Source organism: Amblyraja radiata, chromosome 43 (assembly GCF_010909765.2).
Source record: "Amblyraja radiata isolate CabotCenter1 chromosome 43, sAmbRad1.1.pri, whole genome shotgun sequence".
Taxonomy (NCBI): domain Eukaryota; kingdom Metazoa; phylum Chordata; class Chondrichthyes; order Rajiformes; family Rajidae; genus Amblyraja; species Amblyraja radiata.
Genome location: NC_045998.1, coordinates 4,840,252 through 4,984,430, shown reverse-complemented (window position 1 = coordinate 4,984,430; position 144,179 = coordinate 4,840,252). Strand labels below are relative to the sequence as shown.

The 144,179-nt window shown below is 45.4% G+C and overlaps 1 pseudogene; it reads right to left on the bottom strand.

The window, feature by feature from the left end:
• Positions 1–82,471: 82,471 nt before the first annotated feature.
• On the bottom strand, positions 82,472–137,685 carry LOC116968007 (annotated as a pseudogene).
• Between the last annotated feature and the right edge of the window lie 6,494 nt (positions 137,686–144,179).

Genomic DNA, 144,179 nt, shown 5'->3' with positions numbered 1-144,179 from the left:
CGTCACTGCCTGCTGCACCTGCATGCCTACTTTCAATGATTGGCGTACCATGACATCCAGGTCTCGTTGCATCTCCACTTTTCCTAATCTGCCACCATTCAGATAACAGTCCCCTTTCCTGTTTTTGCCACCACAGTGGATAACCTCACATTTTTCCACATTATACTGCATCTGCCATGCATTTGCCAACTCACCCTACCTATCCAAGTCACCTTGCAGCCTCCTAGCATCTTCCTCACAGCAAACACTGCCCCCCCAGCTTTGATCCGCAAACTTGGAGATGTTGCATTCAATTCCTTCGTCCGGATCATTAATATATATTGTAAATCGCTGTTGCCCCAGCACTGATCCTTGCGGTACCCCACTAGTCACTGCCTGCTATTCTGAAAAGGACCCGTTTACTCCTACTCTTTGGTTCATGTCTGCCAGCCAGTTCTCTAACCATATCAATACTGAACCCCCAATACCGTGTGCTTTAAGTTTGCATACTAATGTCTTATGTGGGACCTTCTCGAAAGCCTTCTGAAAGTTCAGATAAAACACATCCACTGGTTCTCCCTTTTGCACTACTAGTTACATTCCAAATGTGCTGCTATCCCATCTTTAATAACTGACTCTAGCATTTCCCCCACTACCGATGTTTGACTAACTGGTCTGTAATTCCCCATTTTCTCTCTCCCTCCCTTTTTAAAACGTGGGTTTATATTAGCTACCCTCCAATCCTCAGGAACTACTCCAGAATGTAAAGAGATTTGAAAAATTATCACTAATGCATCGACTATTTCTGGGGCAACTTCCGCAAGTACTCTGGGATGCAGCCGGTCTGGCCCTGGGGATTTATCGGTCACTAATCCATTCAATTTGCCTATCACCAGTTCCGGGCTAACCTGGATTTCACTCAGATCCTCCATCTCATTTGACCCCCGGTCCCCTGCTATTTCCGGCAGATTATGCATGTCTTCATTAGTGAAGACAAAACCAAAGTAGTTATTCAATTGGTCTGCCATGTCCTTGTTTCCCATGATAATTGTCTATATTGAAGTATTTTGAGTATTGAGGAGTATTGTGTTCAATTTGGAGACAATGCTAATGGAGGGTTATAGATGAACTGGAAAGAATTACAAAGATGATTTACGGGGATGTTTCCAGAAAAGAGGGCTTGAGTTATAGGATTTACAGACTGGGACTATTTCTGCAAGTGCAAGAGGATGAGATGTGCTCGCATAGACGTAAATGCAGTCATTGAGGAAATATATATAATAAATGCACAGTCCTTTATCCGGAGTAGATAAATCAAGGACCAGGAGACATGCAGTAATTTTCAGGTGAGAATGTAAATTTTCAATATGAGCCTGAGTGGCATCATTTCTACCCAATAGGCGGCGTGTAGTCAGACGAGCTGCCAGTGAAGTTGTTAAGGCAACAACTTAAAAACATTTGGACAGGTATATATTTTAGAACATGTTTGGAGAGCTTTGGGTTAAACACGGGCACGGGCGATTAGTGTAGGAAGGTCAACTTGTTATGCAATTATTACGCTCACCGGACGGTCCTGTTACCTGTATGGGACTCTCTAACTCTAAGACGTATGATTATCTCGGCTGCAAACTCACAAATCATAACATCTACGTTTCTGTATAAATCATCAATACAATGGGCGGCACGGTGCGCAGCGGTCGATTTGCTGCCTTACACTGAATGCAGCGCCAGGAGGTCCGGGTTCGATCCCGACTGCGGGTGCAGTCTGTACGGAGTTTGTCCGTTCTCCCTGTGACCTGCGTGGCTTTTCTAGAGATATGCGTTCCTCCCACACTCCAATGACATAGACGTGCACGTGTATAGGTTAATTGGCTTGTTAAATATAAAAACAAATCCCTAGTGGTGGTAGGATAGCGTAAATATGCAGCGATTGCTGGTCGGCGCGGATCCGGTTTGCAGGAATGAACTCCATATGCTGTTTAAAACCGAAGGTAGTCATAAAAGGCTGGAGTAGCTCAGCTGGACAGGCAGCATCTCTAGAGAAATTGAATGGATGGTTTCGGGTCGAGATTCTTCCCGAAATGTCACCCATTTATTTTCTCGAGAGATGTTGGCTGTCCTGATAAGTTACTTCAGCATTATTTGTCATTCTGTCATGGAGTTATAGGACGGAGCAACAGACCCTTCCGTCCGACTCGTCCATATCGATCGTGTCTAAGCAGGACACGTTTTCCCACCTGTCGAGTATACATCCCTCTAATAATTTCATGTCCATATACCTATTCCAGTGTTTTTACATATTGTTTTTGTCCTTGCCTCAATTCTTATTCTGACATTTTCATTCATCTACGCACCATCTTTTGTGTCAAAATGATGCCCTCGGTTCATTAATGTCTCCCACCTCTCACTTGAATCTTCTGACGTCTAGTTTCCCAGTCCTGTGAAAAAGACTGTGCTTTCACACTAATTATTCGCCTCATACTTCAGGCGTTCATGCCATCTGCAAGTCCACCAATCATACAAAGTAGAAATAAAAAATGTATCTGGATGTGAACCACAACGGCCTGTGCGTATGGGAGGTAGACCTACCCTGCCTAACGTGCCCCGCCTGAGTTAGGGGTAACCCAATATAGCTAGCATTACTCCCAATAGGACGTCACTGACACATTGGGCAATTGTAACATGACCTCCCAACTTTAGGAAACATTATTCCCTGATTGTCGCACAGCTTTCAATAAGGCGTCTCCGCCACCATATCTACATGCGATGACATATTCAAACTGAAGTTCATTATAAGACTACTATTTTATTGGTGAATTTGCTGATGGCTTGAAAGCAACAATTAGTTCTCGTTGTAATAAAGAAGGCAAAAGCGAATTTAAAAGCTATCAAAATATTATGTGGGCATACGCGATTATTCTGCAACGCGAGTTTACAGAGTTAGGAAGAAGAGTGAAAAGCACGACCTCTAGGGTGGTTATCTCGGGATTGCTTCCAGTATTTCGTGCGAGTGAGGGCATGGAGAAGGAAATAGGGGATCAGAATGTGTGGCTGGGGCCTGGTGCAGGGAGAAATGATATATAGACCACTGGGATCTCTTCTTGGGTAGGGTGACTTGTACAAGGAGACGGGTTGCACCTTAACTTGAGGGGAGACATATTTCTGGCAGGCATGATTTCTAGTGTTACATGTGTGGGTTTAAACTAAATAGTGTGCGGAAGAGATTGAAACAATGGAAGTATAATGTTGTAGTTAAAGGGGAAGTGATTGCAGGAAAATTTACAAAATATACCGATTTAATGGGAAGGAGAGTACGAGTAAGGACAAGCGAGTAAGGTCAGCGACTTTTCAGAAACGACTAGAGGTGGAAGAGGCTGCGTTTATATTTGATCGAAGCGCAGAGAACCAGGACCGTTAAAATAAATCGTAACTATGCGAAACATAGATAGGGTGATATATATGAAGCAATTTGCATCACAGTACTTAAAACGTGAGGCCATGGATTAACGCGTTATTAAGCATAGAGCGGGATGCGAGGAGGCGTTTATTGATATCTGTGAGTTCGAAGGTTGTGGTGGAGGCAGAAATCCCCACGGTATTTGGAAAATACTCACCCTATACTCATGACTACGTAGCCGGTCACAGTGCGATCTCCATCATCAGGTTCGCTGACGACACCAATTTTGTGGGACGTATCACTGATGGGGATGAGTCAGATTATAGAAGATAGATCGAGCAACTGTCCATATGATGCCAGCACAATAACCTGGCCCTCAACACCAGCAAAACCAAGGAACGGATTCTGGACTTTGGAAGGAGTAGGATGGGGACCCACAGCCCCGTTTATATCGGATGGTTGAAAGGGTCAAGAGCTTCAAATTCCTGGGCGTGCACATCTTTGAGGATCTGTCAAGGTCCGAGAACACTAATGCAATTATCAAGATAGCTCATCAGCGCCTCTACTTGGTGAGAAGACTACGCAGAGTCGGTTTGTCAAGGAAGACTTTCTCTAACTTCTACAGGTGCACAGTAGAGAGCATGCTGACCGATTGCATCGTGTGTTGGTTCGGCAACTTGAGCGCTCTGGAGAAGAAAAGTCTACAAAAAGTAGTAAACACTGCCCAGTCCATAATTGGCCCCGACCTTCCTTCCATCGAGGGAATGTATCGCAGTCGATGTCTCAAAAAGGCTGGCACTTTCATCAAAGACCCACACCATCCTGGCCACACACTCATCTCCCTGCTACCTTCAGGTAGAAGTTACAGGAGCCTCAAGACTGCAACAACCAGGTTCAGGAATAGCTACTCCCCACAGCCATCAGGCTATTTAACCTGGCTCGGAAAAACACTGCTTTCTTTGCTACAAATACATCGGTAGATAACCATATAACCATATAACAATTACAGCACTGAAACAGGCCATATCGACCCTTCTAGTCCGTGCCGAACACGTATTCTCCCCTAGTCCCATATACCTGCGCTCAGACCATAACCCTCCATTCTTTTCCTGTCCATATAACTATCCAATTTATTTTTAAATGATAAAAACGAACCTGCCTCCACCACCTTCACTGGAAGCTCATTCCACACAGCCACCACTCTCTGAGTAAAGAAGTTCCCCCTCATATTACCCCTAAACTTCTGTCTCTTAATTCTCAAGTCATGTCCCCTTGTTTGAATCTTCCCTACTCTCAGTGGGAAAAGCTTATCCACGTCAACTCTCTCTATCCCTCTCATCATTTTAAAGACATCTCTCAAGTCCCGCCTTAATTTTCTGCGCTCCAAAGAATAAAGCCCTAACTTGTTCAACCTTTCTCTGTAACTTAGTTGCTGAAACACAGGCAACATTCTAGTAAATCTACTCTGTACTCTCTCTATTTTGTTAACATCATTCCTATAATTAGGCGCCCAAAATTGTACCCCATACTCCAGAATTGGCCTCACAAATGCCTTGTACAATTTTAACATTACATCCCAACTTCTATACTCAATGCTCTGATTTATAAAGGCCAGCACACCAAAAGCTTTCTTTACCACCCTATCTACATGAGATTCCACTTTCAGGGAACTGTGCACAGTTATTCCCAGATCCCTCTGTTCACCTGCATTCTTCAATTCCCTACCATTTACCATGTACGTCCTATTTTGATTTGTCCTGCCAAGGTGTAGCACCTCACACTTATCAGCATTAAACTCCATCTGCCATCTTTCAGTCCACTCTTCCAACTGGCACAAATCTCTCTGTCGCCTTTGAAAATCTACTTCATTATCCACAACCGCACCTATCTTAGTATCATCTGCATACTTACTAATCCAATTTACCACACCATCATCCAGATCATTGATGTACATGACAAACAACAGTGGACCCAACACAGATCCCTGTGGCACCCCACTTATCACTGGCCTCCAACCTGACAAACAACCATCCACCATTACGCTCTGGCATCTCCCATTCAGCCACTGTTGAATCCATCTTGCTACTCCACCATTAATACCCAACCATTGAACGTTCTTAACCAACCTTCCAGGAGGAACCTTGTCAAAGGACTTACTGAAGTCCATATATACAACATCCACTGCTTTACCCTCATCAATTTCCCGAGGAACATCTTCAAAAAATTCAAGAAGATTAGTCAAACATGACCTTCCAGGCACAAATCCATGTTGACTGTTCCTAATCAGTCCCTGTTTATCCAGATGCTTATATATATTATCTCTAAGTATCCTTTCCATTAATTTGCCCAACACTGACGTCAAACTAACAGGTCTATAATTGCTAGGTTTACTCTTAGACCCCTTTTTAAACAATGGAACAACATGCGCAGTACGCCAATCCTCCGGCACTTTTCCCGTTTCTAATGACATTTGAAATATTTCTGTCATAGCCCCTGCTATTTCCACACTAACTTCCCTCAGTGTCCTAGGGAATATCCTGTCCGGACCTGGAGACTTTTCCACATTTATATTTCTCAAAAGTGTCAGTTCTTCCTCTTCTTTGAATCTCATAGTTTCCATAGCTACACTACTTGTTTCCCTTACCTCACATAATTCAATATCCTTCTCCTTGGTGAATGCCGAAGAAAAGAAATTGTTCAATATCAAAAATCTCAACCCTAGGTCCAGTTCTGACCCTCTCCATAATTATATTGAAACTAATGCTATTGTGATCACTGGTCCCGAACTGTTCCCCAACGCATACCTCTGCCACCTGACCCGTCTCATTTCCTAACAGGAGGTCCAGCACCGCCCCTTCTCCAGTAGCTACTCCTATGTATTGCTGCAAAAAACTATCCTGCACACATTTTAGAAACTCCAACCCATCCAGCCCATTTACAGAAAGTGTTTTCCAGTCTATGTGTTGAAAATTGAAATCTCCCACAATTACTACCTTGTGCTTACTACTACTATCTGCAATCTCCTTACATATTTGCTCATCCAATTCTCGCTCCCCATTTGGCGGTCTATAATACACCCCTATAAGTGTTGCTACCCCTTTCCCATTTCTCAGTTCCACCCAAATAGCCTCCCTAGACGAGCCCTCTAATCTATACTGCCAAAGCACTGCTGTAATATCTTCCCTGATAAGCAACTCCTCCACCTCTTGCCCCTCCAATTCTATCACACCTGAAGCAACGAAATCCTGGAATATTTAGTTTCCAATCCCAGCCCTCCTGCAACCATGTTTCACTGATCGCCACAACATCATACTTCCAGGTGTCAATCCAGGCTCTAAGTTCATCCACCTTTCTTAAAATGCTCCTAACATTAAAATATACACATTTAAGAAACCCACCCTCTCTTATTCTCTGTTTATTGTCTTTTTCTTCTCTCTCCACTACATTTTGGGTCAGAGTGCTACCATTATCTGCCTTCTGCCTCACACACTGACTGCTAGCTTTCCCAATTTGAGTCCCTCCCCCCAACCATACTAGTTTAAAGTCTCCCCAGTAGCCTTTGCAAATCTCCCCGCCAGGATATTGGTCCCCCTCGAGTTCAAGTGCAACCCGTCCTTTCTGTACAGGTCGCACCTTCCCCAAAATACGTCCCAATGATCCATAAACTTGAATCCATACCCACTGCACCAGTCCCTCATCCACTCATTTATCCTCCATCTCGCTCGATTCCTACTCTCACTGTCGCGTGGCACAGGCAGTAATCCTGAGATTGTTACCTTTGCAGTCCTTCTCCTTAACTCTCTACCTAACTCCCTAAATTCTTCTTTCAGGACCTCTTCTCTTTTTTTTACCTATGTCTTTGGTACCTATATGTACCACAACTTCAGGCTCCTCTCCCTCCCATTTCAGGATTTATTGGACCCGTTCAGACACATCCCTGACCCTGGCACCAGGGAGGCAAACTACCATCCGGGTCTCTTGTCTGCGTCCACCGAATCGCCTATCCGACCCCCTGACTATAGAGTCCCCTATTACAATTGCCCTCCTCTTCTTTTCCTTAACATTCTGAGCAACAGGACCGGTCTTTATGCCAGAGGCCCGGCCGCTGTCGCTGCCCCCAGGTAGGCTGTCTCCCCCATCCCTGCTCAAACATGAGTACTTATTTTCAAGGTGTACAGCCACCGGGGTACTCACCAGTCCCTGCCTCTGCCCGTTGCCCTTCCTAAGTGTGACCCAGTTTTCTGTCTCCCGTGGTCTTGGAGTGACCACCTCCATGTAACTCCTATCTATGACCTCCTCGCTCTCCCTGAGCAGACAGAGGTCATCGAGTTGCTGTTCCAGGTTCCTAACACGGTCCCTTAGGAGCCCCATCTCGACGCACATGGCGCAGATGTGGACGGATGGAGGGCACTCAGACTCCATGACCTCCGACATCTGACATCCAGAACAGTAAACTGCCCTGGCCCTCATTCTCCCCCTTAACCGAATATAATAAAGCTTACCCGGGATACAAGCCAATCAGCTGCTTCCTCTAATCCTGTAACGGCTGATTCCTCTAGTCCGTTCGACCAATCAGAGGCTTCCACCAGCCCCCTTAATTTGAAGTGTGATCTGCGAATGGAACGTTGCAGATTTTGATAGTCCTCCCTCTGCAACGGCTCCCGGGCCTCTGTTGAAACAAAGCCCGCGATGGGTTTTTTTTCTAACTCAGCACACGAAGGTCGCTCCTCCCTTTGTAACGGCTCCCGGGCCTCTGTTGAAACAAGCCCCGCGATGGGTTTTTTAACTCACCAGACGAAGGTAGCTCCTCCCTCTGTAACGGCTCCCGGGCCTCTGTTGAAACAAGCCCCGCGATGGGGTTTTTAACTCACCACACGCGGGTCGCTCCTCCCTCTGTAACGGCTCCCGGGCCTCTGTTGAAACAAGCCCTGCGATGGGGGTTTTAAGTCACCACACGAAGGTCGCTCCTCCCTCTGTAACGGCTCCATGGCCTCTGTTGAAACAAGCCCCGCGATGGGGTTGCTAACTCACCACACGAAGATCGCTCCTCCCTCTGTAACGGCTCCCGATGCTCCTGAACATATCATCAGTGATGTAACCTGGGGTCATTGGGTGTTTCGGGTCTTTCAACATCAGACACCCTCACCAAGGCGACCCATCCGTGGTTCATCAGACCACGACTTGTGTTCAGGTGGCATTCGATCCTTCCCATGGACCTCCTCTCCTGATCCAGAGCCATCTCGAAGTCTTCTCCGCTGCCTCTGTGGTGTTCTTGATGGCCTTTCTCCTCACCACTCAGTTTATGCCCAGAGCACTCAAGGCTTTGTAGAGCGACTGCCCTGTAAAACCTCTGCAGCCAACCTCGATGGGCATACACCTTGCCTTCCAGTCCTGCTTGTGGCAGTCTATGACCAGCTCATCATACTTGGTCATATTCCTCGCGTGGACCTCCTCCAGACGGTCCTCCCACGGCACAGTCAGTACCAACAAGACGATGTTTTTGGTCGCCTCTGAGACCAGGAGGATATCTGGCCTCAGGGTGGTCGTGGCAATGTGCCGTGGGAACTTCAGCTGTTTCACCAGGTCTACGGAAAGCTGCCAGTCCTGCGCAGTTGCCAGGATTCCTGACTGATTCCTAGCTGCTGTGGTTTTTAGCAGCTGCACTCCGGCCTTCACGAAGGTGATCATCTGGGTGGTGGGGCGTTCTCTCTACAGCTGCTGATTCCCATGCTGATGGCTTCTGCAATGGGTTTAAGAACCTGTTCGTGACGCCATGTGTACCGGCCCTGCCCGGGAGCCTTTGGGCAACAGCTCAGGATGTGCTCCAACGTCCCCTTGCCTGAGCATTGCGAGCAATCTGGAGTTTCCGCTTTGCCCCAGATGAAGAGGTTCGATGGGCTGGGCAGGACACCATACACTGCCTGGACCAGGAACTTGATGCGCTGTGGTTCAGCCAGCCAGAGCTCAGTCCATGTGACTTTTCGGTCCATGGCCTGCTCCCACCTTGTCCAGGCTCCCTGCTGCCTCAATCCAACTGCTCTGGTAGACCTCTCCTCTTCCACCACTGCCCTCACTTCCTCATGGACCAGCCTGCGCCTCTCCTTCCCCTTGGCCTTTTCAAACTGGGGAGATGGGGAGATTCCCAGGCCAGCTCTTCCCCGAGTCACTGCTCCCACCAGAACTCTGTGGCGTATCCGAGACTCTGCCTGCAGCACGTCTTCGCCGGTTCTCCATTTTCTCCCAGTTTTCACCTCCACCCCTGCTTGAGCCATATTGGGGTCGCTGGGGTCCCTGTACAGCGTCACCTGTACAGGGACTCCAGTAAAGCGCTTCGAAAGGCTGGTCCTCTCCCACATCAAATCCAGCATCCTTGCCTCACTGGACTCTCATCAATTTGCATACAGGGCAAATAGAGCAACAGAGGATGCCATCTCTCTGGCTCTTCACACTGTCCTGACTCACCTGTACAGACAGGGCACGTACGTGAGGATGCTGTTCATTGACTATATCTCTGCATTCAATACGGTCATCCCTACCAAGCTCACCACTAAACTCCACCAGCTGGGCCTCAGCTCGCCGATATGCAATTGGATCCTGAATTTTCTGACAGAGCGACCGCAGGCAGTGAGACTGGGCCCGCACCTTTCCTCCACTATCACCCTGAGCACCGGCACACCACAGGTCTATGTACTAAGCCCCATGCTCTACTCCCTCTTCACTCACGACTGTGTTCCTGCATTCGACACCAACACCATCGTGAAGTTTGCAGCCGACACAACAGTGATTGGGCGGATCACCAACGGTGATGAAACACAATACAGAGCGGAGGTGCAGAACCTGGCGGACTGGTGCGCACGTAACAACCTGTCACTAAACACGTCCAAGACCAAGGAGCTGATTATTGACTTCTGGAGGTCCCATAATGGAGAATAGTAAGATTAAACGAGAACATACCAGTTTGAAGTTTGATCTTTATTTTGTGAGGACGTTGAGGGACTACGTGAAGAACCCCGCTAGGACGCATGCGTGGCATTCTTCAAAGCAGCGGTGTGGAATCACAGATAAATATAATGACTAAACATAGTAAGATTAGACAACAGATACCAGTTCAGACTATGATCAAGGGTGGGACCGGAGGGCACGTAGTCCCTCAACGCTCCTCCACATAAAATAAAGATCAAACTTCAAACTGGTAAGTTATCGTGTAATCTTACTATTTTACTTCGGAGTCACGTGAGTGACTACGTGAAGATTTTAAAGCTCTGTGATTTCATGCCGTGGAACGAGTCCATGCATCACATCTGCCTTGATTTTTTGGGGGAATAGAGTTAACATCATTTGACATCAATACGGTATCGAAATCCAACAGTAAAAATATTAACGCCAATTATTGCCCCTATTTATGGGGATATTATATTACAGAACATAAATTTGTTTCTGTAAATGTTTCAGGTTCAATGACTGGTTTGTTATAAAGCCGTTGGAAAGTTCCTCCGTTGTCCATCCTGCTGTCTTGAGGATTTGGTCAATTGGTACGTCCAACTTCATAGCTGCCAATGTAGCTGCAGCCCTGGTGGAGTGAGATTTGAAATGCTAGTTTCAACTCCAGCCTATTTAGGACTTGTTTTAGCCATCTAGAGATGGTCTGGACTGTCACTGTTATGAATGGCTGTTAGTAGCTGATTAAAGTGACATTTCTTCCCTCTGATGATCTTAGTATACTTCATGAATGATAGTAAGTGAGTTATTATACAGAGACGACCATCTGTAGGCTCTGAATTCTGTTTTTAGGCGTGTTGACCCCTGTCTGTTCTGTATGACTATTCCCTGATGTAAACCTTAAATTCCAGATGAATTAATCATGTTGTCCAACCTTATTTTCTGTGGCGACTGGACCCTTTGTGGCGTGACCAGGACCATCAGCATGACTGTTTTCATAGTCAGTTTCCGTAGGAACAGAGCTGTAGCTGGAGACCAGTTTCTTAACATGGTCAGTACAATGCTCACATCCCATATTTGGGAGTACCTGGTTCTTGGGGACTAATTCTAAAAATGCCCCTCGTGAGTTTGTTTACCAGGGTTTGTCCCAGGTATATTGACAGAGCACTTCTGGCGCAGTTGATGGCACTATGACTGAGCATCTCATAGTAATGGAGGCTTGCCAGGAATTCCAGAACAGACGGGATATTCATAGATCTGTGGGTGATGATTATAGTTGTGACAGTACTTCCCATACTAGATGATACCAAGTACTGATTTTTGGGTGGACTCTCTGTGACCCGCTGAAATAATTCCGCATACGGTCCGTCAGGCCTAGGTGTAGAAGAGGTGCTTACAAATCTAAATAAATAGGTTAATATATAATAGTGACATGGGTAACTCCCCTTGTAGCGGGAAAACCCAGTAAGTTAGGTATATGATGGATGGTGACGTATGATTCTGACCCATGTTGATATCACCAGTACCCATGGTTGCGTAGGACAATCAGGTATTATCAAGAGTCGAGACGTGGAGTCTATTGTTTCTTCCTAAATACCCGACTGATGAGGCAAAGGGAGGGATGCATAAATGATCCCCCAATCAGCGAAGATACATCTGAACCACTGCCCCAGGTTCTGGTTCCCAAGAACATAATTTGATAACTGGTAAGAGCATGGATGTGAATAGGTCGTTATCTGGTGTTCCATACCGGCTGTTCCAGCAATACATATTTATCCAAGATCCATACAGAGTTTTTTGACTTAGCGTGACCTGTTGTCTGCCACTAAATTCAGTTTCCCTGGTAGTTGGAAGCTGATATCCAATCTCTATCTGGATACGCTATTAATCCAGATTAATAGAGACAATAACTCTAAGACTATTGCCTCCATCACAGTGAGGAGGTGCCCGGTGAACTCACCACGGCGGATGCCAGCCTGTGTCCATTGTGTGTTGCTATTATTACATGTATGGCTCCAGGCAACAACATCTCGTTCAGACCGAAAGGTCTGATTGACAAGAAAGGATTTAATTCAATTCAATTCACAAATAGTGTTGGCCAGATAGTCACATGGTGTCGATATGTTTCTACCCATATGGTTGACATATGCTACCCCGGTGGTGTTGTCAATTTGTAGATTAACATACTGGTGATATAACCCAAAACAATATGACTTAAAGCCATGAATAGCTCTCACTTCCCCAGGTATATATGCCCAACGTTAGTAGTGATGCCTCCTGAGCATTTCAATCCAAGGCCCATCAGTATGTGGTTCCATAGACGGGTAACTGTGTTTGGTTAGGAACAATGCCTAATGTATGTTCCCCCATTTTTGTACCATAGCGGCCTCTGTTGGTTGCTTCATTAGTCTGTCAGAATGACCCCCACATTATTTCTTGAGTGACGAGTGTTACGTTCTGTACTATGATTATGTAAAGGTCCGATATCATGTGGCTGTCACACAGCCCCTAATGCCAATTATTCTACTACCAGTCTGATGGATGGTTTAGTTTCCTGGAATCCTCCATAAAGGCTGTACCCTTTCTTACGGCAAAGTTACTGCCATGTGAAGTGTGTTAACGGTGGACCGCAGACGATCTGTTGCGTTAAATACATCTGTGGGCGCCTCCAATGAGTACTATATAGCAAGCATATTTTAATACCATGCTTGCCATGTTGTACCCTAGGGTCAATACCTTAGTTGCACCAGAGGTTCCCATCTGCAATGAATATAAAGTACGAAGTATACACATTAGTCAATCTAAGATGAAGTGGCAACCACCTCTAAATAATGACAAGGATATTAGGACACGAATTCCTGTGATACGTGTTGGATGTTCTGCATAACTATATGGGGGCTGTGTGGAATGAGCTTCCAGTGAAGGTGGTGGAGGCAGGTTCGTTTTTATCATTTAAAAATAAATTGGATAGTTATATGGACGGGAAAGGAATGGAGGGTTATGGTCTGAACGCAGGTGTATGGCACTAGGGGAGAATACGTGTTCGGCACGGACTAGAAGGGTCAAGATGGCCTGTTTCCGTGCTGTAATTGTTATATGGTTATATGGTTATATGGTTATAACTCCCATAATATATGGGCTCTGTAGTTCAGTATGCGCTTTAGTTGATTCTTACCCGTAAAGCATGAACATTCAGTTCGGTACATGCTGAACTGGAGGATAATGGAATGAAGAACTCTAAGGTATACACCTGTACTTCTGAATTTTAAGTGTCGGTAGAATAATTCTATGCATACAGATAGATCTGTTATCCCCCACCAACCTCCCTGGTTCCTATTGATAGGTTAGTTACTATTTCGGCATCCTCCGTGGTCGTTGAGGTGCCGGTGTCTGATAAGGGTAGCACATTTCTCAGGAAGTAGTTTTTAAAACGTTCCTTAATGTGCCCCAGAGTTTCCTCTATGTGAAGTTATTTCCATGTTAAGATAAGATGCCTCCAATTTTTAATATTAGAGGTTGGGAGGTTCCAGGATATCATATAAGGCCAGTGCATCCTGGTGATCTAGTGTCATGTCTCTGGTTATAATGCGGCCTAAAACTGACCCCCTATATTCGCCTCTGATGAGGGAGAACACTGTGCAGGCCTACAAGAGGTACTGCTGTAGGACTTACTAGCTGCCCCTCTGTGACTAGTCTCCATTTCATGGAGCTGCCACTTACCTGCTCCAACAGCCGCTCCAGCTGGTCCAGATGCTCTCGGGCACCCAATCGGCTCCAATGCACATGATCACTGGCCATCGCGGATGCTCCTGAAGCCGTAATCCTGAGGCTGCTCCTGCTCCAGTTCCTGCAGCCACTCCATCCGGCTCCAACGCTCACGGGCACTGGCCGTCACGGCTGCTCCTGAAGCTACTCCTGTTCCAGCTCCTGCAGCCAGCCCAGGATTGACTCTCGGTGTTCCCCTCTGATGAGTGAGAAACTCTGTGCCGCCCCACAAGGAGTACTGCTGTGGGGCTTATTAGTTGCCCACTGTGAGTTTGCCACTTTGGAGTATTTCGACTGCAGCCCCACAAGGGTTACTGCTCCTGCAGCCGGTCCAACCGGTTCCAATGCTCTCGGGCACTGGCCGCTCCCGGCTGCTCTTTATCCTGCATGCTGCAGCCGCTACTACCGACCCCGGTGCTCACGGGCACTGGCCGCTCACGGCTGCTCGTCATGCTGCAGCCGCTCCAACCGACCCCGGTGCTCACGGGCGCTGGTCGCTCGCGGCTGCTTAGTATCTCGTCCAGCCGCTCAAACCGACCCCCATGCACACGGGCACTGGTCGCTCGCGGCTACTCCTCGCCCGACCGGCCGGGGCCGGCGCGGGAGCGAAGTCGGAGATAAATCGGGCACAGCTTTTCCCATTACGGGAGATCAGCGTGCCGTTTGCTGCTGTTGCCGGCTGCCCGCAATTCTGCGGTTCTCCCCTGCCAGCGTTCCCGCAGCCTTCGTGGATCCGGTCCATGTCTCCACCTAAAAGGTAAGTGGAAGGAACGCAGAGTCTCTTACCTGCTGTTCCTGACTTTCAAATTCTGGAACGCACAGTCTTCTTACCTGCTGCTCCCGGCTTTCAAATGTTGCCGCTAGGGGAACGTCCCCCCCCCCCCCCCCCCTCCGCTGTGACTCGTTGCAATGCGTGTAGCGAATACACGCATGCGTCCTAGCGGGGTTCTTCACGTAGTCACTCACGTGACTCCGAAGTAAAATACGCCCCAATCTCCATCTACGGGTAAAGTGTGGAGAGAGTGTCCAGCTTTAAGTTTCTGGGCACTCACATTTCAGAGGACCTCACATGGTCCACTAACACCGCTACGCTGGTCAAGAAGGCACTGCAACGACTGTGCTTCCTGAGGACATTAAAAAAAGACTGGTCTGCCCCAACAGCTGCTGACAACGTTCTACCGCTGTACCACAGAGAGCATATCATCTGCACCACAGAGAGTATTACATCTCTGTGTGGTATCTCAGCTGTACGGAGGCGGAGAGGAGAGCTCTTCAACGCGTCGTCCACAGAGCGCAGAGGATTATTGGGACACAGCTACCAGCCTTGGAGGGCATCTACCACACACGGTGCCTCAGGAAGGCCGTCAGCATCCATAAAGACTCCTCACACCATTGTAACGGACTGTTCGAACTACTTCCATCCGGCAGACGTTACGAGGCCTTCTACGCCCGAACCTCCAGACTCAGAAACAGCTTTATTCCCAGCTATAGCGGCTCTGAATCGGCCATGCTGAGTGCTCCCCATCCCCCCCGGGCTGTCTCCCTCGGATGGTCATGTCACACCGCGTATTTATTTATTTTACTTTTATTTACATCGGTTGGAAGCTGCATACTAAATCTCGTTGCACTAATGTGCAATGAGAATTAAATATATTATTATTGTTATTATTATTATTATTATTATTATTATTATTATTATTATTATTATTATTATGATTATGATTATGATTATGATTATGATTATTATTATGATTATTATTATTATTATTATTATTATTATTATTATTATTATTATTATTATTATTATTATTATTATTATTATTATTATTATTATTATTATTATTATTATTATTATTATTACCTCTCTGGCCCGAGTCACCTTAAACTCCTCCTTCAGGGACTTCAGGGGCAGCTGGAGCTTAATGTTATTTCCGTAAAGGGCGATGATGCTAAGGCTCCTGGGCAGTCCCAGCCACCTTCTGAGAAAGCTGCTGACTTTCCTCTCCAATCTATCTACGATGGATATTGGGACTTCGTAGACAAGCAGTGGCCTGAGTATCCTTGGCAGGATACCATGCTGGTAAATCCATGCTTTGAACTTGCCGGGAAGCCCCGACCTGTCCATTGCTCTCAACCAACTCTCCAGCTCCTGACAGGTTGCCTGGGCAGATGCTGTATCCTTCAGGCTGCTGTTAAACACCTTGCCAAGACTCTTCACTGGCCTTTTGGAGACAGTTGGGATTGGTGTCCCTTCGATGTTGAAGGGGAACCTGTCCATGACTTTGCCCTTCTTCAGCACCAGTGACCTTGATTTTCCTGGCTTAAACCTCATCCTTGCCCATCCAATCAGCGTCTCCAACCCCTACAGGATCCACCTGCCTCCTGGCACTGACTCAGTGGTGACAGTCAGGTCGTCCATGAAGGCTCTGATTGGTGGTTGGCGCATTCCTGCGATACATTCCATCGAGGGAATGTATCGCAGTCGATGCCTCAAAAAGGCTGGCACTGTCATCACGGACCCACGCCATCCTGGCCACGCACTCATCTCCCTGCTACCTTCAGGTAGAAGGTGCAGGAGCCTGAAGACTGCAACAACCAGGTTCAGGAATAGCTACTTCCCCACAGCCATCGGGCTATTAAACCTGGCTCGGTCAAAACTGATTATTAATAACTCATTATCTGTTATTTGCTCTTTATCAGTTTATTTATTCATGTGTGTATACAGTTATATTATGCTATATGGCACACTGATTTGTTTTGTAATAAATGCCTACCATGTTCTGTGTGCTGAAGCAAGCAAGGACACTTTAATAGGGGGGTAAGGTCCAGTGCATAATCTCATCGACGGAGGTCAATTTAAAAACAATCCTAGCTACCATTGGTGGCTTTTTTTTGTAAGATATCGCTTTTTTGATAACTTACACTCACTTTTTTAGTTTGTTCACAATTATGTGTTGTATGACTTAACCATTTTTATGTACACTTTATGTTATGTTTTTCTATTTCCCTTAATTATGTTTAATAGTGTCAGGAGATGTAAAACTACTGCAGAAATTATGAAGGACAACTCTGGAATCGGGATTTCGAGGTACTTGGCTGCATCACATGAATCATACAGTCTGGTAATAATAGCCAATGCAAGATAATAGTCGAATAAATATCGGAGGTCTCACTTTCTGTAGTTGGAACATCAGAGGTGCGAACGCGCCAATTAAGAGGGGTAAAATTCTGGCACAATTAAAATCATTAAATATGGATATTGCTTTCCTACAAGAGACACATTTGAAACAACAAACTCAGATCAGATTAAGGGCAAACTGGATAGGTCAAACCTATTACTCCTCATTCACCTCTAAAGCAAGAGGCACGGCCATTATAATTCGGAAGAGTATACCTGTTAAATTAAAGAAATCCATATCTGTTAAAGAAGGAAGAAACGTTATAGTCACGGGAGAAATTTACAATACACCATTAACTATGATAAAAATTTACGCGCCTAATTTTGATAACCTACAATTTTTAAAGAAAATAATAGATTTAATCGCAGAGCATAATTATCAAAATATAATAATGGGGGGAGATGTTAACAGTTTTATAGACCCATACTAAGATAAATTAATAAAGGTACGGAAGCGTCTTGTTAAAACTAAGACCTGTGAATTTTTAAATACTTATATAAAAAATAACAACATAGCTGATGTTTGGAGAATAGCAAATCCAAGTGGTAGGGAATATATTAATTTTACTCATCAGTTCATAAAACCTATTCACGAATTGACTATTTCTTATTGGACACAAAATTAATCCCGTGTACGAATAAACCATCATATCATAATAGTATTATTTCTGATCATTCACCATTGTATACTTAAAATTGAGGGAATGCCGGGTATAAAACCTTTTTGGATGGAGATTCAACGCACACATATTAAATAACCCGCAGGGCTATGAGTATATAAAAGAACAAACAACATGTTTTTTCGAAATAAATGACACGCCGGGTATTTCTGCAACGCTATTATGGGAAACCTTCAAGGCATATTATCGCGGCGTCATAATCTCTTACCAAAGTTTTCAAAATATGGAAAATAAAAGAGAACTTCGGCGGATAGAACAGGAAACAAAATTACTAGAACTGGACAATGCAACTGATCCAACCATAGATAAACATAATAAGATAACTTTATTGAAATGTAAAATCAATAGAATACTATCGGCAAGAGTAATACGATTATTCCAAATTACAAAACAAGCACACTTCGAATTTGGGGATAAGCCACTTAAATTACTTGCGAGGCAACTGAAGCAACAAGAAAAGGAAAACACTATCACTAAAATTAAATCGGATAAGGGTGAGTTTCTAACACTGCCAAAGGATATTAATAAGAGGTTTGCCCAATTTTATCATAATTTATATATAACTAAAATAAATACAGATGTTAGTAAAATTACAATTTTTTTAGATAATTGCAATCTCCCCAAATTGGATTGTTTTGAACAAGAGCAATTAGGAGCACGGATTACTAGTGAAGAAATAAAACAAATAATAAACTAATTGAAAAATGGGAAGACCCCAGGACCAGATGGTTTTAGTAATGAATTTTATAAAAGATTTCAGGAGTCAATTGTACCAAGATTATTCAATTTATACATGCAGGTTTATGCCGAAAATAAACTACCAGAAACCCTAGCAGAAGCAACAATAACGCTTATACCAAAAAAAATAAAGATTTAGATGAACCGGGTTCTTATAGAGCTATTTCACATCTAAATACGGATCAGAAAATTTTAGCAAAGATTATAGCTAGAAGACTAAATAATTATATTAACAATATAATAAATACGGGTCAAACGGGATTTATACCCAAAAGACAATAATTTAATAATTTGAGAAGGCTTTTCAATATAATCTACTCTCACAATGAGGCCAATGAAGATATTTCAGTTGTTCCGCTGGACGCAGAGAAGGCATTTGATCAGGTGGAATGGCAGTATTTATACAAGGTACTCCAAACATTTAATAAGGGAGATAATTTTATTAGATGGGTTAAACTACTTTACGGTAGACCTACGGCAAGAATATTAACTAACAATATGCTATCTCCAACATTTTACTTATCAAGGGGTAATAGGCAAGGTTGTGCCTTATCACCATTGCTATTTGCCCTTATGATAGAACCGCTGGTCGAAAGGATTAGAAATCACCCGAATATTCACGGATATAACACTAAGGACTCAAAGAATAAAATGTCATTATACGCTGTTGATATCCTTTTATATATTACTAATACACAAACGAGTATACCCACATTATTAACACTAATTGAGGAATTCGGCTCTTTTTCAGGATATTGAATAAATTGGAATACAAGCGAAATTATGACTTTACAACCACAGGATTCGAGACACTTACTAAAATTCCCCTTCAAAATTGCAACAGAAAAATTCAAGTATCTGGGTATTCAAAGTGCGAGAAGACACAAATCATTATTTAGTGCCAATTTTATGCCACTATTAAATAAACTGAATGATATGATTAAATTTTGGAAAACGCTCCCGCTCTCATTGATAGGTAGAATTAACGCTATAAAAATGACTTTCTTACCACAATTAATATATTTGTTTCAAAGCGATCCCAATATATATTCCAAAATACTTTTTCAAAAAACTAGATTCTACTATCACTAATTTTATATGGGATTACAGAGCACATATAATTCAACGAAAGCATTTGTGTAAACCTAAAGAAATTGGAGGTTTATCATTACCTAACTTTATGTATTACTACTGGGCAGTGCATATTAAGAACATAATGTACTGGTTGGATAGTTCCACTCAGCAGTTGGAGTGGATAAGAATGGAGAAAGATGACTGCACGATATAGGAACGATCTTGCTCTCACCGATAAAATTGAATAATATAATATATAAGAAGAACCCAATTATTCACAATACAATAAGAATTTGGAAACAAATAAAAGTATCCTTGAAATTAAATAATCTATCAGTACGAACCCCACTAGTGAACAACCCCGCATTCAAACCATCTCTCATCGACAAAACATATCAACAATGGGATAGACTGGGGATTAGGAAAGTAGGGGATATGTATGAATTGGGCAAACTGTTATGATTTCAACATTTAAAATTAAAATTTAGACTGAAGGATAATCAATATTTTAAATATATACAGATATGTGACTTTATGAAGAAATATATAGAATAGAATAGATATAATGCTATTTATTGTCATTCAAACCTAGGTTTGAACGAAATTCCATTTCGACAGTTGTTTACATTACAAATCAATCCAAGACCCACACTTAACACAGTTTACGTAAACATCCATCACTATGAGTCTCCAAAATCTCCTCACTGTGATGGAAGGCAAAGTCTTTATCTCTTCCCTTTGTTCCTTCTCCCGCGGTCCAGCAGTCCAACTGCAGTGTCGAGGCGAACTGGGGCTCCGATGTTAAAGCCCCCGGCGGGCGATGGTAAGCCCTGAGGCCGTTTAAGCCACGCCGGGCGATGTTAGGCCCCGGCTCCATGTCCTTAAACCCGCGATTCCAGCGGGAGAAGTCGCCGTTGCGGAGCTCGGAAAAGCGGTCTCCCACCAGGGACCTGCGAGCTCCCGATGTTCCCGTCCACCGGGTCTGCGGCCGGTGCCTCCGAACTCCAAAAGTCGGGTCGCAGCCGCACGCCACCACAGCTCTTCCCGCTCCGAAGTTGGCCAGCTCCGCGATGTCAGTTCCGCAGGCTCTGCAACTGGAGCCCTCAGGTTAGTCCCGGCCGGAGGTCGCCGCCGGCTCCACGATGTTAGGCCCAACGACATCCGAGACCCGACAGGGAATAGTCGGGTCCCCGCACAGGGAAGAGATTAACGGTTTCCCCCACAGCCCCCCCCCCCCCACCACCACCACCCCCCACATATACACAGCTAAAAAAATAATAAAAACAGACTCAAAGTCATACATTTAACAAGACAAAAAAATTATAAAAAATCTATATACATGGATTTCAAACTATATTTTTAGACCCTTTAGAAGAAGCAATGAATTATAAGGCTGATTCACATAAACTAATATCATACTTTTATAATAATATATTAAATAGAGAATTACCCTCAACAGAAGCACTAAGAGAAGATTTGGAACATGAGCTAATGATAAAGATCTCGAAGGATAGATGGGAAAAGTATCTGATGAACACACATAATTGTTCTATTAATACAAGACATAATTTAATTCAATTCAAATTATTACATAGAATATATTATGCAAAAACGAGGTTGAATAAATTTTATCCAAACGTCTCTCCCAGATGCGATAAATGTTTGTTTCAAAACGCTAATATAACACATTCATTTGTAGGATGTACAAAGTTGAATACATTTTGGAGCGATATATTTGATATATTTACAAAGCTTTTCAAGTCCACAATAGAACCTAAAATGGAATGGATTATATTTGGAATAATAGTAGAAGATATCAATTTAAATAAAGAACAAAACGTTTTTTTTTATGGGTTAATAATTGGAAAGAAATTGATACTTACATTTTGGAAAAATACAACCATACCAACTGTTAAAATATGGATTAGGAATATGATGGACATAGCACGCCTTGAAGAAATGATACTCCGACTAATAAATAAATATGATCAATTCTTAAGGAGTTGGTCTCCTTTCATCGACTTTTTGTAATCATGTGATGCAGCGGTAGCGTAAAGATTGCTGATTTCAGTTCATGCCATGGATAGATCTACATCTCCGAATAAAGATTTGAAAATGTCTCTCCTATTTCTACTTCCCACTTTTTCTTTTTTTATATATACACACTTCACGTTTTTCTATTCTCTACCATCTATTTTACCTCTTTTTCCCCTTTCTATTGTTTTCTTTTTCTTGTCTTGCTTACTTCCTTCTCAAAACATAAAACTAGAGGTTGTATATAGAATGGATTACGGTATGACATAGTTGGCACCTAAAACTAGGTTCCACTGTACTGTTTTGTACTGTATTAACTTCTAATAAAATAAACAAAAAAAAAAGAGAATTCCATTGGCCTATCAGGGACACATGACAATAAACTCACTTGAACTTGAAGTATCGGCACGAGCACAGCAATCGCCAACATATAGAAGGTTATTGACAACGTGCAGCCAATTAGAATGAGAACAGATGAATACTTCTGGGCCAAATAGCATGAGTCGGCTTAACTGTTTTATTCTTTGGCTACTATCGTTTAAACCATCGTTTTATTTTAATCACGCTCGCAATCCAAATAAAGTAGCGAAACACACGGGTAACGGAAAAACATTAAGAAAAGGGACGAACAATGCTGGGCAAGTGCATCGTAAATGCAATGGAATGTGAATCGTCGCACCTAGAACCGAAACGTTACCTATTCCCTTTCTCTACTACACTTTTTTGTGTCTATCTTTATGGATTCCGACGTGCGAATTGTAAAGATCTCTGATGCTCGTGTTAAAGATATGACGCAAGAGTCCTGACCAGAAGCACCGAACACAGTGCAAGAATCACACGCACATGGATGCCGTGGTAAATACAACGTGTTTGGGAGTTTGACACGCGACACTCTAAAAGCTTTGGGGATTGAGCGCAGATGCAGACAATTATTGTTAAATCAATTGGCTCTGACTTGTCATTCTTGGCGAGAAATGAGCAGCGCTTCGGAGCCAAGGTGGAATGTGCAGACTGAAGGCCGCCTCCAGGATCAAATCGATCTTAAGGTCCCCGCCCCATCGGCCCATCACCAAACGTTGCCCGCCAATCCACGGCCCCATCACGGACAGAATAATGCAGTTAATTATTAATTATTAAGATCCGTCTTACAATCTTCTCGGGCAGTGACTTAATCCTGAACACGGGGAATGCAGAAGATGAGAAGCGCCCTTTTATTTATTTTTGGAATGCTGCTGCTGATTCAACTGGTCGCAGGGGGATTATATGTAATTAAACCGGGTACGTAAACGTAAATAAGCGTGTATTAATTTTTAAATCCACCGATAGCAGCGTTCTAAGAGGTCGCATTTAAACGTTCTCCTCTCCGTTGGTCCCATGATTTTCAATGATTGAGAGGTGCTAGCTAGGATTATCAGGAAGTCTACAGATATTCTTAGATAAAGGTCGAATCGGTATCCTATGGAGTGCTTCTAGATTATGAGTTTCTACAGAGCCTCAAAGGTAATCCACGGAAGCTCCAGAACCGTCGTGCGTCAAATTGACCCGTCTCACATGTTAAGCACCACTTTGGGCAGACATCTGGGGTGGAATATAGCTGCCTTCACGTGGTCCGCCCTGTTTCTACAAGTTTTCCTACAACTTTAGGTTGTGCACGCCATACCCAAGAAGAAGAAGAAGACAGACATCAGTGATCAAACGTTCATATTCCCATTCTAGGCTACCGCCCACGAAATGCATACTACGTGGGTGAGCACAGGTCATCCTGTGTAAACATTTAGCGAAACATCTTCTCCACTTAAATCGGGCGCGGGGCTTTCTTTCACAGAGGCCCGGGACCGATGGAGCGAGTGGAGGAGGGTCAGGGCGGTGAGTACTTAAATCGGGCGCGGGGCTTTCTTTCACAGAGGCCCGGGACCGTTGGAGCGAGTGGAGGAGGGTCAGGGCGGTGAGTACTTAAATCGGGCGCGGGGCTTTCTTTCACAGAGGCCCGGGAACGTTGGAGCGAGTGGAGGTGGGTCAGGGCGGTGAATACTTAAATCGGGCGCGGGGCTTTCTTTCACAGAGGCCCGGGACCGTTGGAGCGAGTGGAGGAGGGTCAGGGCGGTGAATACTTAAATCGGGCGCGGGGCTTTCTTTCACAGAGGCCCGGGACCGTTGGAGCGAGTGGAGGAGGGTCAGGGCGGTGAGTACTTAAATCGGGCGCGGGGCTTTCTTTCACAGAGGCCCGGGACCGTTGGAGCGAGTGGAGGAGGGTCAGGGCGGTGAATACTTAAATCGGGCGCGGGGCTTTCTTTCACAGAGGCCCGGGACCGTTGGAGCGAGTGGAGGAGGGTCAGGGCGGTGAGTACTTAAATCGGGCGCGGGGCTTTCTTTCACAGAGGCCCGGGACCGTTGGAGCGAGTGGAGGAGGGTCAGGGCTTACAGAAATCCGTAACGTTCCACACTCCATAGGGAGGGTTCTGGTGGAAGCCGCTGATTGGTGGGAGAAGACTAGAGGAAGCAGCTGATTGGGTGCAACCGCAGGTTAGCATTTCTGCTTTCTGGTTAAAGGTACAGTGCTTTAGTAAAGGTACAGTGAGCCAAGGGTACAGTGGGCTAAAGGTACTGTGCTTTTTGTTTATATAATAAAGGTGCAGTTTCAAGGGCAAGCTGTTTGTGAGACAGATACCTGCTGATTTCTCCCAGCAGTTTATATTGTATTATACTGGTATCGGATCCAGTGTAAGGCGAGAGAATGACAGTCAGAGCAGTGTACTGTTCTGGATGTCAGATGTGGGAGGTCATGGTGTCGGATGGCCCTCCAGACGTCCACATCTGCACCAGGTGCAGAGAGATGGGGCTCCTAAGGGACCGTATTAGGATCCTGGAGCAGCAGCTCGATGACCTCTGTCTGGTCAGGGAGAGTGAGGAGGTCATAGAGGGGAGTTATAGGGAGGTGGTCATTCCAAAACCACTGGAGAGATACATGTGTGTCACGCTAAGGAAGCGCAAGGGGCAGAGGCAGGAACGAGTGAGTACTCCAATGTCGGTACATCTTGCAAATAAGTACTCCTGTTTGAGTACGGATGGGGGTGACAGCCTACCCGGGGGTAGCGACAGCGGACGGGCCTCCAGCACAGAAACCGGCCCTGTTGCTCCGAAAGGTAGGGAAAAAAAGAAGAGGGCAATAGTAATTGGGGACTCTATTGTTAGGGGGTCGGATAGGCGATTCTGTGGACGCAGTCGGGAGACCAGGATGGTGGTCTGCCTCCCTGGTGCCAAGGTCTCGGACGTGTCTCAGCGCATCCAAGATATCCTGAAATCAGAGGGAGAGGAGCCTGAGGTCGTGGTACACATGGGTACCAATGACATAGGTTAAAAAAAGGGAGAGGTCCTGAAGGGAGGATTTAGGGAGTTGGGAGGAGAGTTAAGGAAAAGGACCAAAAAGGTAACAATCTCAGGATTACTGCCTGTGCCACGCGACAGTGAGAGTAGGAATGGAGCGAGGTGGAGGATAAATGCGTGGCTGAAAGACTGGTGCAGAGGGCAGGGATTCAAGTTTCTGGATCATTGGGACTTCTTTTGGGGAAGGTGGGACCTTTACAGAAAGGATGGGTTGCACTTGAACCCGAGGGGGACCAATATCCTGGCGGGGATAATTGCAAAGGCCACTGTGGAGACTTTAAACTATAATGGTTGGGGCGAGGGACTCAAATAGAGAAAGCTAGTAGACAGAATGGGAGGCAGGAAGCAGAAAAGGGAAGCACTCGGACACAGGAGGTGAAAGAAAAAAAGGAAATAAACAGAGAATAAGAGACGGGGGGTTTCTTAAATGTGCATATTTTAATGCTAGGAGCATTGTAAGAAAGGTGGATGAGCTTAGAGTCTGGATAGACACCTGGAAGTATGATGTTGTGGCGATGAGTGAAACATGGTTGCAGGAGGGCTGTGATTGGAAGCTAAATATTCCAGGATTGCTTTGCTTCAGTTGTGATAGAATTGGAGGGGCAAGAGGTGGAGGTGTTGCATTGCTTGTCAGGGAAGATATTACAGCAATGCTTTGGCAGGATAGATTGGAGGGCTCATCTAGGGAGGCTATTTGGGTGGAACTGAGAAATGGGAAAGGTGTAGCAACATTTATAGGGGTGTATTATAGACCGCCAAATGGGGAACGAGAATTGGAAGAGCAAATATGTAAGGAGATAGCAGATATTAGTAGTAAGCACAAGGTAGTGATTGTGGGAGATTTCAACCTTCCACATATAGACTGGGAAACACATTCTGTTAATGGGCTGGATGGTTTGGAGTTTGTAAAATGTGTGCAGGATAGTTTTTTGCAACAATACATAGAAGTACCTACTAGAGAAGGGGCGGTACTGGACCTCCTGTTAGGAAATGAGACGGGACAGGTGGCGGGGGTATGCGTTGGGGAGCACTTCGGGTCCAGTGATCACAATACCATTAGTTTCAATATAATTATGGAGAAGGGCAGAACCGGACCTAGGGTTGAGATTTTTGATTGGAGAAAGGCTAACTTTGATGAGATGCGAGATGATTTAAAATGAGTGAACTGGGACATTTTGTTTTATGGGAAAGGTGTAGAAGAGAATGGAGGACATTTAAAGGGGAAATTGTAAGAGTACAGAATATTTATGTTAATGTTCGGTTGAAAGGAAACAGTAACAATTGGAAAGAGCCTTGGTTTTCAGGAGAAATTGGACATCTTGTTCGGAAAAAGAGGGAGATCTACAATAATTATAGGCAGCATGAAATAAATGAGGTGCGTGAGGAGTATAAGGAATGTAAAAAGAATCTTAAGAAAGAAATTAGAAAAGCTAAAAGAAGATATGAGGTTGCTTTGGCAGGTAAGGTGAAAGTAAATCCAAACGGTTTCTACAGCTATATTAATAGCAAAAGGATAACGAGGGATAACATTGGTCCATTGGAGAGACAGAGTGGACAGCTCTCTGCAGAGCCAAAAGAGATGGGGGAGATATTGAACAATTTATTTTCATCGGTATTCACCAAGGAGAAGGATATTGAATTATGTGAGGTAAGGGAAACTGGTAGAGTAGATATGGATACTATGAGTTTCAAAGTAAAAGAAGTACTGACACTTTTGAAACATATAAAAGTGGATAAGTCTCCAGGTCATGACAGGATATTCCCTAGGACATTGAAGGAAGTTAGTGTAGAAATAGCCGGGGCTATGACAGAAATATTTCAAATGTCATTAGAAACAGGAGTAGTCCCCGAGGAGTGGCGTACTGCGCATGTAGTTCCATTGTTTAAAAAGGGTTCTAAGAGTAAACCTAGCAATTATAGACCTGTTAGTTTGACTTCAGTGGTGGGCAAATTAATGGAAAAGATATTTAGAGATAATATATATAAGCATCTGGATAAACAGGGTCTGATTAGGAACAGTCAACATGGATTTGTGCATGGAAGGTCATGTTTGACTAAAATTCTTGAATTTTTTGAAGAGGTAACTCGGGAAATTGATGAGGGTAAAGCAGTGGATGTTGTATATATGGACTTCAGTAAGGCCTTTGACAAGGTTCCTCATGGAAGGTTGGTTAAGAAGGTTCAACTGTTGGGTATAAATGCAGGAATAGCAAGATGGATTCAACAGTGGCTGAATGGGAAAAGCCAGAGGGTAATGGTGGATGGCTGTGTGTCGGGTCGGAGGCAGGTGACTAGTGGGGTGCCTCAGGGATCTGTGTTGGGTCCTTTGTTGTTTGTCATGTACATCAATGATCTGGATGAAGGGGTGGTAAATTGGATTAGTAAGTATGCAGATGATACCAAGATAGGGGGTGTTGTGGATAATGAAGAGGATTTCCAAAGTCTACAGAGTGATTTAGGCCAATTGGAAAAATGGGCTGCATGATTGCAGATGGATTTTAATGCTGATAAATGTGAGGTGCTACACATTGGCAGGACAAATCAAAATAGGACGTACATGGTAAATGGTAGGGAATTGAAGAATACAGTTGAACAGAGGGATCTGGGAATAACCGTGCATAATTCCTTGAAGGTGGAATCTCATATAGATAGGGTGGTAAAGAAAGCTTTTGGTATGCTAGCCTTTATATATCAGAGCATTTAGTATAGAAGCTGGGATGTAATGTTAAAATTGTACAAGGCATTGGTGAGACCAAATCTGGAGTATGGTGTACAATTTTGGTCGCCCAATTATAGGAAGGATGTCAACAAACTGGAGAAAGTACAGAGGAGATTTACTAGAATGTTGCCTGGGTTTCAACAACTAAGTTACAGAGCTAGGTTGAATAAGTTAGGTCTTTATTCTCTGGAGCGCAGAAGGTTAAGGGGGGTCTTGATAGAGGTCTTTAAAATGATGAGAGGGATAGACAGAGTTGATGTGGACAAGCTTTTCCCTTTGAGAATAGGGAAGATTCAAACAAGAGGACATTACTTCAGAATTAAGGGACATAAGTTTAAGGGTAACATGAGGGGGAACTTCTTTACTCAGAGAGTGGTAGCGGTGTGGGATGAGCTTCCAGTGAAAGTGGTGGCGGCAAGTTCGTTGGTATCATTTAAAAATAAATTGGATAGGCATATGGATGAGAAGAGAATGGAGGGTTATGGTATGAGTGCAGGCAGGTGGGACTAAGGGAAAAAAGTTGTTCGGCACGGACTTGTAGGTCCGAGATGGCCTGTTTCCGTGCGGTAATTGTTATATGGTTATTGTTATATGGATACTGTCCGAATGGTAAATGGTGAAGGTGGAACCATGTTGGTATCGAGAATAAAGTACATTTTAACAGAATCAAAAACATTAATGGGGAAGGGAGGGGGGGGGGGGGGGGGGTTTGGGGGCCTCTAAATGCTTTATTTGATTCGCAATATTTAACAGCGATGATGGAAACTGGTGGTGTTAATATTTATTTTCCATCCTTCATTGCCTGATGACTGGACGACAAACCTTTTGGATGTAAAGTCTGGGCAGTTGAGTAAATATATATAGCATGGACACGCTTCTCCTTGGCATCAGCTCCACCTACATCAACCGACTCCACTGGTCCAGAACGCAGCCGCCCGACTCATCACCCACACCAAATCCTGGCATCACATCAGTCCAGTTCTCAATCAACTTCACTGGCTTCCCATCTCCCACCGGATCACCTACAAAATCCTGGTCCTCACCTACAAAGCCCTCCACCATCGGCCCCCCCCCCCCCCCCCGCCCATATCTGACTGGCCTCCTCTCCCCCTTCCAACCCTCACGCTCCCTCAGATCCACATCAGCCGGTCTCCTCCCCATCCACAAGTCCAACCTCCGCAGTTTTGGGGACAAAGCCTTCTCCAGGGCAGCTCCCAGGCTCTGGAACTCCCTTCCCCAACTGATCCGCAATTCCGTGTCCCTCACCATCTTCCATTCCCGCCTCAAGACCCATCTCTTCACCTCTGCCTATCCTTAGCCCCACGTCCCCCTCCCTTTTCATCTGTGCTTGAATTGCCTCATATTGTGTTTTGAACTGAATTTCTGTCTTTAATTTGTGTACTGGTCATGTCTCAACTATTTATTTAATTCCGCTTACATGTTTTTCCTCTACTTGCTAAATTTTTGTAAGGTGTCCTTGAAACTCTTGAAAGGCGCCCATAAATAAAATTTATTATTAATATTATTATCCCTCGTTTCCACGAGGGGCAACTAACACTAGGGGCAATTAACAGCGGCCGATTACTGTACAGATTGTACGTCTTTGGGATATGGGAGAAATCCGGGGCATCGGCGAAAATCCACGCTATCATGGGAAGAACTTGCAAACCGCACCGCCAACACACACTGTCACGACCGACCCCGAGTCTCTGGCACAGTGTGGTGGCAGTTCCAACAGCTGCGTCGCGTTATCTACCTATGTGTACGTCGTTGGCAAGAGGTTATTTTTGCATTTTAACTGTCTGCTGGACGTTAACACGTTGCAACATAGACGGACCTTCAGCATTTATCCCGTGTGCATTTCAAATTCTGCTTTTATATCATGGAATAACACATTTGTCCCTCCTGATTCGCCAAATTATTTCAATTTAATTTACAGATGCAGCGCTGAAACAGCCCCTTCGGCCGACCGAGCCCGCGACGACCAACGATCCCCGAACATTAACACTATCTTACGCACACTTTGGACAATGTACTCTTTAACCAATCCAATTAATCTACATGCTTGTACGTTCTTGGAGTGTGCGAGGAACCCGGAGCTCCCTGAGAGAACCCACGCAGGTCTCAGGGAGAACGTCCAAACTCCGTACCCGTACTAAGGATCGAATTCGGGTCTCTGGCGCTACATGATGTAAGGTAGCAACTCTATAGTTGCGCCACCTTGCCCCGATTTTCTGTTCATGCCCATTTGTTAATCCGAGACAAGACAATGATGAGATGATTGCCTGGCAACGTCATGAACGGCACTCGGGTCACAATTTCTGTCGTTGCTTTACGGAGGCCCGCACCATAATCCCTATCAGTACAGAACGTTATCTGGAATAAGTATAGTAATTCGGCACAGAGCATGCCTCGTAGTATCGTCGTGTTTTTTGTATCTGTTAAAACGTGTTTTTTTTTTAATGTCTAGAATCCCCATGCAAGCACAAAGGAGGAGTGTGCAAACACATGTGTATTCACCCGGAAACACGGGTTGAAAACGTTTGGTGCCCTCTCCATTATAAGTGCTGCAAGAGAAATTAGGAATCATGATGGCTTCGACACGCTTTTCAGATTGCGTATGACTGTCGCTGGATAGCAATTGTTCGGACAACTCTACCAATTAATAAACGTGGTTGCATTGATCACAGCCTATTTTCAATGTCCATTTATTTTCTTTTTTTCTAATTATCCCGCACAAAACTAATGTTCACGGGCAAATCACAATTGGGAATTTTGAGAAACCCAGGAAATATTTCTATGTTTCTATGTGTCTCTGAAATATTAATATGTGGCCATGTTCAGGGTGAAAATTCAAGAGGTGGCAGTGTGGAGTTCTACATGTGATCTTGCAACGGTGTATTAAATCCTAAGGTGAACAGATGGGGTAAATGCGCTGGGTAATAAATCAAGTACAAGAAAAGCAGACTCACGTTCATGGGGAACGATATATTGTGGAGAGGATGGAAACAGTTTCCGTCAGAGTGAGCTGGGTGTAAGGAAATAGCTTCGAGAGGAAGTAGCCGAGGAACAACAATTATATTTACAGTATATTTGGACAAATAAGCGGGCAGGAAAGGTTTCGAATGATATTGGCCTTTAGCAGAAGAATGGGATTTACGTATTGGACGTCTGGATCGGCATGGGACTGCTAGGTTTAGGGGACTTATTTTATGCTGTCTAACTCTATGTTTCTGGGTGCAGATGTGGAAATACGAAATCCTAAGTTAAAACATTTGGATGAGATTCCTCCTAGCAGGCAAAGCAGACCACTTCCAAAAGACGTGGTCTGCATTTATGGAACTATTACAAGCATAAGGTGCAATAGTAATTTACAATATACAAGTTAGGGCTTTATTCTTTGGAGCGCAGAAGGTTAAGGGGGGACTTGATAGAGGTTTTTAAAATGATGAGAGGGATAGACAGAGTTGACGTGGAAAAGCTTTTCCCACTGAGAGTAGGGAAGATTCAAACAAGGGGACATGACTTGAGAATTAAGGGACTGAAGTTTAGGGGTAACATGAGGGGGAACTTCTTTACTCAGAGAGTGGTAGCTGTGTGGCATGAGCTTCCAGTGAAGGTGGTGGAGGCAGGTTCGTTTTTATCATTTAAAAATAAATTGGATAGTTATATGGATGGGAAAGGAATGGAGGGTTATGGTCTGAGCGCAGGTATATGGGACTAGGGGAGATTATGTGTTCGGCACGGACTAGAGGGGTCGATATGGCCTGTTTCCGTGCTGTAATTGTTATATGGTTATATGGTTATAATTTAAAATATAAATGGTACCAGGATCTGGTAACGGGGGGTATAATTTTTTTTTTTTTAAACACGGTTGGTATATCCTTTTTTGCGAGTTTTGTATTACAATAGAGCAATCTCATCGACGGAGGTCAATTTAAAAACAAATCTAACTACCTTAGGTGGCTTTTTTTGTAATTTATCGCTTTTTTGATAAATTACATTCACTTTTTTTTGTTTATTCACAATAATGTGTTGTATGGCTTAACAATTTTTATGTACACTTTATTTTATGTTTTTCTCTTTCCCTTAATTATGTTTAATAGTGTCAGGAGACGTAGAACCACTGTAGAAATTATGAAGGACAACTCTGGATTCGGGATTCCGAGGTACTTGGCTGCATCACATGAATCATACAGTCTGGTAATAATCGCCAATGCAAGATAATAGTCGAATAAATATCGGAGGTCTCACCTTCTGTAGTTGGAACATCAGAGGTGCGGATGAGCTAATTAAGAGAGGTAAAATTCTGGCACAATTAAAATCATTAAATATGGATATTGCTTTCCTACAAGAGACACATCTGAAACAACAAACTCAGATCAGATTAAGGGCAAATTGGATAGGTCTAACCTATTACTCCTCATTCACCTCTAAAGCAAGAGGCACGGCTATTATAATTCGGAAGGGTATACCTTTTAAATTAAAGAAATCTATATCTGATAAAGAGGGAAGATATGTTATAGTCACGGGAGAAATCTACAATACACCATTAACTTGGATAAATATTTACGCGCCTATTTTTGATAACCCACAATTTATTAGGAAACTAATAGATTTAATCGCGGATTATAATTATCAAAATATAATAATGGGGGGAGATTTTAACTGTGTTATAGATCCATACTTAGATAAATCAATAAAGCTAGGGAAGCGTCTTGTTAAAACTATGACCTGTGAATTTTGAAATACTTATATAAAAAATAATAACATAGCTGATATTTGGAGAATAGCAAATCCAAGGGGTAGGGAATACTCATTTTATTCATCAGTTCACAACACTTATTCGCGAATTGACTATTTTTTATTGGACACAAAATTAATCCCGTATACGAATAAACCATCATATCATAATAGTGTTATTTCTGATCATTCACCATTGACTTTTATACTTAAAATTGAGGGAATGCCGAGTATAAAACCTTTTTGGAGATTCAATGTACATATATTAAATAACCCGCAGGGTTATGAGTACATAAAAGAACAAATAAAACTTTTTTTCGAAATAAATGACACGCCGGGTATTTCTGCATCGCCATTATGGGAAACCTTCAAGGCATATATTCGCGGCGTCATAATTTCTTACCAAAGTTTTCAAAATAAGGAAAATAAAAGAGAACTTCAGCGGATAGAACAGAAAATAAAACTACTAGAACTGGACAATGCAACTGACCCAACCATAAATAAACATAATAAGATAACTTTATTGAAATATAAAGTTAATAGAATACTATCGGCTAGAGTAATAAGATTATTCCAAATTACAAAACAAGCACACTTCGAATTTGGAGATAAGCCACATAAACTACTTGCGAGGCACCTGAAGCAACGAGAAAAGGAAAAAACGATTACTAAAATTAAATCGGATAAAGGTGAGTTTTTAACAGTGCCTAAGGATATTAATAAGAGGTTTGCCCATTTTATCACAATTTATATACATCTAAAATAAATGCAGATTTAAGTAAAATTACAATGTTTTTAGATAATTACAAGCTCCCAAAATTGGATAGTTTAGAACAAGAGCAATTAGGAGCACGGATTACTAGTAAAGAAATAAAACAAATAATAAACTCACTGAAAAATGGGAAGATCCCAGGACCAGACGGTTTTAGTAATGAATTTTATAAAAGATTTCAGGAGTCAATTATACCAAGATTATTCAATTTATACACGCAAGCTTATACCGAAAATAAACTACCAGAAACCCTAGCAGAAGCAACAATAACACTTATACCAAAAAAAGATAAAGATTTAGATGAACCGGGTTCTTATAGAGCTATTTCACTACTGAATACGGATCAGAAAATTTTAGCAAAGATTCTAGCTAGAAGGATAAATAATTATATTAACAATTTAATAAATATGGATCAAACGGGATTTATACCCAAAAGACAATCGTTTAATAATTTGAGGAGGCTTTTCAATATAATGTACTCTCATAATGAGGCCAATGAAGATATTTCAGTTGTCACGCTGGATGCAGAGAAGGCATTTGATCAAGTAGAATGGCAGTATTTATACAAGGTACTCCAAAAATTCAATATGGGAGATAATTTTATTAGATGGGTTAAACTACTTTACGATAGACCTACGGCAAGAATATTAACTAACAATACGCTATCTCTAACATTTTACTTATCAAGGGGTAATAGGCAAGGGTGTGCCTTATCACCATTGCTATTTGCCCTTATGATAGAACCGTTGGCCGAAATGATTAGAAATCACCCGAATATTCACGGATATAACACTAAGGATTCAAAGAATAAAATTTCACTATATGCTGATGATATTCTTTTATATATTACTAATACACAAACGAATATACCCACCTTATTAACACTAATTGAGGAATTTGGCTCTTTTTCAGGATTTAGAATAAATTGGAATAAATGCGAAATTATGTCTTTAAAACCACAGGATTCGAGACACTTACTAAAATTCCCCTTCAAAATTGCAACAGAAAAATTCAAGTATCTGGGTATTCAAATTACGAGAAGACACAAATCATTATTTAGTGCCAATTTTATACCACTATTAAATAAACTGAATGATATGATTAAATTTTGGAAAACACTTCCGCTCTCATTGATAGGTAGAATTAACGCTATAAAAATGACTTTCTTACCACAATTAATATATTTGTTTCAAGCGATCCCAATATATATTCCAAAATATTTTTTCAAAAAACTAGATTCCACTATCACTAATTTTATATGGGATTACAGAACACATAGCATTCAACGAAAGCATTTGTGCAAATCTAAAGAAGTTGGGGGTTTATCATTACCTAACTTTATGTATTACTACTGGGCAGTGCATATTAAGAACATAATGTACTGGCTGGATAGTTCCACTCAGTAGTTGGAGTGGATAAGAATGGAGAAAGAGGAGTGCTATCCGCACGATATAGGAACAATCCTGCTCTCACCGATAAAATTGAATAGTATAATATATAAGAAGAACCCAATTATTCACAATATAATAAGAATTTGGAAACAAATAAAAGTATCCTTGAAATTAAATAATTTATCAGTACTAACCCCACTATTGAACAACCCCGCATTCAAACCTTCTCTCATCGACAACACATATCAACAATGGGATAGACTGGGGATTAGGAAAGTAGGGGATATGTATGAATTGGGTAAACTGTTATCATTTCAACAATTAAAATTTAAATTTAAATTGAAGAATAATCAATATTTTAAATATATACAGGTATGTGACTTTATGAAGAAATATACACATAGATTTCAAACTATATTTTTAGACCCTTTAGAAGAAGCAATGAATATTAAGGCTGATTCACAAAAATTAATATCATACTTTTATAATAATATATTATATAGAGAATCACCCTCAACAGAAGCACTAAGGGAAGATTGGGAACATGTGCTAATGATAAAGATCTCGAAGGATAGATGGGAAAAGTATTTGATGAATACACATAGCTGTTCTATTAATACAAGACATAATTTAATTCAATTCAAATTATTACATAGACTATATTATTCAAAAACGAGGTTGAATATATTTTATCCAAACGTCTCTCCCAGATGCGATAAATGTTTGTTTCAAAACGCTAATATAACACATTCATTTGTAGGATGTACAAAGTTGAATACATTTTGGAGTGATATATCTGATATATTTACAAAGCTCTTCAAGTCAAGAATAGAACCCAAAATGGAATGGATTATATTTGGAATAATAGGCAAGATACCAATTTAAATAAAGACCAAAATGTTTTTTTTAATTATGGGTTAATAATTGGAAAGAAATTGATACTTAAATTTTGGAAAAATACAGCCATACCAACTGTTAAAATGTGGATTAGGAATATGATGGACATAGCACGCCTTGAAGAAATGAGACTCCGACTAATAGATAAATATGACCAATTCTTAAGGAGTTGGTCTACTTTCATCGACTTTTTGGAATCATGTGATGCTGCGGTACCATAAGGATTGCTGATTTCAGTTCATGACGTGGATAGATCTACATCTCCGAATATAGATTTGAAAAATTCTCTTTTAAGGGGCCTTCTATTTCTACTTTCCACCTTTTCTTTTTTATTTTATTTTTTATTTTTTTATTTTTATATACACACTTCACATTTTTCTACTCTCTACCATCTATTTTTCCACTCTTTCCCCTTTCTATTGTTCTCTTTTTCTTGTCTTTCTTACTTCCTTCTCATAACATAAAACTAGAGGTTGTACATAATATGGATTACGGTATGACATAGTTGGCATAGTAGTATTAACTTCTAATAAAATAAACAAAACAAAAAAAAAAACAATAGAGCGATTGTTTTTCCTTTTTTTTCCTTTTCTTTCTTGGGTATTATTTCCTTGCTTCCTTCTCTAGCTTGTTCCCTAAGGGGCTTTCTTTTGCCAACACTTCCCTGCACCTTCACGATTCTTGCTCACTTTCCTTACTTCTTTTATTTCTATCTTTTTTAAAGCTCGAAAAACGAAGTGGTACAACAAATGTAATAAGATATATCTGATGTGTATTATTGTAATTTACTGTACTTCTAATAAAAATAAAATAAAAAATAAAAAAACATTTGTAAATACAGGGCATTTGGGCAATACAAGAGAAATAATTTTCAACATAAGGATTTTGGCTTTACGGTACAAGAACATAAATAATTTGACGAACTCAGCTCATTGGGTTGCATATGTGGAGGGAATGGAAAGACGATGTTTCACATCCGGAATAATCTTCATTCTGAAATATTGTTCATCCATTTCCTTCCACAGATGCTGTCTTGATCCGTTAAATTCCTCCAACACTTAGCTTATTGATGAAGATCAAGCGTCTGCAATATTTTGTACCTCAGTAAAAGAAACGAAGTATTTCCTTTATTTTCTGTTTACTTTCAGTTTATGTTGTGAGATCGCCAGAAATATCATTACATGCACACAGAACAAATGGGTAATTTCGACCATGCACAGCGTCTAACATTTCATCGAGTTATCGAACCGTACAGCAGACACACGGGCTTTCTAGCCACTACGCACATGGCAGCCACTGGAGGTATTAATTAACGTGATCACCTTCACGAAGGGAAGCGGTACACATACCCCAGTTTGCATTGATGGGTGCCAAAATAGAGATTGTTGAAAACGGTAAATTCCAAGGAGTCAATATCACCAACAACTTCTCATGGACCACTCACATTGAAGCAATGTTCCCGATTTCCAGATTCCAAATTTCCAAAATCCAAGTAAATGTCCCAATTATATCAAAGTGGGTGGTATTACAGATAGTGAAGATGGTTGTACAAAAATGCAACATGATCTTGATCGATTGGTCATGTGGGTTGAGGAGTGGTTGATGAAATTTAATGCAGAAAAACATGAGCTGCTGCATATTAGGAAAGCTGACATAGGCACGATCAACGCAGTGCAAGGTGGGGCTCCGAGCGTGTTGCAGAGCAGACTGATGTAACCGTGCAGTGCATCGTTCATTGAAGGTCGTGTCGCAGGGAGACGAGATGGTCAAAAAGGCTTTTGGTACTTTGGTTTTCTTCAGGCAGAGTAATATGTATAGAAGTCGGAGGTTGTGTTGCTGTTGAATAAGACGTTGGAGACACCGCAGTAAAGATATTGTGTTCATTTCCGGGCAACGATGGTATCAAGCTGGAAATGGAACAGACACACATTGCAAGGATGTTGCCAGGACGAGAAGATCTGAACTATAATGAGAGGGTGAGTAGGATGTGACTATTCTCAAGAGCGCAGGAGGATGAGGGCTGATCATATAGAGATGTATAAAATCATGATGTTAATAGATTAATAGGACTTAAGTACATAGGTTTAAGGTGAAGGGGAAAAGATGTAATAGGAATCTGAGGGGTGGCCTTTTCATACGAAAGGTGGCGAGTGTATAAGCTGCCACATAAGGTAGTTGAGGCTGGGACAATCCCAACTTTAAAAACAAACAGTTAGACATGGGATTGAGCCAAAACCAACACACCAGAGATGAAGCTCCATCAGTGTCATCTGCTTCGTGTCGAGCACCGGAGGTGCTGCAGGACAAAGCACTGAATGGACGTGTGTTTGGCCTGTCCCTGATACCAACAAGATCGGCCATACTCAGCTCCGTTGACCATCATGCCGCAAGATTCGTTCCTGCTGAGATTGTTATAGAATTTCCACCCATTCTTAGGGACTTAACGGACAAAGACACATTCACTTAACATATGCAGATCTTCCAAATAGATGTGAAGTTGTTGATTATTATTTTACACAGGAGGGAGCAAAGAATGTGGAGGCACGCGCTCGTCAGCAAGCAAATTCAAATCCCTTCTTTCGGCATCGGGCAGGACGCATAACAACATCTGAGAAGTGTTTGCAGGCCAAATGCACGTTCCCCTGCAATTAGTGTGATCAAATTGGTGTGCTACCTCGATCTGTGCAGATTTAGCACTGAGACAACAAGATGGCGCTGTGATCATGAACGGCAACCAAGACAAGCTTATGAGGCTAATATGCGTACTGAACACTCCGATTTCATAATGAAAGACTCGGGAATGAGCATAAACACCAAGTAACCATATAACCATATAACAATTACAGCACGGAAACAGGCCATCTCGACCCCTCTAGTCCGTGCCGAACACATAATCTCCCCTAGTCCCATATACCTGCGCTCAGACCATAACCCTCCATTCCTTTCCCATCCATATAACTATCCAATTTATTTTTAAATGATAAAAACGAACCTGCCTCCACCACCTTCACTGGAAGCTCATTCCACACAGCTACCACTCTCTGAGTAAAGAAGTTCCCCCTCATGTTACCCCTAAACTTCAGTCCCTTAATTCTCAAGTCATGTCCCCTTGTTTGAATCTTCCCTACTCTCAGTGGGAAAAGCTTTTCCACGTCAACTCTGTCTATCCCTCTCATCATTTTAAAAACCTCTATCAAGTCCCCCCTTAACCTTCTGCGCTCCAAAGAATAAAGCCCTAACTTGTTCAACCTTTCTCTGTAACTTAGTTGCTGAAACCCAGGCAACATTCTAGTAAATCTCATTTGGGTGCAACACTGGATGGACTGCTTCAGTGTTCTGAGCATTATTGCGGGGATGAGCGTTTTGGTATATGTTAAATTAAATTCCGTTCGTTTGAAGGACATGTATTTAATGTCCGCTGCGGAGGACAAACAGTTTTGTCTTGAGAATGTGAATGGTGAGCTTCATCTGTCCAATGAGCATGCTTACTACTACCAGGACCAGGCCCAAATATTTGTCTCGGAGACATCGTTTTGTGATGTTGTGGTTTTGGCCAGTAATGACGTCCGTCCCCATTGAGAGCGTATATCATAATTTACGGACAGCAGGGCGCCAACTGCGTCACTTCCTGTCTTTGGGCAGATTCATCCCCATCCTGTATCAGTCCAATCAGTGGTGTGTCGTCCGAAAACTTGAGAAGCTTGACAGAGGAAACTGAGGAGGTGCAGTCGTTGGTGTAGGGAGAGTAGAGGAGAGCGGAGAGTACGCAACCTAGCGGTGCTCCTATGCTGAGGGCCTTCGGGTCCGAGATGTGCTTTCACAGCCTCACATGCTGCTTCCTGTCTGTCAGGAAACTGGTGATCCACTGACAGAGGGGTTCGGGCACAGACAACTCGGAAAGTTGAAGTGTAGTGGCTCTGGCACAATAATGTTGAATACTGAGCTAAAACCAACAAATAGGAACATCGAACAGGTCCCCTGGCGGTCTAGGTGCTGGAGGATGAAGTGCAGGCTCGGGTTGATTGAATTATCCACAGACCTATTGGCCCGATACGCAACCTGTATAGGGTCCAGCAGGTGGATCGTGATATTTTTCAGCTTGGCCAGCATATGAACTCCTCTCATCCTCTTACGCTCCATGGAATACAGGCCCATCTTACCCAGCCCCTCCCTAGAGCTCACTACCTCTAGTCCTGGCAACATCGTCGGAAATCCTTTCTGGACCCTTTCAAGCTTAACAATATATTTCTTATAGCATGGTGCCAAGAACTGAGCAGAATATTCTAAATGCGATCTCAACAACGTCTGATACAACTGCAACATGACCTCCCAACTTAAATACTCAATACCCTGACTGAAGAAGGCCAAAGTGCAAAAAGCCTTTTTGACCACCTTGTCTACCTGCGACTCGACCTTCAATTGAACCATGCACCTGTACATCTGCTCGACACACTACCCAGAGGCTGACCATTTATTGATCAGGTCCTGCCCTTGTTCGACGTATTAAAATGCATCAACTCACACTTCTCTGCATTAAACTCCATCAACCATTCCTCTGCCCACCTAGCAAATCGATGCAGAGCCTGCTGCAATCGTTCGAAACCATCTTCACTATCTGTAAAACCACTAACTTTTGTATCATCAGCAAAATTGCTAATTTTGCCATGCATGTTCTCATCCAAATCATTGATGTGGACGGCAAAAAGGAACGGGCCCTGCACCGAACCCGGTGGCACACCACTTGCCACAGGCCTTCATTCTGAGAAGCTACCTTCCACCATCACCCGCGGCTTCCTTCCATGGAGCCAATTTGCTATCCATTCTGATATCTCTCCTTGAATCCCACAAGACTTAATCGTCCAGAGCAGCCTACTATGCGGCACATTGACGAACGCTTTACCAAAGTCCATGTACACAACATCCACAGCTCTGCCTTCATCAACCTGTTTGCTCACGTCTTCAAAAACAATCATTCAGATTTGTGAGACACGTCTTCCCACGTACAAAACCATGCTGACTGTCCCTAATTAGCCCTTGCCTATCCAAATGTCTGTAAATTCACCTTGTTTGTGATTACTTGGCCAATGAACTTATTCATTGAGTCATTCAATCATTCATTCATTCATTCATTCATTCATTCATTCATTCATTCATTCATTCATTCATTCATTCATTCATTCATTCATTCAATCATTCATATCGTATCCCTCTGAATACTCTCCAGCAACTTACCAACTACAGATGTCAAGCTTACCGGCCTATAGTTCTCCGCAATTTCCCTGCAGCCCTTCTTGAAGAGAGGCACAGCATTTTCGGCCAAGTCCATACGTGCTTCTTCTGACTGTTCAGGAAGACCCATTGTTTCAGCGTGTTCATGCCCCCACGGAATTAATTTATACATACTTGAACTCCATCTTACCCCCCTGGTCCAATCCAAGACACCTCAGACGGTCTACGGGGAAAGTGGCTGCGATTGCTGATTTTAGAAGAGGAAGCCCGAGGATCGATTAACCTGTCTTCATCGACGGTTCGATGGTGGAGAGAGTCAACAACTTTATCTTCCTGGCCGTGCATATTTCTGAAGATCTGTCGTGGATCCAGCAAATTCATGGAATCATAAAGAAAGTCCTTCGACATGACTTTGTTAGACCAGAAAGGACATCGGTGTGGTGACGAATGTTCTCTCGATCTTCTACAGGTGGAGACAATATTGACCGGTTGCCACATTGTGCGGACGCGGCGCCGACGGACGAGAAGCCGAAGCAAAGAAGTCGAAGCCAAAGAATCGAATGAAAACGAGGCCGAAACGCCAAAAACCCGAAAGAGTACGAAGGCTACACGTTAGCTAACGGAAAGAATGGGACGCCTAAAAGCCACCCAACCGAACGAATGGGACGCCTAAAAGCCAACTAATCGAAAAACTGCGTCGCCTAAAAGCAAACTCACTGAATTGCCGCTCTGTCGAAACGCCACATACTCGAAAGGCGGTGTCGTCTTCAAACCAAGGCACAGACTACCGTTCAACAGAAAAGTCCAATAACGGACATGGCGATGCCGGGGACGGTACTTTCGGTTAGTTTGCATTTTGGCGTCCCAATCTTTCGGTAGTTGCCGTTTCGTCTTCGCACTGTTTCAGCTTTTTTTGCGTTTCGGCCTCGTTTCCATTCGGTTCTTTGGCTTCGACTTCTTTGCTCCGGCTTCTCGTCCGTCGGCGCCACGTCCGGGTACCCAAGTACACAGCACTTGCTAAGTGACGCAGTTATTCATCCACAATCAGAGTGCGCAGTGGAAACGTTTTAACCCCACGATTAATACAATTTGCAGTGTTGTCAAGAACAATCCATTTGATATCATGCAAAACACATTTCACAAGTACATCGCAATTGAAATTGTGTCTCCACTGTGATCTGAGGATGACCATTTCTCATCAACATGGTAAATGGAATTTGGAGCGCACAGTGGATGGTTGAGTTCGCAACTTTCATAACATTCAGAAATATCTTGGCGAAAACATGAATCTCCATGGCGCTGAGAGCAACGGGCCAAGTACGATCAATGCATTTAAACTACTGGACGTAGCTTGTTGATGGTCTGCACGGACATGGTGTGGCAAATGGTCCATTACTATGTTGTGTAAACGTTTATGTGGGCTGAAATCTCAATGAAAACGAAACCAAATATTCGGAAACAGACATTGAAAGACAGCACTCGAATCAGATTCGGGTAGTACTTTAAAAACATCGGTTATTTTTTTGTTGTAGCTTTCCAAACCATCCAAACAACAGTAAACATTTTTGTTTAACGTTCGCAAATCTTTAAGTTTCGGTTTTATATCCTGCTTATAAAATTATGTTCTCATCTCCAGAGTAGAATTTAGTCTTAAGAAGGAACTGCAGATGCTGGAATTAATCGAAGGTACACAAAATTGCTGGAAAAACTCAGCGGCTGCAGCAGCATCTATGGAGCGAAGGAAATAGGCAACGTTTCGGGCCGAAACCCTTCTTCAGACTGATAGCGGGTGGCGGGGAGAAGGAAGGAAAAAGGAGGAGGAGGAGCCCGAGGGCTAAGGGATGGTAGGAGACAGCCCGACGGCTGAGGAAGGGGAGGAGACAGCAAGGGCTAACAAAATTGGGAGAATTCATTGTTCATGCCCGCAGGATGCAGACTCCCCAAGCGGAATATGAGGAGCTGTTCCTCCAATTTCCGGTGTTGCTCACTCTGGCCATGGAGGAGACCCAGGACGTGTTCGGACGGGGAATGGGAGGGGAAGTTGAAGTGCTGAGCCACCGGGAGGTCGGGTAGGTTCTTGAGGACCGAGCGGAAGTGTTCGGCGAAACGATCGCCCAACCTCGGCTTAGTCTCACCGATGTAGATCCGCTGACATCTAGAGCAGCGAATGCAGTAGTTGAGGTTGGAGGAGATACAGGTGAACCTCTGTCGCACATGGAACGACTGATTGGGTCCTTGAATGGAGTCGAGGGGGGAGTTAAAGGGACAGGTGTTGCATTTCTTGCGGTTGCAACGGAAAGTGCCCGGGGATGGCGTTGTACGTGAGGGAAGGGAAGAATTGACAAGGGCGTTGAGGAGGGAGCGGTCTTTGCGGAAGGCAGACATGGGGGGAGATGGGAAGATATGGCGAGTGGTGGGGTCACGTTGGATGTGGCGAAACTGACGAAGGATTACTTGTTGTATGTGACGGCTGATGGGGTGAAAGGTGAGGACTAGGGGGACTCTGCCCTTGTTGCGAGTGCGGGGATGGGGAGAGAGAACAGTGTTGCGGGTATGGAAGAGACCCCGGTGCGAGCCTCATCTATGGTGGAGATGCGGAATCCCCGTTCCCTGAAGAATGAAGACATTTCAGATGCCCTGGTGTGGAACGCCTCATCCTGGGAGCAGGTGCGGCGTAGACGGAGGCATTGGGAGTGTGGGATGTAGTCCTTACAGGAAGCAGGGTGGGAAGAAGTGTAGTCCAGATAGCCATGGGCGTAAGTGGATTTATATTGGATGTCGATCAGAAGTCTATCACCTGCGATAGGGATAGTGAGATCAAGGAATGGTAGGGAAGTGTCGGAATTAGTCCAGGTGTATTTGAGTGCCGGATGGAAGTTACAATACAATACAATACAATACAATACGGGTGTATTCGTCACATTGCAAATCAAGTGCATGTGAAATGAATATGTCAGCAGCGATACAATGAGAAAGAACACACAATACACAATAAAAATTTAACACAAACATCCACCACAGCATTCATCACTGTGGTGGAAGGCACAACAATTGTCCAGTCCTCCTCCATTTCCCCCCGTGGTCGCGACCAGAGTCCAGAGCCAGTCGGCTCTTCCCCACCGGAGACCGCGGCTTCAGGATGGTGTAGGCCGCAGGCCGGCGGTCGAAGATTTAAAGTACCCGCCGCAGCCAGAAGCACCGCAGAACGCCGGGCCGGCGGTCGAAGCTCCCCTCCAGGGGCGATGGTAAGCCCACGCTGGGTCCGCGGTAGAAGTTGGCTGCGGTCCAGCGGTGGAAGCTTCTTCTTCTCCCGGGTCTCCCACGAGGGATCCCGGGGGTGTAGACGCCGCGACAGCTGGAGCTCAGGCTGTCGGCTGCTGCGGGCCAGCGAAACGAAGCGTTTCCCTCCGGCGAACCCCAGCGAGGGCTCACCCGCTCCACGCCGAGAGTCCCCGCTGCGCCCGCCGCTGAATCCCCGGGCGCGTCTCCGGGAAAGGCCGCCCGACTCTTGTTGGTGGGCCACGGGGGAGGCGACCTGGAAAAAGTCGCCACTCCATGGAGGATGCGACCGAAACGGTTCCCCCCCCCCCACACCACCCCCACACAAAACACACATAGAAACACAAAAAACATACTAAAAAAACAAAAAAAAATTGAAAAAAACGGACACGCTGCTGACAGAGCGCCGGCTTGCAGCGCCCCCACCGACGTTGGTTGTGAAGTGGATGAAGTCAGTCAGTTGTGTGTGGATGCAGGAGGTGGCACCAAAGCAGTCGTCGATGTAACGGAGGTAGATCTCGGGGATGGGGCCCTGGTACGTATTGAACAACGATTGTTCGACATACCCGACAAAGAGGCAGGCGTAGCTAGGGCCCATGCTTGTGCCCATAGCTACGCCTTGTATTTGGAAGAAATGGGAGGTCAAACGTGAACTTATTGAGGGTAAGGACCAGCTCCGCTAGGCGAAGGAGAGTGCCAGTGGCTGGGTACAGGTTGCTTCTCTGGTCGAGGAAGAACCGGAGGCAATCTGGTGGGGGATGGAGGTGTAGAGTCGCTGGACGTCCAGGGTGAAGATGAGAGGGTGAGGACCTTGAGAATGGAGTGGGCGGAGGCTGCGGAGAGTGTCTGAGGTGTCTTGAACGTAGGTGGGAAGGAATTTAACCAAGGGGGATTGGATGGGGTCAAGGAATGTGGAGATGAGTTCGGTGGGCCACGAGCACTTACCCCTGGAGCATGAACCCACTGACGAGCACCAGGCCACTATCTCCAGCACCGTCACCGACTTCATCAACTCCCACGCCCTGCCCGACCGAGCCTCCAACCTCATCGTTCCCCAGCCCCGCACGGCCCGATTTTACCTTCTGCTCAAAATCCACAAACCTGACTGCCCCGGTAGACCCATTGTCTCTGCCTGCTCATGCCCCACCGAACTCATCTCCACTTCTGACCTACATCCACTTAAACCCATTGACACCCATGGCTATCTGGACTACACTTCTTCCCACCCTGCTTCCTGTAAGGACTCCATCCCCTACTCCCAATCCCTCCGTCTACGCCGCATCTGCTCCCATGATGAGGCTTTCCACATCTCCCTCCATGTCTGCCTTCCGCAAATACCGCTCCCTCCGCAACGCCCTTGTCAATTCTTCCCTTCCCTCCCGTACCACCCGCTCCCCGGGCACTTTCTGTTGCAACCACAAGAAATGCAACACCTGTCCCTTTACCTCCCTCCTCCACTACATTCAAGGACCCAAGCAGTCGTTGTAGTGGCCATTTGGCCTATTTTGCATGTCATTGTGGATGGCATGTTCCTTTAAATTTTAGCCAGCCCGTTATAATGTGGGTGGGATTTTATGACGTGTCTTGGGGCGTGTTTATGCAGCTTAACTGCTTGCGTGTTAGTTTAGTTGAAAATTCGTTTTGGACAGGAGAGGGAGAAGGTTTAGCCTTCGACCATGTCAAGCATGTCAAGCATGTCAAGCATGTCAAGCATGTCAAGCATGTCAAGCCTCACGTGAAGAAGAAGACACGAAGAGTTTTCTAGTATCTGAAGCAATGCGCTGGAGTTCGAAGAAGATTGCTGGAACAAGTCGGAAAACCTTGGATGTATCTTACTGTTTTATATCTACAATAAAGAAAATATTCATTAAAAGACTGTGTGCTGAAGCTTTATGAAAGTAGAAGCTCTGTAAGTCTCTGAGGCAGCTTGCATGCGTACCGAAGATATTCCCCTTATCCCCTCTCAACCAATTAGTGGCTAGGGAGTTAATTTCCTGAAAGATCTGAAAAATCTGCCGCTACATTAAGTCGAAGGATACCTCCGGCAGGGGGTAATTGCCAGTCCCAGAGATTGGGACAGAAGAAGAAGAAGAAGAAGATAAGTAAAAGCGAACCTCCGGCGGGGGTAAATACCAGTCCCTGAGATAGGGACAGAAGATCGAAGTGCGAAGGCTAAGACCTAGGAGAGGTGCGGCCAGAGCAGGACGAAGGCTAAGACCTCGAAAAGGCGCAGCCAAAGAAGATTGGTTCCAATCGTGGAACTGAAGAAGATCTCGGCCAGGAGGAGCCTTGAGGTCTATCAACAGCATCGGAACGCATCGGAAGACGTATCACTGGATTGTGAGTACGAATTGATTATTACCTTTTGAATTAAAATCACGGTTTTAATTGAAAGAATTCTGTAATAGAGCACAACAAGCTGTTTTCTCCAGCGTGTCTGGGAAAGGCAGACCGACCTTGGATTGTTTTGAATCAAAGTGATAAAGGAGCATTCCATTGGAATTAGCATCATTTATTTTGCACCTGGAATGAGAGAGAGGTTCTCTACATTATCAGTATGTTTTAGTTTTGGAAGAAATTGTTGATAATAACAAAGTCACTCAGAAGCAGAGACTTTTTTTCGACTAATTTAAAGACTTGGCAATCTGCCAAGACCTCTTTTAAATCATGAAGGAAGATGAGGGCAGAGCCATGCCAGAAGAGCCACATGGTGGTGAAGAAAGACCAGCCAGACAACTTAAACTCACTGAGAAAGGTCGAAGTTATGTTCTCAAGGAGGCTGAATTGGATAGGAACAAGTTGGGGAAGAAGATTAGAAAGCTGTTTGAAAGTGTGAAGACACTCATGGAATCAGAAGAGAACCAGGACAAGGTGGAAGAGAAATTACGCCTGATAAGTAGCCTTAACCATGAGCTGAAAGAGAAGCAGGACACACTGCTGGAGGCAGAGCGTTCTCCAGAGGAGCGTGAAAGACATTTTAAGTGGGATTGTGAAAATACGGAGTATTATGATGAATCCAAAGAAGTTGTAGAAGGATGGTTAGAGCAAGTTAGCAAAAGTAAAGGTAGCAGAAAAGAAGATACTAAGCCAGAAGAAGAGATGATGCAACAGATGGCCCGACAGCAAGATGAGACAAAGCTACAGCAAGAAGAAATGGCGCGATGTCAGGAACAACTGGAATTAGATACAAAGTTGAAGGTGGCTAAAGCCAGAAGGGACATACTGGAAAGTGAAGGGTCTAGATGCAGCTCTAGATCATCAAAGGCGATAAGCTCTAGACAGAGAGCCAGACCTGCTCAGAGTGAATTGGCAGTTGAATCGATTCCACGGTCAAAGTCCACAGGATACCTTGGATTGGAAAACCTAAATAGGTTGAGTGAACCTTCAGCTCAGCAAATGGATGCTAAACCGAAACTAGCTACTATAAGAACATCCGTACAAACTCGAGAAGGACCAGTGGACCAAGGAGAAGGGAATCAGGTTGGTCTATTGGCACTGCTACATAAGCAATCTGAATTCAACGAGATTATAGCTCGACGAAATAAATCTCTCATTTTGCCACCAGTTGAAATTCCTACGTATGCTGGAGATCCTTTAGAATATGAAACTTTCGTGAGGGCACTGGAAGAGGTATTAGAGAAGAAAGTTATGGATGAAAAAGAGCGCTTACGGTTTCTGGTGAAGTACACACAAGGAAAGGTGAAGGGGCTTGTGGAAAGTTGTCAGATGGAGCCAGACAACCAGGGCTATAAAAAGGCGAGAAGATTATTGAAGGAACGTTTTGGTGATGAACAGAGGATTGCGAATGCATACATTGAAAAGGCCCATGATTGGAAAGAAATCAAGCCAGAAGATGTGGATAAATTGAGTGAATATGCAATATTTCTGAGAAGATGTTGCAGCTCGATGAAAAATCTTGGCTATATGGAGGAAATTAATCTTTCAAGTAATATGAGAATCATCATTAGCAAGTTGCCCAGAAGAATGAGAGAAAAGTGGAGAGATAGGGCAGGTGAAATACGTGATAAGAGCAAACAAGTAGCCAGGCTACCAGACCTGGTGGAATATTTAGAAAGAGAAGTACGGTACATGTCAGATTCATGCAGCGGGATTATTGAAGAAGCCAAGCCACTTGCAATTTATAAGGGTTCTACCTATGTCAAAACTTAACAAAAGACAGGGCCTAAGAAAAGCAATTTTGCTACCAATATAATACCTGAGAAGGTGTTAGGTGGTGCAAAAGAGGATGCACCGCCCAGAAAGAATGAATTCTGTCCAGTTTGTGATGAAGTAGGTCACACCATAAGATGGTGTCGTAAATTTAAGGAAAAGAAATATGAAAAAAAGATGGACTTTTTAAAAAGGAATGGAATCTGCTATGGATGTTTAAAGAAAGGGCACATGCTAAAAGACTGTAGGTGTCCAATAATTTGTGACAAATGTAAGCAGAATCATCCTGATGTGCTTCATACTGTAAAGAAAGAGCCAGATCATACTGAGCAGAAAAAGGAGTCAGCGGATGTAAATGCTATCACCTCGCCTCAAGTAACTGCACATATTGGGGCCGGAGAGAAAGCATGCATTTTCTCTATTTTACCAGTACAAGTGAGAAATAGGGAAACTAATGTAGTGTTGCAAACATATGCATTTCTGGATCATGGGAGTTCAGCTACTTTTTGCACAGAGAATTGGATGAGAAGGTTGGACATTACTGGAGAGAAAGTTAAAATTCAAATGCGTACCATGAATAAAGAAAAGGATTACCAGAGTTATTATATAACAAATATGGAGATATCCAGTTTGGATGAAGATAATTTTATTCCAATTTCAGAGGTTTTCACACATGAAACAATGCCTGTTGGTCGTCAAAATGTACCCAGATGTGAAGACTTACAGCAATGGCCTTACCTGAAAGAAGTCAAAATAACAAAGATAAATTCTGATATTGACTTACTTATTGGAACGAATGCCCTGAGAGCATTAGAACCTGTACAGATAATTAGGAGCCAAGGGGATGGACCGTATGCTATGAAGACCCTACTAGGATGGGTTATTTATGGCTCCTTGGGTAAGAATAAGGAAAGCACCAGCAAAATGAATTGCCGTGCTGTTGCTGTTAACCAAATATCTACAGGTAAATTGGAAAAGCTGTTAATGAAGCAATATAATCATGACTTCAATGAAAGTACCAGCCAAGAACATGAAGAAATGTCTAGAGAAGAATTGACATTCTTAGATATTATGAACCATTCAGTTAAGATGAAAAATGGACATTATTGTTTGGATTTACCTTTCAAGAAGGAAAGTGTCAATTTACCAAATAATCGCTATATGGCTGAACAGCGTATTCATGGTTTGAAACGTAAATTTGTTAAGAACACGAAATTTCAAGAGGAATATACATCCTTCTTACAGAATATGATTAATAACGATTATGCTGAAAGGATACCAATGAATCAACTATATCGAGATGATGGAGAGATCTGGTATATTCCGCACCATGGGGTGTACCACTCGAAGAAAGGGACATTGAGGGTGGTCTTTGACTGCGCGGCAGTCTTTAAAGGGACATCACTTAACAGTGAATTACTGCAAGGTCCAGACCTTACTAACTCGCTCCTTGGAGTTCTCAGCAAATTTAGGCAAGAACCGATAGCTTTGATGGCTGATATCAGAGCAATGTTTTATCAAGTGAAAGTAACTGGTAAACATATTGATTATCTGCGATTCTTATGGTGGCCTGAAGGGGATGTGCAGCAAGACCTTGTTGATTACCGAATGAAAGTACATATTTTCGGAGCAGTGTCATCTCCAAGTTGTGCGAATTTCGCTTTGAGGAAAACCGCAGAGGATAATAAAGATTATTTCCCAGAGGATGTAATTTCCACTTTGAAAAATAATTTTTATGTGGACGATTGCCTAAAATCCGTATCTACCGAGTTAGAGGCAATTCAAATAGTGAAGCACCTAACCTTTCTCTGCAATAAGGGAGGATTTGTACTTACCAAGTGGGTCAGCAACAGTCGTGCTGTTTTAGAAAGCATTCCACCAGATGACAGAGCCGAAGAAACCAAGGTGATGGATTTAGACAAAGACAACTTGCCAATGGAAAGGGCACTGGGACTGCACTGGTGTGTGGAAACGGATGTGTTTAAGTTTAAATTGTCAATTCAGGAACGACCATGCACAAGAAGGGGTATCTTATCTGTGATTGGTTCAGTATATGATCCTTTGGGATTTCTGGCACCATTTACACTGCTAGCCAAGTTAATTTTACAGAATCTGTGTCGAGAAAAACTTGGTTGGGATGAGAGTATAACTCAAACATCCTCGCACAGTTGGACAGAATGGTTAAAAGACCTCCAAAAAATGTCAACGTTTAAAGTAGATCGGTGTATAAAGCCTAAAACCATTGGTAATATCGGAAATACGCAACTGCATCACTTTTCAGATGCCAGCGAAAGTGGTTATGGGACTGTTTCATACTTAAGACTACAAGATGTAAACAAAAGAGTGCATGTTGCATTCGTAATGGGAAAAGCCAGAGTAGCACCATTGAAGCAAAAGACGATTCCCAGAATGGAACTTACAGCAGCAGTCTTAGCTGTGAAAATTGACATAATGCTGAAAAAGGAACTGCAATTTCAACTGGAAGAATCTACCTTCTGGACCGATAGTACTACGGTTTTGAAATACATTAACAATGAAAGCAAACGTTTTATGACATTGGTTGCAAATAGAGTTTCCTTTGTACTAGGAGCTACTAATGTTTCTCAATGGAGATATGTTAATACAAAGGAAAATCCTGCGGATGAAGCCTCTAGGGGACAAACAGCAAATTGCTTTCTTAATAACAAGAGATGGATCAATGGGCCAAAGTTTCTTAGTAAGCCAAGTAGAGAATGGCCAAAGCTTGAACTCGGATTTGAAATCTCTACAACAGATCCGGAAATTAAACAAAACATTTCGGTGAATGTGATTGAAAAAAACTCATATGACACCGTGAATAGTTTAATTACCCACTTTTCATCATGGAATAAATTGAGAACATCGGTAGCCTGGTTTCTTAAAATAAAAACAAGATTGTTGATCAAAATTCGGGAAAAGAAACAAATAACAGAAAGTATCTTGGAGAAGAATCCTGCGGAAAGGGAAAAGGAAATCAAATTCCAGACGCAAGTTTTTGAAGCTTCACCTAGCAGAAAATGCGATCATTTCTTTCTGTCAAAGGCAGAAATACAAAGAAGAGATATTAACATTACAAGCTGGTGGAGAAGGGGTAAAAAGAAGTAGTCAATTGTATAAGCTCGACCCAATTTGGGAAGGAGATCTTCTGCGGATGGGTGGACGTCTAAACAGATTGGCAATGCCTGAAGAAAGGAAACGTCCTATCATTCTCGCTAAGGACTTTTACATAACACCATTATTATTACGGCATATTCATGAACAAATTGGGCATGGAGGAAGAAATTACATGCTATCCCAACTTCGTAAAAAATATTGGGTTACCAAGGCAAATTCAGCAGCAAGAAAGATAATAAAAAACTGCATCATATGCACGCGAGAGCGTGGGAAACTTGGTATACAGAAGATGGCAGACTTGCCTTTGGAGAGGATCACTCCAGACAAACCTCCATTCACAGATGTGGGGGTGGATTATTTTGGTCCTATGGAAGTTAAGAGAGGACGTAGCCTTGTGAAAAGATATGGTGTGATCTTCACTTGTATGGCGAGTAGAGCGGTACATCTTGAAGTTGCATCTACACTCGACACGGACTCATGTATTCAGGCATTAAGGAGATTTATTTGTCGACGGGGTCAAGTTACTTCGTTAAGATCGGATAATGGTTCGAATTTCGTTGGAGCGGATAGGGAACTAAAAAAAGCACTCAAATACTTAAATCAGGATAAAATCCAATATACTATGCTTCAACAAGGCATAAATGGAACTTTAATCCTCCTATGGGTTCCCATCATGGCGGTATTTGGGAACGATTAATTCGTATGGTACGAAATGTGCTGCGCTCCGTTCTGAGACAACAAGTTTTGGATGATGAAGGGTTACAGACACTGTTTTGTGAAATTGAGGCGATTTTAAACGATCGACCTATTACGAAAGGTTCTGACGATCCTAATGACCTGGAAGTACTCACACCAAATCATATTCTTCTGCTGAAAACCATTCCAACACTTCCACCTGGGCTTTTTGTAAAGGAAGATTTGTATATGAGACGTAGATGGAAGCAAGTACAATATATGGCAAATCTTTTTTGGAGGAGATGGATACAAGAGTATTTGCCTTTAATCCAAGAACGACAACGATGGCTAAGGATTAAAAGGAACTTTGTTCCAGGCGATATTGTGTTGGTGGCTGACTCTACAGCATCTAGAGGTTCTTGGTTAATGGGTAGAATACTGGAAATTATGCCTGATGTTCAGGGTTTGGTACGTATAGTGCGACTGAAAACAAAAAACAATGTTATAATAAGACCAATAACTAAGTTGTGCTTGCTTCTAGAAGGCGAAAGCGAAGATGGAAGAGTCGAGAAAGAATTGTGATTGCAGATATATAGTGCATGCTATTTTTTCCTCATTAGTATGGTGGTTAGTATCCACGCCTGGCATGCGGGCGATCGCGGTTTGATTTCCTGACGAGGGAGCCACAGGGTTTTATTCCCTGATATTTTGATTTTGATTTTGATGTATGTTAAGCCTTAATGGCCACTTTTTTGATGTTATTTGGTAATTGCCTCATTATGTATTCGGAACAATTAGGGGCCGGTATGAAGTGGCCATTTGGCCTATTTTGCATGTCATTGTGGATGGCATGTTCCTTTAAATTTTAGCCAGCCCGTTATAATGTGGGTGGGATTTTATGACGTGTCTTGGGGCGTGTTTATGCAGCTTATCTGCTTGCGTGTTAGTTTAGTTGAACATTCGTTTTGGACAGGAGAGGGAGAAGGTTTATCCTTCGACCATGTCAAGCATGTCAAGCATGTCAAGCATGTCAAGCATGTCAAGCATGTCAAGCCTCATGTGAAGATGAAGACACGAAGAGTTTTCTAGTATCTGAAGCAATGCGCTGGAGTTCGAAGAAGATTGCTGGAACAAGTCGGAAAACCTTGGATGTATCTTACTGTTTTATATCTACAATAAAGAAAATATTCATTAAAAGACTGTGTGCTGAAGCTTTATGAAAGTAGAAGCTCTGTAAGTCTCTGAGGCAGCTTGCATGCGTACCGAAGATATTCCCCTTATCCCCTCTCAACCAATTAGTGGCTAGGGAGTTAATTTCCTGAAAGATCTGAAAAATCTGCCGCTACAGTCGTTCCAGGTGCGACAGAGGTTCACTTGTATCTCCTCAATCTGGATGTCAGCTGATCTACATCGGTGAGACTAAGCGGAGGTTGGGCGATCGTTTCGCCGAACACCACCGCTCGTTCCGCAAGAACCTACCTGACCTCCCGGTGGCTCAGCACTTCAACTCCCCTTCCCATTCCCCGTCCGACCTCTCTGTCCTGTGTCTCCTCCATGGCCACAGTGAGCAACAACGGAAATTGGAGGAACAGAACCTCATATTCCGCTTGGGGAGTCTGCATCCTGCGGGCATGAACATTGAATTCTCCCAATTTTGTTAGCCCTTGCTGTCTCCTCCCCTTCCTCAGCCCTCGGACTGTATCCTCCCATCCCTCAGCCCTCGGGCACCTCCTCCTTCTTTTTCCATCCTTCTCCCCGCCACCCCCGATCAGTCTTAATAAGGGTTTCGGCCAGAAACGTTGCCTATTTCCTTCGCTCCATAGATGCTGCTGCACCCGCTGAGTTTCTCCGGCATTTTTGTGTACCTAGAATTTAGTCTTGTCATGTTTGGATTAATAACCTTGCAAATTAAATAATTATGTCTCTGCAAAATCTGGTTCCGCTATTAAAATAAACGAATTCGCCCCAGAAAGCTAGAAGCAATATCGATGCGCCGTAATGAAATAAATGTTCGTATTAGTGTTTGAAAGTTTAACGAAAAGTTAATCGGGTTTGCATTTTTCCACAGAGCTGCCCATTAAATTATAAACATAGGTTTTACTTCGGAGTCATGTGAGTGACCACTTGAAGAAGTCTCCTTCAGCCGCACGTGCGTCATTACGTCAGACGCATTGGTGCAGGCGGCCGGTTGGAGCAGCAGGAGCTTCTCGAGTCCGGTAGGTTTAAACTCAAGGTAAGCTTGTTTTCTTACCTGTTTTATTCCTTGCAGGAACCTCTTGTTCCAGAGGCTTCCTGCTGCAGGATTCGCGAGGCCCGACGAGGGAACCAGCAATGGGCTGTGGGGAAACCCCGGTTCTTGCCGCGGGAGCGGACAGTTGGAGAATGTCGGGTGTCGCGAAGTCCGTCGCTGACGGGTGGTCAGTGGCTTCCAGGCGCTCAGGGTGCCGGGAGGGTGTCCCTCCGATAAGCACATAGACGCTGAGTTTCCCGGGGAGAGGACCACCAGTAGGCCGGGAGCCGGGAGGGCATTCCCTCCGATAATAAAGATTAGTGCTGGGGTTCCCGGGGAAGGGGGCCTCCAGTAGACCGGGTCCCTCCAACATAAATATTAATGCTGGGGTTGTCGGGGAGGGGACCTCCAGTAGACCGGGTGTCATGAGGATTTCCCTCCAATATAAATATCATGCTGGTGTTCCCGTGAAGGGGACCTCCAGGAGAACGGGTGGCTGGAGGGGTTTTAACCGATATAATATTGATGCCGGGTACCGGGAGGTTTTTCGCCTATATATACACAGATACTGGCGTTCCCGGGTATGGGTAATCCAGTAGTATGCGGCTTTCAGACCGCAGGGATCCCCAGGAAAGGGGTTAAACGGACCGGAACTATCAGCCCTGGTGCCGGTAGGGGTTTTCCCTCCGGTGATATATATGGATGCTGGGATTCTCGGGGGAGGGGAAATCCACCAGCAATGCGGTGCCCAGACCGCAGAGGTCCCCAAGAAATGGGGTAAATCGACCCAAGTGGTCAGTCCTGGTGCCGGGAGGCTTCCTTTCCGGTAAAATGAATAAGGTGGAGGTTGATCAGGACGGAGTCTTATTGAGAGGAGGCTTAAAATTGATGTAACCTAACATTAGGAGTTGTGTCAGTGCGGAACTATGGGAAAATCCGGGCCAGCAGCAGGGCAGCTTAAAGGGGATGCTGTGTCTATGGCAGTGTTGGGCAGATGGGATAGCCCGTGCCAGCAGCGCCTTGGAACAGGGCTGCATATTGGGGATGCCGAGTCTATGGCAGTACCGGCCAATTGCTCTAGGACGCGCCAGCAGCGCCTTGTAATAAGGCTGCTTAAATGTATGGCAGCAGCACCAGTAGAGGTGCTGCATGATGTCTCCCTCATGGAGGAGGTGAGCTTACCGGGGCATTTTGTGACCCTGAAGGGTGGGCCTGTTGGAGAGGCCGCGCCAGCAGCGCCTTGTAGTAGGGCTGCTTAATGTTCCCTTTATGGAAGAGGAAAACATGCCAGGTCAGTGTAAATCTGATACCGAGGCTGAGGGTATAGCGTGGAGCATACCTCAAGGGATGAAGTGCACATGTCAGAGGTACGATTCCTGGTAGCAAGGTTGCCATCCCAACAGAATGCAGTGAACACCGCTATCAGGGGACGTTAGAACCACCCGCCGAAACTTCTATTCAGGTAAGACCTATTCAACAGGCAAAACCTGAATGATGAAGCATAAAACTGTTGGACCAATTAGGCCAACGACGAGTAAAGATTCATAGTTTCGTGGAAAACGCATCCCACGGCTTCATTGTCAGGAAGCGGTTTACTGAAGCTGGTAGCATCAATAAAGCTGACCAGAGTTACTCTGCAACTAAGTGACCAGGAACAAGTTGGTAAGATATAAAATTGGTTGCGCAATACACAAATGGTTGAGACATTGTCATCTACTCAGAGGCATTTTAACCAGGTAAACTGGACATTACTAGTATTCCTAGAAGGTTGGAATTTGGCCAGAAGAGTGTTAAGCCAGGTCCAGTATTTTAGCCAGGTTTGCCTTCGAGATAGGCTCGGAGATATGGGGAAATGTCTTTCAAGGCATGGTCAGAATTATGGCTAGAGCTGTCTTGGGAAATGAGAATTATCGGAACCGGGCAAGAGTTGCCGTTCAGGGCAGACACGAAATTATGGCAGGAGTGGCCTGTTCATTATGAAAGAAGGGTGATCAAACTGATTTCATAGGGTTTTCCATGTACAATGATCATCAGAGATATTTGAAGGCATTGCTATGATTTAACAGTATGATAACAATAAATCATTCAAAGGACTACTCAGAGTTCAAAAACACTTGTGATGGATTGTCTGGATTATATTTTGACGCTGTATTTGGAGAAAATCCACTGTTTCAGTCTTAATCTACTTGAGAAATTGTTCTCTCCTATCCATTTAGATTAGGTTGTTAACGAATGTAAAGTTGGCCTGTGACTCCGCCCTGGGCAACAGATTGGAGTCAATAGAAACCTGGAAGAGCCATGTTATAAAGCAAGTTGTATTCATTAGACTAACTGGCCATGTAATAGATGTGATGCAGCTGGGCAAGTGGGAGAATTGACAGCATGCTTAATGGCAAACCATAAGGGCCATGAAGGTCGTTGATAACACAACTTTGCTATTACCAGCTGAAGCAACTAAAGTCACTATGATGGACAAACATTATTCAGCATTGCTCCAATAGATGATCAATAAATATGTAATTGTATTGCAAAATGATTCTTTGGCCTAAGGTTGGAAAATGTGAATACCATCTCTAGTTGGCATGCAGGAGATTTGCATGAGTTATTAACTCTTCAGTTATTGGTAGTGAATTGAATTGATTGAATTGAATCCATTATTTGTCATTCAGACATTTCGGCCTGAACGAAATGTCGTTGCATGCAGCCATACATGTAATAATAAATAACACACAATAAACACAAATTAACATCCACCACAGTGAGTTCACCAAGCACCTCCTCACTGTGAAGGAGGTAAAAGTCTTATGGTTACTGTCTCTTCCCTCTTCTTCTCCCTCTGCGCTGAGGCGATACCCCACCGGACGATGGTAAGTGAGTCCCGCGGTTCAAACTCCGCGGCCCGGGGTGGTCGAAGCTGCCGCCCTCCAGTCCAGCGGAAGCAGCTGTTGCCACGGGAGCTCCGGAGAACAGGCACCAGCCTGGGACCTGCGAGCTCCGACGATGTCGTCCACTGGCCCGCGGCCGAGCCCCGGATTCAGGTCGCCGCCGCCAGAACGCCGCCTCAGCCGCCGGAGCACCGTCTCCGCTCCGCACCGTGCCGCCCACACGGGTGCGACTCAGCCCCGCACCGGGCCGCCCACACGGGAGCGCCTTCCAGCCGGGAGCCGGGCCGCCCTCACGGTAGCGTCTCAGCCCCGCACCGGGCCGCCCACACGGGAGCGCCTTCCAGCCGGGAGCCGAGCCGCCCTCACGGAAGCATCTCAGCCCCGCACCGGGTGTTCCAGCCGGGAGCCGGGCCGCCCTCACGGGAGCGTCTCAGCCCCTCGCCGTCCGCCCTCATCGGAGCGCCGAGTCGTGCCGCTGCCAGAACGCCACCGCTGCTCGAAGACGGCCAGCCTCGCGTTGGTAAGTCCTGGCTGGCTCTACCTCCGGAGCCTCGAGGTCGGTCGCAGGTTGGAGACCGCCAGCTCCACCATTAGGCCTCAGCTCTGACGGGGGAAGAGAAGGGGGATACGACAAGAAAGTCGCATTCCCCCGAAGGGAGAGACAGAAAGCCCTGTTTCAGCCCCCCCCCCCCCCCACATAACACAACCTAATAATCAAAAGTTTAACTGAACAAGACAAAAAAAAACAACACAAAAAAAGTAAAAACAGACAGACTGCAGGCGAGCCGCAGCCGTTTCACAGCGCCGCCACTTCCGGATAACATAGAAACATAGAAACATAGAAAGTAGGTGCGAGAGTAGACCACCAGGTCCGTCGAGCCCGCACCGCCATTCGCTCATGGCTGAACACTAAACAGACACACTTACCCACAAACAGTAGACACAAGACACAGAACACAAGACACTACCCTCCCCTTTATACCGCTATCACCCCTCTCCACCCCAAAAACCTCGTGATCTCCTGGGAGAGGCAAAAAACCGGATAAAAACCCAGGTCCAATTCGGGAAAAAAATCCGGGAAATTCCTCTCCGACCCCAATCCAGGCGATCGACACTTGTCCAGGAGATCACTCAGGTCTTACTATACTAACCATACCTAGGTCCATATCCCTGCCCTCTCCCCGTAGCCCCTTATCCCCTTGGCAGCTAAAAAACCATTTATTTTAGTCTTAAATATATTTAAAGTTTCTGCTTCCACTGCTCCCTGGGGCAGTGAATTCCATAAATTAACCACCCTCTGGGTGAAGACGTTCTTCCTCATCTCCGTTTTAAAAGAGCCCCCCCTTATTCTGCAACTATGTCCCCTAGTTCTAGTTTCCCCGATCATTGGGAACATCCTCGGTGCATCCACCCGATCAAGGCCCCTCACGATCTTATATGTTTCAATGAGATCGCCTCTCATTCTTCTAAACTCCAAAGAGTAGAGTTCTAGCCTACTTAACCTTTCCTCATATGTCAATCCCCTCATGGCAGGAATTAATCTTGTAAACCTTCGCTGCACTGCCTCCAGGGCTAGTACATCCTTTCTTAAGTATGGACCCCAGAACTGTACACAGTATTCCAAATGTGGTCTCACTAATACTGTGTACAGCTGCAGCAAGACCTCCGTGTTTTTATACTCAATCCCCCTAGCAATAAAGGCCAAAACTCCATTGGCCTTCCTGATTGCTTGCTGCACCTGCATACTAACTTTTAGTGATTCATGTACTAATACCCCTAGATCCCTTTGCGTTGCATTACAACGCAGCTCCTCCTCATTTAGAAAATAACTTGCCCTATCATTTTTTTTCCCAAAGTGAATGACTTCACATTTATTAGTATTAAACTTCATCTGCCAAGTTGTTGCCCACTCACCTAGCTTATCTATATCCTTTTGCAGACTCTTCCTATCCTCCTCATCCCCTACTTTTCCTCCCATTTTTGTATCGTCCGCAAATTTTGATATATTACACTTGGTTCCCTCCTCCAAATCATTTATATAAATTGTGAACAACTGGGGTCCCAGCACCGACCCTTGCGGAACCCCGCTAGTTACCGGTTGCCATCCCGAGTATGAACCATTTATCCCCACTCTCTGCTTCCTATTTGTTAGCCAATCCTCTACCCATGCTAATATATTACCCCCAATCCCATAATTTTTTATTTTTAGCAATAGTCTCTTATGTGGCACCTTGTCAAAAGCCTTTTGGAAGTCCAAGTATACCACATCCACCGGTTCCCCTTTATCCACCCGGGTTGTTACTTCCTCAAAGAATTCGAGCAGATTCGTTAAACAGGACTTCCCCTTCACAAAACCATGCTGGTTCTGTCCGATGAAGTCATGTTTATCCAAGTGCCCCGTTAGTGTTTCTTTAATAATTGTCTCTAACATTTTACCCACCACCGATGTTAGACTAACCGGTCTATAGTTACCCGCCTTCTGTTTACTTCCTTTTTTAAATATTGGTGTTACATTGGCCATTTTCCACTTGCACTTAAATGCATTTTATGGGTTAAAGAGTGATTGAGTGAATATGCATAGGTGCATGCTCAACTTCATGTTGATACACTTTGATGTGGCATATGATAAGCACGAGGGTGTCAAGTAAAAATATACTGTAATAGGTACATAATCTCATTTGCCTCTGGAGTATCATTAAGTACAGATCAATGACAACACAGAATGGGTGTTGGACCACACAGTATGTATGCAATCCTGAGTCAATGCAACACCGAATATAGATATGTTGTTTTCGTGCTAATTCAAAGGTTGCAAACATGTGGAGCATAACAGTGGTTAAAGCACATTCTCGCTACAAGCATGAGGAATGGTCTTTATGTCTTCCTCCATTTTGCTTTATGTGTCGGGTCTTGAAAAAGTCACCGCTTTAGGTTCCAGCTATAGAATTGGCTTATGCAGTTTGATTCCCGATTTGTCGGGAATAATAATAATGCAACCTTATATGGTTATTTTAAAAGTAACTTGCTGGTTCAGCCTGTAGCTCGGGAAATCAGCCGTTGCATGATAAAATCAATTTATGTTCTACAAATTCTCAATAGACTGCTTACGTCTGGGGTTGTCACACCTAATTTTGTATGCATTCACAGTGCTGGAATGGTACCAAAAATCAGTAATTTGCTGATTCAGGAGATGAGAAGCGTTTGTTTAATACTCATGTTACATTTAAAATGGTACAGATTCTTAGCTATTGCAGTTCATTTAAATGGTCTTTGACGGTATTGAATTATAGGATCATTAACTGTGCCAAGGGGCTTTCCATCAGACTTAAACGATTAAACGAGAACTTACCAGTTTAAAGTTTGATCTTTATTTTATGAGGATTTACGATGAGGGATTACGTGCCCTCCGCTCCCAGCCCTCATTAAGATCATCTGGTAGTTCTAGTCTTCTTTCACATTACTATTATACTTCGGTCACTATTATCTGTGATTTCACACCACTGCTTTGAAGATTGACGCACGTCCGGCTGAACGGGGCTTCTTCACGTAATCCCTCATCGTAACTCCTCATAAACTAAAAATCAAACTTCAAACTGGCAAGTTTTCGTTTAATCCTACTATTTCAATCCATTCTTCAGCTCCTCTCTGAATTTCCTCTGGGTCAGTCCATAAATGCAAGTGTTGAGCAGGTACTGAGAAACTGCAACAATAAGCCAAATTTCTGCACTATATATATCGGCGTGCTGACGTATCTGTCTGTGTAGGTATAATTGTCCGCCTGACATTTCATAGAATGTAAAACATAGGGTATCTACAGTAAAATAAAATTAACTTAAAGATCGAACAACCAAATGCACCTTCCCCGGTTCTCCACCTCTGGAACTTTCTGATTCTCACTGCTGTTCCGGATTCCCTGGCGGACTCTGTTTGCCGCTATGACGTGTCTCACGGTTAAATCATTGAAAAGCAGAATGAAACAGATTGGTAATAACAGGGTCGTGATACAGTCCAATAACTCATAGGCTCTCCACCATGACGACGTAAGGTATAGGGAGGTTGCACGGCAGTCGAATTCACGACCCGTGGCCCGTACTGTTGCCACGCAAGGCCGTCTGGAGTACACGCGGTGAATAACGGGGGGAGGGGGGGGGGGGTCGTTTGCATTTCAACGTTTTCCCGATTTTTGACAAATTTCATTAATAACTCGTGAAATAATGGATGGAATTATCGGATAAGGCGCTTTTTCGGACTTCATTGGAAAAATCTCTACCGGAATATGTTAACATTTTACCGTTAGAGCGTCGTTTTTTCGGGAAACTGTGATTATACACAAACAAACAGAACACACACGGACAATCACACCCACATCCACCAGCAAATCTGGTCCTGGATTGAAGCCGTCGAACAAGCGACCCTTTGGCTAACGCACGCTCCGCGCTCCTCTCCGCTATTCTCCGCTCCTCCCCGCTCCCCCTTTCCGCGCCGCATCCTGCCGCACCCCGCCCATCGCCGCTCCTCCCCGCTGAATCGCGCTCCTCCCCGCTCTTTCCCGCTTCTCCTCGCTCCCTTTACACCCCGCTTCCTTCTGCTCCACGCCGCCGCTCCCCGGTCACACCCCCCCCCCCCCCCCGCTCCCTGTCACGCTGTAGACGCGCCTGCGAGTTGGGAGCAATGCGTGAGTGGATAGGGCGGGGGTGGGGTAAAAGGTGCGAATTAATAATATTAATATAATATTTAGAGGCTGGATAGTGTGTGTGTGTGTTGGAGGGGGGGGGGTGCTCAGTGTGTGTGTCTGGGGGGGGGGGGTGGTTATTGTGTGTGTGCCGCTGCAGTCCTCACCCCCAGTCCCGCAACCGCGCGTTGAGTGGACTGGACCTAACGGGTCCCATTTGGTCTAGTACCTATTAAAAGTCTGATCTTGAATGTGTATTTATTTGTGTGTCTGTGTTTAATCACATCTTCGCAAAATGAAAAACGATGTGGTAACGGTAACATCGTTGCATATTCCGGTAACAAAAAAACTACTTATCTGAACATTTCAGGTTTTATTTCTAGACATTACTGAAAATGTTTAAAAATACGTTGACTTTAAAATGTTTTTTACTTTAAAATCATTCCTCCCGGTTCCAACAGATTTGATACAAAGTTGCAAGACAGGAACATTGCCAGCAACACTGAACTTTTCAGCTCGTCAAGTCAAGTCAAGTTTATTCGTCACATTCACATACGAGATGTGCAGTGAAATGAAAAGTGGCAATGCTCGCGAACTTTGGTGCAAAAAGACAAACAAACAAACATCCAAACAAATTACAAAACACAAACACATATTCTTTTACATTTTAAATATTGTGGGCGGAAGGAAAAACGTTCAGTAAAGTTAGTCCCTTGTGAGATACGAGTTTACAGTCCGAATTGCCTCTCGGCCGAACGCACTACTCTCTGCAGAGCCTTCTTATCCTGGGCAGAGCAATTCCCAAACCAGATGGTAATATTTCCGGACAAGATGCTTTCCACAGCCGCTGAGTAGAAGCACTGGAGGATCCTCGGAGATACTCTGAATTTCCTCAATTGCCTGAAGTGGTAAAGGCGCTGCATTGCCTTAATCACGAGTGCTGCGGCGTGTGATGCCCATGTCATATCTTCAGAGATGTGGACACCCAGATATTTGAAACAGCTCACCCTATCCACAGTATCGCCATTTATCCTCAATGGTGTTTACGTCCTCGGATGATGTGCCCTCTTAAAATCCAGCTTAGTTTTTTTGAAGTTCAAGGGAAGGCTGTTGTCCTGGCACCATAGTGCTAGATCAGCCACCTCCTCCAGGTAGGCCTCCCAATGACGTCTCACAGCAAGTGCACCCTACATTTACAACAACGTTGCCATCATAGCTTCTGGCAGGACTTGAGGGGGAGGGTCAATTGGTTTTGCAATTGGGGATTAGGATTATTTTTTCAAGTGCAGTGCTGGGGAGGCTGACGAGATATGATCTTGGTGAGGAGAGCTTGAATCTTACCTTCGTCAACTGGTTGAGTTGGAGGACTGCGCCTCCCGCGTGGGCTACGGGTAGGGGAGCTTTGGGGCAGCAGGCCCAACGGGTCTGCACTTGGTCTAGTAACGATAAAAAGTCTGATCTTGTGTGTGTGTGTGTGTGTGTGTGTGTGTGTGTGTGTGTGTGTGTGTGTGTGTGTGTGTGTGTGTGTGTGTGTGTGTGTGTGTGTGTGTGTGTGTGTGTGTGTGTGTGTGTGTGTGATCATATCTTCCCGAAAAAACGACGCGAAAACGGTAATTGTTTTACATATTCCGGTAGTCATTTTTCCCGTGGATTCGAAAACGCCCTATCTGAAAATGTCATGCTATTTTTCACGAGTTATTACTGAAAATGTTCAAAAATCTGACAAAACTTTGAATTTAAAAACGACCAACTTTCGCTGATGACGTCACAGAAGGTCTGCATGCCGTTCGTCACCCCCCACTTGATATAGTATCCCCTAAAACTAAATTAAACTCTAAACACAAACTGAAAACTAGAACTTTAAACTCTAAACTCAGAAACTGAACTGAACTCAAAACTAGAAACAAAAGCAGTAACGGGGTACTGATTTTGGATGATTAGCCATTGTAGATGGTTTATGCATGCAACCTATAATGTAGCTACCTCAATACCACTAACCACGCCTACCCATATCAGTATAACTGTGAGATCCTACCTTTGTTCCTCCCTGTTGGTTCCAGCACGCCTGGAGACTAGATGCAATCTGTGCTGGGACGTGAGTACCAAGTGCTATAATAAAGGACTCAGTAAAGGTTACAGTGTGTTAGACTTCAATTCTTTACATGGTGTCAGCAAGTAAGCCTAGCGCCTCCTGTTTACCGGTTTTTATTTCTCCCTTGTGTATCAGTGTTTAATTTCATTTTGTCATGGCATCTTCATGCCGAAAGCCATCTCCCATTGTCTTTGACGCTGACATTGCGGACGATGGGGGACTTTTGTGTTGGGCTGTGAGATATATTGTTTGTGCTCACAATCACTACTCAGAGACTAAATCGTGGAAACAAGAAATGCTTTATTTGCGAGTCTGCAGAATCGGGTGCCTCTCCAAGTTGAGACACACCGAGCAAAGGAAAAACGTCTTGTTTTATACAATTCAGTATACAGTCTTTATTGATCGGACGCCTCCCCTTCTGACCCCTTCCAATCAGGGTACCGAGGTTCACAATCTTCCAACCCTCTCCTCCGTGCGTCATCAATCATTCCCTCTCCTCCCACATCATACATCGCATGTACATTTAAATTAGGTTCTTTGTCATGAGGGGCGTAAAGTTAATATTCAGTTAACTCATTAAGCATGCGCAGTATCTGTGCCCTAACCTAATTAATTGCCTTTGACCTAAAGAATAGCTTCTGCGTTGTCAGCTACATTCCTTACCTCATCTTGTTATGGGACAATGTTATCAACAGCTCTGAAGGTCTGACTGTTTGTTCGAATCACAAGGTTGGTGTTTCCAGTTACTCAGCCCATCACAAGGTCGGTGACTACAACCGTTCGGCCCCTCACAATGGTGGTTTAATCATCTTATCCCTCACAATCCTCCCTTTTTCTTTTGCTACGCATCCTGTATTAAACCCCATTCCTAGACTTCCTGCTGTTCCAAAGCTAATAACAATCTTTTTATCTCTCTTTCCTCTGGGTCCTCTCTCGGCGTCATTATCATTATCTTCTGGACGCCCCCTTTCTCCCCCATGGGGACTACAACTGCCTGCATTTGGCTTATACTTCTAGTTATAAGAACCCTGAGACATGGTATACAACAGGGGATAATGATTAATGCAGCTAAGGCCCATAAAATCACTAGTCCCACCGCTTTCCACCAGGCTCCTCCTAAGATGTAATCCCACCATCCTGCTCCCATGATTGTGTTCCATCTCTGTACCGGGACATGTGCTATTTTTCTGATTCCTTCTGATATATCCATTACTGCTTGCCCGTTGTCATCAATGTTTAGGCAGCAATTAGAGAGGTTGAATTTTCCGCATACTCCTCCCTCTTCGGCTAGTAAGTAGTCTAAGGCCAAACGGTTTTGGTATATCGCTGTTCTCATCTGTGTCTGCTGCTTCGCCAACATCTCTAGTGCAGATGCAGTCTGGTTGGTAATTACTTCCAGCACTGCCTGTAGTCTTATGATCCGATTTAACATATACACTGGGGTCCGGTAGCCCCAGGATCCGTCCTGTGCCCAAGTGGCCGGTCCATAATATGAGATTATTCTTGCAGGTGGCCACTCATCATTTTCCCATTTTCCGATGTTCATTCCTCTCTTCGTTCGGTGTAGATCGTCAAAGATGGGTGTGCCTAGCGACCGCCCCTCCTCAGTGGTCAACAGAAAAAACCCTGGTTGTACCAGTTCAATTAAACAAGTCCCACTCCATTTTTCTGGCAATACCGAGTATGCCTTGTGTCCGCATATCCATAGCAGTCCTTCAGGGGCAGGTCCACTAGAGGTAACATTGTTCCATATGTCCTGCAACACTGGAATTCCCTGGTAAGGGTTGTTCCCGGTGCAATTCCATAATCCAGTCGATTCGCTTCCATCAGTCTTCATCCAGATAGTACAGTTTCCTTCATCCTTTACAGTGGGATATCATTGAAGTTCCTCTGGCCACCACACTCGGGATTGATTTGGCCACTGGGTGATGATGCGCTGGCAGGGGCTGCTGCCTACTAGGATGGCATCCTTTGCCCAGGGCCTGGCGATACACTCAGTTCCAACCGGGGTGTGTGTCAGGACCCATTCCTGGGGACTTCGATCTCTTCCCACCGTCAAATTCCACTTTATCAGGTCCCATACCTCAATGATAGATCCTCTCCATGGCCAGCGTGAGCTCATCAGCGGTCCTCCACAAACCCAACAGTTAGTCACATTCAGGGTTCTGGCTATCCGGAGGGCCAAGTCCACAAACAGGTTTCTCCCCACTTCGGGGATCTCAATCTGCTGCTTTATTTAATCATACATAGTCTGGTGCAGTTGAGTAGAAGGCTGGGAAGGTGGGGGAGGTTTGTTGACTACTGCTTCTGCTAACTTCCCTATCACTACCTCCTTAATTCTGTCTAATGTTTCATCCCTGGCTCGGGAAGGGATGTCTAACTGTCCTCCCTTGGTCATGCAGACCCATTTCTCCCCTTTTGGGCAGGTAATGTGCCCAACACTTCCTACATGTCCCTTATTTTCTACTACATAATACCCCCTCCCTCCGTCCTGACAAACAGCTCTAGTCCTTAGGTCGTAGCAAACATCACTTACATGGGAATGATATGTAAATGCTCTGGTTGTTCGCCCTCCATATCTGATAGGATGGTAGCACTTATCACAGTTATTAACACTTCTTATAATGGTTACATATATAGTTAGTAATACTACAACTGCTCCTTTCATGCTGTTAGTTTCATACACTTATTTCTTACTGAAAGTTAATGCCAGGGGCTTATTCCCTGGTTTTACCGTCCACTGATCGTCTTTCTCAGGAACTGACGTCTGGTCAACGGGTCCTTTAACCCGGGTCGCATGTGTCCACCCTGTTTCTTTTGTTCGTACTGCTGTCTCCGTTGTCAGCAATGCCAGGTATCGGCCAGTCCACCGGGGCTGCAGTTTCTCCTCCTTCCAACTTTTAATCAGTACCCAGTCACCGGCCTTTATAGCGTGTATTGGAAAGTCGAGTGGTGGACTTTGTGAAACAGTCCTTTTATTTTTAATTCTGCAAGGGAACGAGACACTGCCAGTAAATAGTTCCTCATGAACACATCGCTGCCTTCGAAGGTCGGCGTGCCCTCTACCTTTCCAAGATAGGGCAGCCCAAACAACATTTCGTAGGGAGACACCGCAATATCTTTACGGGGTGCCGTTCGTATTCTTAATAATGCAATTGGTAAACACTTAGTCCAGTGTAGTCTGGTTTCCTCCATTAACTTAGTTATCTGTTTTTTAAGGGTTGCATTCATCCTTTCCACTCGCCCAGAACTTTGGGGGTGCCAGGGTGTATGCAATTTCCAATTTATTCCCAAGGTACTGCAAACCAACAGGTGAACCTTAGAGGCAAAATGTGTTCCTCGGTCGGAATCTATGGATTCGATGACCCCGTATCGGGGAATGATTTGTTCTAATAATATCCGGGTTACTGCCTGAGCGGTGGCATTTATCGTGGGAAATGCTTCCACCCACCTGGTGAAATGGTCTACAACTACTAGGAGGTACTTCCACATTTGTATTCTTGGAAGTTCTGTAAAATCTACCTGTATTCTCTGGAAGGGTCTTATAGCCAATTGTTGTCCTCCACCAGGGACAGCTCTCATTACCTTCTTGTTAACCCTCTGACATAACACACAACCGGAGACTGTCTGCTTAGCCAAAGTATAGATACCTCGGCAAGCGTAGGTCCGTAGTAGTGTGTCACACAGGGCCTGCGCTCCCCAATGTGACTGGGAGTGCAGTTGTGTCATCAAATCCCGAGTTAATCCTTTGGTTAACATTTGTTTCCCATCCGGCGTCCACCACCTCCCGTCAGTGGAACGCCGAGCCCCTAACTCATTCATTTTATCCTCCTCCTCCTGTGAGAATACAGGTATCTTTCCTACTCCTTCCCTTAATGGTATTAAACACAACATCCTCACTGTTCCTTCTGTCGCTGCCTTTTTTGGCGGCTCCGTCTGCCGCTTCATTTCCCCTTGCTTCTAATGAGTTCCCCTTTTGGTGTCCCGCCACATGGACCACCGCTATCCTTTCTGGCAAATGTAATGCTTCCAGCACCTTCTCAATAAATTGCTCATGTGCCAACTCCTTTCCTCTTGCTGTAATCATCCCCCTTTCTTTCCATATTCTCCCAAACGGTGTACACCGTTCCTTCCTTCCCCTCCAACAATTCTAACGCCCGTATTAAGGCATACAATTCACACGACTGAGCCGACCAACTACCTGGCAACCTGCCCGCCTCCACTCCTTCAAATCCTTCTCCTCCTATTATGGCATACCCACTATATCTTTTTCCATTTATACAGCGGGAAGAACCGTCTATAAACCACCTTTCTCCCTCTACCAGAGGCTGTTCCTCCAAATCCTGCTCTTGGTCTGTAGATCTATAATTTCGCTACAGTAGTGCTCTGGTCTCTGCCCTTCCTGCTCGTCGTCCGCCGAGTATAAAAGCTGGGAAAGGTTTAAATTCTTATCGGTCAGAATGGTCAAATCGTCTTTTTCCATAAGTATCACTTCGTACTTTAGGATCCTGGAGTCAGTCAACCACCGGTTGGACTTCTGAGTTAGTATTGTCCGGACCGTGTGGGGAGTAGATACTACCAGGTCACCTCCAAATGTCAATTTTCTACTTTCTTCCACTAATATTGCTGTTGCTGCGACCGCTTGAATACATACAGGCCACCCTCGTGATACCGGATCCAAGAGTTTAGAAAGGAATGCGACTGGCTGTCGCTTCCCTCCTCTCTTTTGTGTCAGTACCCCCAACGCAATTCCATTCTCCGCATTAACAAAGAGATGGAATGGTTGATCAATGGACGGGAGGGTCAGTACCGGTGCGGTGATCAGGCTATTCTTTATTTCTCCAAAACTCTGTTCGTCCTCAGAATCCCATTGTACTTTATCAGTCTCCTCACACAATTTATCATACAAGAACTTGACTTGTCGGGTGTAATTGTCTATCCATATACTACAGTATCCAATTAACCCCAGAAACTTCCTGATTTCTTTTTTGTTCCTTGGCATCGGCAGCCCGGTGATCCCAGCTATTCTTTCGGGGTTTATTCTCCTTTTCCTGTCACTAATCAGGTGTCCTAGATATTTAACCTCCTGTTCTACAAATTGTAGTTTATTTTTGGACACTCTCAATCCCTTTTCCCCTAAAAAGTTTAAGAGGGTTATGGTTGCATCCCTTACTGGCTCTTCTTCTCCGCCTGAGAGTAACAAATCATCTACGTACTGCAATAATTGTGTCCCATAGGTCCTGGGAACATCCTCTAATACTTGTTCTATATTTGCCCGAACAGGTTCGGGGATTCAGTAAATCCCTGAGGGAGCACAGTCCATCGATACTGTTGCTTCCTCAGTGTGTCTGGGTTTTCCCACTCGAATGCAAAAAGGTCTCTATTTTCCTCAGCCAGGGGGCAGCTCCAAAAGGCGTCTTTCAGATCTACCACACTGAACCACCTGTGGTTAGGGGGTATACGTCCCATTATGGTAGAAGGATTTGGGACTACCGGGTGTCGAGCCCTAACTACCCTATTCAATTCTCTTAGGTCCTGGACCAGTCGGAACATTCCGTCAGTCTTTCTTACAGGGAGTATTGTAATACTCCATCCTTCAGTAAGTTTTCTATAATTGGCTGCAGCCCTTTTCTTCCTTCCATTGAAATCGGATACTGTCTTACCTGTACTACTTCACTTCCTTCTCGCAAGGCTATCCTCAGAGGTGGTATTCTTAGCCCTCCCCTATTTCCCTCTCTTGCCCACACCTGTGAGACTATTCTTTCTTCATCTTCGGTCGTCAATTTATATAGTTGTACTATAATCTGTCCACCTACGGGAGCTGTGCCCATTCCTAATTGAACTTGTAAGTCCCTTCCCATCAGATTTATTCCTGCCTGGGGCACCAGGATTAAGTCTTCCATGGCCTCTCGATTTTCATATTTTACCATTACTCCTTCTATCTCGGGAGCTGTCATTACCTTTCCCCCTACTCCAGAGATTTTGGCTTGCTTTTCCCCTAATCCCATTCCCTCCGGTATCCTGGTTACACTTGATCTTTCCGCCCCTGAGTCCACCATAAATACCGTGTCTTCTCCTTGGGGACCTAATTTTAAGTTTACCAAGGGTTCCCGTGTACGTCCTACACACCCCAAGGAGGGGAACCCCTGACCCCTCTATTCCTCCATCAGTGTGTATGATTGTACTTCATGCCTTATCTTTGGACATTCACTTTTAAAGTGTCCTTCTTTGTGACAATGATAACACCGGGATGGCCCGGTGCGCCATCCCCCTGATCCTTGTTCATTATTTCCCGGGGGACCCCAACCTTGGTCCCTCCATTCACCCCTTCCTCTTTCTCTTCTTTGAAAGTTTGGGGTCCACGGTTCTCGCCCCCCCGCCCCCCCCCCCCCTCATGGGAGGAGCAGATGCCCTGACCACGGGGGTTCTTTGGGTTGGGTTCCAACGCCACTTATTTCTCAATCCGACAACTCTTCGGATGTCTCAATAAGCCAGACGCACACCTCACCCCCCCCCCCCCCCTTCACCCCATCCGTGCAACATCCGCCCCAATGGACTATCAGGCGGAATGTGCGGCTCTTCACCAGTTTGAGCCTTTTTCCCCCGGGCCCTTAATTTGCCCGTTCCGGTTACCCATCCCTGTCAGACCTTTTCCCGTCCAACAGAACCCAATCGCCCGAGTAATACTTAATAGTCAATATTCTTACCCGAGTCCTGTGCACAGAAATTACTCGATTGCTTGATCCCTTTCACCGGATTCCCTCTTGTTTCCAGAGTCTCTTGTCCGAATATCACTCGCTCAAACCACTGACGGCAAGCAAGGAGATCAGAGACTGCTGAATCAGCAGGGTGCACCTTCCCTTCCTTTCGTGCCTCCGTCAAGTGGCCGGAGTGGCGATCGCGGACGAGCCCCCAACTTGTGAGATATATTGTTTGTGCTCACAATCACTACTCAGAGACTAAATCGTGGAAACAAGAAATGCTTTATTTGCGAGTCTGCAGAATCGGGTGCCTCTCCAAGTTGAGACACACCGAGCAAAGGAAAAACGTCTTGTTTTATACAATTCAGTATACAGTCTTTATTGATCGGACGCCTCCCCTTCTGACCCCTTCCAATCAGGGTACCGAGGTTCACAATCTTCCAACCCTCTCCTCCGTGCGTCATCAATCATTCCCTCTCCTCCCACATCATACATCGCATGTACATTTAAATTAGGTTCTTTGTCATGAGGGGCGTTAAGTTAATATTCAGTGAACTCATTAAGCATGCGCAGTATCTGTGCCCTAACCTAATTAATTGCCTTTGACCTAAATAATAGCTTCTGCGTTGTCAGCTACATTCCTTACCTCATCTTGTTATGGGACAATGTTATCAACAGCTCTGAAGGTCTGACTGTTTGTTCGAATCACAAGGTTGGTGTTTCCAGTTACTCAGCCCATCACAAGGTCGGTGACTACAACCGTTCGGCCCCTCACAATGGTGGTTTAATCATCTTATCCCTCACAGGGCTTCAATCACTTTGTTAACATTGTGCACCGAAATGACCCAGATGCGGTCAAAGCCTCCCTTCTGTTGAACCTTGCCTGTCCAGACGCCATGAAACGTGCTCAAGCTTTCGTCTACACTCCAGAGGTCCTGGATGACAACGACAAGGTCGTCGCGCCGGCGGAATCTGCTAATGACCCGGTATGTCTCTTGCGCAAGTTTGCGGACATTTGTGACTTGCCCTCCAACCGCATATTGGAGCGGGCTAGATTCTTTACTCGTAAGCAGCAGCCTGATGAGCCTGTTGAATGTTTTATCGCCGACCTGCGCTACATTGCTCAGCGGTGCCGTTTCGATACCATGCGTGATCAACTCACCAGGGATATCCTGGTCACCGGCATGCTAGATCAGAAACTACGTGCAGATCTGCTTCAGAAGCCGGACCTCACTCTAACTCAGGCAATGCATGCCTGCCGTATCGCTGAAGTGGTTGACCCGTCTCATGGCCTGAGGGGGTCTGAAAACCGTGCTATAAATCTAACGGGCTTCGCCGTGCCTCGTCGCAGGCAAGACAATCTTCGCCCTCCGCCGCGTCCCGCCCGCACATCCAGGGTCCCGAATACCAAGAAGTGCCCCAACTGCAGCTATGTCCACTCCATGCAGTCCCAGTGCCTGGCATTTGGAAAAGCCTGTAATTTCTGTGGTAAACTGAACCATTTTGCAGCTGTGTGCCGCTCCCGTGGGAACGCTCCCCAACCTTCCAGACAATTATTAAACAACCTTCAGCAGGTTGATAATGACCTCGATTCTCAGTCTTCTGCCGACACTGCCCCCGACTCTGAGCTCAGCATTTCCATGGGAGACAACAGTATTTACACTCTCCTCCATAGCCGATCTCGCCTCCCCGATCCTTCGGTGCTCGTTACTGTGAACAACAAGTCTTTCTCTGCGAAGTTAGATACGGGTGCAAAAGTGAATGTTATGTCAACATCACTGTTCTACAACATAAGGAATAATGAGCTGTTGACTGCTGATCGCTCTATACTACGTGCTTATGGGGGAGAAGAGCTAACACCCGTGGGGAGGGCCTCCTTCCACTCTGTGCTGCAGAAAGTATCCCGTGACCTGTCGTTCTTCATTCTGGACTGTGACTGCGTGACTCTGTTGAGTAATCATGCCTGCCAGGACCTTGGCCTGGTGTCTTTCGACCGCACGGTCCACGAAGTACGGGTGATGCTGAACCCACTCTCCGAGTACCCCGACCTCTTCGATGACAAATTGGGGAAGCTGCCTCTTGTGTACAAGATTACTACTGACCCCTCTGTCACGCCTGTGATCCGTGCCCCACACAGGGTGTCATTCGCTATGAAGGACAAGGTGGAAGCCATGCTGAACAACATGGTTTAAATTGGGGTGTTGGAAGCCGTCAGCGATCCCACCGATTGGGTCTCCACCATGGTCGCCACCATGAAGAAGGGTAAGAACGAAATACGGGTGTGCATCAACCCCAAGGATTTAAATATGGCTATAAAACGTCCCCACTACCCTATGCGGACTGTAGACGTTGTTGCTGCCCAGGTCGGTCAGGCCACAGTGTTTTCGGTCCTCGATGCCAGAAGCTCGTTCTGGCAAATACCTCTGGACAAACGCTCCTCAGACTTAACTACTTTTAGTACACCCTTCGGAAGGTTCAAGTTTTTACGAATGCCGTTCGGCATCAATTCTGCTAGCGAGGTGTTTCAGCGCTCCATGGAGCAACTGTTTGCCGGTCTGCCGTGTGCCATTATTGTGGATGACATTCTTGTTTATGGGAGAGATGCTGCTGAGCATGATCGCAACCTCCGACGGATTCTTGACCGCGCTCGCCAGATCAACCTAAAGCTGAACCCGTCTAAATGCAGGTTTCGTGTAGCTGAGGTGCCATATGTTGGCCACATTTTCACGTCCCGCGGCTGAAACCTGATCCGCAGAAGACAAACGCTATCTCCGAGCTGCCTGCCCCGACTGATGTTACCAGCGTGCAGCGGATCCTGGGTATGGTTAATTACCTGGGCAAGTTTATCCCGAACCTCAGCGATCTGAGCGCGCCTCTGAGGCAACTGACAAAGAAGGACATCGCCTGGTCCTGGTTCCCCCAACACCAGCAGGCTTTCGATCTCCTCAAAACGAAGCTGATCAGCACACCGACTCTTCGGTTCTTCAATCTGAAGCGTCCAATCGTGGTGACGTGCGATGCTTCCCGTTTTGGACTCGGTGCTGCCTGCCTGCAGCTCTATGGTGATGGCTCGCTGCAGCCCATATCCTATGCCTCGCGGACAATGATGGACACCGAGCAGCGCTATGCTCAAATAGAGAAGGAGCTTCTGGCGGTTGTGTTTGCCTGCTCCAAATTTAAGGACTTCCTTTTCGGTGCCAGGTTCACTGTCGAGACGGATCATCAACCTTTAGTGACTATCCTCAACAAGCCAATCCACATCGCCCCGGCCAGACTGCAGCGGATGATGCTGCAACTACAGCGGTTCGACTTCAAGATCGTGTACAAGAAGGGCACTGAGATGCTCGTGGCTGACGCCCTGTCCAGAGCCCCACGTCCCTCCTGCGACAGACATCCCTACGAACAGGAGGACTTGCACGTTCTCAACATCAATTTATTTCCCTCTAAACAGCTGCAGGGCCTGGTTGAGCACCCTGCTAACGACCCCGATCTGCAACAGCTAGCTGCTGTCATCAGGCGCGTGTGGCCCGACAATCGCACCTCGTTGCCTGCGGGTGCGCCCGTGAACCTTTCTTTCTGGTTCGCGATGAACTGGTGCTCCGGGACGGGATCATCATCAAGGGTCACAAGGTGGTCGTCCCTGCCTCCCTGTATGCCTCGTACTACACCGCTGCCCACATGGGGCACCCAGGAGCCGATGCCACAGTCTCACGTGCCCAAGAACAGTACTATTGGCCTGGCATGGCAAAGTACATTAAGGCCCGTGTAGCCTCCTGCCCTGATTGCAACTCTCTTGCCCCTCACCAGCAGCGCCAGCCGCTTCTACAACAGCCGGCCCCTGACATGCCCTGGTCATCGCTGGCCGCAGATGTTTTCGAATGGCGTGGTAAGCAATACCTCGTGTTGGTTGATTCCTACTCGAACTGGTCCGAAGTGGACCTTCTCCCTGCCATCACCTCTGAGATGGTCTTCAGTAAGCTGCGCCGACACGTCGCCACCTTTGGGTCCCCGGTCCGTTTACAGACCGACAACGGCCGTCAGTTCACCAGCGCTGAGATCAACGCTTTTGCCGTGAAGTGGAACTTCACTCATTTCACCAGCAGCCCAGAATACCCGCAGAGCAATGGCCTGGCCGAACGTGCTGTCCGCAGCGCCAAGACCTTGCCCGAACAGTCTCGTCTCTCCAACAGTGATTTCTACCAGGGCTTGTTAAACCTCCGTAACATTTCCAGGGACAATACCATGCGATCCCCTGCTCAACGTCTGATGTCACGCGTTCTTCGCCCTCCGATGCCGATCGCACAACAATCCTTGGTGCCAAAGGTCCTTCAGCCTGCTGCTGTCCAGCAACGGATTGCTCAACGGCATGAAGTTCAGCGAAGCTCCCACGACATGTCCTGCCGCCCCCTCTCACCTCTGCTGCCTGGCCAGGTCGTTCGCTTGCAGACTTCCACCGGTTTCTCCCGACTCGCAACCGTGGTCGGGGTGGACAATTCGCCACGGTCCTACTTGGTGGACTTTGAAGGGACTATCTATCGCCGCAGCCGCCAGCACCTGCTGGCTGTCAACGAGCCTAAACCATCCACTGCGGCCCCGCATGCTCCTCGGTTGCGATTCGAGCCTGCTCCCACTAACTACCCCTCGACTCGCATGCCCCCATCTGCCCGTTCGCCGCGGTCCCCTCACCATGCTCCTTCGGGTTTATCAACCCCTGTCCGCTCCTCCCCTTCCCGCGCTCCTCTCTCACCGCCTGCTCCAATCTCTCATGCACAGTCCCCTTCCCCAGGCTCTCCTGTGCCGGAAGGCTCCCCTTCCGCATTCCAGGCTGTGTCTCCGCCTGCGTTCTCCATTCCAGCTGTTCCTGCTCCTCCTCCTCTTCTTTAGGGGGGGGGGGGGGGACGGCGAGGGTGCCATGCGCACCCGCTCGGGTCAGGTTGTCAGACCTCCTGACCGTTACGGTGATTTCGTTTAGATTTGCAGGTTTTGTGAATCTCCCTGCCACTGTTGTATCTTTGATTTCTTAATTTCCTAAGGGGAAGGATGTAGATGGTTTATGCATGCAACCTATAACGTAGCTACCTCAATACCACTAACCACGCCTACCCATATCAGTATAACTGTGAGATCCTCCCTTTGTTCCTCCCTGTTGGTTCCAGCACGACTGAAGACTAGATGCAGTCAGTGCTGGGACGTGTGTACCATGTACTATAATAAAGGACTCAGTAAAGGTTACAGTGTGTTAGACTTCAACTCTTTACAGCCATGACCACATTAAATGGCGGTATTGGTTCGAAGGGCCGAATGGCGTACTCCTGCACCTATTTGTTTATGTTTTTAAGTTTCTATGTTTCCACTATAAACTCAAACTCTAAACTCTCAACTCTAAACTCTAACCATTAAACACAAACTATAAACTCAAATTACAAACTCTAAACACAAATCATGAACTACATGTAAAACTAAGCGCGCAGTGATCTCCGGCAGGTTGGACCCCGGGGGGAGAGGATCCGGAGCGGACAGAAACAGAAACCATTCTTCACTGCAACCATGTTATTGATAGATTCCACGTTGTACTGAGAGTGAGAAGCGGCGACCTGGCGCGGCCGCCGGGGTCACGGGCTTAATTTGCCGCGATGGTGTTGTGGATCCAGGAGACGTGGTGACAGACGAGGGTGTACACGCCGGGATAGCCTATTACAATACACGCGTATCCCCGCGATTCCACTCCCTGGAGCACTCCGTTACACACTGCTGACCCGGCAGAATCACCGTCATGGGCAGACGTGAGAGGAGGTTAAATGGCTTCGGATAAAGATTGTAAATTGTACCTAGTGTGTGTGTGTGTGTGTGTGTGTGTGTGTGTGTGTGTGTGTGTGTGTGTGTGTGTGTGTGTGTGTGTGTGTGTGTGTGTGTGTGTGTGTGTGTGTGCGTGTCCGTGCGTGTGTGTGTGTGTGTGTGTGTGTGTGTGTGTGTGTGTGTGTGTGTGTGTGTGTGTGTGTGTGTGTGTGTGTGTGTGTGTGTGTGAGGGGATCAATAAAGTATGTATTATTATTATTTGTATTATTATTATTTTTTTGTAAAAAATTATTATTATTATTATTATTATTAGTAGTATTATTATTATTATTATTATTATTATTATTATTATTATTATTATTATTATTATTAGTAGTAGTAGTAGTAGTAGTATTATTAGTATTATTATTAGTATTATTATTATTATTATTATATCATGCTTGCCCATACGAACCTGTATGTGCCTACGAACAGACGGTAAAACCAGACAGCGCCTTAAAACCAACCGCGACCGGAGAGGAGGGGGTTGCAGAGACGGGGAGAGGGGATGTAGACCCCTGTATTTATTATCAGTAACAGTGAGCTGCGAACACCACCCAGCGCGGTTGAATCAGGGCGTCGCCGCACATGTGGAAGCCGACGTTGAAGGACACGTTCCAGGGTGCGGCTTGTTTACTGCACACGTACCCGCCCACGAATCTGTCATCGTCTGCGGACGCCGCGACTGTGGGGGTGGGAGAGAGAGAACACGGTCACTGGAGGGGGGAGAGGATGGGGAGAGAGAGGTGGGGGATAGAATAACGGAAGAGGGAGAAAGAGGGGCAGATAGTTGGGGGAGGGGGAGAGGGGTGGAGATAGTGGGGTAAGAAAGACGGGGAGAAAACATATGGGGGAGAGGAGGGAGAGAATGGGGATGCGAATAGAGAGAGAGGATGGGGAGGAAGAGAAGGAGGGGAGATGAGGTTCGGGAGACAGGAGGGGGAGACAGAGGAGGGGGTAAGGGAGGAAAGGGAGGAAGAAAAACGGAAGAGTGACCGAGGCGGGGGGGAGGTGGGGGGGTGGCATGCACACTTACCGGCGAGTCCGAGGAAGACGAGGAGCAGAAGGGTCTTCATGTTGTGTGGGGTCGGGGAGCGGATGCTTTTGGCGAGCGACCGCACCTTTGCTCTTCCAAGCCCGTGTATGGCGCTGTGCGGGATCGGGGAGGGAAGGAGGGACGGGGAAAGGGCGGAGGGAAAGAGGGAGGGAGGAGCGAGAGGGGACGGGGAGACGGAGGGAGGGTGTAGAGGAAAGGGAGGGGAAGAGTGGAGAGGGGGTGGGCTTACAGAGAATAAACAAAACTGAAACACAAACTAAAGTAAAATTAATTTAAAGTAAACTGAAACTCGAAACTCAACCCTTGACCTAAAACCTTCGCTCAGTCCGCCATGACCCATCTGATCAACCGGTTGTCAAACACTTGCGTGGATGGGGTCACAGAGACGGGGAGCGTGGGTGTAGGGGCCGGAGTGAAGGGGGTGGCTCTAACTATATGAAATTATACTCTGTTTAAGAAAGAACTGCAGATGTTGGAAAAATCGAAGAGACAAAAATTGTGGAGAAACCATGCAGCCGAGAGAGAGAGATTGGTAGAGAGGGAGAAAGAGAGTGAGTTGTTGAGAGGGAGAGAGTGATAGAGTGATAGAGAGAGAGACGGTTGAGGGGTGGGAGATGGAGGGAGGGAATGAGGAGGCGGGGAAGGAGGGGTGGGGGTGAAAGAGACGGGGAGAGGGGGTGTAGTGGTCGGAGCGGAGTGGGTTTAATCCCTCTCCTTTACCCCACTAGCGTTTTGCGGCAACCAGCTCAAGTGCTTGGACGCCCCAGTTCTGAGTGACACGGACTGTCGCGGTTCCTACCCGGGAATGATCATTGACAACATGATGTGCCTCGCCTGCTTGGAGAGAGGCCGCCACTGCTTCAAGGTACAGACTTCTCTCTCTCCCTCCTCTGTCGCTCACTCCTGCCCCCCCCCACCCTCCGTCTCCCCTCCTCTCTCACCACTCATCTCTCTCCTCCTGCTCCCCCTCCGTCTCCCCTCCGCCTCCCTTCCCGCCCATGCAACCCGCCCTCTCTTCATTTCTGTAACCCACACCCTTTCCCTTCTGCCCCTCACTCCCAACTACAGCGCGGAAACAGGCCTTTCCCTCCTCCCTTTCCCCGTCCCTCCTTGCGAAACAGACGAGCGATCAGCCCGTTCACACACACACACACACACACACACACACACACACACACACACACACACACACACACACACACACACACACACACACACACACACACACACACACACACACGCACACACACACACGCGCGCGCGCGCGCGCAACGCCCCCTAAACATATACACTCTGACCATCCCCACATTCACATACTAAGCATCCCCTAAATATTACATTAATATTATTGCTTCGTTCATTTTACATCATCCCCGCCCTATTGACACACGCATAGCCCCCAACTCGCAGTCACGTCTAGAGAGGGAGAGGGAGGGGGAGAGGTGTGTTGAGAGAGAGAGGGCTGAAAACGAGGTGGCAGAGACAAAGAGAGAGGGGGAGAGAGAGAAAGACAGAGACAGAGCGAGTGGCGCAGAGACAAAGAGAGAGAATGATAGACAGAGAGACAGCGGGGATAGGGGTGAGAGTGGGTTAGAGGGGGGGTAGAGGGGTGAGAGGGTGTGGGGGGAGAGGGGAGCAGAGGGGGAGAGGGGAGAGAGGGGATGAGAGGGTGAGCGAGTGGGGAGAGCGCAGGTTAGAAGGGGAAGAGCGGGAGGGGTGGGGGGAGAGAGTGGGTAGAAATAGGGGGGAGATGGTGGAGAGACGGGCGGAGAGAGAGAGGGGAGAGGTGGGGCAAGGGTGGAGAAGGGGTTAGACAGATTGGGGGTGTGAGAGAAGAGGAGAGGGGAGAGAGAGCTGGGGTGTTAATGGGGTAAGAAAGAGGAGGAGATAAAGAAGGGGATGAGAAGGGCAGATATAGTCTGGGGGAGAGAATGGATGAGAGAAGAGCGGAAGATGAGGGCGCAAGCGGGGGGTAGAGGAAGGCCAGTGAGGAGGGGGGAGAGGAAGGGCGGAAGACAGGAAGGGACACAGAGAAGGGGAGAGAGATTAGGGGGAGTATGAGAAGGGGTGAGGAGGAGGGAGACAGGAACGGGGAGAGGAGGGCGGAAGAGGAAGGGCGGACACATGTGTGGGAGACAGAGGTAGTGGGAAGTGAGGAGAGGGAGGGATAAATGGGGAAGAGTGCCCGGGGAGTGTATACTTACCGGCGAGTGCGAGGAAGAGCAGAAGGGTCTTAATGTTGTGTGGGGTCGGGGCGCGGATGCCTTTGGCGAGCGACTGCACGTGTACTCTTCCAAGCCCGTGTATGGCGCAGGGCGAGTTCGGGGAGGGTGGGAGGGATGGAGGGTGGAAGAGAGGGATGGGGGAGGGAGGGAGGGAGGGAGGTAGGGAGGGAGCGAGGTAGGGAGGGAGGGAGAGGAGGGAGGGAGGGAGGAATGGACGGAGATAGCTGGGAAAGAGGGAGAGAGGAGAGATAGGGATTGGGTAGTGGGAGGGAGGAGTGGAAAGGGAAGGGGAGTTGAGCAGTTTACAGACAAACACTTAACTGTTACTCAAACTAAAGTATAACTTATTTAAATTAAACTCGAATTCTAAACTTAACACTTGGGCTAAAACTATCAGAACGCCTTTTCTCAGTCCACCTGGACCCATCTGATCTACCGGATGCCAAACAAATGTCACCTCGACCACAGCTAACCTGTTTCCCATATCATCGACACTTTTTGCATATCTTTTATTTATGTATATAACGAACTGTCTCATCTTGACCACTTCCTGTCTGCGCTGGGTTTGGAATTTAGAAAACACGCTACCATATATTGCTATGATGTTTGCCATCTTGCACACAGTACTCCTCCGCTGAGGCAGCCCCGAGGATTTTTCCGATCGATGAAAAATAAAAAAGTTATGAATGTTTAATAAATCTTGAGATCAGCTGATAGGACCTCTCGCCTGTCAATCGCCTTCGGGTGAAGGGCAGGACTATAATCCCTGGATGCCTCGACATGACTGCTGTGATTCTACTGAACTGTGAGTCTACTGAACAGTGAGTCTGTACTTTATGTGCTTTTTGTGGGTTATGTGGTTATATGCTTTGCGTGTTTATGCGCATTATGTGGTTAACCCTTTATGGGCTTGCAATAAATGATTTGTTAGCCAGCAATGTGCTTGCAATGAATGATGATTTGTTAATCCTTAATGTGCTTGCAATAAATGCTTTGTTAGCCAGCAATGTGCTTGCAATGAATTATGATTTGGTAACCCTTAATATGCTTGCAATACATGATGTTAGCCAGCAATGTGCATGCAATGAATGATCATTATTTAACCCTTAATGTGCTTGCAATAAATGATGTGTTAGCCAGCAATGTGCTTGCAATGAATGATGATTTGTTAACCCTTAATGTGCTTGCAATAAATGATTTGTTAGTCTGCAATTTGCTTACAATGAATCATGATTTGTTAATCCTTAATGTGCTTGCAATAAATGATTTGTTAGCCAGCAATGTGCTTGCAACGAATGATCATTTTTTAACCCTTAATGTGCTTGCAATAAATGATTTGTTAGCCAGCAATGTGCTTGCAATGAATGATGTGTTAACCCTTAATGTGCTTGCAATAAATGATGTGTTAGCCCTTAATTAATCGAAATGAGTTGTTTGGCCTGCCCTGTGCTTGAAATCGAAATTGAAATGGAAATGGAAATGGAAATGAAATGAGATGAAATGAGTTGATTGGCCTGCCCTGTGCTTTTGCTTTTGCTTTGCCTCTCCTTTGATTGACTTCACCTGAAATGAAAGCAAATGGATTGCATTTTTGACTGGTCCCGCCTGCCCTGTGCTATTGCTTTTGCTTTGCCTTTGCTTTGCATGACCACACATGAAATGAAAGCAAATGGATTGCAATGCCGGCTGGCCCCGCCAGCCCTGTGCTTTTGCTTTTGCTTTGGATTTGCTTCGCTTGACCTCGCGTGCAATTAAAGCAAACGAATTGTATTGTATTGTTGGCTGGTCCCGCCGGTCCCGTGCTAGACTTGACTTGACATGGAAATGGATCGACTTGACATGAAATGGATTGAAATGGAGTGTTAGCCCTGCACGTACTGTGCTTGACTTGACTTGACCCACACGACCCATGCAAGCGCCCCAGAAATCCACCCCCGCCCCCCCAACTCCACTGACCATCAATATTGGAATTGGTGGAGAGGTGCAATATTGCGTTGGGGGACCAGCCCTCCAGTGTGAACCTGGGACCCGATGGGTCCCACTTAGTCTAGTTTCTATATCTCTCCACATCACCGTTTATATCTCTCGTTTCATTTTTCCCAGACACTCCGTCTGAAGGGGGGTCACAAACCGAAACTGGAGAGATGCTGCCTGACCCGTTGAGTTACTCCAACACTTTGTGCCTGTCCATGTTCTCCACAGATGCTGCCTGACCCGGTGAGTTACCCCAGCACTTCGTGCCGGTCAGGCACCATCGCTGGAGAAGGGTAGGGGGTCACAGAGATGGGGAGAGGGGATGTAGGGAGGTGGGGGGGTCACTCTAATTAACACTAAATAAACTCTAATCTCTAACCCTAACTCTAAACTCAAACTCTGAACTCAACTGAAATTATACTAATCCTAAATCTAACTCTAAACTCAAAGCCTGAACTAAATGTAAAACTAAGCGCGCAGCGATCACCGGCAGGTTGGACCCGGGGGGAGAGGAACCGGAGCGGACACAAACTGAAACCATTCTTCATTGCAACCATTTTATTGATAGTTTCCTAGTTTCCTAGTACAGAGAGTGAGACCTGGCGCGGCCACCGGGGGCATGGCCTCAGTTTGCCGCGAAGGTGTTGTGGATGCAGGAGACGTAGTAGCAGACTCGAGTGTAGAGGCCGGGATAGCCCCTCACCTTCCACGCGTATCCCCACGATCACACAACTTGGAGCACTCCGTTACATGCCACTGGCCCGCCAGGATCACCCTATCACAAGAGCAGACTTGAGAGGAGTTTAAATGGCTTCGGTAAAGATTGTAAATTGTCCCTCGTGTTTGTGAGTGTGTGCAGTACAGTGTTAGTGTGAACGGGTGCGCGTTGGTCAGTGGGGAGCGGAGGAGAGGGTAGGGGGAAGGGGATGGGTAGGGGGAGTTTGTACCTGGCAGCGATCGAGAGTTCCCACCAAGTGTCCGAGACACATAATTCCCGGGTATGAACCATGACAGGCCGCGCCACTCAGAACCGGAGAGTCCCCGCACTGAAGTGGTAGCCGCGAAACACTAGTGGGGGAAAGGAGAGAGATTAAAACCATTCCCCGTCTCTGTAACCCCCTCCTCTCCTTTCTCATGCCTTACCCTCTGTTCCAATATCTATCACACAACTATATGGCCTCTCCACATCGATAGTCATCAACGATCACACAAAACCAAAACAAGAAGACAATGGAGAGAAAAGCAGTAGTAGAAAGAAGAGAGAGAGAGAGAGAGCAGAGACGAGACGAGAGAGCGCGAGTGAGAGCGAGAGCTCTCGAAGATCGAGAGCTAGCGGAGAGAGATATCTCTCTCTCTCTCTCTCTCTCTCTCTCTATCCCCTCTCTCTCTATCCTCTCTCTCTCTCTCTCTCTCCCCCCCCCCCTCTCTCTCTGTCTCTATCTATCTCTAGCTCTCTCTCCCCCACCAGTCCCGAAGTCTCACCCGGGCCCCTGGTGCGGCTCCAGCCGGCGATGAGACACATGTCGCCGGTCTGGGCGCACTGCCTGGGCACGGGACCGACGACCACATTGCGGTTCATGTCTGATCACCATCTCCGATTCGATGAAATTTTCCAACCCCTCCGTAGCCGTGATCTCATGCTCGCCCAGCCGAACCTGTATTCTCGAACGAACAGACCGTAAAACCAGATCGCCCCTCATCCTCCTGCGCTGCATGGAATAGAGTCCCAGCCTGCTCAACCACTCCCTACAGCGCACACCCTCTAGGACTGAAAACATCTTCGGGGTTGAAGGGGGGGGAGATAGCCGGGGACAGGGGGTGTAGGGGCCGGAGGGGAGCGGTTCACAGAGACGGGGAGAGGGAATGTAGGGGGGAGAGGATGGGGTTACATCGCGGGTGAATTGTATTGTATTATTGTATTGCTGTTTCTGTCTGGGTATAATAGTAGACAATATAATGAGTTGAAGGCTAATTCGCCGAGCGGGTACGGGGAGAGACAGAGCAGCGGCATCAACCACCTTCGCTGCTGCGCTTATCCACTTCAGTTTCATCCCCTCTGAATGTACCCAGCACCAGTCAACATTGATAACAAACACAATATTGACTCAGCAACAAACCCAACATTGTTATTTAACCCGTCGACATGGGAGGCGCAGTTTTTGTATGGTAGGCTGACCTCTAACCTCTTGGCGGTCACGGTGGTGCAGCGGTAGAATTGCTGCCTTCGCGCGAATGCTGCGCCGGAGACCCGGGTAAGATCCCGACTACGTGTGCCGCTACATCTCTTTGTTGACTTTGTGAGCGCATCCTCCTCTTTAACGTTCAGTGAGCCCGATGCAGTTGGACGTAGCTTTGTATTTTATCTGTTTTATCTGTTCGATTCTTGTGAGATGATGTATTCATTCGGGGTGAACCGTCGATAGGAAATACTCTGTGAACGTTTATGAAGACAGTATATGCCGTATCGCGTTTGGGCTTCATAATTATTGATATAATTTGCAATTGAGCCTGAATGTCTGGTTCGAAATGGTGCCTAGTTCTGAGAAACTCTGTGTTTAGGCTCATTCTTGTCGCAGTGAGAGGGATAACTATATTTTTCCGCCGCTCCGTTGTGAGTCAAAGATTTTCCTGCCAGAAGACGATTGAATCCGTCGGGTCATTATTTGTTTTAGTGGAACAACGTGGCGGTGATGTTGGTGATAGTGTGATAATGGGAGCGGTGCTGGTTCTCGTGGGAGGGCTGTCGTGGGTCGAAAATCTGCCGGGGATTCAGTAGGGCAGACGAAGAGAGTCTCGTGGCGGAATCGGAAGACATACCAGTGTCACAAGTGTCATCTGTGGATCAGGTCCGGGCCTGCCCCACTTTCACGACCTTTTTTACTCGTGGACATTTTTCATCAGGCTAGAAAAACGCCCCAGTCTACGATGCCACGAGTGCCTACGGATAGCATCCCGACCTACCTACGTCCTCTTACGACATCCTACGACCTCATGACGACCATGCTACCAGCATTAATCATGGGCAAACTCGGCAGAGGTCGTGAATTAGGTCGTGAAAGTGGGACAGGGGAGAATCCTCAGCGTGTCGGGGAGAGAGGAGGAAGGTGCGCAAATAAGATGGAGAGAGCACGGATTCCTAAACCCCGCGGGGCAGAGTGCATTTTCCAATCAGAGAAACGGGCGATTTCACCACTTCTTTGAACTGATGCCTGAACTTGGTCTGGGTGACGGCGTAAAGAGCCGTGTTTGCGCAGCAACTCATGATCTGCAACATGTAGCCTAGTTCGCCAATGGCGAATTCTGGATAGTTCCAGTTAGGAATTAATCCAGGCAGTCTAAACCACACAACAAATATCGCAATGGATGGCCCACAACACGATGAAATTCCCCGAGATGACCAGCAGTAAAATGAGGGATGTCCTGCGTCTCTCCATCTCCGGGGCTCTGCCGTTCTCTCCACTGTTGGGACCCCGGAGTCTACTTCGGGCTCTGCTCGCCACTAACAACGTATCTGAGGGTCGAAGCGTTGGACAGCACAATGAGGACAAATGGGATCACGGGTGTGATGATATATTGGAGAAACTCCCCGATTCCTCAGACCAGTGAGAATCGAACACCGGGACTTCCCCAACAAAACCAGGAGGAATTAGATAGCAAGTATTTACCGTTCAACATAACATACCAGACGGTGTTCTTTAAACTACTCAGCACGGTCACTGTCCCCAGAACCACAGCCGCCGTTCTCTCGGTGCAATAGTTTGTTTTCAGCTTCTGGCAACAAATTACCTCAAATCGATCAAAGGTGAAGGTGACGGTGAACCAGACAGAACAGTCTGTGGCCGCGTAAAGCTAGAAGGCGTCGATATTACATACTGGGACATGAACCAGGAACCTAAATGCTTTCCAGTAAGCAATTGGAATCTGTCTCAGTATCAGGTAGATAATAATGACCAGTAGATCGGTCGTTGCCATGGCGATCAGGTAGCGAGTGACACCTGTGCAGAGACCGCACTTTCCCCGGAACAGGACCACAATCGTCAGCGTGTTCACTGTGACAAGGGAAGTAAACAGAGACATGACAGCGGACAAAGCAAACTCGGCAGATTCATCGAGGGGCAATTCAAATGCACAATCCTGTTCTGGAATTGTAGAAGATTGTCTAACGAGTCTGTCAACTAATAACTACTCAAGGAAATACATCAGTAATGGCAAAATAACTGCATCTGCTCGATTACTTACCAGATGAGAAGCAGCAGTTACGACGGTTCGGATAAAGAATCAGATCGGTTTCTGACCATTGCTCACTTCACCATGGGAGTTTAGCTCTTTGGTTCACTGTGCATCTGGTTCAGTGTGGGCTGGAGAACAGACATCGCCCTGCTCTTCAGTGTGGATCAATCAGCCCAGGGTTCTCCCTCTATTCATTGCCCAATGCGCTCGTGTCAGTCTGTTGGGGACAGTACCGGTTCTGATACGGAGCATAACGTGGACACAGTGATATTGGGCAAAACTGGGCCAGATCCCAGCAGGAAGCGTTCTCTTCAATCGCACATGGGAGGAGGTGGGAGGAAAAGGAAAACGTGTCAGTATATCAAGATTGCATTGAACCTGTAACAACCCGTAACATCCAATAGAATCAATGTTGCACTTAGCCGTAGACAGCTTCGACAGCTACATATTGATCGCCAAACACGGCAGCAGTGGATTACAGCAGGAGAGTAAATTGCAAGAACTGGAATGGAACGTTAACGATTTTTTACCGCGTTAATAACACGAGCTGTGGACATGGTAGCAAGGTAAAAATAACAGGCAAAACGTGTAAGCAACACGGTGATAAACAGCGTGAAATCTTTTATCCACACAATCGGGCAGCATCATCACATTACCCTTTAATCTGTCATTAATTGTTCGAGCTGCAGACATTTATACCGGATCCCGTAACTACCGCTTCTCACCTGTTGATGCGCGGAAATTTGGACGAGGATTTACCTGGAGAAGCAACCAGGGCGAGGATGGGATAAAAGACAGTCTGAATAGTTATAATCCGCACCGTCTCTCCGCAATCCTAATAATCGCGAGCAGCCGTCTGAAAACGGAATGTTCAGATTACTCGTTTCCATGGACGAGTGCATTTCGGGAATCTTGACTCATTTAATCTGACATCTTGACATGGAGGACATGAATTAGAAAATTAAACGAACGGACAGGCACCATTAATTATATTTAAATAATGGATCTGGGGCCCAGCCAACCATTCAGTACTAAAAAATATCCATCAGATCGCTTTTAGAATATTTTTCTCTTACCCTAAACCGATGTCCTGTTCAAGATGATACTCCGACCATGGATACAAAAGTCGATCTCTGCTCTCCGTCCCTCGTATCCTGATACATTTCTTTCAGGTGACTTTTCAACGTTCATGGCAGTCGGGGAGTTGCCACGTACTCCAATCTCAAGTGCCTAGCGTGTTAAATGGTATAATGTACAGATTACTCAACAAAATGTGTTTCTTGTAGCAGCATGACACATCTGTAAAGACAGCGCACACAGATAACACAAAGAAGAAAAAAAGTTCAATACGCTAAAATAATCAATATTAGGCCAAATCTAAAGCTGGAAATCTCAATCACAAACAACACTTTTCGTAGTTCATCGATTAGTCGGCGTTTGTGGTAGTCGGTGTTTGTGGTTGTCAAGAGCCCGGTTGTTATGGACAGAAGCTGTTCCTGAAACTGGGGTGAACACAGTTTGCAGAATCCGATATTCTTTCTTAGTGTTTGGAGACAAACAAGACCATGGATAGGGTGGTGAGGGTTCTAGATGATGGCTGGTTGCCATTTCATGACACTGCCTCTTGCGGATTTATTAGATGGTGGATAGTTCAGATAATGGATAGGACCGGTCGATGGTCACCAAGTGTTTTAATCTCCTACATTCCTGGGATTTCGAAGCGCCGAACAAGGCCCTGTGGCAACCAGTCAATATGGTCTCTACCTTAGATCTGTAGACGATAGAGAGAACATTCGTCACCACACCGACATATTTTCTGATCGAATAAAGTCATATCGATGGAATTTCTTTATGATTCCATGAATTTGCTGGGCCCACGACAGATCTTCAGAAATATGCACGGCAAGGAACATAACGTTGTTGACTCTCTTCACCATCGAACCATCGATGGAGACAGGTTAATGAATCCTCGCCCTTCCTCTTCTAAAGTCAGCAATATACCACATCGCAGCCACTTGCCGGTGGGAAACAAATTGACAAAGAGCGTGTGAGGTGTCTTGGATTGGACCATATATCTACCAACTCCTACGACCTCCTACGGACTCGTGACGGACATGCTGCGAGTTTGAATGAAGAGGAAATCTCGTGAGAATTCGTGAATGAACTCGTGGAAGTGGGACAGGGTGGAGAGCCTACGAGTTATTGGACTGTATCACGACTCCGTTATTACACCGCAAAAGCTGAGTCTCACGTTGCGAGTTGACACAAGAGGTACTCCGTGTGAAAGACTCGTGGTTGTGTCCGAGATTGCAAGTGTATGATCAAGAGTGTAACCGAGTTCCCACGGGTATGACAAGTTTGCCGTTTATTTGTCATTTCTGCGATGTTCCAAGTTCGTCCCTTGAGTTACTCTTGAGTCAATCCTGATTGAAGGGTTGTTTTAATAAGCAACAGTGTTATGTTTTAATAAGCAACGGTGTTAAAGAAGACCTCTCCATCCTGTGGCTTTGTTTTAAGGATAGAATTCAGCGCGGCCGCATCTATTGATGTGACCTACAAAGGGAAAATGCGCACCATCCAGTGCCAGAGCAGTTATACTTATGATTTGTTTGAAACACACAGGTTTAATATGTTTTAATTGCATTTACTGCCATGTCTACACACTGCGGGGAGACGGGAGATTAAATCTTTGAATGTGGACGGATGTGCACATCAGATTGTTGTGAGACGGAGCTCAGGGTTCGCCTCCTGAGCTGCTTTGGTGCCCAGGCGTTAGATGAGGTGGAGAGAGGTTGGGGGGGGGAGGTGCGTCATTAATCTGTCTGGGGTGACCTGGCTCTTGGGTTAGGCTAGGATCATTCTCTGCGGGATGATCTTAGTGCGGGAGACAAGTGTAGGAGAAGCCGCTGTGTCTCCCTGTCCCTGGGATAGCAGGGGGCGACCAAACAGTACAATACCCCCCTCCCCCTCCACGCCAACACGAAGGACAACGATCCCAAGGCTTTAGCGTCAGGAACAGCGGGAAGGCGACAATCACCTGGCATAACGCGAGAGAGATCATGCACTGTTTTAGGCCTGGGAACTGTACCGCCTTGCCCCCTCCCTCTGCAACTGCAAACAACCCCACACTCCTGCTCACCTAACCCACCCATCCCTCCCCCCCACCTTTCTCTCCCAACTCCAGACCCGTTCCGACCCCCTGGGAAACTGAAGGGAACGACCGCCCCGGGGCGAGTGGTACTGCTCTGCTGGCATCGCCAACGTGAAGACAGTGCAAAGCCCCCGCGCCCGGTGCGATGGGCGGGGGGCTGGAGAGGGGAGGGAAGGGGTCACACACATGACCGGGAAGCAGAGTGGTGTACGTGGGGGTGGTGACAGATAGAGCCAACAATGAGTGGAGAAAGACAGAAACACCGACGTGCAAAGGAGACCTACAGTGCATGATCTCTCTCGCGTTATGGCAGGTGATTGTCGCTGGGAAACTGAAGGGAGCGACAATCTGCTGCTGCCTGCCCGCTGAGTTAAAGAGTTCCCACGGTAGACTCACGATACACTAAGGTAAACGCACGGGCCACTTCGTTCTAGAATCAGAAAGATCCAGAGGTGGAGAACCGGAGAAGGCACATGACAAGACTCAATTCTACTCTGTGAGATGAGAACGTCATTTTATAAGCAGGAAATGAACCCGAAACTTAAAGATTTGCGAGCGTTAAACAAACTGTTGACTGATGTTTGGACGGCTTGGAACCGCTACAACAAAAAGATAACATATTTTTTAAAGTATCACCCGAAAGTGATCCGAGTGGTGCCTTTCCATGTTTGTTTCCGAATATGTGCTTTCGTTTTCATTGAGATTTCATCCCACAGAAACCTTTACACCACATTGAAATGGACCATTTGCCCCACCATGTCCGTGCAGATCATCGACAAGCTACGAATAGTAGTTTAAATGCATTGATCGTACTTGGACCGTCGCTCTCAGTGCCATGGAGATTCATGTTTTCGCCAATATATTTCTGAATGTTGTCCAAGTTGCGAACATAGCCATCCACTACCATTCCATTAACCATTTTGATGAGAAATGTTCATCCTCAGATCACCGTGGAAACAAAATTTCAATTGCGATGTACTTGTGAAATGTATTTTGCTTGATATCAAATGTGTTGTTCTTGACAACACTGCAATTTGTATTAATCGTGGGGTTAAAACTTTTCCACTGCGCAATCTGATTTTAGAAGAATAACTGCGTCATTAATCAAGAGTCCTGTGTAGTTCGGTACCCGGACGTGGCGACGACGGACGAGAAGCTGAATTAAAGAAGTCGAAGCCAAAGAACCGAATGGAAACGAGGCCGAAACGCAAAACAACCAAAAGAGTACGAAGACGAAATGGAAATTAACCGAAAGAATGGGGCGCCAAAATACAAACTGAGCGAAAGTCGCGCCCCGGTAACGTCATGTCCGTTATTGGACTTTTCTGTTGAGCGGCAGTCAGTTCCTTGGCTAGTAGGCGACGCCGCCTTTCGGGTAGGTAGCGTTTCGACAGAGCGACCATTCGGTTAGTTGGCTTTTAGGCGTCCCGCCCTTTCGGTTAGTTTGTCTCTCCTAATGTTTCGTACTTCTATCAGCAAGCTCTTTACCTATGGCCTTCTAAAGAAAAAAATAGAAACTTGTATATCAATGCTGTTGACGATGCCGCCATTTTAAGGTGGTAGGTGTGGGAGGGGCAATGTTTGTTTTACAAAAAGATGGTAGGTATATGGAACGAGCTGCCGGAGGGAATGGTTGCGGCAGGGCGCATCGCAACGTAAAAAACATTTGCTTAGGGACATTGATAGGATAGATTTAGAAGTCAAGGGGGCAAAGTCAGGCAGAAATAATTGGTGCAGGCGGGGTTTATTGTTCATCACGGGAACGCTGGGCTGAAGGGCCTGTGGCCACGCAATGTGACTCTATGACGTTGTGACTCAAACCTTTGATGTTATCCTCTGTCAGGAAGTGATTATTCGCCTCCAAAGAGCAATAATAAAGTAACGATAATGGTGGAACCTTGGTATCTTTTTCGGCCATCATGTTGATTACTAACCCGTGACCACCCGCCATCTTAATATTCACTTTGCAGGTGGTCGGGTTGTTTGCCGTGGTCAGCAGTGAGTTGGGCAATATTTGAACCAAGTTATACAAACTATACAACAGCCCCCCCGTGAGAAATTTTATTTCTCTGAAATTGAATATAGACATAAAGCTGGAGTAACTAAGCAGGACAGGCAGCGCCGCGCCTCTGGAGAGAAGACCCTTCTTCAGACTGAACTGAACTCTCATCGGTGAGAGTACTTGTGATTGTATGAAGGATCTCGACCAGAAACGCAACCCTCGCCCCCGAGCCCATGCCCGTCCCGCTGAGCCACCTTGAATTTCAGAGCCAAACAAAAAGCCCAGTGTGCTGGAGGAACTCAACGGGCTAGAGAAGGAGCGGTGCTGGACCTCCTGTTTGGAAATGAGACGGTCAGGTGGCAGAGGTATGCGTTGGGGAACAGTTCGGGACCAGTGATCACAATACCATTAGTTTCAATATAATTATGGAGAGGGTCAGAACCGGACCTAGGGTTGAGATTTTTGATTGGAGAAAGGCTAACTTTGAGGAGATGCGAAAGAATTTAAAAGGAGTAAATTGGGACATTTTGTTTTATGGGAAAGATGTGGAGGAGAAATGGAGTACATTTAAAGGTGACATTTTAAGAGTACAGAATCTTTATGTCCCTGTTCGGTTGAAAGAAAATAGTAAAAATCGGAAAGAGCCATGGTTTTCAAGGGAAATTGGACACTTGGTTCGGAAAAGAGGGAGATCTACAATAATTATAGGCAGCATGGAGTAAATGAGGTGCTTGAGGAGTATAAATAATGTAAAAAGAATCTTAAGAAATAAATTAGAAAAGCTAAAAGAAGATATGAGGTTGCTTTGGCAAGTAAGGTGAAAGTAAACCCAAAGGGTTTCTACAGCTATATTAATAGCAAAAGGATAACGAGGGATAAAATTGGTCCATTAGAGAGTCAGAATGGACAGCTATCTGCAGAGCCAAAAGAGATGGGGGAGATTTTGAACAATTTATTTTCTTCGGTATTCACCAAGGAGAAGGATATTCAATTATGTGAGGTAAGGGAAACAAGTAGAGTAGCTATGGAAACTATGAGATTCAAAGAAGAGGAAGTACTGATACTTTTGAGAAATATAAATGTGGATAAGTCTCCAGGTCCGGACAGGATATTTCCTAGGACATTGAGGGAAGTTAGTGTAGAAATAGCAGGGGCTATGACAGAAATATTTCAAATGTCATTAGAAACGGGAATAGTGCCGGAGGATTGGCGTACTGCGCATGTTGTTCCATTGTTTAAAAAGTGGTCTAAGAGTAAACCTAGCAATTATAGACCTGTTAGTTTGACGTCAGTGGTGGGAAAATTAATGGAAAGGATACTTAGAGATAATATATATACGCATCTTGATAAACAGGGACTGATTAGGAACAGTCAACATGGATTTGTGCCTGGAAGGTCATGTTTGACTAATCTTCTTGAATTTTTTGAAGAGGTTACTCGGGAAATTGATGAGGGTAAAGCAGTGGATGTTGTATATATGGACATCAGTAAGGCCTTTGACAAGGTTCCTCATGGAAGGTTGGTTAAGAAGGTTCAATGGTTGGGTATTAATAGTGGAGTAGCAAGATGGATTCAACAATGGCTGAATGATGCCAGAGAGTAATGGTGGATGGTTGTTTGTCAGGTTGGAGGCCAGTGACTAGTGGGGTGCCACAGGGATCTGTGTTGGGTCCACTGTTGTTTGTCATGTACATCAATGATCTGGATGATGGTGTGGTAAATTGGATTAGTAAGTATGCAGATGATACTAAGATAGGTGGGGTTGTGGATAATGAAGTAGATTTTCAAAGTCTACAGAGAGATTTATTCCAGTTGGAAGAGTGGGCTGAAATATGGCAGATGGAGTTAATTGCTGATAAGTGTGAGGTGCTACATCTTGGCAGGACAAATCAAAATAGGACGTACATGGTAAATGGTAGGGAATTGAAGAATGCAGGTGAACAGAGGGATCTGGGAATAACTGTGCACAGTTCCCTGAAAGTGGAATCTCATGTAGATAGGGTGGTAAAGAAAGCTTTTGGTGTGCTGGCCTTTATAAATCAGAGCATTGAGTATAGAAGTTGGGATGTAATGTTAAAATTTGCACAAGGCATTGGTGAGGCCAATTCTGGAGTGTGGGGTACAATTTTGGTCGCCTAATTATAGGAAGGATGTCAACAAAATAGAGAGAGTACAGAGGAGATTTACTAGAATGTTGCCTGGGTTTCAGCAACTAAGTTACAGAGAAAGGTTGAACAAGTTAGGGCTTGATTCTTTGGAGCGCAGAAGGTTAAGGGGGGACTTGATAGAGGTCTTTAAAATGATGAGAGGGATAGACAGAGTTGACGTGGATAAGCTTTTCCCACTGAGAGTAGGGAAGATTCAAACAAGGGGACATGACTTGAGAATTAAGGGACAGAAGTTTAGGGGTAACATGAGGGGGAACTTCTTTACTCAGAGAGTGGTGGCTGTGTGGAATGAGGTTCCAGGGAAGGTGGTGGAGGCAGGTTCGTTTTTATCATTTAAAAATAAATTCGAAAGTTATATGGACGGGTAAGGAATGGAGGGTTATGGTCTGAGCGCAGGTATATGGGACTAGGGGAGAATACGTGTTCGGCACGGACTAGAAGGGTCGAGATGGCCTGTTTCCGTGCTTTAATTGTTATATGGTTATATGGCAAGGCGGCTGCCTCAACGATTCCGGGAATGATTCAGGCAGAAATAATTGGTGACAGGGTGAGAGAGAGGGAGTGGGAGAGCTAGAGAGAGACGAAATGGGTAGCGGGAGAGAGAGCTCGAGAGAGAGAGAGAGAGAGAGAGAGAGGGAGGGAGAGAGCGAAACACACAGAGACACAACGTGGGTCGGTAGGTGAATGACTAACCTGCACACCAAGAAGAAGCCGCTTCTCGCGGTCCGGGGCCTTCATTCATGATGGTGAGTTGAAAGATATTCTCAATGTGTCATCAACGCATCGATCTACATTCCTCAGTAAATGTAATTGTGTTTTGAACAAGCATTAATGACGCCGCGTGAATTTTATTCAAAGTCGTTAATACTTGTTCAAAACACAATTACATTTACTGAGGAATGTGGTTCGATGCATTGATGAATTGTATAACTACTTGTTAACTACTTGCTAACTGTATTAGTTAACAAATCGTTTGTGTCTGATGGCCGTGCAGCGGTTGTTATCCATGTTCGTTTAAAAAATAAATCCGGATGGCGAATAAAAAAATATCTTTGTTTCACAAAGGTAATTCGTATTTCCGTACGAAATACGGAACATTAGTGTGGAGCCCCGCTTAGGCGCGGGGCCCAATTGGGAGCAATCGGTCCAATCGGCTTAAGGCCGGCCCTGGTCCCAGCACTGATCTAGCTGTAACTCCACTGGTCACATACCTCCCGCCTGAACATCGTTCTCCAACCGCAACCCTCTGCCTTCTTATCAATAAACCAGTTTTAAATCCACACGGCCAAACCACTGTAGATACGGTGCATGTTAATCTCGGATTCCCTCTCACGGAGGAATTGATCAAATGCCTCACAAAAATCTACGCAGACATTCAACATCCTAACCCAATCGATTACATGTGTTACCTCCTCAAAAATAACTCGATCAAATTAGTAAAACACGACGTTCGGCGTTCAAAGCATTGCCGACCGTCACTAATTAACCAATGTTCATCCAAATGTGGGTAAATCCTTTCCTAAATTATCCTCTACAATAGCTTCCCTGCTGGTGACATGATGCTCATCAGCCTATCATTCGCTAAATTATTTCTGCACCCTTACTAAAACAGAGGCACAACATTAGCTAGTTCCCATTCATCTAGGACCCCGCCAGTGGCTCGAGGATGATCTCCCTCAATGTTCGTGCAATCTCATTTCCTTCATCACTCAATAAGCCGAAATAGATGCCAGCGGATTTTTTTCCACTTCACCAGTCCCCGAACCTCCACCTTCTTAAAATCAAACTGCTTTCGCAGATTAGAAAGAAAGAACTGCAGATGCTGGTTAAAATCGAAGTTAGAGAGTCTGAACAAGGGTCTCGATCCAAAACGTCGCCCATTCCTTATCTCCATAGTTGCTGGTTCACCTGCTGGGTTACTCCAGCATTTTGCGTCTGCCTTTGGCAGAATAGTATTCTCCACATACATCTCGCAGTCCACCGTGTCCTTCTCATTCGTCAACACAAATGCAAAGTAGTTGTTTCGTACCTCGTCAACATCTCCGAACTCCAAGTACAAATTCCCTCCTTTATTCTGGTGTATACCTACTTGTCCCTGCGTTTCTTTCTTCTTTTTAAAGTTGGTATATAAATCCTTGCACCGTTATTCAATCTGACTCGCCAAAACACGGGTCTCTTTGGTCCTAATTTAACCCTTTGACTTTTTTTTCTCGTTGCATTATATTCCTTAAAGGCCTTGACTGCTTTCATCCTTACTTTAGTTTATAGATACAGCGTGGAAACAGGCCACCGAGACAATACCGACAAACGATACCCGCAGATTAACACTGTCCTACACTCACTAGGGACAATATTTGCATTTATACTAAGCCAATTAGCCAAAAAACATGTTCGTCCTCAGAGTGTTGGAAAAAAAAACGAAGATCTCGGAGAAAACCACATGGTCACGGGGGGGGGGGGGGGGGGCGTGCAAACTCCGTACAGACAACATTCGTACACGGGATCGAATCCGAGTCTGTGGCGCTGTAAGGCTAAAACTCTGCCGCTGCGCCACCGTGTCGCCCGCCTCCTTAAACTTTACAAGGGCTTTAATTTATGCATTGACCCTACAGACAATCTTTTGGTCCTCAATGGCCATTTATCATCCTTATCCTTCCTCTTTACTGGGCCATGTCGATCCTGAACTTTGATCAAGTGGCCATTAACCAACTCCTGCCACACATGTCAGACGTGGAAATGCACGAAGAAAAAGCTTCTCCCAATGAACCAAACTTCTGCCGATTCAAGTAGGAATTTACCTTCCTTGGATTCGGTACCTTCCCACAGTGTCTGGACTTCTCCCCGTTCAATTCACGGAAAATGTGTGCATTTTATATTGCCCTGTCCCGGAAAGTAACGGCAATGGTGGAACCTTGTTATCTTTTTCGGCTATTCAGGTTAATTACTAACCCGTGATCACCCGCCACCTTAATATTCACTTGGCAGGTGGTCGGGTTGTCTGACGTGGTCGGCAGTGAGTTGGGCAATACAACCAAACTATACAACCTTCCTCTTCACGTATTATTATTTTGGCTGTCCCAGAGGACACACGAAACGTAATACATTGAATTTGCGTCCCCCTTGTGAGAGCCAACTACAAACATTGCAAATCCAAATGGTTCAAGTAACATTTTCCATTTCACACTGCATTGTATTGTATTGTATTGTATTGTATATCTTTATTGTTATTTTCCTGAGTACTCGCATACCCAGAGGAAACAAAAAAACGTTACTCAAACCAGTGTCCATTCAGTGTGCAGTAAAAAATAAATAAATAGAAATAAAAATACATATATCATGAACAAGTTTAACACTACTCTCAACTAAACATCAACAGGCGTTCCGATCGGCAGCGGCACGACAGTGGCTCTGTCCAGGTTGGTGGTTGGTGTGCGATACTTTGGCAGGGGGCAAAGTCCGTTTAACAGTCTTATAGCCTGCGGGAAGAAGCTGAGGAGCATCCTGCTGGTTTTGCAGCGAATGCTCCTGTACCTCTTCCCAGATGGCAGGATGGAGAATATGTGATGCGATGGGTGGTAGGGGTCTTTGATGATGGAGATGGCTCTGTTGATACATCTCTTCCTGTATATGTCCAGCAAGAAAGGGAGTGGAGCACCAATAATCCTGCTGGCGGTCTTCACAATCCTGTCAAGTTGGTGCCGTTCGTACGCTTTGCAGCACCCGAACCAGGAAGTGATGCCGTTGGTTAATGTGCTCTCAAATTGCTTGTCATTTCGTTAGTGTAGCTCCAATTAGAGTCATAGGTTCATAGATTAATACAGTGTGGAAACAGGCCTTTCGGCCCAACACGCCCAGTCCGGCCAACAATGTCCCAGCTACCCTAGTCCCACTTCCCTGCGCTAGGTCCATAACCCTCCAAACCTGTCCTATCCATGTATCTGTCCACCTGTTTCTTAAAAATGCTGGTATAGTCCCAGCTTCAACCACATCCTATCGCTGCTTGTTCCATAAACCCACCACCATCTGTGTGATAAAGTTCCCCCTCTGATTCCTATTAAATATTTTCGCCTTCACCTTGAACCTATGTACCCCGGCCCTCGATTCCCCTACGCTGGGTAAAAGTATGTGCACCAACCCGATCTATTCCTCTCATGATTTAATATATTTATATAAGCTCCCCTCATCCTCTTACTTTCCATGGAATAGGGGCCTACCCAACCTCTTCCTAGAGCTCACTCTCTCTAAACCTGGCAACATCCTCGGAAATATTTTATGAACCCTTTCAAGCATGTCAATATATTACTTATAACAATGTATTTATTTTAACATGCCGCCCAGAACTGAGCACAGTATACAAAATGCGGTCTCAACAACGTCCTATACAACGTATTTACTCAATACTCTGACTGAAGAAGGCCAAAGTGTCAAACGCCTTTTGACCAACTTATCTCCCTGCGACTCGAACTTCATGGAACCATGCTCTTGTACTCCTAGATCACTCTGCTCTACAACACTACCAACAGGCCTTCCATTTATTGGTTAGGTTCTGCCCTTGTTTGACGTCCCAAATTGCATCACCTCACACTTCTCTGTTTTAAATTCCATCAACCATTCCTCTGCCCACCTAGCCAATCGAAGCAGATCCGGCTACAATCGTTCACAACCATCTTCACTATCTGCAAAATCATTAAAATTTTTATCATCAGCAAACTTGCTAATTTTGCCATGTATGTTCTCATCCAAATCATTGATGTAGATGGTAAACAGTAACGGGCCGAGCACCGATTCATGAGACACGCCACTGGTCACAGGCCTTCATTCTGAGAAGCAACCTTCCACCCTCACCCGCTGCTTCCTTCCTTTGAGCCAATTTGCTATCCATTCTGACATCTCTTCTTGGATTCCATAATTTCTGACCTTACAGAGCAGTCTACTATGCGGCACCTTGTCGAACGCTTTACCAATGTCCATGTACACAACATCCATAGCGCTGCCTTCATCGATCTTTTTACTCACTTCTTCAACAAAAAAAACAATCAGATTTGTGAGACACGACCTCCCACTTAAAAAACCATGTTGACTTTCCCTTGCCCATCAAAATGCCTGTAAATTGACCAAGGCAATTTCCATGTTTGTGATTACATGGCCAATAAATATATTCATTTATACACTCATTCATATTGTATACCCCCAGAATACTCTCCAGCAATTTAGCAACCACAGATGTTAAGCTTTCCGGCCTATAGTTCACCGCATATTCCCTGCAGCACTTCTTGAAAAGAGGCACGGCATTTGTCGCCCAGTCCTTACGTGTGTCTTCTGACTGTCGTGGTAGACCCATTGTTTCAGTTTGTTCTTGCCCCACTGAATTAATTTCCACATACCTGGAATCCATCTTATCCCCATGGTCCAATCCAAGGCTCCTCACACGCTCTTCGTCAATTTGTTTCCCACGGGCAAGTGGCTGCGATGTGGTATATTGTTGATTTTAGAAGAGGAAGGCTGAGGATCGATTAACATGTCTTCATCCACGTTTCGATGGAGGAGACAGAGAACAACTTTATGTTCCTGGCCGTGCATTTTTCTGAAGATCTGTCGTGGACCCAGGAATTTCATGGAATAATAAAGAAAGTCAATCGACATGACTTTGTTAGACCAGAAAGGACATCGGTGTGGTGACGAATGCTCTATTGGTTGCCACAGGGCCTGGTTCGGCACTTCGAAAGCCCAGGAATGTACGCGATTAAACAAAACGGGATGACCATCTATCCATCATCTGAACGATCCACCATCTAATGAATCTACAAGAGGCAGTGTCCTGAAATGGCAACCAGCACTCATCAGGAACCCTCATCACCCAGTCCATGGTCTTGTTTCTCTCCAAACTCCGAGAATGAATAGCGGAGTCTGCAAACCGTGCTCATCCCAGTTTCAGGAATTATTTATTTCCATTACAACCGGGGTCGTTGCCACCACAAAAAAACCGACTAAACTATGAACTACGAAATATTCCTCTTGATGGGATATGAGAGTGTTAGTGAGAGCATCCCGTCCGTCACCGACACAGAGCAGCAGCTGCACAGAGAGAGAAAACCATTGGGAATCTGTGTACACAATTGGGATGTTAGATGGATGTGTAGGAATCCGGGAAAATTAGAGAGTGAAGTGATTGTCACCGAGTGTAATCGGGGAACAGTGATAGCCGTGTTACTGAAATGGGTCGGTCTCTGAAAGCGGTAGACTGGGATGTTACCGCGATGGAGAAGAGTATCTTCTATTTGGCCGACGATATTTTTGGGTCTGCGGTCAGCTTACGTTTTCGGATCTACAATCTACTCATATCTTTTCAGCCTGTCTTTTATCCCATCCTCGCCCTTGTTGCTCTTCCAGTTAAGTCCCCTTCCAAATTCCCGCGCAACAACAGGTGAGAAGCGGCAGTTACGGGATCCGGTATAACTGTTTGTAGCTCGAACAATTCATGGCGTGTCCCTTTAAGACGTCTTCGACAGAGTAATGGTAAATGGGTCGATGCAGCCGGATTGTGGAGATCAGAGGTTTAACGCTGTTTATCACCGTGTTGCTTACCCTTTGTTCCTGTTATTTTTACATGCTGACAAATGGGTAGGAGCGTATGGCCAAGTGTAATAGGGATCGATGTGAAAGGTGAGATGCGTAAAGCATTAAACATATTGTATATGAATGCGCGAAGTATAAGAAGTAAAGTAGATGAGCTTGAGGCTCAGTTAGAGGTTGGTAGATATGACATTGTGGGGACTACTGAGACGTGACTGCAGGAGGATCGGGCCTGGGAACTTAATATTCTGGGTTAAACATCATATAGAAAGGACAGGCAGGTGGGCAGAGGAGGGGGTTAGCTCTGCTGGTGAGGTATGGAATTCAGTCACTTGCGAGGGAAGACATAGGACCTGACGAGGTAAATTCACTGTGGATTGAGTTGAGGAATTGTAAAGGCAAGAAGACACTAATTGGTGTTATCTACAGACCCCCAAACAGTAGCCCAGATGTAGGGCGTACGTTGCAGCAGGATGTAAAACTGGCATGTTACAAAGTTAATGCCACTGTGGTGATGGTGGATTTAAATATGCAGGTAGATTGGGAAAATCAGGTTGGCTCAGGACCCCAAGAAAGAGAGTTTGTAGAATGCCTCCGAGATGGATTCTTAGAGCAGCTTGTAATGGACCCGACCAGAGAAAAGGCAATTCTGGATTTAGTGTTGTCCAATGAACCAGATATGACAGAAACATAGACACATAGAAAATATGTGCAGGAGTAGGCCATTCGACGTTTCGAGCCTGCACCGCCATTCAATATGATCATGGCTGATCATCCAACTCAGTATCCTTTACCTGCTTTCTCTCCATAACGCCTAATCCATTCAGCCACAAGGACCACGTCTAACTCCCTCTTAAATATAGCCAATGAACCGGCCTCAACTACATTATGTGGCAGAGAATTCGAGAGATTCACCACTCTCTGTGTAACATTTTTTTTTTGTCATCTCAGTCCTAAAAGATTTCCTCTTTATCCTTAGACTGTGAACCCTTGTTCTGGACTTCCCCAACATCGGGAAAAATCTTCCTGCATCTAGCCTGTCCAACCGCTTAAGAATTTTGTGAGTTGCTATAAGATCCCCTCTCAATCTTCTCAATTCTAGCGAGTCCAAGCCGAGTTTATCCAGTCTTTCTTCATATGAAAGTCCTGACATCCCAGGAATCAGTCTGGTGAACCTTCTCTGTACTCCCTCTATGGCAAGAAAGTCCTTACACAGAACAGGAGACCAAAACTGTACGCAATACGCCAGGTGTGGTCTCAGCAAGACCCTGTGCAACTGCAGTAGAACCTCCACGTTCCTATACTCAAATCCTTTAATTCAAATCCTTTTGCTGTTTATCATCGCGTTGCTTACACTTTGTTCCTGTTATTTTTACATGCTTACAAAGGGTTAGGAGCGTATGGCCAAGTGTAATAGGGGTCGATGTGAAAGGTGAGATGCGTAAAGCATTAAAACAGATAAGAGAAATCGAGGTATAGGAACCGCTCGGAGGTAGTGATCATAATATGATTAGTTTTAATCTGCAATTTGAGAAGGAGAAAGTTAAATCGGATGTGTCAGTGATGCAGTTGAACAACGGGGACTATGAGGGCTTGAGAGGGGAGCTGGCAAAGGTAGACTGGAAAGGCCCCCTAGCAGGAATGACGGTGGAACAGCAATGGCAGGAATTTCTGGGCATAATCCGGAAGACATAGTATCTTTTCATTCCAAAAAGGAAGAAAGATTCTAAGGGGAGGAGGAGGCAACCATGGCTGACAAGATAAGTAAAGGATAGAATAAAACGTAAAGAAAAGATGTATAACACAGCAAAGAATAGCCGGAAGCCAGAGGATTGGGAATTTTTTAGGACAACAGAAGGAAAGATTCGGGCAATACGGGCTGAAAAGATGCAGTACGAAGGGAAGATAGCCAGGAATATAAAGAAGTACAGTAAAAGCTTATTTAGATATGTTAAGGCAAAAATAGTAGCAACGTCAAATGTGGGTCCCTTGAAGGCAGACACGGGTGAAATTATTATGGGCAACAAGGAAATGGCAGAAGAGTTGAATAGGTACATAGGTACATATAAATAGTATTGGTTAGGCGAATGGGACTGAAGGATGATGAAACCCCGGGACATGATGGTCTGCATCCCAGGGTCCTCAGCGATGTGGCTCTAGAAATAGTGGACGCATTGGTGATCATTTTCCGATGTTCAATAGATTCACGATCAGTTCCTGTGGATTGAAGGATAGCTAATGTTTTCCCACTTTTCAAGGAAGGAGCGAAAGAGAAAACGGGGAATTACAGATCAGTTAGCCTGACTTAGAGGTGGGAAAGATGATTGAGTTAATAATGTGACAATAATGTGACAAAAAACTCATATGTCAGGCTGTTATTCATTGATTACAGCTCGACATTTAAAACAATCATTCCCTCCAAACTGGTTACCAAACTAGCAGAACTGGGTCTTTGCGTCCCCCTCTGCAACTGGATCCTCGACTTCCTCACCCACAGACCACAGTCTGTTCGTATTGGTGGAAATGTGTCAGCCTCGATAACAATCAGCACGGGAGCACCTCAAGGCTGCGTGCTCAGCCCCCTGCTGTACTCACTCTATACCCATGACTGCGTAGCGAACCACAGTGCGAACTCCATCATCAAGTTCGCTGACGACACCACTATTGTGGGGCGTATCACTGATGGGGATGTGTAGAATATAGAAGAGAGATCGAGCAACTATCCATATGGTGCCAGCGCAATAACCTGGCCCTCAACACCAGCAAAACCAAGGAACTGATTGTGGACTTTGGAAGGAGTAGGAGGGGGACCCACATCCCCATTAATTTTGCTAGTCCTTGCTGTCTCCTCCCCTTCCTCAACCCTCTAGCTGTCTACTCCCACCCTCCCATCCGCCCGCCCTCGGGCCCCTCCTCCTCCTTTTTCCTTCCTTCTCCCACCCACCACCCATCAGTCTGAAGAAGGGTTTCGGTCCGAAACGTCGCCTAATTCCTTCGCTCCATAGATGCTGCTGCACCCGATGAGTTTCTCCAGCAATTTTGTGTACCTCCCCATTTATATAAACGGGTCGATGGTTGAAAGGGTCAAGAACTTCAAATTCCTGGGCGTGCACATCTCTGAAGATCTTTCCTGGTCCGAGAACACTAACGCAATTATCAAAACAGCTCATCAGCGCCTCTACTTCCTGAGAAAATTACGGGGAGTCGGATTGTCAAGGAAGACTCTCTCTAACTTCTACAGGTGCATAGTCGAGAGCATACTGACCGGTTGCATCGTGGCTTGGTTCGGCAATTTGAGCGCCCAGGAGAGGAAAATACTTCAAAATGTAGTAAACACTGCCCAGTCCATCATCGGCTCTGAACTTCCTTCCATCGAGGGGATTTATCGAAGTCGCTGCCTCAAAAAGGCTGGCAGTATCATCAAAGACCCACACCATCCTGGCCACACACTCATCTCCCTGCTACCTTCAGGTAGAAGGTACAGGAGCCTGAAGACTGCAACAACCAGGTTCAGGAATAGCTACTTCCCCACAGCCATCAGGCTATTAAACCTGGCTCGGACAAAACTCTGATTATTAATAACCACTTTCTGTTATTTGCACTTTAACAGCTTATTTATTTATGTGTGTATATATTTATATCATGGTATATGGACACATTTATCTGTTTTGTAGTAAATGCCTACTATTTTCTGTGTGCTTAAGCAAAGCAAGAATTTCATTGTCCTATACAGGGACACATGACAATAAACTCGCTTGAACTTGAACTTGAACTTGAATAATTTCTAAGGGGTAATAATGTAGCATTTGGATAGCAGTAAAATGATTAGTCCAAGTCAACATGGATTTATGAAAGGGAAATCATGCTGGACTAATCTTCTGGAATTTATTGAGGATGTGACAATTAAAATGGATGAAGGGGTGCCAGTGGATGTAGCGTATCTAGACTTTCAGAAAGCCTTTGATAAGGTCCCGCACGGGAGACTGGTGGCTAAAATTAGAGCACATGGTATTGGGGGTAGGGTGTTGACATGGATAGAAAATTGGTTAGCAGACCGGAAGCAAATAGTGGGAGTGAACGGGCTCTTTGCAGGGTGACAGGCAGTGGCGAGTGGAGTGCCGCAAGGCTCGGTATTGGGGCCGCAACTGTTTACCATATATATTAATGATTTGAAGAGGGAATGACGAGCAACACTCGCAAGTTTGCGGATGACACAAAGTTGGGTGGCAGTGTGAGCTGTGAGGAGGATGTTAGGATGTTGCATGGTGACCTGGACAGGTTGAGTGAGTGACCAGATGCGTGGCAGATGCAGTATAATAAAGATAAATGTGAGGTTATCCACTTTGGCGGCAAAAACAATGGGGCAGATTATTATCTAAATATGGTTAGTTTAGGTACGGGGGAGGTGCAGCGAGACCTGGGCGTCCTTGTACACCGGTCACTGAAAGTTGGCTGACAGGTACAGCAGGCAGTGAAGAAAGCTAATTGGAATTTTGGCCTTCATAACAAGATGATTTCAGTATAGGAGTAAAGAGGTTCTTCTGCAGTTGTATAGGGCTCTGGTGTGACCACATCTGGAGTATTGTGTACAGTTTTGGTCTCCTAATTGAGGAAGGACATCCTTCTGATTGAATCAGTGTAGCGTAGTTTCACAAGATTGATCCTTGGGATGGCGGGACTGTCATATGAGGAAAGATTGAAAATACTAGGCTTGTATTCACTGGAGTTTAGAAGGATGAGGGGGCTCTTGTTGAAACATATAAAATTAAAAAAGGACTGGACAAGCTAGATGCAGGAAAAGTTCACGATGTTAGGCGAGTCCATAACTAGGAGCAACAGTCTTAGAATAAATGGGAGGTCATTTAAGACTGAGGTGAGAAAAAAACTTTTTCACGCAGAGAGTTGTGAGTTTACGGAATTCCCTGCCACAGAGGGCAGTGGAGGCCAAGTCACTGGATGGATTTAACAGAGAGTTAGATAGAGCTCTATGGGCTAGTGGAATCAAGGGATATGGGGAGAAGGCAGGCACGGGTTATTGCTGAGGGACGATCAGCCATGATCACAATGAATGGCGGTGCTGGCTCGAAGGGCCGAATGGCCTCCCACTACACCTGTTTTCTATGTATCTATGTCCACAGCTCATGTCATTTAAAAGGGAAACAATCGTTAACTGCATTCCAGTTTTTGTAATTCACAATCCTGCCGTAATCTACTGCTGCTGTGCTTGGCGACCAACATGTAGCTGTCGATGATGTCCACGGCTAAGATACTGACATGCTTTCTTTTGCCTAACACCCCACTGAGTAGTTACTAGTAGACAGTCTCGTTAGACAATCTTCTACAATTCCAGAACAGGATTGTGCATTTGACTTGCCCCCCGATGAATCTGCCGAGTTTGCTTTGTCCGCTGTCATGTCTCTGTTTACTCCCCTCGTCACAATGAACGCGCTGACGATTGTGGTCCTGTCCCGGGGAAAATGCGGTCTCCCACAGGTGTCACTCGCTACCTGATCGCCATGGCAACGACCGATCTATTGGTCATTGTTGTCGACCTGATATTGAGGCAGATTCCACTTGCTCTCCGGCAAGCATTTATGTTCCTGAACGATGTCGGAGTGTGTAATATCCACGCCGTCTTGCTTTACGCCGTCGCGGACTGTTCTGTCTGGTTCATCGTCACTTCACCTTTGATCGATTTGTGGCCATTTGTTGCCAGAAGCTGAAAACAAACTATTGCACCGACGGTACACAAAAATTCTGGAGAAACTCAGCGGGTGCAGCAGCATCTATGGAGCGAAGGAAATAGGCGACGTTTCGGGCCGAAACCCTTCTTCAGACTGATAGGGGGTGCGGGGGTGGGGGGAGGGGGGGGGAGAAGGAAGGAAAAAGGGAGGAGGAGGAGCCCGAGGGCAGGGGGATGGGAGGAGACAGCTCGAGAGTTAAGGATGGGTTGGTGACACAAAGGCTAGCAAAACTGGGAGAATTCAACGTTCATGTCATCCGGACGCAAGCAACCCAGACGGAATATGAGGTGCTATTCCTCCAATTTCCGGTGTTGCTCACTCTGGCAATGGAGGAGACCCAGGACAGAGAGGTCGGATTGGGAATGGGAGGGGAAGTTGAAGTGCTGAGCCACCGGTAGTTCAGGTAGGTTATTGCGGACTGAGCGGAGGTGTTCGGCGAAACGATCGCCCAACCCCTGGAACGACTGCTTGGGTCGTTGAATGGAGTCGAGGGGGGAGGTGAAGGGACAGGTGTTGCATTTCTTGCGGTTGCAACGGAAAGTGCCAGGGGAGGGAGTGGTACGGGAGGGAAGGGAAGAATTGACAAGGGAGTTGCGGAGGGAGCGGTCTTTGCGGAAGGCAGACATAGGGGAAGTTGGGAAGATGTGGCGAATGGTGGGGTTACGTTGGAGGTGGCGGAAATGGCGGAGGATTGTGTGTTGTTTTGCCGGCTGGTGGGGTGAAAGGTGAGGACTAGGGGGCCTCTGCCCGTGTTGCGAATGCGGGGATGGGGAGAGAGAGCAGCGTTGCGGGGTATGGATGAGACCCTGGTGCGAGCCTCATCTATGGTGGCGGAGGGGAATCCCCGTTCCCTGAAGAACGAGGACATTTCCGATGCCCTGGTGTGGAACGTCTCATCCTGGGAGCATATGCGGCGTAGGCGGAGGAATTGGGAGTAGGGGATGGAGTCTTTACAGGGGGCAGGGTGGGAAGACGTGTAGTCCAGATAGCCATGTGAGTCAGTTGGTTTGTAGTGTATGTCGGTCAGAAGTCTGTCCCCTACGATGGAGATGGTGAGGTCAAGGGATGGTAGGGAAGTGTCGGAAATGTTCCAGGTGTATTGGAGTGCCGGATGGAATTTGGTGGTGAAGTGGATGAAGTCAGTCAGTTGTGTGTGGGTGCAGGAGGTGGCCCCAAAGCAGTCGTCAATGTAACGGAGGTAGAGGTCGGGGGTTGGGCCTCGGTACGTATTCAACAAGGATAGTTCAACGTACCCGACAAGGAGGCAGGCGTAGCTGGGACCTATGCGTGTGCCCATAGCTACGCTTTGTGTTTGGAGGAAATGGGAGGAGTCAAACGTAAAGTTGTTGAGGGTGAGGACCAACTCCGCTAGGCGGAGGAGGGTGTCGGTGGCTGGGTGTAGGTTGCTCCTCTGGTCGTGGAAGAACCGGAGGGCTTTGAGGCCATCCTGGTGGGGGATGGAGGTGTAGAGTGACTGGACATCCATGGGGAAGATGAGGGGGTGAGGGCCTAGAGAGTGTAATGCGCGGAGGCGGCGCAGAGTGTCTGAGGTGTCTAGAACATAGGTGGGAAGGGATTTGTCCAGGGGGGGTAGTATGGAGACAAGGTATGTGGAGATGAGTTCGGTGGTTCCCGAACAAGCAGGGACAATGGGTCTGCCGGGAGAGCCGGGGTTGTGGATTTAGGGGAGAAGGTAAAAACGGGCCGTGCGGGGCTGGGGAACGATGAGGTTGGAAGCTTGGTCAGGCAGGGCGTGGGAATTGAGGAAGTCGGTGATGGTGCTTGATATGGTGGCCTGGTGCTCGTCAGTTGTGTAATGGTCCAAGGGTAAGTAGGGGGGTGTCTGAGAGTTGGCGCGTGGCCTCAGCTTTGTAGAGACCGACGCGCCAGACTACCACGGCACCTCCCTTGTCGGCTGGTTTGATAAACCAATCTGGGTTTTTGCGGAGTGATTCAATGGCAGTGCGTTCAGTGGGGGCGAGATTGTAGTGAGGGGAGTGGAGAAGTTGAGGCGGTTGACGTCGCGGCGGCAGTTCTGGATAAAGAGTCCCAGAGCCGGGACTTTACGGGAGGGGTTCCACGTTGGAGACGGGGAAAAGGGGTAAAGGGTCATCATTGGGGGGCGAGGACTCCTTCCCATGGAAGTGCGCCCCCCTTGCACCGGGGGAACGGCGGCTGTGGTTCTGGGGACAGTGATCGTGCTGAGCTGTTTAAAGAACACGTTCTGGTATTTTATGTTGAACGGTAAATATTTGCTATCTAATTCTCTCTGGTTTTGTTCGGGACGATCCGGTGTTCGATTCTCATTGTTTTGGGGAATCGGGGATTGTCTCCAATATATCATCACCTGCGTGATCCAATTTGTCCTCATTATTATGTTCAACACTTCGACCATCAGATACGTGTTAGTAGCGCGCAGAGCCCACAGTAAACTCCGTGGTCTCAGTAGTGAGGAGAGCGGCAGATACCCGTAAATGGAGAGCCGCAGCAAATCCCTCATTTTACTGCTGGTCATCTCGGTGAATTTCATCCTGTTGTGGGCGCTGCAAGCGATATATGTTGTTGAAACCTGTAAACATCCAATTTTGTTCATCCTGGCCATTGCTCTCCATGACATTCTCTGACATACTTTTGAGAGGACTGGTAAAATGTTTGCCAACAAGCTCCGGTAACACACCTAAATTGAAGTAGCTGAGTAGCAGCAGCTACAGCATCTGTCCATAACGTATGATTACCCACTAAACGCTCTATATGAGGACGGACGTCATCACTGGTCCAAACCACAACATCGAAAAACGGTCTCTCCGAGACAAAACTGTTTGTCCTCCGCAGCGTACATTAAATATATATCCTTCTTACAGAACGGACATTTAATTTCAGAAATACCAAAATGCCATTCATCTGAACAATCCTCAGAACACTGAACCTTCAGTGTTGAACATTCAGGGATGCACGCAGATGAGGTTACTTGTGGTTTATGATTAGTCCTGAGTCTTTCATTATGAATCCAGAGTGTTCATTACGCACATAAGCCTCATAAGCTTGTCTCGCTTGCCATTCATGATCACAACCCCATCTTGTTGCCTCAGTGCTAAATCTGCACAGATCGGGGTAGCAAACCGATTTGATCACATTAATTGCAGGATAACCTGCATTTGTCCTGCAAACACCTCTCAGTATTGATGCTATTATGCGTCCTGCCCGATATCAAAACCAGAGATTTGATTTTGCGTGCTCACGAATGTGTGCATCCAAATCCTTTGCTCCCTCCTCTGTAACAGAATAATTAACATATTCACATCTCTTTAGATGATCAGGATATGTTAATGTGAATGTGACTTCTGCTTCGCATCTTCACATCTTCGTGAAAAATATCAGCAGATATTCGCGAAACAACGACGCGGTAACGGTAAAGTTATCACATATTCCGGTAAACATTCCCCCTGCTATATTCCAAAACGCCTTATCTGAATATGTCATGCTTTTTTACTCGAGGTTAATGAAAATGTTCAATAATCTGATAAAACTTTGAATTTGAAAACGACCATCCTTCGCTGATGACGTCACAATAGGTGTGCGTGCCGTTCTTCCTTGCTATGCGAGTGACGTCACCCCCCCCCCCCCCCCCCCTTCCTCCTCCGACCACTCCCCCTCCACTCGTTATTCAAAAGACGCAGAAAGAACGTGCAAGTCCTTTGGTCGCCTCTTCCGTAGATGGGTTCGCGCCCTGCACTGAAGCCGCGTCCCTCTCTGTGCCTCTGTATCCCTCGCAGTGCCTCTGTGTCCCTCTCTGTGCGTCTGTCCCTCTCTGTACTTCTGTGTCCCTCTCTGCGCCTCTGTCCCTCTCTCTGTATCCCCCTCTGTGTCCCTCTCTGTATCCCCCTCTGTCCCTCTGTGCCCCTCTCTGTGCCTCTGCCCTCTTTCTCTCTCTACCCCTCCCTCTCTAGCGGCGTCTGCGAGTTGGGTGCTCTGCGTGAGTACGGAGATCGGGCGGTAATATGAGCGAATGAATGAACTGATACAATTTCAAGGGGGGTGGTTAGTGCGTGTGTGCGGGGTTGTTAGTGTGTGCGTGTGTGGAGGTGTGTGGTTAATGAGTGTGTGATGCAGCAGGCCGCCCCTCCCAGATAGTTTTTGAGGGGACGGAACCCAACTGCTCCCATTTGGTCTAGTATCCACTAAAACTAAATTGAACACACAACTCAAACTGTAAACAAGAACTTTAAACTTTAATCTCTAAACTCAGAAACTAACTAAACTCTAAATTAAAAAACCAAAGCAGGAACGGGGTACTGTTTTTGGATGCACTGATTCTGTCCGCTCCGGTTCCTCTCCTCCTGGGCTCCAACCTGCCTGAGATCACTGCCCGCTTAGTTTTACATTGAGCTCATGCTTTGAGTTTGTAATTTGTAATTTGAGTTTATAGTTTGAGTTTAGTAGTTAGAGTTTAGAGTTGAGAGTTTAGAGTTTGAGTTTATAGTTTGAAACATAGAAACTTAGAAACATGGAAAAATAGGCGCAGGACTAGGCCATTCGGCCCTTCGAGCCAGCACCGCCATTCAATGTGACCATGGTTGATCAACACCAATCGGTACCCCGTTACTGCTTTTGTTCCTAGTTTAGCGTTTAGTTTAGTTTCTGAGTTTAGAGTTTAGAGTTTAAAGTTCTAGTTTACATTTGAGTTTAGAGTTTAATTTAGTTTTAGTGGATACTAGGCCAAGTGGGTCTCGTTGGGGCCGTCCCGTCAACGCGCGGTTGCGGGAGGGCTCGGTCTGCGGCGTCACACAAACACTAACACCACCACCCCCACCCCACCCCCCACCCCCCCACACACACACACACACTCAGGAACACACACGGACACACATTAACCACCCTCCCACACACGCACACACTAACCACCCCACACACACACACACACACTAACCACCCCCTCGATACTATATCAGCATTATTAATACGATCATTTTACCCGATCCCCTGCCCTATTAACGCAGGCATAGCCCCCAACTCGCAGGCGCGGCTAGAGAGGGAGGTGTAGAGAGAGAGATGGCAGAGGAACAAGGAGAGACACTGAGGCACAGAGAGGAACACAGAGGCAAAGAGAGGGACAAAGAGAAACACGGAGGCACAGAGAGGGACACAGAGGCACATAGAGTGCACAGAGGCACAGAGAGGGACACAGAGATAAACAGAGGAACAGAGAGAGACACAGAGGCACAGAAAGGGACACAGAGGGACAGAGATGGACACAGAGGCACAGAGAGGTACACAGGCAGACAGAGGAACACAGAAGCTCCCAGAGAGGCACAGTGGCACAGAGAGGGGCAGAGAGGCACAGAGAGAGACACAGACGCACAGAGACGGAAGCAGAGGCACACAGATGGAAACAGACACTGAGAGGGACACAGAGGCACAGAGTGGGACACAGGGGCACAGAGAGGGAAACAGAGGAACAGAGAGGTACACAGGGTCACAGAGAGGGACAATGAGGCACAGAGAGGAACACTGTTTCAGTGCAGGGCGCGAGTACAAAAACATGAGATTGGAGTGGTGAGAGAGGAGAGGAGGGAGAGGAAGGGGGAATACAGGGGAGGGGACCGGGGTGGTGGGAGAGGAGGGGGAGGAGGAGTGATAGAGGAGGAGGGTAATGGAAGTGGGAGGGAGTGGGAGCGAAACGGGGCGGGTGACCGGGCGGGTGACCGGGGAGCGGGGGCGTGGAGCAGAAGGGAGCGGGGTGTAGAGGGAGCGGGGGAAAGCGGTGCAGAGCGGTGAGCAGCGCGATGCAGTGGCGCAGGGCGGGGGGCGGCAGGGTGCGGCGCGCAGCGGGGGAGCGGGGAGGAGCGGATAGGAACGTGGAGGAGCGTAGAGGAGCGGGTAGCAGCGGGGACGAGCGCGGAGCTGGTGTCAAACAAGGACTGCGAGTTCGACGGCTTCAATCAGGGACCCGGCTTGATCGCTTTTGAATAACGGGAGGAGTAGAGTAGAGTTGACGTCACCAACGAAATACAGTAGTTTTCATTTCAAAGTGTTGTCCGATTTTTGAACGTTTTCATTAATAACTCGATAAATAACGCATGACATTTTCAGATAGGCGCTTTTTCGGACTTCATTGGAAAAAGTTCTACCGGAATTTGTTAACATTTTACCGTTACGCGTCGTTTTTTCGAGAAGATGTGATTACACACAAACAAACAGACACACGCACACGAACAAACACACCCACATCCAAGAAGAGACTTGTACACCCCCATCTATATATCTCGTTTCCATCTCCCCAGACACTCTGAAGAAGGGTCTCGACCTGAAAGATCACCCATTCCTTCTCTTCAGAGATGCTGCCTAACCCGTTGAGTTACCCCAGCACTTGGTATATGTCCGGATGCTGGGCCAGAAGAAGGTGCGGCTGTGCTGGCAGCCATAGTATGTGCTTACCTGCCGTTCACCGCGTGTACTCCAGACGGCGAAACGTGGCAAAAGTACGTATCACGGGTCGTGACCTCGACTGGCGTGCAACCTCCCTATAACCTTCCAACATCAGGTTGAGAACCTACGAGTAATTGGACCGTATCACGACTCCGTTATTACCAATCTGTTTACTTCTGCTATTCAATGCTATAACCGTAAGACACGTCATAGCGGCAAACAGAGTCCGCCAGGGACTCCGGAACAGCAGTGTGAATCAGAAAGATCCAGAGGTGGAGATCCGGAGAAAGTCCATGATTTGCTTGTTCGCTCTTTCAGCCAATTTGATTTTACTGTCGATACCCTATGTTGTACATTCTGTGAACTGGCAGACAGACAAGTATACCGACACAGACAGATACGTCAGCACGCCGATATATATAGTGCAGCAATTTGGCTTCACGTTCAGTTTCTCAGTATCTGCACCAACACGTGCATCTATGCACTGACAGAGGAAATTCAGAGAGGAGCTGAAGAATGGAGTGAAAACTATGTTTAAATGTAATGGGCAGCGCTGTAGATAAAATGCAAACCCGATTACCTCTTCATTAAACTTTCAAACACTAATACGGAAACTTATTTCATTACGGCGCATCGATAATGCTTCTAGCTTTCAGGGCGAATTCATTTATTTTCATACTGGGACCTGATTTTGCAGAGACATAATTATTTAATTGCAAAGTACCATCCGAATCCGATCCGAGTGGTGCCTTTTAATGTCTGTTTCCGAATATTTGCTTCGTTTTCATTGAGATTTCAGCCCACTGAAACGTTTACACAACATGGAAATGGACCATTCGCCCCACCATGTTGGTGCAGTTCATCAACAAGCTACGAATAGTAGTTTAAATGCATTGATCGTACTTGGACCGTCGCTCTCAGTGCCATGGAGATTAATGTTTTCGCCAAGATATTTCTGAATGTTGTCAAAGTTGCGAACACAGCCATCCACTGCCATTCCATTAACCATTTTGATGAGAAATGTTCATCCTCAGATCATCGTGGAAACTAAATTTCAATTGCGATGTACGTACCCGGACGTGGCGCCGACGGACGAGAAGCCGAAGCAAAGAAATCGAAGCCAAAGAACCGAATGGAAACGAGGCCGAAACGCCAAAAAACCACAAAAAGTCCGAAGACGAAACGGCAACGAACCGAAAGCATCATCCGTCGGCGCCACGTCCGCACACGGTGTACTTGTAGCATATAATAGTAGAGCACTGGAACACGACGTCCGGCCAGCGATGTGCGTGCCGACCATGAAACCAAGATGACCTATTCGTATCCGCCTGTAAGTGGACCATATCCTTACATGTTCTGAATATGAATGTTCTTATACAAAAACCTCTTAGACTCCTCTGTTCGTTGTGCCTCCACCACCACCCCCTGTTGGCATCACCATAACACTTGTCCCTTTTAACTCTTTAAATAGTTACCCGTTTAACTTTCACGTTATGCTCTCTAGAATGTCTTAGTTCCATCCTGGGAAAAAACATATATTAATTATCTACCATATCCATCCATGTCTCTCCTAATTTTTCATACTTCTATCGGGTATCTCTTTACCTATGGCCTTCCAAAGAAAAGCATCGAAACCTATATATCAATGCTATTGAGGATCCTGCCATTTTAAGGAGGTTTGTGTGGGAGGGGCAACCCGAGGGGCAACGTTTTTTTTTTACAAGAAGGGTGGTAGGTATATGGAACGAGCTGCCGGAGGGGGTGGTTGCTACAGGGAGCATCGCAACGTAAAAAAACATTTGCATAGGCACATTGATAGGATAGATTTAGAGGTCAAAGGGGCAAAGTCAGACAGATATAATTGGCTTTCGGCGCGGGAACGTTTGGTCGAAGTACCCGTTTCTACGCTGTGTGACTCTGACGTTGTGACTCTAACTGTCGATGTTACATTGAAACATAGAAAATATGTGCAGGAGGAGGCCATTCGGCCCTTCGAGCCAGCACCGCCATTCATTGTGATCATGGCTGATCGTCCCCTATCAATAACCCGTGCCTGCCTTCTCCCCATATCGCTTGACTCCACTAGCCCCCAGAGCTCTATCTAACTATCTCTTAAATCCATCCAGTGATTTGGCCTCCACTGCCCTCTGTGGCAGGGAATTCCATTAATTCACAACTCTCTGGGCGTCTCCGGGAAAGGCCGCCCAATCCTCGACGTTTGGCCACGGGGGAGGCGTCCATGAAAAAGTCGCCTGTCCGTGGAGGAGGCGACCGAAACGGATTCCCCCTTATCACCCCACACCACCTCCCACACAAAACACACAGAGAAACATACTTTAAAACATACTAAAAACATACAGCGCCGCCACCGACCAACCTAATCAATCTCGTGATCCTACGCGGCGCTGCCTCAATCACAAGGATGTCCTTCCTCAAATTAGGAGACCAAAACGGTACACAATATTGTAGATGTTGGCTCACCAGAGCCCTATTAAACTGCAGAAAAACCTCTTTACTACTATGTTGAAACCCTCTTGTTATGAAGGCCAACATTCCAGTAGCTTTCTTCACTGCCTGATGTACCTGTTAGCTAACTTTCAGTGACCGGTGTACAAGAACGCACAAGTCTCACTGCACCTCCCCCTTACCTAACCTAACCTAACTCCATTGAATTAATAAACTGCCCCCTTGTTTTTGCCGCAAAGTGGATAACCTCACATGTATCTATATTATACTGCATCTGCCACGCATCCGCCTACTCACTCAACCTGTCCAGGTCACCATGCAACCTCCTAACATCCACTTCACAGTTCACACTGCCACCCAGCTTTGTGTCATCCGCAAACTTGCTAGTGTTGCTCCTAATCCCTTCTTCCAAATCATTATTATATATGGTAAACAGTTGCGGCCTCAACACCGAGCCTTGCGGCACTCCATTCGCCACTGCCTGCCATCCTGAAAATGACCCGTTCACTCCTACTCTTTGCTTCCGGTCTGCCAAACAATTTTCTATCCATGTCAACACCCTACCCCCAATACCATGTGATCTAATTTTAGTCACCAGTCTCCCGTGCGGTACCTTATCAAATACTTTCTGAAAGTCTAGATACACTACATCCACTGGCACCCCTTTATCCATTTTACTTGTCACATTCGCAAAAAATTCCAGAAGTTTAGTCAATCATGATTTCCCATTCATAAATCCATGTTGACTTGGACTAATCATTTTACTGCTATCCAAATGCCCCATTATTACTCTTTAATAATTGACTCCAGCATCTTTCCCACCACCTAAGTCAGGCTAACTGGTCTGCAATTCCCCGTTTACTCTCGCTCTTTTCTTGAAAAGCGGAATAACATTAGCTATCCTCCAATCCACAGGAACTGATCCTGAATCTATTGGACATTGGAAAATGATCATCAATGCGTCCATTATTTCCAGAGCCACCTCCCTGATGACCCTGGAATGCAGACCTTCGGGTTCAGGTGGATTTATCATCCTTCAGTCCCATTAGCCTACCCAATACTATTTCTCGCCTAATGAAAATGTTTTTCAGTTCCTCTCCCCCCTTAGATCCTCTGTCTTCCAGTACATCTGGGAGATGATTTGTGTCTTCCTTAGTGAAGACAGTTCCGAAGTACCTATTGAACTCTTCTGCCATTTCCTTGTTGCCCATAATAATTTCACCCGTGTCTGCCTTCAAGGGACCCACATATGAATTTGCTACTCGTTTTCCCCTTAACGTATCTAAATAAGCTCTTACTGTCCTTCTTTATATTCCTGACCAGCTTCCCTTCGTACTTCATCCTATCAGCCCGTAATGTCCGTTTTGTTTCCTTCTGTTGTCATATGAATGTTTCCCAATCCTCTGGCTTCCGGCTACTTTTTCAGTGTTATACATATTTTCTTTTAGTTTTATTCTAACCCTAACTTCTCTTGTCAGCCACGATTGCCTCCTACTCCCCTTAGAATCTTTCTTCCTATTTGGAATTAAATGATCCTGCGTCTTCCGGATTCCGATAAATTCCTGCCATTGCTGTTCCACCGCCATTCCTGCTAGGATCCCTTTCCTGTCTTCCTTGGCCAGCTACCATCTCTTGCCTTCATAGTCCCCTTTGTTCAACTGCATCACTGCCGCTTCCGATTTAACGTTCTCCTTCTCAAATTGCAGATTAAAACGAATCATATCATGATCACTACCTCCAAGCGCTTCCTTTACCCCGAGTTCTCTTATCATATCTGGTTCATTGGACATCACTAAATCCAGAATTGCCTTTTCTTGGTCGGCTCCATTACAAGCTGCTCAAAGAATCCATCTCGGAGGCATTCAACAAACTCTCTTTCTTGGAGTCCTGAAGCAACCTGATTTTCCCAGTCTACCTGCATATTGAAATCCCCCATCACCGCAGTGGCATTACATGTGTTACATGCCAGTTTTAACTCCTGCTGTAACTTACACCCTACATCCGGGCTACTATTTGGGGGTCTGTAGGTAACACCAATTACTGTATACTTGTCATTACAATTCCTCAACTCAATCCACAGTGAATCTACCTCGTCAGTCCCTATGTCTTCCATTCTTGCCATAGAGGGAGTACAGAGAAGGTTCACCAGACCAATTCCTGGAATCTCAGGTCTTTCATATGAAGAAAGATTGGATAGACTCGGCTTGTACCCGCTAGAATTTAAAAGATTGAGGGGGGATCTTATAGAAATTTACAGAATTCTTAAGGGGTTGGACAGGCTGGATGCAGGAAGATTGTTCCCGATGTTGGGGCAGTCCGGAACAAGGGGTCACATATTAAGGATAAGGGGAAAACCTTTTAGGACCGAGATGAGAAAAACATTTTTCACACAGAGTCTCTGGAATTCTCTGCCACAGAAGGTAGCTGAGGCCAGTTCATGAAGACGCCGACCGTCCTTATTAAACTATTTTCATCCAAATGTGTGTAAATCCTTTCCAAAATTATTCTCCACAATATATTTCCTACTGGTGACATGATGCTCAACAGCTTATCATTCGCTAAATTACCCCTGTACCATTAATGAAACAGTAGAACAACAATAGCTGGTTCCCATTCATCTAGGACATCGCCAATGAATCGAGAATTAGCTCCCGCAATGGTCGTGCAATCTTATTTCCTTCATCACTCAATAACCCGAATTAGATGCCAGCGGTTTTTATCCACTTCACGAGTGCCCATACTTCCTCCTTCTTAAAATTAAACTGCTTTGGCAGATTAGAAAGAAAGAACTGCAGATGCTGGTTAAAATCGAAGGTAGACAGTCTGAAGAAGGCTCTAGACCCAAAACGTCGCCCATTCCTTATCTCCATAAATGCTGCCTCATCCGCTGAGTTACTCCAGCATTGTGTGTCTACCTTTGGCAGATTAGTATTGTTCACACACATCTCACTGTGCACTGTGTCCTTCTCATTGGTCAACACAAATGCAGCGTATTTGTTACGTACCTCGCCCACATCTCCGAACTCCAAGCACAAATTCCCTTTTTATCCTGGAGTGCACCAACTTTTCCCTGCTTCTATTTCTTCTTTTTAAAGTAGTTATACAAATCATTGGATGTTTCTTCAATCTGGCTCGCCAAAACAAGGGTCCCTTTGATTTTTTTTCCACGTTGCATTATGTATATTACTAAAAGTCTGATCTTGACCACTTCTTGTTGTTCTGTATATTTATTTTAGAAAAAACTCTGCCACTTACGACTGTGATTTTGGCCATCTTGCTCAGAGTCCCCCTCCGCTGCGCAGGACAAGAGGATGTTTCCCATCGATGAAAAATAAAAGATTTATTAGTGTTTTAAAAATGTTGAGATTCTCTCTCCTGAAGGCCACGCCCCTACCGGAGGGACTATAAAACCCGGAAGTTTTGAGTGCCTCAGTCAGTCTCTGCAAGATGGTGGAGTGAGAGGGTCAAGTCTCTTAGTCTGTACTGTGAATAACACTGAACACATGTCTACTAAACTGTGAGTGGTTATACTGACCTGTCAGTGCCCTTAATGTGGTTTGAAGATATAGTTTGGAAATGCTAAAGCGGTGTTGCCTTTGGTTTGGAAATGCTAAAGCTGTGTTACATTTGGTTTGGAAATGCTAAAGTTGTGTTGCCTAATTAAATTGCCTTGCTTAATTAAAGATTCATTGCCCAATTAAAGTTGCCTTGCCTAATTAAAGTTGTCTTGCCTAATTAATGTTGCCTTGTCTAATTAATGTTGCCTTGCCTTCTATATAAGTAAAAGTCTAATCTTGACCACTTCCTGTTTGCGCTTTATATTGATTTTAGTAAAAAAAACGCTACCATGTACGGCTGTGATTTTTGGCCATCTTACTTAGAGTTTCTCGGCTCTAGGAGGTAATCATCGGGTGGCGATTATTTCTCCCATCGATGAAAAATAAAAGAGTTATTACTGTTTATAAAATGTTGAGATTCTCTATCCTGTCAATCACGCCATGAAGGCCACGCCCCTTCTTATGGGAGGGGGGAGGCACTATAAAACCCAGACGTTTGGGCGTGGCTCATTCTCTGCAAGATGGAGAAGGGGAGGTTACGACTCGCAGTGTTTAGTGGCCTTGTACCCTGCTTAAATTGGTATGAAACTTCGCTTGAATTTGGTGGCGTTGCACCCTGCTTAAAGTAGTAAGAACCAGCACTTAAATTAGGTTACCTTGCACCCTGCTTGAAATGGAGTTTCACGGAATAGTCGTGAGTCAACTGCCAGTCCACCAGCCGTGAGTGAGTGATCTGCCAACACAACCGGCTTGAGAGACTGAGCAGCCAGACCAAAAATTCATTCGCCCCACAATGTCCATACTAGCCCTCTGTTAACCAGTCCCTTCAGCCCACAACATCCATACTAGCGCTCCAGAAAAGACCCCCCTCCCAGCCACCTCCCCCCCCCCCCCCCCCCCCCCCCCCCCCCCAAGGCCGCCAGGATTGGAATTGGTGGAGAGGTGGAATATTGCGTTGGGAGACAAGCCATCCCGTGTGATGCTGGGACCCAGCAGGTTCCCCTTAGCCTAGTATTCCTTAATGGCGTTGTCTGCTTTCATCCTGAGTTTGGTTTATAGATACAGCGTGGAAACAGGCCCTTCGACCCACCGACTCTACACCGACCAACGATCCACGCACATTAACTCGATCCTACACATGGGGGACAATATTTGCTTTCATACCAAGCCAATTATCGCATGAACATGTTCGTCCACGGAGTGTGGGGAGAAACCGAAGATCTAGGAGAAAGCCACATCCTCACGGGAGGACGTGCCAACACCGGAAAGAAAGCATCCGTAGATGGGATCGAATCCGGGTCATTGACTCTGTCAGGCTCAATCTCTACCGCTACGCCAACGTGCCACCCATCTTCTTAACCTTTTCACGCGCTTCCCTTTACGCATTGACCACACAGACAATCTCTTTGGTCCTTAATGGCCATTTGTCATATTTATCACTCCTCCTCACTGGTACATGTCGATCATGAACTTTGATCAAGTGGCCTTTAATCAACTCCTACCAGACATGTCAGACGTGGAAATGCAAGAAAAAAAAAGCTCCTCCCAATGGACCAAACTTCTGCCGATTAAAGTAGGAATTTAGCTTCCTTGGGGTTGGCCTTGTCCCCGTTCAATTCACGGGAACTGTGTGCAATTAAATTACCCAGCTCCGGAAAGTAACGGTAATGGTGGAATATTGGTATATTTTTCGGCCTTCAGGTTAATTACAAACCCCTGACCAACCGCCACCTTAATATTCCCTTCGCAGGTGGTCGGGTTGTTGGCCGTGGTCGGCAGTGAGTTGGGCACGATTTGAACCAAACTATACAACGTTCATCTTCACGTATTATTCTAATGGCTGCTCCGGAAGACACATAACACATTGCATTTGCGTCCCCCTTGTGAGAGCCAACTACAAACATTAAAATTCCAAATGGTCCAAGTAACATTTTGCACTTCACACTGCATTGGTTGACCTTTCGTTAGTGTAGCTCCAATTAGAGGCAAAGAGTTATAGAGTAATACAGTGTGGAAACAGGCCCTTCGGCTCCACACCGGCCAACAATGTCCCAGCAACCCTAGTCCCACTTCCCGGCTCTTGGTCCATAACCCTCCAAACCTGTATCGTCCATGTAACTGTCTGACTGTTCCTTAAATGCTGGGATAGTCTAAACGTCAACTACCTCCTCTGGCAGCCTCTTCCATACACCCACCATCCGCTGTGTGAAAAAGTTACCCCTCTGATTCCTACGAAATATTTTCCCCTTCAAATTGAACCTATGACCACTGGTCCTCGATTCCCCTATTCTGGGTAAACGTGTGTGCATCAACCCGATCTATTCCGCTTATGATTTTGAATACTTCAATAAGATAACCCCTCATCCTCCTAAGCTCCATGAGAAAGTGACCCAGCCTACTCAACCTCTCCCTGGAGATGAATCCCTCTAGTCCTGGCAACATCCTCGGAAAACTTTTCTGAGCCCTTTCAAGCTTGACAATAAATTTATTTTAACATGGTGCCCTGAATGAGCACAATATTCTAAATGCAGTCTTAACCACGTCTTATACAACTGCAACATGACGTCCCAGCCTATATACTCAATACCCTGAAAAAAGTGCCAAACGCCTTTTTGACCACCTTATCTACCTTCATGGAAACATGCACTTGTACTCATAGATCACCCTGCTCTACAAAACTACCAATAGGCCTTCAATTTATTGGTTAGGTCCTGCCCTTGTTCGACGTCCCAAAATCCATCACCTCACTCTGTTTTAAATGCCATCAACCATTCCTCTGCCCACCTAGCCAATCGATGCAGATCCTGCTGCAATCGTTCCCAACCAGCTTCACTATTTGCAAAATCAGTAACATTTGTATCATCAGCAAACTTGCTAATATTACCATGTATGTTCTCATCCAAATCATTGACGTAGATGGCAAACAGAAAAGGTCCCAGCACCGAACCCTGAGGCACACCGCTAGTTACAGGCCTTCATTCTGAGAAACAACCTTACACCATCACCCTCTGCTTCCTTTCATGGAGTCAATTTGCTAACCATTCTTCTAACTCTCATTGGATCCCATAAGATCTAACCTTACAGATCAGCCTACTATGCGGCACCTTGTCGAACGCTTTACTAAAGTCCATGTACACAACATCCACAGCTCTGCCTTCATCAACCTTTTTGATCACATCTTCAAACAAATCAAACAGATTTGGGAGACAGGACTTCCCACGTACATAATGATGCTGACTGTCTCTAATTAGCCCTTGCCCATCCAAATGCCTGTAAATTCACCAAGGCAACTTCCTTGTATGTGATTACTTGGCCAATACACTTATTAATTAATTAAATAAATCATTCATTCATATCGTAACCCCCTGAACACTCTCCAGCAACTTACCAACTTCGGATCTTAAGCTTACCGGCCTATAGTTCTCCGCATTTTACCTGCAGCCCCTCTTGAAAAGAGGCACAGCATTTGCCGCCCAGTCCTTACGTGCGTCTTCTGACTGTCCTGGTAGAGGCATTGTTTCAGCGTGTTCATGCCCCACTGAATTAATTTCCACATACCTGGAGTCCATCTTTTCCCCATGGTCCAATCCATGACACCTTACACGCTCTTCGTCAATTTGTTTCCCACGGGCAAGTGGCTGCGATGTGGTATATTGCTGATTTTAGAAGAGGAAGGCCGAGGATTGATTAACCTGTCTTCATCGACGGTTCGCTGGTGGAGAGTCAACAACTTTATGTTCCTGGCCGTGCAAATTTCTGAAGATCTGACGTGGACACAGCAATTTATTGGAATCTTAAAGAAAGTCCATCGACATGACTTTGTTAGACCAGAAAGTACATCGGTGTGGTGACGAATGTTATCCAGATCTTCTACAGGTCTAAGCTAGAGACCATATTGAATGGTTGCCATATGCCCTGGTTCGGCACTTCGAAAGCCCAGGAATGTAAGAGACTAAAAATCATCGGCCTGCCCAATCCATCATCTGAACTATCCATCATCTAATGCATCTACAAGAAACAGTGTCATGAAATGGCAACCAGCAATAATCTGGAACCATCACCACCCTGTCCATGGTCTTGTTTCTCTCCAAACTCCGAGAAAGAATATCGGAGCCTGCAAACTGTGCTCACCCCAGTTTCAGGAACAGACTTTTTCCATAACAACCGGGCTCTTGACCACCACAAACACCGGCTAAACTATGAACTACGAAAAGTGGCGTTTGTGCTTGAGACTTCCAGCTTTGGATTTGCCCTAATATTGATTATTTTAGCTTATTGAACTTTATTTTGTTCTTTGTGTTATTTGTGTGCGCTGTCTTTACAGATGTGTTATGCTGCAACAATAAACAAATAGTGTTGAGTTATCTGTACATAAGACAATTTAACACGCTTGGCTCTTGTGATCTTTCACGGACATCTTTCACGGACATAAAAGAGTTAACAGTAGATGTTTGTTCAGTGAGTGTAATTAACGTCAGTCCGCACGGAGCACGGTTGTGTACCAGTAGATTTACCAGTTCCAATAAAAACGATTCCTGTTGATGGGATATGAGAGTGTTAGTGAGAACATCCCGTTCGTCACCGACACAGAGCAGCAGTTCCACAGACGGAGAAAACCATTGGGAATCTGTGTACACAAAAGTGGGATGTTAGATGGATGGTAAGGAATCCGGGAATATTAGAGAGTGAAGTGATTGGCACAGAGTGCAATCGAGGAACAGTGTTACATCAAATGGATCGGTCTCTGAAAACGGTAGACTGGGATGTTACCGCGATGGAGAAGAGTTTCTTCTTTTTGGCGGACGATATTTTGGAGTCTAGATACAGCTTAAGTGATCGGATCTACAGTCTACTTATAACGATTCAGCCTGTCTTTTATCGCATCATCGCCCTTGTGCTTGTCCAGGTAAGTCCCCGTCCAAATCCCCGCGCAACAACAGGTGAGAAGCGGCAGTTACGGGATCCGTTATGAATGTCTGTAGCTCGAACAATGCATGACGTGTCCCTTTAAGCCATCTTTGACAGAGTAATGGGTAATGTGCTGAGGCTGCCTGATTGTGGGGATAATAGTTTAACGCTGTTTATCACCGTGTTGCTTACCCTTTGTGCCTGTTATTTTTAGATTGCTATCAAGTCCACAGCTAATTTTATTAACGCGGTAAACAATCGTTAACGTTCCATTCGAGTTTTTGTAATTCACCCTCCTGCTGTAATCCACTGCTGCCGTGCTTGGCGATCAATATGTAGCTGTCGATGATGTCCACGGCTAAGAGCAAAACTTATTTTATTGGATGTTTACAGGTTTTGAAGGTTTTTACTTGAGATACTGACACGCTTTCCTTTGCCTCCCACCTCTTCCCAGGTGCGATTGAAGCGAACGGTTCCTGATGGGATCTGGCCCAGTTTCGCCCATATCACTTTGTCTGCGCAATGTTCCGTCTATAACCAGTACTGTCCCCCAACAGACTGACACGGGCGCATTGGGCAATGAATAGAGGGAGAACCCTGGGCTGGTTAATTCACACTAAAACAACGTCCCGGCGTTAAGAGCCGGACGATTGTCTGTCCTCCAGCCCACACTGAACCAGATTTATGGCGAACCTCCACCCTAAACCGGACTTTCACGTGAGGAGCAGGCGCTCTGCAAATTACAGCTCAAATCGAGAGAGCACACAGATGCAATCTCTTCTAGTTTAGTTGGGTTCAAAAAACAGTCGGTTCATACAATGCCCTGACATCATATACGTATTTCACTCCCCCACCCCCCACACCCTCTCATCAGTCTGAAGAAGTGGCTCGACCCGAAACGTCACCTATTCCTTCGCTCCATAAATGCTGCCTCACCCACTGAGTTTATCCAGCATTTTAGTCTATCATATACTAGGCATTTATTTCTTTTTTAAATAATATTTTTATTAGAAGCATGCATACAAATAATAGTAAGCGACAATTTAATTGCACATTTCTTACATAGCTTCAGTTTTTTTTTAAGAATAACGATAAAGGGAGAAATAGATTAGAGAAAGTAATAGAGAGAGAAAAGGAAGAGAGAAAAAGGGAGACGCAGAAAGAAATTACCAATGACAAGTTTACGGACATGGATCAAGGAAATGTTGAGTGTATTTATTCATCGAATCCCAAACTGAGCTTTCAACCCTGATTCTGTATTAAACCAATTTACGTGTTCAAATATTCAATAACTGGAGACCATATTCTAACAAAAAAATGTGGTTTGTCAATTAAGACCAGTCTTCATTTTTCCAAGTGCAAGGTCTCAGTCATTTCCGTAATCCACATTTTAATTGTAGGGGCTGTTTTTTTTACAAAATGTTGGTATAATTTTTTTCGCAGTTATTAGACTGTAATCAAGAAATTGTATTTGACGTGTGGTAAAGTTTGTAGTATGTTCTGATAATCCTAATATTATTAATTTTGGATCAGGGTCCAGTTTGATATTGCTAAATTCGGAAATAATTTTTAAAATGTCCACCCAGAGATTTTGAATTGTTATACAAGTTACAAAGGTATGAGTTAAGTTGGCTTCTTGAAATTGACATTTATCACAGAGAGGGGAAATATTTGGAAAAATCCTATATAATGTTGCCTTCGAATAATAATAATAATAATAATAATAATAATAATAATAATAATAATAATAATAATAATAATAATAATAATAATAATAATAATAATAATAATAATAATAATAATAATAATAATAATAATAATAGTAAAAATAATAACTTTATTTATAGAGCACTTTAAAAACAACCACTGTTGCAACAAAGTGCTGTACATGACGAATCATGAACAAAAAAGATTGTTACAAGACAATAAATACATTAAAACACTAAAACAGGAGCAACGTCTCATGCCGGGTCAAAAGCCAAGGAATAGAAAAGGGTTTTAAGACTGGTTTTAAAGATGGACAGTGAGGGGGCCTGTCTGATGTGCAATGGCAGAGTGTTCCATAATGTCGGAGCAGCAACAGAGAAGGCTCTAAGCTTCCGATTAGACCTCTGTACCTCCAGGAGCAGTTGATCAGCTGATCTGAGGCACCGACTGTAGTCTGTAATATTTTGTATTACATCTAGGAGTGTATAGCATTTAACGAACAGTGATTTATATATTGTAAACGTTCATCCCATGGATCTTTTATTATGGGTTGAGCCAACTCGTCTTCCCATGCTCGTCTATATGTTTCTGAAGACGGAACCTCAGTATCTAAGAGGATATTATAAATATAAGATATTAATTTATTTGTGTTTGGATGTCTATTCAAACATTCATCAATGGTTTCTGGACCTATAAATCTGTAGTCTTGCGTATGTAGTTGGACATAGTCTCTAAGTTGCAGATATCTAAATAAACTATTTGCGTGTATCTCGTATTTCTGCTGCAGTTCCTGAAATGAGAGAACAATGCCATTTTGGAAAAGGTTTCCCAAAGTTTTAATTCCACCGTTTTTATTCCATTGAACAAATCCTCTATCAAAAAAAGACGGTTTAAAAGAAGGGTTATTTGCAATCGGGAGAAAAAGCAATAAATCACCCAATTTTAGAGTGATTGTTTCCACTTACGTATACCACTAGGTATAATCCAATTTCCTCCGTATGTTTTTTTATTCAAATTAATCGGAGGTAGAAGAATCGCGCCTATTTCAAAAGTGAAGCAGTCCTCCTTCTCCATCTTTAGCCAGTCTGGTTGTTGATCAATGTCATCCCAACAGAAGGTTATATTTTTAATATTAACTGCCCAGTAATAAAAAAAAGTTTTGTAAAGCTAATCCTCCATTAACTTTGGACTTGCATAAATGTTTTTTATTCATTCTGTGGTTCTTATAGTTCCAGATAAAATTTGTAACAATTGAATCAATTTTTTGGAAGATTTTTTTTTGTAGATATATCGGAATTGATTGGAATAAGTATAATAATTGTGGGAGAAAAATCATCGTTATAGCATTAATTTTACCAACTAAAGAGATGGGAAGTGTTTTCCAATATTGGATATTTCTGCGTAATTTAGTAAGTAAAGGAAGAAAATGTGATTTGAATAAAGAAGTATATTCCTTGGTCACATATATTCCAAGGTATTTAAACTTTTCATAGGCGATATTAAAAGGATACTGTTGCGGGTTTTGTTCCATTATTGGCATAATTTCGCTTTTATTCCAATTAATTATATATCCCGAGAATGAACCAATTGAGCTATGAGATTTAAGAATGTCGGAATGCTAATTTCTGGGGTTGTGATGTATAATAATACATCGACTGCATATAAAGAAATGTTATGAACTGTATGTTTAGTTTTATTCCCATGTATTTCCGAGTGGGATCTAATACTCTCTGCGAGCGGTTCTATAACAAGGGCAAATTGGAGCGGGGAAATTGGATATCCTTGTCTATACCCTCCGGATAAATTAAATTTAGGTGACAACGTATGATTTGTCAGTATTCTAGTTGTTGGGTTTTTTTATAGGAGTTTCACCCATGAGCAGAGATTTTCACCAAAATGATGTTTTCCCATCACAGTAAAGAGGTAGGGTAATTCCACCTGATCAAATGGTTTTTCAGCGTCTAACGAAATGATTGATACATCTTCCTTTAATATTCTATTTGAATATATTATATTAAACAGACGTCTTAAATTATAGAATGAGTGATGAAACCTGATTGATCGGGATGTATTAACCAGTGGACCACCAATCTTAATCTATGAGCTAAAATGTTGGCCAATATCTTTTGATCAGTGTTTAAAAGGGCTATAGCTCTATCCGAGCCTGTGTCTTCAAGACTCTTATCTTTGTTTGGAATTTGTGTTATTGTTGATTTATTCAAAGTGTGTTGTAATATATGTTGCTTAAACGCGTAACTATATAGAGTCTGTAAGCGTGGGGGGACCAGGTTATGAGTTTTCAAATAAAATTCATCGTTCAAACCATCGGGGCCAGGGGTCTTCACATTTTCCAGATATCTAATAGTTTCTTCAATGTCTGTTAATGTTATTTATGCGCCCAGTAAGTCTCTATCTCTCTCGTTTAATCCTGAAAGGTTGCATTTCTGCAAAAAAAATGTGCACGCTCGCTGAACTGTGTGTTGTATTTGCTGAGTAAAGTGCCTGGTAATATTGCAGGAATCTATCATTAATGTCGTTAGGTAGTGTAAGCAAATTTCCCTTAACTGATCTGATTTTATTGATTGTTCGTTCGTCCTGTAATTTACGGAATTGACATGCTAACAATTTCTGTGGTTTATCGCCAAATTCAAATTTTATTTGTTTAGTATGCTGGAATAGCTTTAAAATTTGAGCTAAGAGTATATGATTTAACCTTTATTTGAGAGCGACAATTTTGATATGTTTTATCATAGGAGCAATCGCATTTTATGAATCTAACTTGCTTATCTCTCTTACAAGTTCATGTTGTTTTGTGCGATTCTTCTTGTTTTGAGAAGCTTGAAATGCAATAAGACACCCTCTGACAAATGTTTTAAAAGCTTCCCATAAAAAGGGAAGCAGATGTCTCCGGAAGGTCGTTCAACTGAAAAAACAAAATGTTAAATCTGCGTGTTGAGGGTGGATGGGTGTTGGGTCTATTTGATCTTTCTCCCGAAAGTGTCCCCTAAAAAAACCCTTAAAAATATCATAGAGTTTAGAAATAGGAAAAGTGAATAGAGAATTAAAAGGGTGCAGGAAAAAAAACTACATCTAGTGTAGTGTAGTGAGTGAAAGCCACACTCATGTGGCAAAAAATGTAATGACTTCCGTAGCTTTGTAAAAAATAACACTAGCTCCGGATTCTAAAAAATAGTTTGATTTTTACCCCCGTATAAAATTATATAAAAGAAAGGGGAGGCAAACAGGACAGATCCAAGGGAAATTAATCCAACAGTAGGACATTTCTTTCTCCCCTAAAACATGTTATTTCAATGTTAAATATAAAGATAAATCAAATATTGCTTTAATTTCTAATATAAGGTAATTTATGGTCATTTTATACGTAATAGTTAATAATAATTAGTAATAATTAATAGCAAATTGACTTGTTCAGCCAAGTTAAATCTTAGATTATAACAGTTTAAAGTCCAATCTATTCTCCGGCGGCTATTAAAGCCACAGGACGATATTCACCCCCCCCCCCCCCCCCCCCCAGGATTCTTGAGTCTTCCGAGCGAATTCCCTTGATTTCTTGTGATCAGTAAAGACGCACAACTCTCTGTGAGAAAAAGTGTTTCCTCGTCTCCGTTCTAAATGGCTTACCCCTTATTCTTAAACTGTGGCCCCTGGTTCTGGACTCCCTCAACATTGGAAAGGTGTTTCCTGCGACTAGCGTGACCAAACCCTGAATATTCTTATATGTTTCAATGAGATACCCTCTCATCCTTCCAAACTCCAGAGCATACAAGCCCAGCCGCTCCATTCTCCCAGCATATGACAGTACCGCAATCCCGGGAATTAAACTGGTGAACCTAAGCTGCACTCCCTCCATAGCAATTTTGAGAGGACCCATGGCGTTCCACTGATTTACTGCACTTACACCCTTTTAGGTTCCGTGAATCAATGGCTGCGTGCAGATTTTACAGTCTGTGATGGACATTTCTGTGTCGTCTTTCTTGTTTTGGCTAGTTTCTTTCTCTCCTAACTGTGTTTCCTGTTATTCAGAAAATTATTCTTCAAACTGTCTGACAAATGGGCGTAATGAAACATTGATCTTAATGTATAACAATGAGCTGTATTCGACTGAGTACTGGTTAATGTGCTGATTGTGGGGATAAGAGGTTTCACGCGGTTTATTACCGTGCTGCTTACCCTTCTTGATGCGTTATGCTCCGCCTCGGAACCAGTACTGTCCCTAACAGACTGATACTGGCGCATTGGGCAATGAAGAGAGGGAGAACCCTGGGCTGATTGATCCACACTAAAGAGCAGGACCAGTGACTGTTCTACATTCCACAATGAACCCGATTCACAGTGAACCAAAGAGCTAAACTCCCATGGTGAAGTGAGAATGATCAGAAGCCGATCTGATTCTTTATCCGAACCGTCGTAACTGCTGCTTCTTGACTGTTAAGTAATCGAGCAGATGCAGTTATTTTACCATTGATAATTTATTTCCTTGAGTAGTTACGAGTAGACAGCATCGTTAGACAATCTTGAACAATTCCAGAACAGGATTGTGCATTTGATTTGCCCTTCGATTAATCTGCCGAGTTTGCTTTGTCCGCTGTCATGTCTCTGTTTAGTTCCCTCCTTACAGTGAACACGCTGACGATTGTGGTCCTGTCCCGGGGAAAGTGCGGTCTCAGCAGAGGTGTTACTCGCTACCTGATCGCCATGTCAACGGCGGATCTACTGGTCATTATTATCGATCTGATACTGAGGCAGATTCCAATTGCTTTCCGGCAAGCATTTATGTTCCTGAACGATGTCGGAGTGTGTAATATCCACGCCTTCTTGCTTTACGCCACCACAGACTGTTCTGTCTGGTTCACCGTCACCTTCACCTTTGATCGATTTGTGGTCATTTGTTGCCAGAAGCTGAAAACAAACTATTGCACCGAGAGAACGGGGGCTGTGGTTCTGGGGACAGTGATCGTGCTGAGCTGTTTAAAGAACACCTTCTGGTATTTTTTGTTTGAGGGTGGGTACTTGCTATCTAATTCCCCCTGGTTTTGTTGGGCAACACCCGGTGCTCGATTATCACTGGTCTGGGGAATCGGGGAGTTTCTGCAATACCTCATCACACCCGTGATCCCATTTGTCCTCATTGTTCTGTTCAACACCGACCATCAAATACGTGTTAGTGGCGAGCAGAGCCCGCAGGAGACTCCGGGGTCCCAGCAGTGGGGGAAGTGGCAGAGACCCGGAGATGGCGAGCCGCAGGAAATCCATAATTTTACTGCTGGTCATCTCAGGGAATTGCATCGTGTTGTGGGCGCTCCATGCGATATTTGTTGTGTGGTTCAGACTGTCTGGATTAATTCTCAGCTGGAACTATCCAGATTTCGCCATCGGCGAACTTGGCTACATGCTGCAGATCCTGAGCTGCTGCACAAACACAGCTCTTTACGCCGTGACCCAGACTAAGTTCAGGCAGCAGTTCAATGAAGTGGTGAAATCGTCCGTTTATCTGATTGTAAAATGCACTCAGCGCCGCAAGGTTTAGGAATCCGTGCCCTATCCATCCCATTTGCTCACCCTCACGCTCTCTCCCCGACACGCTGAGGATCCACCCCATGTCCCATTTCCACCACCTAATTAACGATCTCTACCGAGTATGAGGTCGTTGGTAGGTCGTAGCAGGTCGTGGTGCTAGTCGTAGTTACTCGTGCATCAAGTAGGTCCGGGCATTTTTTCAACATGGTGAAAAAAGTCCACACATAAAAAAGGTCGTGAATTGGGTCGTGAAATTGGGCGAAACGCGTACCTTCTTACCTGCTAAAAACCGCAGAAACGGTCAATTTTTGCGCTGTAAACAATCGTGGAATCTAAAACGTTTGAGAGCGATAAATCTGGCTGTAAATTGTTTTAATCGCCCATGGTTCTCAAGTGGATTTTACATGAAAAGACAACGCTTCAGATGCAAAATGTATCATTAAAAAATGTCGAGACTTACGAGTGGTGTGTGGAAAAGTAAGTTTTCTATCATTATGCTATTGAGGTTTAAGTTTTGGAAAATAATAAAATGTTCGGACAGCTTAAACACCCACTTCCATTCAAAGATATTGTCAATTTGCTGAGATTGATTATGTCCAATTAACAGCTAACAATTACGCCATTCCTTGGCTTGCATCTGAGTAAAATGTCGTTCAAAATGGGGGGGAACTTCTTTACTCAGAGAGTGGTAGCGGTGTGGAATGAGCTTGCAGTGGAAGTGGTGGCGGCAGGTTCGTTGGTATCATTCAAGAATAAATTGGATTGGCATATGGATGAGAAGGGAATGGAGGGTTATGGAATGAGTGCAGGCAGGTGGGACTAAGGGGAAAAAATTGTTCAGCACGGACTTGTAGGGCCGAGATGGCCTGTTTCCGTGCTGTAATTGTTATATGGTTATATGGTTAAAACCACGTATGGTTTGCGAATGATTTTAATGATACATTTAGCTTCAGAAGCGTTTTATTTTTGCATGTAAAAACCCACTTGAGAACCATGGGCGATTTTTAAATTTTACAGCCATATTTTTTGCTTCCGAAAAGTTTTCGATATCAAAGGAATCAAGGGAAAAGAGAAACATGTTCAGCACAACACTTGCTGTTGATTTCTTTTTGGGAGCTTTTATTTTTGATTTAGGGAGGAGGCTACAATCTGGGCAAAACTTTTTTTTTTGTTTCATAATTTTCTTGCAATTTCAGGCATTCAAAATAAAACCACGAAATAAGACACTTTGGGTTATCATACGTGATCATTCTCCCGCTTCCCCCGTCCAGACAGTAGCACAGTTTTTGTTCATCCTGGCCATTGTTCTCCATGACATTCTCTGACATATTTTTGGGAGGTCTGGTAAAATGTTTGCTAACAAGCTCTGGTACCACACCTAAATTGAAGAAGTGACTAGCAGCAGCTACAGCATCTGTCCATAATTTATAATTACCCACTATACGCTCTATATGAGGACGGACGTCATCACTGGTCCAAACCATAACATCGCAAAACGGTCTCTCCGAGACAAAAAAAATGGGCCTGGACCTGTTAGTAGTAAGCATGCTCATTGGACAGATGAACCTCACCTTTCACATTCTGAAGACAAAACTGATTGTCCTCCGCAGTGTACATTAAAGACATGTCCTTCTTTCAGAATGTAATTTAATTTCAGAAATACCAAAACGCTCATCCCCTCAACAATCCAGAGAACACTGAACCAGTCAATTCATTGTTGCACCCAAATGTGGGTACATGTGGTTTATGATTAGTCCTGAGTCTTTCATTATGATTCCAGAGTGTTCAGTACGCACATAAGCCTCATGAGTTTGTCTTGCTTGCCGTTCATGATCACAACCCCATCTTGTTGCCTCAGTGCTAAATCTGCACAGATCGGGGTGGCACACCGATTTGATCACATTAATTGCAGGAAAACCTGCATTTGTCCTGCAAACACTTCTCAATATTGATGCTATTATGCGCCCTACCGGATACCAAAACCAGATATTTGATTTTGCTTGCTCACGAATGTGTGCATTAAAATTATTTGCTCCCTCCTCTCTAACAAAATATTCAACATATTCACATCTCTTTAGATGATCAGCATATGTTAAATTGAATGTGTCTTCTGCTTCGCAGCTTCACATTTTCGTGAAAAATGTCTGCAGATCTTCGCGAAACACCGACGCGGTAACGGTAAAGTTATCACATATTCCGGTAGACATTTCCCCCCCTGGATTCGAAAACGCCTTATCTGAAAATGTCAAGGCTTTTGTTCTCATTACTGAAAATGTTCAAAAATCTGATACAATATGAATTTGAAAACGACCGTCCTTCGCTGATGACGTCACAATAGGCGTGCGTGCCGTTCTTCCTTGCGCTGCGAGTGACGCCACCCCCCCCCCCCCCCCCCCAAGTCCTTTGGTCGCCTCTGCCGGAGATTAGTTCGCGAGCTGCACTGAAGCCGCGTACCTCCCTGTGCCTATGTGTCCTTCTCTGTGCCTCTGTGTCCCTCTCTGTGCATGTGTCCCTCTCTTTACCTCTGTGTCCCTCTCTGTGCATCTGTCCCTCTCTGTACCTCTGTGTCCCTCTCTGTACCTCTGTGTCCATCTATGTTGCTCTGTGTCCCTATATGTGCCTCTGTGTCCCTCTCTGTGCCTCTGCCGTCTCTCTTTCTACCCCTCCCTCTCTAGCGGCCTCTGCGAGTTAGGGGATATGTGTGATTGGATAGTGCGGAGATAGAGCAGTAAAGTGAGCGAATGAATAATACCGACACAATATCAAGGGGGTGGTTTGTGCGTGCGTTGGGGTGGTTATTGTGTGCGTGTGTGCGGGGGGTGTGGTTAGTGCGTCTGTGACGCCGCAGGGCGGCCCCTCCCAGCAAACGCGCGTTGAGGGGACGGAACCCAACTGGTCCCACTTGGTCTAGTATCCACTAAAACTAAATTAAACTCCAAACTCAAACTATATACTTGAACTTTCAACTATAAACTAAACTCAGACACTAAACTAAACTCTAATCTAACAAACAAAAGCAGGAACGGGGTACTGATTTTGGATGAACTGATTCTGTCCGCTCCGGTTCCTCTCCCACTGGGCTCCAACCTGCCGGAGATCACTGTGCGCTTAGTTTTACATTTATCTCATGCTTTGAGTTTAGAATTTGTAATTTGAGTTTGTAGTTCGTGTTTAATAGTTAGAGCTTAAAGTTGAGAATTTAGAGCTTGAGATTATAGTTTGAAACATGGAAACTTAGAAACATACAATAATAGTTGCAGGAGTAGTCCATTCAGCCCTTCGAAACAACACTGTGATGATGGCTGATCATCCCCAAACAAGCAGTTCCTGCTTTTGTTTCTAGTTTAGAGTTTTGTTTACTTTCTGAGTTTAGAGTTTGGAGTTTAAAGTTCTAGGTTACAGTTTAACGATTAATGTAGTTTAACATAGTTTTAAACACGGTCAACATAAACAGTCGTTTTTTTTAAATTCAAAGTTTATTCAGATTTTTGAACATTTACAGTAATAACTCGAAAAATTAGCATGACATTTTCTGACAAGACGTTTTGCAATCCACGGGAAAAATTGCTACCGGAATATGTAAATAATTTACCGTTACCGCGCCGTTTTTTCGCGAAGATGTGCGTACACGCAAACGCGCACACACACACTAATAAATGTCCCTCCAAGTTCAGACATTTAATAGTTTCTAGACCAAGTGCAGACCCGTTGGATCTGCTCCCCAATGCACACGTCCCCACATCCGTAGCCCCCCACGGTAGGCGTGGTCCTCAAAGTTAACCCGTTGCCGATGGTAAGTTCGAGCACTCGTCAGCAAAGTTCATAGCTCGTGAGCCTCCCCTAGCACTGGTGTTTAAAACAAATCCCAACCCACTATTGCAATACCGATCCCCCTCCTGTCCTGCCAGGAGCTATGATGGCAACATTGTTGCAAATGTCGGGTGCACAGGCTGCCAGGTGCCAAAGAGGTGAAAAGTTCACAGTGTTGCTGCCAATATCCTGTCTTGCAACGTTATATCAATGCGTTCTGGAAGCTGAGAGGAATGATTTTAAAATAAAAAAGCATTTTAAATTCAAAATATTTTAAAACATTTTTAGTAGTGTCGAGAAATCAAACCCGACATTTTCAGATATTTTGGACTCCACGAGAAAAAATCTCCGCCGGCATATGTAAATATTGTAATGTCACCACGTCGTTTTGTGCGAATATGTGATTACACAAAAACACACAACTAAATACACATCCTAGATCAGACTTTTAATTGGTACTAGAGCGCGGGGGACACGTTGGAGACAAAGAGAGGGGCAGAGAGAGAGGTGCAGAGACAGACAGAGAGGGGTGTGGGAGCGGGAGAGGGGTGAGAGGGGGGAGAGGGAGAGGGGAAGTGTAGACAGGGGGAGAGAGGGTTAGAGAGGGTGGAGAGCGGTGGGGGAGTGGGGGATAGGGTGTAGCGAAAGGGGGGAGAGAGGGGTAACATGGGGAAACAGAGGGGGAGGGGATATGTGGCGAGAGGGGGTTAGAGAGAGAGGGCAGTGAGGGGGAGAGAGGGGGAGAGAAAGTGTAACTGAGAGGGAAGAGGGTGGAGGGGGTGACAAAGAAAGGGGAGGGTGAGCGGAAGCGAGCGAGGTGGAGAGGGGGTAGAGAGGATGGGGAAGGGAGATGGGGAGAGCGGTGGAGAGCGTGGGGAGAGATGTGGAGGAGAGACGGCTGAGAGTGGAGGGGTGCGCGAGGGTGGAAAGAAGAGAGAGGGCGGGGGAGGGACAGCAGGAGGGAACGGAGGGGAGGGGACATGAGGGGGAGAGGAGGGGTGATCAGGAGGACGGAGAGGTGGAGGGGGAGAGGAGTAGGGGGAGGAGATGCGGAGCTTGGCGGGCGGCCGGGGTGCGGTGGGCGGGGAGCAGCAGGGAGCGGGGAGCAGTGGGGAGCAGCTGGAAGCAGCGGGGGGGGGAGCGGGAGCGGCGGGGAGCAGGGAGGAGCGGGTAACATCGGGGAGGAGCGGGAGAGGCGGGGACCGGGGTGGGGGAGGGCAGCGGGGAGCGGGGAAAAGCAGGGAGCAGCGGATAGCAGCGGAGAGGAACGCGCAGCGGGCGTCAACCACCGGGCTGAGACTTCGACAGCTTTAATACAGGGCCCGACTTGCTTGCTTTTGAATAACGGCGGAGGTGACGGTGATGATGGTAACGTCATCAGCGAAAGACAGTCGTTTCGTTTCAAAGTTTAGTCCGATTTTTGAACATTTTAATTAATCTCGACAAATAAAACATGACATTTTCAGAAAAGGCGCTGTTTCGGACATGGAAAAATCTCTGCTGGAATATGTTAACATTTTACTGTCAACGCGTCGTTTTTTCGACAATATTTGATTATACACAAACAAACAAACACACACGAACAAACACACACACATCCAGGATGAGACTAGTACACCGCCGTCTAAATTTTTCGTTTCCCACTCTCCTGACTCTCAGTCTAAAGAAAGTTCTCGACCCAAAACATCACCCCTTCTTTCTTTTCAGAGATGCTGCCTGACCCACTGGGTTACTCCAGCACTTTGTACCTGCCCACGTTCTCCAGAGATGCTGCCCGACCCGCTGAGTTACTCCAGCACTTTGTACCTTTCCACGTTCTCCACAGAGATGCTGCCTGACCCGCTGAGTTACTCCAGCACTTTGTAGCCGTCCATGTTCTCCACAATCTGCTTCACCCGCTGAGTTGTTTCAGCACGTTGTACCTATCCACTGAATATAAAACTAAAACTATAATCTCTAACTGAAACTAAATCAAACTCTAAACTCAAAATATAAATAACAACTCTAAACTCTAAACTCCAAACTCCAATTAGAAACAAAAGCAGGAATGGGGTACTGATTGGTGATGATCAGCCATGATCACATTGAATAGCGGTGCTGGTCCGATTGGCCTACTCCTGCACCTATTTTTCAATGTTTCTATGTTTCTGTGTTTCAAACTATTAACTCAAACTCTAAACTCTGAACTCTAAACGCTAACTACAAAACTCAAACTTTAAACCCAAGTTACAAACTCTAAACTCAAAACATGAACTAAATGTAAAACTAAGCGCGCAGTGATCTCCGGCAGGTTGGAGCCTGGGGGAAAAGGAACCGGAGCGGACAGAAACAGAAACCATTCTTCATTTTATTGATAGTTTCCCAGTTGTACAGAGAGTGAGAAGCGCTGAAGTGGCGCGGCCGCCGGGGGTCACGGGCTCGGTTTGCCGCGCGGGTGTTGTCGATCCAGGAGACGTAGTTGCATACGCGAGTGTACACGCTGGGCTCGCCCCTCGCAATACACACGGGTCTCCGCGATCCCACTCGGTGGAACACTCCATTAAACCCCACAGGTCCATCAGAATCACCCTGTTACAAGGGCAGACGTGAGAGGCGGTTAAATGTCTTCGGACAAAGATAGTAAATTGTCCCCAGAGAGAGAGAGAGAGAGAGAGTGTGTGTGTGTGTGTGTGTGTGTGTGTGTGTGATAGTCTTCGTGCGAACGGGGTGATCGCTCGACGGCAGCGACACGCTGGGCCGAACGGCCTTTTTCCGCGCTGTAGTGGGCAGCGAGGGGAGGGAAGGGAAGGGGAGTGGGTACAGAGACGGGGAGAGGGGGTGTAGACGACTGGTAACAGTGAGCTGCGGACACCACCCAACGCGGTTTGATCAGGGCGCCGCTGCAAACATGGTAGCGGATGGTGAGCGACACGATCCAGGGTGCACTGTAATTGTAACCGCCCACGATCTTGTCATCATCTGTGGGCGCCGCGACTGTGGGTGTGGGAGAAAGAGAGAACACTGTCACTGTCAGCTAGAGGAGAGGGAGAATAGTGCCTAGGGAGAGGGGAAAGAAGCGGGTGAGAGGATGGAGAGAAGAGGTGGGAAGATAATGATGGGAGTGGGAGAAAGATGGGCAGAGAGATGAGGGGAGGGAGAAGGGAGCTAGAGAGAGAGGGGTAGATGGAGGGGAAGGGAGGCCGGGGGCGATGTGGGGTACCTCTAGGAGATGCTGCCGGGGATCTCCGTGGAGGGAGAGCCTGGAAATAGAGGGGGGGCGACTCTGCGGGGATGAGAGAGAATCGGTAGAGGGGGAGGAGGAGAGAGAGGAGGGGCGGAAGACAGGAAGGGAGACTGAGAAGGAGGAGAGAGTGTAGGGGGAGAGATAGAATGGGTGATTGGAGGAGGGGAGAGCAGGGGAGAGGAGATGGGAGAGGAAGGGCGCGAGACAGGATGAGGAGTCAGGGGAGGGGAGAGGGAGGCAAAGGGGAAGGGAGCCGGGGGGGGGGTGTACACTTACGGGCGAGTCCGAGGAAGACGAAGGGCAGAAGAGTCTTCATGTTGTGTGAGGTCGGGGCGCGGATGCCTTGGCGAGCGATCGCCCCAGTGCTCTTCCAAGCCTTGTATGGCGCTGGGCGAGGTCGGGAGGAAGGCAGAGACGGATAATGGGAGGAGGAAAAGAGCGAGGGAGGAGCGAGAGGGGATGGGGAGAGGGACGGAGGGAGCATGAAGAAGAAAGGGAGGGGGAGTGGGCAGTGGAGAGCTTTTCAGAGAAAAAAACTAATTTAAACTGAAAACGAACTCTAAACTCAACACTTGAGCTAAAACTCTCTGAACACCTTCGTTCAATCCATCTGGACCCACCTGCTCTACCGGTTGTCAAACACTTGTCACTTTGACCACAGCAAACATTGCCCTATTTCCAATATCACTTGTTTGCATGTCTTTTTATTAATTTGTTATATATCTCTCCACATCACCGTCTGTATGTCTTGTTTCATTTTTCCTCCCACTGTCAGGCTGAAGAAGGGTCTCGACCCGCAATGTCGCCAATTCCTTCTCCACGGGGAGTCTGCCTGACCTGCTGAGTTACTCCAGCATTTTCGAACGTGTCGGAGTAAGTCAGCGGGTCAGGCAGCATAACCCTAACGCTTCTTCAGACTGAGAGTCTGGACAATATGAAACGAGACATACAGACGGTGATGTGGATAGATACAGAAATAAATAGTAAAACATATGCAAAAATGTGATGATGATATGTGAAACATAGAAACGTAGAAAATAGGAGCAGGAGTAGGCTATTCGGCCCTTCCAGCCTGCACAACCATTGAATATGATCATGGCTGATCATCCTACTCCGTATCCTTAACCTGCCTTCTCTCCATACCCCTTATCCCTTAAGCCATAAGGGCCACATATAACTCCCTCATAAATATAACCAATGAACTGGCCTCAACTACTTTCTGTAGCAGAGAATTCCACAGATTCACCACTCTCTGTGTAAAAGAAGATTTTCTCATTTCGGTCCTAAAAGACTCCCCCCTTATCCTTAAACTGTGACCTCTTGTTCTGGAATTCCCTAACATCGGGAATAATCTTCCTGCATCTAGCCTGTCCAACCCCTTAAGAATTTTGTGAGTTTCTATAATATACCCCCTCAATTTTCTAAATTCTAGCGAGTACAAGCCAAGTCTATCCATTCTTTCTTCATATGAAAGTCCTGCCATCACAGGAATCAGTCTGGTGAACCTTCTCTGTAATCCTCTATGGCAAGAATAGCTTTCCTCAGATTAGGAGACCAAAATTGTACCCAATACTCCATGTGTGGTCTCACCAAGATCTTGTAAACCTGCAGTAGAAAATCCCTGCTCTTATACTCAAATCGTTTTGCTATGAATGCTAACATACCATTCGCTTTCTTCACTGCCTGCTGCACCTGCATGCCAACTTTCAATGACTGGTGTACCATGCCACCCAGGTCTCGTTGCATCTCCCCTTTCCCTAATCGGCCACTTTAAGTATTCCGGGATGCAATTTATCTGGCTCTGTGGCTTTATCGACCGTTAATCCATTCAATTTACCTAACACCACTTCCCGGGTACCCTGGATTTCACTCAGTCGCTCCATCTCATTTGACCCCCGGTCCTCTGTTATTTCCGTCGGGTTATTTATGTCTTCCTTAATGAAGACAGAACCAAATTAGTTATTCAATTGATCTGCCATGTCCTTGTTCCCAATGATCAATTCGCCTGATTCTGACTGCAAGGGGCTTACATTTTGTTTTAACTAATATGTTTCTCTTCACATATCAATAAAAACTTTTGCAGTCAGTTTTTATGTTCCCTGCCAGTTTTCTTTCATAATCTATTTTCCCCTTCATAATTAAGCCGATTGTCCTCCTCAACTGGAATCTGAATTTCTCCCAGTCCCCTGGTAGTCTGCTTTTTCAGGGTAATTTGTATGTTCGCCTTTTGTTTTGACACTATCCCTGATTTCCCTTGTTATCCACGGATGCACCTTGCCTGATTTATTATTTTGCCAAACTGGGATGAACAATTGTAGTTCATCCATGCAGTCTTTAAATGCCTTCCATTGCATATCCACCGTCAACCCTTTAAGAATCAATTGCCATTCTATCTTGGCCAATTCACGTCTCTAACCCTCAAAGTTACCTTTCTTTAATTTCAGGACCCTTGTTTCTGAATTAACAATGTCACTCTCCATCCTAATAAAGATCTAAACCATATTATGGTCACTCTTGCCCAAGGCTGCTAACTAACCATTCCTCGTTACTCAATACCCAGTCTAGAATAGTCTGTTCTCTCGTTGGTTCCTCTACATGTTGTTTAGAAAATTATCCCGCATACATTCCAATAAAAATTCTTCTGCAGCACGTCTGCCAATTTGATTCAACCATTCTATAAGTAGATTGACGTCACCCATTATAACTGTTTTACCCTTGTTGCACGCATATCTAATTTCCTGTTTGATGCCACCCCCAACTCCACTACTACTGTTAGGTGGCCTGTACACAACTTCCACTAGATGTTTCTGCCCCTTAGTGTTTCGCAGCTCTGCCCATATAGATTCCACATCCTCCAATCAAATGTCCTTCCTTTCGATTGAGTTAATCTCATCTCTAACCAGCAACGCTACCCCATCTACTTTTCCTTGCTGTCTATCCCTCCTGAATATTGAATATCCCTGGATGTTCAGCTCCCAGCCTTAGTCACCCTGGAGCCATGTCTCCGTCATCCAAACTATATCATATTCATTAATATCTATCTGCACATTCAACTCATCCACCTTATTACGAATGCTCCTTGCATTGAGACACAAAGCCTCCAGGCTTGTGTTTACAACACTCATACCCCTTATACAATTATGTTGAAATGTGGCCCTATCTGATTTTTGCCCTGGAGTTGTCTGCCGGCCACTTTTACTTTTCACCTTGCGCTTCTGCCCTCATTTTACTCCCCTCTGTATCTCTGCTCTTGCACTCATCCCCCTGCCACATTAGTTTAAATCCTCCCCGACAGCACTAGCAAACAGTCCACCGAGGACATTGGTTCAATTCCAGCTCAGGTGCAGAGACCGTCCTGTTTGTACCGGTCCCACCTCCCCCAGAACTGGTTCCAATGCCCTAGACATTTTAATCCCTCCCCCTTGCACAATTTTTCAAGCCACGTATTAAGCTGCAATATCCTCTTATTTTTATCCTGGCTAGCCCGTTGTACTGGTAGAAATCAAGAGATAATCACCTTTGAGGTCCTACTTTTAAGTTTATCTCCTAGCTCCCTAAATTCACCTTGTAGGACCTCATCTCGTTTTTTAATCTATATCGTTGGTGCCAATGTGCACCACGACAACTGGCTGTTCACCCTCCCCCTCCAGAATGTTCTGCAGCCGTTCAGTGACATCCCTGACTCTTACACCAGGGAGGCGACATACCATCCTGGAGTCTCGTTTGCGGTCGCAGAAACGACTATCTATTCCCCTTTCAATTGAATCCCCCATTACTATAGCCCTTCCACACTTTTTTTCCCCTCCTGTGCCGCAGAGCCACCCATGGTGCCATGAACCTGGCTGCTGCTGCCTTCCCCTGATGATCCATCTCCCCCAACAGTATCCAAAATGGTATATCTGTTTAAAAGGGCGATGACCGCAAGGGACTCCTGCACTACCTCCCTACTGCTGCGCTGGCTAATGGCCCCCCCGTTCCCTTTCTGTCCGCTTAACTCTCACTTGCGGCGTGGCCAACGTGCTATTCACGACTTTTTCAGCATCGTGGATGCTCCAATATAAATCCAACCGCAGCTCCAATCTTTCAATGCGGTCTGCAAACGTAGTCACCAGGGACACCGACCACATCCCTGATCTCCCACATGTTGCAGGATGAGAAAACCATGGGGCCGATCTCAAGTGCGATGGCTTACCCCCCAAATTAAATCAACTCACTCACACTATGAAAATCGTATCCTTTAAACGGTACATTTACTAAAAAGCACTGTACCCTTATCTCACTGTACCCTCAACTCACTGTACCCTCAACTCACTGTACCCTCAACTCACTATACCCTCAAATCACTGTACCCTCAACTCACTGTACCCTCAACTCACTGTACCCTCAAATCACTTTACACTCAACTCACTGTACCCTCAACTCACTGTACCCTCAACTCACTGTACACTCAACTCACTGTACCCTCAACTCACTATACCCTCAAATCACTGTACCCTCAACTCACTGTACCCTCAACTCACTGTACCCTCAACTCACTGTATCCTCAACTCACTGTACACTTAACTCACTGTATCCTTAACTCACTGCACCCTTAGCTCACTGTAACCGTAAACAGAAAGCAGAAATGCAAACCTGGGGTTACTCCCAATCAGCTGCTTCCTCTGGTCCGCTACACCAATCAGCGGCTTCCACCAGACGACTTCCTTGGAAGTGTCATGGAACTTTACAGATTGGGTACTCCTCCTCTTGCTCCAACGGATCCCGGGCCTCTGTGAAAGCAAGCCCCGCGCTCGATTTTTAAACTCACCGCCCGGAAACTCTTTCACTTGCTCCAACGGCTCCCGGGCCTCGGTGAAAGCAAGCCCCGCGCTCGGTTTTTAAACTAATCGCCCGGAAACTCCTTCTCTTGCTCCAACGGTTCCTGGGCCTCTGTGAAAGCAAGCCCCGCGCTCGATCTTTAAACTCACCGCCCGCAAACTCCTCCTCTTCCTCCAACGGCTCCCGGGTGGAGTAAAGAAGTTCCTCCTCATGTTACCCCTAAACGTCTGTCCTTTAATTCTCAAATAAGTTCCACGTGTTTGAAAGTTCCCTACTCCCAATGGGAAAAGCTTATCCACGTCAACTCTGTCTATTCCTTTCATCATTTTAAATATCTCTATCAAGTCCCCCCTTAACTTTCTGCGTCCAAAGAAAAAATACCTAACTTGTTCAACCTTTCTCTGTAACTGAGTTGCTGAAACCCAGGCAACATTCTAGTAAATTTCTGTACTCTCTATATTTTGTTGACATCTTTCCTATAATTTGGCGACCAAAATTGTACACCGTACTCCAGAATTGGCCTCACCAATGACTTTACAATTTTAACATTACATCCCAACTTCTATACTCAATGCTCTGATTTATAAAGGCCTGCACACCAAAGGCTTTGTTTACCACCATATCTACATGAGATTCCACCTGCAGGGAACTATGCACAGTTATTCCTAGATCCCGCTGTTCAATTGCATTCCTCATTTCGCTACCATTTACCATGCACGTCATATTTTGATTTGTCCTGCCAAGATGAAGCACCTCACACTTGTCATCAACTCCATCTGCCATCCTCCCGCCCACTATTCCAAATGGCCTACATCTCTCTGTAGACTTTGAAAATCTACTTCATTATCCACAACCCCACCTATCTTATCCGCATACTTACTAATCCAATTTACCATAATCCAGATCATTCATGTATATGACAAACAACAGTGGTCCCAACACAGATCCCCGAGGTACCCCACTAGTCACCGGCCTCCAACCTGACAAACAGCCATCCACCATTACTCTCTGGCATCTCCCACTCTACCACTGTTGAATCCATCTTGCTACACCACCATTAATACCCAACAATTGAACCTTCTTAAACAACCTTCCATGTGGAAGCTTGTCAAATGCCTTACTGAAGTCCATATAGACAATATTCACCGCTTTACCCTCTTCAATTTCCCTGGCAACCTATTCAAAAAATTCAAGAATATTAGTCAAACATGACCTTCAAGGCACACATCCATGTTGACTGTTCCTAATCAGACCCTGTTGATCGAGATGCTTATATATATTATCACGAATTATCCTTTTCATTAATTTGCCCACCACTGACGTCAAACTAACAGGTTTATAATTACTGGGTTTTCTCTTAGAACCCTTTTTAAACAATGGAACAACATGCGCAGTACGCCAATCCTCCGGCACAATTCCCGTTTCAAATGACATTTGAAATATTTCTGTCATAGCCCCTGCTATTTCTACACTCATTTCCCTCAATGTCCTAGGGAATATCCTGTCATAATTTGGAGACTTATCCACTTTTATATTTTTCAAAAGTGTCAGTACTTCCTCTTCTTTGAATCTCATAGTTTCCACAGCTACTCTACTTGTTTCCCTTGCCTCAATTACCTCACATCATTCAATGTCCTTCTCCTTGGTGAATACCGAAGAAAATAAATTGTTCAATATCTCCTCCCTCATTTGGCTCTGCAGATAGATGTCAACTCTGACTCTCAAATGACAAACAATCCATTGTTATCCTTTCCCTGTTAATATACCTGTAGAAACCCTTTGAATTTACTTTCACCTTACTTGCCAAAGCAACCTCATATCTTCTTTTAGCTTTTTTCAATTTCTTACTTAAGATTATTTTTACATTCTTTATACTCATCAAGCACCTCATTTACTCCATGCTGCCTATAATTGTTGTAGATCTCTCTTTTTGCGAACCAAATGTCCAATTTCCTTTGAAAACCATGGCTCTTTACAATTATTGCTATTTCCTTTCAACCGAACAGATTCGG